This window comes from Cryptomeria japonica, chromosome 5 (genome assembly GCF_030272615.1).
Source record: "Cryptomeria japonica chromosome 5, Sugi_1.0, whole genome shotgun sequence".
NCBI classification, from domain to species: Eukaryota; Viridiplantae; Streptophyta; class Pinopsida; order Cupressales; family Cupressaceae; genus Cryptomeria; species Cryptomeria japonica.
The window spans coordinates 70185150-70329328 of record NC_081409.1 but is presented as its reverse complement, the minus strand read 5'-3'; the positions used below and the strand labels follow the sequence as shown (position 1 = coordinate 70329328).

The following is a 144179-nucleotide window of genomic DNA, read 5'->3' as shown; positions in this document are numbered from 1 at the left end:
ATGAGACACTTGGGTGTTTGTGCCACATTGGGATAGTGTGTGTAGGAGAATTTTCACCTTTTATGGTGTTGATCTTGTTGTTACACTCCACACTGAGTGGGTGATCCACCTCATGTGGACTATTATATTATTTCTCCTATCTACCCACACCTATTTCCTACCTACCCTTGTTTCTTATTGAGCCACATGTCATGTTTGTGTGCTCACATATCCCTAGCCTTGCCTATATAAGCAGGCTCATCTACATTGTATGTAATGGAACAATTGATCATTTATCTATTGATGAGAATATAATTTATTCTTATCTTATATTTTGTCTTTTTATTGTACTTTTCATTGAGCTCTTGATCTTGGAAAAATCTCACATGGTATCAGAGCCATTGGGGCTTCATTGATTGGTTTTTGGAGACATTGTGGAAGGCTTCTATTTTTGGATCTAAGGGAGTGCATTTTTTGGAGGCATCTTAGAGAGTTTTTGACCTCACCATTGCGTATGGGAGGCCATTTCCATAAAAATCAAGTATAAATTTGACTTATTTTGGTGAAAATTGATTTTTGGGTGTGGAGGAAATTTTCTGCCCAATTTGGGCGGTACGGTACAAAATTTTTGAATTTTTTTTCAAAAAAAATAAAATTTTGGAAATTAATTTTGGGATCCGTACCTTCTACCCAGTTAGCAGTGCACAGTCAGTGCCACGTCAACAGTTCAGTTGGCTGCCAAATCACCCTGCCACGTCAGCAGCCCAGTTAGCTGCCACATCACCTACCAAATCACTTGCACAGTCAGTGCCCAGTCAGCCGTGAAGTTTGGGCGATGGTCATACATCCGTCAAATTTAACCCCACAATCGACTGACATCATCATTGTTTCAAAAATTTTGCAGGCCCCTCTCATTGAGCTTTTTGATTTTGCAGTTCAACTTCAAATGGCCATATCTTGCTCATTTTTGCTCCTTTTTTGGTGCAATTTTTTTTTGAAATGGGCTAGAATTTCATGTACTTTCATGTGGTGGAATTATTTTTTAATTTTGATAGATATATTTTTCAGAATTCTCAGTTTTTGGTGATTGTACCTATCTAATCCCCATTTCTGCAACTTCCAGGTCTCCGTTCAAGCTCATACGAACTCCTTTTCAGGTGCCATTTTTTTTGAAAGTGCATTGTTTTTTGTCTACTCTCATAATATTCTATCAGTTTGCAGTAATTATGGGTATAAATTATACTTTCATCATATGGTCTTATTTGGCCATTTTGGCATTTGTATTGCATAGATCTATCTTTCTGATCTTTTACTTTGAAGTTCTCAGCCTATTGGGGCAGTTGTAAAACAAAATCAGAATTCCACCTTGCCATTGTTTGCAAGTGGCCTATTGTAGACGCACTACATATAAAGTGTCAAAATCATCATTTTTTGGGGGGGTACTTTGATTGAGTGAATTTGGGGGGGTGTCTCTTATGATTTTGTGGTCTTGTGTTCCTTCCTTTTTGCTTCTATGGGTTCTTCTAAGTTTCCTCTCTTAACTCCTCATAATTATGCTACTTGGAAAATTGATGCATGGAGTAAACTTATGGAAAAAGGACTAACTCATTACATTGATGGAACTATTGTTGCTCCTACTGATCCTAAGGTTGATCCAGTTGGTCACTTGGATTGGCTTACAAAAAATATCATGGCAATTGGTACCTTAAGAAAGTATGTATCAAAGGATATCATTTTTCATATTGAGAAATGTACTCTAATCAAGGATGCTTGGCAAAAGTTTCAAGATTTATATGGTCAAGTTGATGAGATTAGGGGATATCAAATTGATAATGATCTCACCATGTTGGATCCCAAGAACTTTGATACTATACAAGATTATGTCACTAAGGCAAATAAGTTGAGGGCACAACTCAAAGATTGTGGCATTGATAAGAAGGATACTCAATTGATATTCAACTTGATAGGCAAGCTTCCACAAGAATATGCAACATTTGTTTCTAGTTTCCAAACCCATAGGATGACAATGGGTTCAAGCTACACAATGCCTACATTTGATGCTTTCAATGAAATGTTGATGATGGAACAAACTAAGTTGGTAAGCATGGGCATTCTTAAGGCTTCTTGTGTATGGTGAAAATGGATAACAATAATAACAATATTGAAAGGCTAAATGAATTCAACCACAAAACCCTAGCCTAACAATCAACAAAGATCCACCATAACATATGAAGATTACCTAAGACAATGCAAATCACATGAAATCATAAAGATTATACCATCACATGTCCAATAGGGTTTTGATCTCCATTCTTCCTATCTCCATTGATCTTGCTTGATATATTTGCTCTCAGATTTTATGTGCACAAGAGCTCAACAAAGAACGGAATGTGGTTGCAAGTAGGATCGTAGTGTAGTCAATTGCATAAGTTGATTAGAATGCATAAAATGATTAGGATGCTTGATTAGCTAGGGTTGATAATGAAGGAAGTTTCTCCTTATATAGAAGACACTATATGAAATGGAGGGTTAAGATTGAGAGGTGTAAAAGGAGGTCGGCTATGATTAGAGGGTAGGTAAAAGAAATAATAAAATAATAAAAGGGGTAGGTAGTGTATGAATTAAGAGATGAATGACATGTGTCATAGGTAGAAAAGGTTAATGAATTAATTACATAAATAAAGATTTATTTAATTAATAGAAGAAGTGGGATAATTAAATAAATAAAATATTTATTTAATTTAGGAAAAAGGATAATTTAAATAAATAAATGTATTTATTTAAATGAGAAATAAGACTAGAAGAGGATAAATGAATTAATTAAATAAATAAAGATTTATTTAATTAATAGAAGAATTAGGCTTAGATAATTAAATAAATAAAATATTTATTTAATTAGACTGGATAATTTTAGGTGTCTACATTTTGCCCCTCTTTGAGACAATGCAGCTTGTCGCGTTGTTTTAAATAAGATAAGATGAACTGATACAGAGTTGCCCCAGAATGGGAATGATATGCCCCCTCGAGAGATTGGATGAAAATGTCTGAAAAGATTACAGACAATCTCTCGATAAGAAAGAAAGGCTAGAATGGATTGACCGGATAAAGTGACAAAGTCACGGGATAATGAAGACTGACTCGAAAAATGAAGGCGAGGGCTAGGGTAGGCTATAAGATAGACCACGGGGGAAAATACATCCTCATTGTCATCTACACATCCATGAGAGCATATTACAGAGCGAAAATAGAGCAGCAGCAGTCAGCAGCGATGGCCTTCACTCACAGATTCGACCGCGTTCGCCGATTTCAGAGGCCAGCAGAGGTAGGAGAGCCGGTAAGTACCACCAAACCTCCTCGTACTTTGACGCATTTAATTTTGTCATTAATGCATTCTAGATAGGGTCATAAATGCGCTTAGACTGGGGTCCAAAAAGTGTCAAAAAATGTTTAGGCGCGTTTGCATTGGTGCCAGGCGCGTCTGTGTTCGCTAGGCGTGTCTGTGTTTGTGCTAGGCGCGTCTATGTTTGGACCCGCGTCTATGTCAATTGCGGCCACGTCTGTGCTATTCAGGCACGTTTGTGCCAAGAAGGCACGTCTATGTCAGCTAGGCGCGTCTATGCAGAGCATAGGCACATCTATGTCAAGCAGGCGAGTCTATGTAGTCTTTGAGTGCGTTTATGTCATGTAAGCGCATTTGCGTTTGAAAAGTATGAATTTGCATCTTCTAGGTCAAATCGGCAGTTCTGTGATGAACATACGCTGTCGATTGGATAAGCTGTTGAGAAGATACACTCAAGCAGGTCCTCTAGGAAGACTAGGATAGATCAAGGCACTTTGTAATGAACAATGAGTACCAAGATAGAGTACTTTGTGATGAATAGGGAGTACTAGAGTATGAGCAGCACTTTGTGATGAACAGTGAGTGCAAATATGAGTAACACTTTGTGATGAACAGGGAATGTCACACACGTAGTACTTTGTGATGAACAGGGAGTACCACTACGATAGAAGCAACACTTTGTGATGAACAGTGAGTGTCACTAGGGTAGATAGCAATATGCATTTAGATAAAGAGTAGCATTTTGTGATGAATAGTGAATGCCACGATGACTGACATGATTGAGTTGTTTGACTGCAGGAGTACTTGTCGATGCTAGAGTCATGGGAGAGATTCCCGTCTACTCAGTGGTTGCGACCTGAGTTGACAGCCGAGGACAGAGCTGCTATCAAGGAGATGGGTTTGAGACATGTGTTGTATGTGCCTGAGTTTCGAGCGAACATGGGACTGATGACTGCATTAGCTGAGAGATGACACTCTGAGACGTGCACGTTTCATCTACCGATGGGTGAGATGATAGTCACCCTGGAGGATGTGTACAGGATATTAAGGATACCGATCGATGGGGAGCTGATCCCATACGATCGAGATGGCGACAGAGAGGCCCTGAGACGAGTATTCCAGGACCTTGGACTGGAGATGAGGGTAGGACACGTGGCATGGGACACCATGACAACCACAGGGTTAGCATTGTCGGCAGTGATCAAAGGAGCTATCAGTGGGTTCCTGTGTCTGGACAGGGCGACACGGGGGTTGGCTGTGGGCTGGGGAGGAGCACTGGAGACGCTGGTGACACAACATACCAGATATGCTTGGGGACCATGTGTGTTGGCCCACTTGTATTATGAGCTTCATCAGTTTGTTTATCATGGATCAGTGGGATTGGGCTGCGGAGTTACATTGCTATAGGTATGGGCCTACGAGCATCTGCCGGTTACCCGACCGATACAATTCAGAGGCAGGGGTCATGGACACAGCTTTGTTCATTTGTATGATATGATCACATCGCAGCCACGGATTGGCAGGCTAGAGTATTGGCGGCGAGTGATAGAGGATATTGATGAGGTCATATGGAGACCATATCTGGGCTGCGAGCAGTGGGAGGATGACGCAGTTGAGTTGTCGTAAACCTTCCGGAGCAGGTACCCGATTGGGCGGACGCCCTATGTGCTAGAGAGATAGCTTGTAGACAGGATTGGCTGACAGTTTGGCCGGATTCAAAGGATGCCCCGGGGCTCAGGCATGTATGCCCGTACAGTTAGAGATCAGGCACAGTTTGGGCCATTGCTGTCGTATGATCAGGCAGTGACACAGTTGGTGGAGATGATACCTCTACCCTGGGACATGTGGCCAGAGATCGAGGACGCCGACATGGATGCCGAGTATACAGCTTATTGGGCAGAGCATCCGTTCCCACGGTTGACAGATCCAGGAGAGGCACTGGAGGGAGATGGGGGGGGAGATGATGATGGTGGTGGAGGTGATGGGGGTAGAGGCCGATGGAGGAGGAGGGGAGTAGTTGGAGATAGGCGGGTTGCACCTCGGAGGGAGGGTGGAGAGGAGAGGCAGGCTCGGGTGGTGAGGGGTCGCGGCGGATTGCCTTTACAGGTGCCAGCAGCACAGGGTCCCAGGCAGGTACAGATACAGGGACAAGGATAGAGACAGGTACCAGTACAGGCACTAGTATAGGTACAGGTATAGGCACAGGGGCAGGCACATTCAGAGGGGGAGCCATAGGCAAAGGCAGAGGGGGTTGACCTAGTGGAGGAGGAGCTACTAGATCTGAGGGAGATCTATTAGGGCCAGGCAGATGAGATTCAGGAGCTGGAGAGGGAGAGGGAACGGCTCAGGATGAGGCTCAGGGATACTGAGCGGGAGCGAGAGCAGGCTATCCAGCACTACACAGAGGCTGAGACAACACTGAGGGCAGGGAGACAAGCAGTTGAGAATACAGGGGCAGGATACGCTTATGTCCTGCGGGCAGGAGAGGAGATTGCCTACTGGAGGGACCTCTACTATGGTGCAGTGCCAGCAGATCAACGGGCGAGGAGCTTCCATAGACTGTCGCATACAGTGACAGCTATGGGAGGGAGCCGGAGGAGACAGGCATCGAGTGGTGGGGTTATGGGTCCTCCACCACCACCAGATAGAGGAGACAGGAGGGATGATCTTGGGGCGGGTCCTTCAGGGGCTCAGATTCCAGTGAGGCGAGGTGGCTCCGAGGGAGGGAGTTCATCATATCCTTAGAGGGCTCCCTATGTATCAGTATTGTACCATTTTTGTATTGTAGACACCTGCGGGTGCTTTTGTAGCCATATGATTTTGACATCATTGTATCATGACATTTTTATATATATATGAGATGATTCATCTTTGCGGCAGCTATATGCATGTGTACCTATGTGATGAGATGTTCTTATGTGATGTTTGTTTATGAGATGGATGCAAATATGTATATGATGCAACTCAATATTTTTGTTCTTTTATGTGTTTACATGTGTATGCATGATGCAAATGTAAATGTATGTAATGCAAATGAATATGATAATGCAAATGCAAAAATGTAATTTGTGCTAACAGGTGTTGTGTGCAGGATGTGATGCAATTGTGATATCTGTATGTATGTATGAAATACTTATATGTGGTAATGCGGGTGTAACTACATGAAATGTAAATGTTTTTGGTGTGTCATTATACTCAGTCATGTGATAGCAGGCTACGCAGACTCGAGAAGGACGATGGAAGTCAATCAAGAAAGGGGGATGAAAGACAGAAGATATAAAAGTGAAAGAGCTTCTTGTGCGTTATCATCATTGAGCTTTATTATGGCAAGTAGGTTATGACAATCGAGGCATATGTTCGACCCAGAAAGTCATTGTACCTGTTTGCATGGAGATAAGACAGTCACAAACAAGGAATGTCCCAGTTCACACTAGACTCACAGTGTCCTCATATCCTTGGACAAGTCATAGCATTACTAAGAGACAATCCACAGACAGCAAAAGAAAATAGGTGACGATACCCCATCCTCGCCTTTCTAGTCAAAGACATCCTGGAGATAGAATATCTAGTCAGAGACATCCCGGAAAAGCTAAAAGACATGTCACCAAAAGATAAAATCAAAAGAAAACCAAGACTCGACACCAACATCCACTGTAGTCCTCAAGTGTAGTGTCTCTTGTCACTTGTATAAGTCTTATTTGATTGTGGTCACAATGTTTACTTTCACAGAAGGATAGATAGCACTGAACCATATGTTGTCTGAGTCTGTTGAAAGATTTGATTTGTTGAAGCCCATTGTTGCTACTGTGTCTCATCTGAAACTGACTGAATCCATGAAACTGATACTTTATTGCGAAGAAGATGGAACTTTATTTCGGATTTGCGATGCAGATGTTGCTTTATTGCGGATTATGCACGGGTAGACTGAAGAAAGCTGGAAGAAACTGTACTCCTCGAAACATGTGATGTTCTCAATTCCACACCCATTACTAGACGTAGGATTTGCCTTAGCCACAGATAAGATCTGATTTATTATGGATGGAAAGGGAGGTTTATTATGAATGGCGAACCAATCTTAGGTAGACCAATAACAAGCCATGATGGGAATGGGTAAGTTTATTATGAACGAATTGGTTGTGAGTGTGTGCAAAGTGAAGTGATGAAAGCGAATCCTGAAGGAGGGAGGAGCAATGTCTCTACGCATGGCATTGGTGACCCAGTTTTCACCACTGTACTTGCCCAGGGCGCCACCGAAGTGGTTTTCACCATTGGACGAAATTATTTCTCTTTACTTTTTTGATTTTTCAATGTTTTTTGTGTCACAAGGCGCCTGTTTGCCAGGTTTTCACCAAGTAACGATTTTTTATTTTTATGATTTTTTTGTATTTTTGAATTTTTTGATTTTTTTGTGTTTTCGAATTAGGATACTCTGAAGAGCTATGTGTAAAACCTACGAAGGTGCATGTTGTTGATAGGATCCTCCAAAGGTTCACCTTCTGTAGTTGAAAGCTGATATGCACCAGATCCATATGCTACTGTAATGATGTAAGGACCAAGCCAATTTGGTTCAAACTTGCCCTTCTTCTCTCTGTCTTGTTGATTTTTAGGATTTTCTCTGAGAACTAAGTCACCTACCTCAAATGTGCGAGGCTTGACCTTGTGATTGTAGCTGCGACTCATTCATTGTTGGTAAGCCTTGAGATGACTAAAAGCAGTTTGTCTTCGTTCATCCAGTAGTTCTAGCTCTTGTAAGCGAGAGACCCTATAGTCTTCGTCACTGATGATGTTTTGCAAAGAAACCTGTAAAGAGGGTAGCTCGACCTCAATAGGCAAGATAGCTTCAGCGCCATAGACAAGTGAATAGGGTGTAGCTCCTATAGGTGTGCGGACACTTGTGCGGTAGGCCCAAAGTGCAGGATTAAGTTGGATATGCCAATTACGACCAGCATCGTCGACTGTCTTCTTTAGGATTTTAAGGATTGTTTTGTTAGACGCCTCAGCTTGGCCATTACCTTAGGGGTAATATGGTGTGGAGAAACGATGAGAGATATGGAAGTGGTCACAGAGCTCACGAACATCCTGATTTTTGAAGGGACGTCCGTTATCAGTGATAATGGAAACATGAATACCGTATCAGCAAATGATATAGTTGAGGATGAATGTAGCAATCTGTTTTCCAGTAACTTGTGTGAGAGGCACGACTTCAATCCATTTTGTAAAATACTCTATGGCAGTGATAATGAATTTATGACCATTGGAAGGAGGGTGAATCTTGCCTATGAGATCGAGTCCCCACTGACAAAAGGGCCAAGGAGACGCAAGTGGTTGAAGTTCTTGTGCTGGCGCATGTATGAGATCTCCATGAATTTGACATTGCTTACATTTCTTGACAAACTGATATGAGTCTTTCTCCATATTGGGCTAGTAATATCCAGTCCTGATGAGTTTCTTGGCCAAGGCAGGACCACTAGCATGTGGACCACATATCCCTTCATGTACTTCCTGTAACGCAATCTGAGCTTCATCACTTTCTAAACATCTAAGAAGAGTGCCATCTAGACCTCGCCGGTATAGGATATCAGCTAAAATGACATATCGAGAGGATTGGCGAATGAAAGTGTGACGTTGGTTATTTGATAGATCAGGAGGTAAAGTATTGTCTCGTAGGTATGTGAAAATGGAACCATATAACTGGGATTCGGGACCGACAACGCATATCATCTCAGTAGGCATGATCTCATATGAAGGGACCAAAAGGTTATCCACCAAGAACTCATAGCGGGTCTCGTTTGGAGGTAAATCAATCAGTGAAGCAATTGTAGCCATGGCATCTACGGCGCGATTCTGCTCTCTTGGTATCTGCTCAAAGTCTATCTTTGTAAAGTGTTGTTTCAGATCATCCACCATTTGCTTATAAGGCATTAATTTCTCATATTTTGTTTGGTAATCACCAGTTGCTTGACGGATGACAAGTTGGGAGTCCCCAAAAACACGAAGTTCCTCGATCTTCCATTGAACTGCAATTCGTAATCCTGTTGTTAATGCCTCATATTCTGCTATATTGTTAGTGCAAGGAAATGATAAGCAGTATGATTTTGGTATAGAATCCCCTTGAGGAGTTATAAAGAGGATGCCAGCTCCTGCCCCATGCTGTGTATATGAGCCGTCAAAGTATAGTTGCCATGGCTTTGCATGTGACATTGTCAAAATGGATTCATATGGAAATTCTGAACTTAGAGGAACATCATCTATCATGGGAGCATCTGCTAATTGATCTGCAATGGCTTGTCCTTTTATTGCTTTTCTATCCATATACTCGATGTCGAATTCACTGAGTATCATTACCCATTTGGCCAGTCACCCAGTAAGTGTTGCCTTATTGAGAAGGTATTTCAATGGATCTATCCTTGCAACTAACTTTGTCTTATGAGTAAGCATGTAATGTCGTAATTTCTATGAAGCAAAGACCACAGCGAGGCATGCGCGCTCAATTGGTGTGTAGTTTAGCTCGTATCCCACCAATGTGCGACTGATATAGTATACTGTTTTTTCCTTACCCTCAACAATTTGTTGCGCTAAGAGTGCCCCCAATGCTGTTGGAGTAGCTGAAATGTATAATAACAGTGGTTGATCTGGAACTAGTGGCATCAGAACTGGCAGATTTAGAAGATAATCTTTGAGCGTCTGGAAAGCCTATTGACAGTTATCATCCCATTTGAATTTGATGTTTTTATGTAGCAGGTGCTGAAAAGGATTACACTTATCTGCTAGTTGTGCTATGAATCTTCAGATGGACTGGAGTCTGCCTTGTAAAGATCGAAGTTGACTAATATTTCTTGGTGGTTGCATTTCCAAGATAGCTTTGACTTTTGCTAGATCCGCTTCAATTCCTCTTTTGGATACAATGAATCCTAGGAGCTTCCCAGAGTTTACTCCAAAAACACATTTCTTAGGGTTTAATCTTACTTTGTATTTTTCCAACCGATCAAAGGCAACTGAAAGTATGTCCAAATGTGTATTTCTGTCTATTGATTTGACCAAGAGGTCATCAACATAATCTTCCACAGTTACATGCATGAGATCATGAAAGATAGTAGTCATGGCTCTTTGATATGTAGCACCTGCATTCTTTAGCCCGAAAGGCATGACATTCCAGCAGAAAGCTCCCCATGGACAATTAAATGATGTTTTGTGTTGATCCTCGGGTGCGATCCTTATTTGATTATAACCAGAGAATCCATCCATTAATGATAACATTTCATGACCTGCTGTGAGATCAACAATCAAGTCAATATTTGGTAATGGGAAGTCATCCTTTGGACAAGCTTTGTTGATGTTTCTAAAATCTGTGCAAATTCTGATGCTGCAATCTGGTTTATTGACAAGTACCAAGTTGGAGATCCATTCAGGATAATCAATTGGGCGTATGAATCCGACATCGAGTAATTTCTCAAGTTTTGCTTTGACTAGTAATGCCACTTGTGGATGCATTTTTCTTAATTTCTGTTTTACTAGTTTTGCCCCCGGTTTGACTGTCAGATGATGCATTACCAAATCCGGATCCAATCCAGGCATATCAGCGTATGACCAAGCGAAGTTGATTTGTCGCTCTTTGAAGAAACTTATGAATTTTGACCTTTCAGACTCTGTCAGTGATTGAGCTAGGAATATGTTGTGTGGAACCTCTTCTGTACCGATGTTTGTTTTGATAGTCTCCTCTACCAACATGGATGACTTTTCCTCATTGATGCTCGGAGAATGTCAAGCCTTCCATCTTCAGGCACCTCAGAGAGGTTTTCGCCCTCAGATACGTCCTTTCTTTTTACTTTTTTGGGGTTAGATAGCGCCACAATGTGGTTTTCGCCATAAGACCCTTGATTTGTTCTTATTTTCACATTTTTGCGACTAGAAGGTCCGACACCCTCACCAAAATATGCCACGCTATTGAGTTCTATGGTGTATCCCGCTTTATGATCTCCAGGGGGAAGATCATCTCGTATGCCTAGATAGTCAATAAAAGCTTCATCATTTTGGAATGTATCAAACTGTGCAAGTCCTTCATGATCCCAGTCAATGAGTTAGTGGTGAACAAGGGGAAGGTTGTTAGTGTCTTCGAAATTAACAGGGCTAAGAGTGAAGATGTGGTTATATTCAGGTATGTCAAGGTAATTATCGAGTTCATCGATGGCACTCTCCTCATCAGTCTCGATTGCGAGCGAATCCAAATTATCATCACTAGTAGCGCATTCCAGGACAGGTGTTCTCATCCTATGTGATTTCAACCTAGAACCTTGAGACAAGGACTGTGTAGACTCCTCATGGGTTGTTTCTTGACCAACTCTGAATTTGTTATAAAACTCCTCCTCTTCTGTGGGTTCACCTGGCTCTCTGAATGTCTTGGTGAGCTCGTAGTCACTGGAAGACTTGTCGGAACCCCATTCCCATTCATTGGAATCTGTGGAATAACGATTCTCTTGTTGAATTTTGGCAGCTTTGTGTGTAGGGGAAAAAGCGAGACTAGGCTAACATGTCCTAATCCTACCTTTAGACACACATTGCGGAATACGAAAGAGCCTAGAGGTATCACACAATTGGCTACTTCTTTTTGTGGAAGAGAGAGCCATGGGCTACCTATTAGGATTTCTATTCCTTTGTTGTAATTGAAAGATAAAATGATGCAAGTTCAATTCCTAACCCCAAAGTGCAAGTATGAACTACTAACAAGATTGCAGAATTGAACTTAAACAATAGAAAGCTGTAAACACAAGGACAAGACAAGAATGTAAATGTGTACCTGGTGTTAAAATATGAATGAAAATGTTCGGGACGGGGGCGCGGGCGCTACTGTCCTGATTCTGCCCCTGAAACTGCTCCGGAAACTGTTGTTTTACACTCTAGAAAAGCTGTCAAAAATGCTGAAAATGCTGTCTGTCAGGAGGACCAGGGCGCCCAGCGCCCCTGTCCCAGGGACCAGGGCGCCCAGCGCCCCTGTCCCAGGGACCAGGGCACCCAACGCCCCTATCCTGGCAGGACCAGGGCACCCCACGCCCCTGTCCTGGTCTTTTGCTTTGAGATTTGGTGTGTTGTTTGGTCTCCGTCTGCTTCTTCCGGATCTGTAACTTGCGGCGTCGTCCGAGTCCCGAAACCTGCACTTATATCTGAAAAGGTGTTTGGGCGGCTATATAGGGTTTTGCCTTAGTCAAACCCCCGCTTCGGTGATTTCCACCTCCACGAATAGCCAAGTTGTATTGTAAAATGTATTGTGTGTACAGACCTAGTGTGTGTGCAAGGTCCTTAAATGCAAGAAAGCAAACTAGAGCAACCTAGAAAGTAAACCCTAATTGCTTGTAAATGATAATGTAAATGCTCTAAATCAAGATGCAAAGTGATCTAAAGCATGAATAAAGGATATATTGAAGCTTATGCAAAGACATGAAAACAACATGAAATCATACCCAACCCTCAAGGGAGGAGTACAAGCCAATCTTCAGTCGGTAATCTCCTATTGTTCTTCAATGTCTTCCAAGCCCTAAATGGATGAATGAAATTGATAAATGCTTGATAGAAGGATGTTGAATGTTGCTTAAGTCTTCAAAGATCTGCTCTTTCGCTGCATAGAAGGTCCCTCCAACCCAAAAATCGGATCTTTTCAAATGAAGAAAGAGAGCTCTTATATATGAAACCCTAGGTCTTAATTTCAACTTTTGGCCGACCTAGAGATTGAATATCCCACCAATTTCTTGGGGTTAAGCTTTATTTTATGATTGGATCGCGCTCCTAAAATTTTGGGAAAAATGTCCGGGACCATGTGCACGCCGGGCGCCATGGTCTCGACAACTTTTCACCAAATTTTTAAGGCCGTCGGATATGATGATTTTAGAGCGAATCCCAAAGTTACGGGTGATTTCGAGATGTTTTGACCCCCGAAATCAAGCCCCCAAGTTCAAAATAGGACCTAATTAGGGTTTTTGATTAAATGATGTATTGGAAGAATAAAATGAAAGGGGCACACTTTAATGAAAAGGGCCCAACTTAATGATGATGAAATGATAAAATAGAACCCTAGACCTAATTAATTTAATTAATTAAGTGTTAAAGGGAAATGCAATGCAAAATGCAAAATGCGCCAAGGCGGGTGCTAAACTAGGTGTGAAATTGTACCACCCTAGCAAGTGCGTACAATTTACGACGCTACATTTAGCCCCCACTTTAGCGGTCATATGAACACTACGTGCATATGCAAGCTAAAGTACAGAAAAGTAAACATTATTTGAAAAATGATATATCCATAAGTCTGTTGAACGAAGCCCCCAGCGGTATCTGCAATACACAGTTAGGAACCGCACCCTACAAAACACACGTTAGATCACAAAATCACCTAATGCTTACTAAGGAAGGTGATGAAAATTCGAGGGTAGCTATATGCCCCCCCCTGTTTCGGCTTGCTAATTTTAGTGAGTTGAAACAGGGTATCATGTTTACCACTTCGAATTGTTAAAGAATATTGATGACAAATGCTCACAAGAAGATTTGATATGAGATCAAAAACTAATGGAGAATCATTTGGTAAGAAAGAGGACTAAATGTCAATTCCAACACAACAAAGAGTGTGAGGATTTGAGAGTTCTCTAACACAAGATGAAGGATGTAAATGGAAACAAAATGCAAAGAGAAGAAAAGAAAGGCAAAAAGCATGAATACACACATTGGTGATCCATGGGAAAAAGGACATGGAAAACTAGCCCCTAGAGTCTATCTAGGTGATCCATGTAAGGGAGGAGAGTGAGAAAGTCTAGCCTTATGCCGCTAGTTCCACTCAACCTCGTGTATGTGTGTGTAAGGGAGGTTAGAAGCACCTCATAGGAGTCTATGCCCGAGTATGCTACAACCTGTATATGTATAGTACAAAAGCATGACATCTCGCTCTAAGAGTCTGTGCTCTGGTTCCGAGAATGACCCATTGCTCAAAAAGTGTAATGTTTATGTCATAAGCAAAGTAGAACAAGGATACCTACCTTCATCACAAAAGGAGATACCCCAAAAATGCAACAATGTCATAGATCCAAGCAAGAGAGTTTTGCACTCTTTAAGCAAGGATAAGATAGTTGAAAAGGGATATCTTGTAGTATGTGTAAAGGAGATCCTTAGAGGAGAAGAAATCTTTGTACAAAAGACACCTATCCCTGAGAGGAATTGTCTTAGACAAATATAACATCTTCTAGAATAAGACAAAGAAGAGAATAAGAATGCAATACTTCCTTCTTTTGCGAGGTGAAAGTGATTCTTAATGAAGGATGACGCTCTCTTTAACCCAATTGGGAGAGTGAATTCATTATGGATGTATTTTGCCAAGTGCAAAAGAGGTTGTAGTCAAGGACTTACACCTCTTGTAAGAGAGAATCCTTGAACAAACAACAACAAATGCATACAAGGAATAACATCAAGTAATAAAGTTCACACCATCCACGAAATAGGAAAAAGTGGATCCTTAGATGAAAATAAGGAAAGATCATTGCTTCCCAAGGATAAGGATAATGAGAAGGAATTACACAATCTTCTAGGGAGAGATTTGGACATAAGCAAAAGAAGAGATGTATGAAATCGCTCTTGTCCCCATAGGAACAAGAGATAACATAGAAAATTAGGCTTTTATGTTGCTTCAAAATATGATTGCACTTGAAATTGTACCATCATGAATGACAATGAGACCCCAGTAAATGAGCTACCAATGTCACATAATGATGAGCAACATAATAGCCATTAATGTTATTTAAAGACATGATAGACTAAATGAGGTATTTGAATATGACATGTTAAATGCTCAACTATAAGTGAGATCAAAAACATGTATAAAGTGATAAAAATTGAAGAAGAAAAGTCACAAGAAATCTTAGAAGAAGGATGAGTGTAATTTATTAGAGCCTTATCCCTAGAGGAAAGGACTTTATGATGAATAGGAGATAAAGATTCATAAGTGGATTTAGAAATTTGAGGGGAGTCATAAAGAGATTTGTTCATCGCCAAGATTTCCTTATGAGGGGAATGAGAGTTGATAGAAGTAGAAGATGATTTAATTGAAGTGAGATCATCATCACTACTAAATATAGCATTCACATTGAGAGGTGGTCTTTTAGATGCTTTTTGTGGGCTTAGAAAGATTATATCCAAGTCCAAATGAATATTCATGCATGTTATGTTCTAAAGGAACTTTAATTCCTTGTTCATTTGCGCCACAACCATTTCCACTATAGCCACTCTTAGCCAAAATATGAAAACCACGACCATAACGATTAGCCATTTCAGAAAGAAAAGGTGGTTTTTCATAAGACAAAGAATCAAATTCTTCAGAATTAGAGGTGTGAGGAGATGAAGTTTGAGAAGCGACCACAAAATTATTGCTCATAGGTTCAGGTAAGACTGATTGATCTCTAGTTTCTTCCTTCTTTTTAACTTTAAGCTCTCTAGGAGGAACCCTATACTCACCTACAAAGGTGGGATTAAAATCAAGAGATCCCCAATCGTCTTCTATGAGAACCTTCTCAGGATCAAAAGCCTTTTCATGTGTAGATTCAAGTCGAGAAGAATCTTCTTCAGGAACTTCAGACTCATCCAAAGAATTTTGATTATCAGAGGGTGATGATTCATCCATAGGTATCTTGTTTAACGAGTCATCACTAGAAGAGGAAGGCTTAGAAGAACTCCCTTTGGAAGTAGATGTTTGCAAACAAGCTTGAAAATTAGTATCACCTATCAAGGTATATGTCTTATTGTTGTAAATAAATTTAACTTGTTTATGCAATGTAGAGGGGACAGCTTGCATACTGTGAATCCAAGGTCTCCCTAATAACAAGTTGTATGTTAGATTTCCCGACATAACATGGATAGGAGTAGGCAAAGTAACAGGTCCCACTGTGATGGGTAAGGTGATAATACCTAATGAAGATTTAGCCACATTATCAAAACTTCGAATGGGACGAGAGTCAGGCTCAATAAGGGATGTATCCACATTCATCTTATGCAATAGATTAATGCTACACACATTAAGGCCAGAGCCATTATCTACCAGTGTTCGTCTTATAGCAGTGTCATTTATGATAACCACAATCATCAAGGGATCATATTGATGTTGAATTTCACTAGTAGGCGACTCATCTTGAGTAAACACAATTTGAGCTTTAGGATTCATCACAGAGTTAACCAAAGACACTATATTACTAGATGTATTAGGTGGAGGAACATTCAAATCTTTCAAGGCATCTTGTAACATTCCATGATGAGCGGAAAGAAGTTTGGATCAAATCCCAAAGGGATATCTTAGCAGGGGTAGCTTTAAGTTGTTCTATGAGATCATAGTCCTTACTAAGCATTTGTGAAATACGTGGAGCTTGCGGAAGAATAGGTTGGGAAGGAGGAAGTGAAGTTGGGATACCTGGAGGAGGATTAGGTTGCCTATTATTTCGTGTGTTATAGGTATGGGCAACCGCATGATAACTCTCTCTAGTTAATTGCTTAGCATACTCATAAGGGCTCTTAGTGGAATAACCTCCTTGCACAGTAATAATAGGTTTGTTAGGAGTGCAAAAAGAATCATTAGCATAACCACCTTGAACCACTAAGATAGGCTTATTTAAAGGTTGAGAATTTTGAGAAGGACAAGCACCTTGGACAGTGAAGAGAGGTTTGTTAGGTGTTTCATTCACATGTATCAAATTGATTGAGGATGGTTTAGAGGAATGAACAAAAGTGTTGGAAGAATTATTGATAGTCTTCTCTTGCACTAAAATCTTATCACAGATTAAATCAATTTTAGGAGAGAGACAAGGGGTAGGCATTGATGTTCTAGTAGGAAGAGTAATACTAGGAAAGGTCATATCATCCTCTATCATCAAAGGATCTACATGGGGAATAAACTCTCTAGGAGAAGGATCAACATTACTCTCTAAAGTCTCACTTTTGAGAGGGAGATCTTTGAAAGAGATGTTAACCATTTTGCTTTGAACTAGGGTTTCCTTATGAGTAGAACCAAGTTGAGGAGAGGGAGATGCTTTATTTTTAGAAGGAGAATAATTGAGATTCAAGGAAGGGGAGAAACTATCAAGGGAGTTTCCAATCTTGATTTCATCCCCTTTGGCTAGGGGTAGAGAATAATCTATACCTTCTTCTAATGGTTCATCCCAAATAGTGAGGTTGTTGAAAGGAATGTTTGAAGTATTGTCAATTTCGGGAGAGGAGATAACATTGTTTATTAATTCCTCATCCTTAGGAGGGAGAGCATCAATAGATGTGTTAAACTCATCCTCTTTCCTCAAAATATGTTCAATAGGGGAGAGAGAATTAAGGAAATTGCTTATTATTTCATCTTCTTTCTCTAAGGGATGCTTATGGGTAAGACCAACTTTAGGAGAAGGGTAAGCATTTACCATTAATTCATCATCTCTAGTGGGAATTTTGTTGGAAAAGGAAAGGCCATCACTAGGAAATGTAGGGATAATGTCATCTTCTTGCACAAAAGGATCCTCATGAAGGGAGTGTTTTTTAGGGGACACAAAGGCATCAAGGGCATCATTCAACAAAGCATGATCATATCTATTAAAAGGTTTATCTTTTGATTCAAAAGGAGATATCTCTTCATAGAGGGGATCATTGAAAACAACCATGTTACTAGATTTAGTGGAAGAGCTGATAGGAATGTACCCTTGAGAGGAATCATTCGACTTATCTTTCTCATCACAACGAAATGGCATAGTAACAATGTTTATGAGTTTTTGGTAAAATGAAGGTTTGGTATATTTAGGTTTCAAAAATTCATCTAAAGCTTCATCTAACTCATAATCATCACAAATATGAACATCTTGCAAATAAAAATCTGACATTTTGAAATTGCATAAAATTTTAAACACACAATGCAAAGAAACACACTTTTTTTTTTTTTTTCTTTTTAATGAAAATGAAATGAAAACACACTAAATCTAGATCTAGATCTAACAAATGCAATGCAAGAGGAAGCAATGATAGATTCACGTCGGGTTCACCAAAATGTGTAGGGGAAAAAGCGAGCCTAGGCTAACATGTCCTAATCCTACCTTTAGACACACATTGCGGAATACGAAAGAGCCTAGAGGTATCACATAATTGGCTACTTCTTTTTGTGGAAGAGAGAGCCACGGGCTACCTATTAGGATTTCTATTCCTTTGTTGTAATTGAAAGATAAAATGATGCAAGTTCAATTCCTAACCCCAAAGTGCAAGTATGAACTACTAACAAGATTGCAGAATTGAACTTAAACAATGGAAAGTTGTAAACACAAGGACAAGACAAGAATGTAAATGTGTACCTGGTGTTAAAATATGAATGAAAATGTTCGGGACGAGGGCGCGGGCGCTACTGTCCTGATTCTGCCCCTGAAACTACTCCGGAAACTATTGTTTTGCACTCTGGAAAAGCTGTCAAAAATGCTGAAAATGCTGTCTGTCAGGAGGACCAGGGCGCCCAGCGCCCCTATCCCAGGGACCAGGGTGCCCAATGCCCCTGTCCTGGCAGGACCAGGGCGCCCCACACCCCTGTCCTGGTCTTTTGCTTTGAGATTTGGTGTGTTGTTTGGTCTCTGTCTGCTTCTTCCGGATCTGTAACTTGCGGCGTCGTCCGAGTCCCGAAACCTGCACTTATATCTGAAAAGGTGTTTGGGCGGCTATATAGGGTTTTGCCTTAGTCAAACCCCCGCTTCGGTGATTTCCACCTCCACGAATAGCCAAGTTGTATTGTAAAATGTATTGTGTGTACAGACCTAGTGTGTGTGCAAGGTCCTTAAATGCAAGAAAGCAAACTAGAGCAACCTAGAAAGTAAACCCTAATTGCTTGTAAATGATAATGTAAATGCTCTAAATCAAGATGCAAAGTGATCTAAAGCATGAATAAAGGATATATTGAAGCTTATGCAAAGACATGAAAACAACATGAAATCATACCCAACCCTCAAGGGAGGAGTACAAGCCAATCTTCAGTCGGTAATCTCCTATTGTTCTTCAATGTCTTCCAAGCCCTAAATGGATGAATGAAATTGATAAATGCTTGATAGAAGGATGTTGAATGTTGTTGAAGTCTTCAAAGATCTGCTCTTTCGCTGCATAGAAGGTCCCTCCAACCCAAAAATCGGATCTTTTGAAATGAAGAAAGAGAGCTCTTATATATGAAACCCTAGGTCTTAATTTCAACTTTTGGCCGACCTAGAGATTGAATATCCCGCCAATTTCTTGGGGTTAAGCTTTATTTTATGATTGGATCCCGCTCCTAAAATTTTGGGAAAAATGTCCGGGACCATGTGCACGCCGGGCGCCATGGTCCCGACAACTTTTCACCAAATTTTCAAGGCCGTCGGATATGATGATTTTAGAGCGAATCCCAAAGTTACAGGTGATTTCGAGATGTTTTGACCCCCGAAATCAAGCCCCCAAGTTCAAAATAGGACCTAATTAGGGTTTTTGATTAAATGATGTATTGGAAGAATAAAATGAAAGGGGCACACTTTAATGAAAAGGGCCCAACTTAATGATGATGAAATGATAAAATAGAACCCTAGACCTAATTAATTTAATTAATTAAGTGCTAAAGGGAAATGCAATGCAAAATGCAAAATGCGCTAAGGCGGGTGCTAAACTAGGTGTGAAATTGTACCACCCTAGCAAGTGCGTACAATTTACGACGCTACACTTTGATTTGTAAGGCTTCTTCTGTTCTTTGGGTGTGGACCTTGGAAGTTAAGAAACCAAGTCCTTTCGAGCGTTCCTTCTTGAAAGTCAATTCAGGTTGTAAAGGTTCAATGATGCCTTCCTTTTGTAATCCCAGAGGGCTTTTTCCATCATACCCGAATTTTTGTAGAATTTTGAAGCCTTTGCCATATTTCTCACATGGTAGATTGACGTGATCTTGTGTTTCCTCTTTATTGTCTCTGAAAAGCATTTGGTATAAATCTTCCTCTTCTAGTTCACCCCATCTTTGAAAGGTAGTAGGGTCCCATTTGAGCATCATAATGGAGATTTGCTTATTAGGATGTGGTCTTCCATATTCTTTTGGGGAACTCATGACTTGTCTTAAGTACATGGTCTGATTGAAAGTATATTCCCCCATGCCTTTGTCCTGAAACTTGCCTTTAAGCTCACCTTGTTTTGATGTCGAAGGTTTTAATGACTCAGGATCAATGTATGTCGACGAAGGAACAGCCTCACGATTACTAGGAATGATGGTCTCAGTCTTTGATTTCAGGTTATTGCAATATATGAATGGATTAGGATCACCATTAACTGTTACTTCCACTCCATTATGAGGAAACTTATTGCATTGGTGATATGTGGATGGGACTGCTCTCATTTCATGGATCCAAGGGCGTCCTAACAATATGTTATAAGTGAGATTTAAATCCAGGAGTTGACAGACCACATCCTTTGTAACTGGCCCAACTCTGAGAGGTAAGATGACTGTACCCTTGGATGAACGCTCTTCATCATCATATGCTTTAATGGTGATTTTGTTTGTAGAATTCACAACTTTATCAGAATATCCCAATTGTGTAATAGTGCTTAATGTGCAAATGTTTAGACCTGCTCCTCCATCTATCAGGACTCTTTTTATTCGATGTTTGTGTATGAAGGCTTCAATGTGTAATGGTGCATTATGCGACTGACTTACAGAGGCGTCATCAGCTTCTGTGAAAGTAAGTGAATGTGGAATTGAAAGGTATCCCACCATGGCTTGAAACTGGTCCACGTTTAGATCAGTAGGAACAACAGTATCTCTCAAGATTTTATCAAGAATGGCTTTATGTGCGGGAGATATGCGTAGGAGCTCAAGAATTGAAATTAGCGCGAGTGTCTTCCCTAACTGTTCTACAAGGTCATATTCAGGTTTGGTTGATGAAGAAGCGGTGTTTTTAGTTGGAGCACCTTGCAAAGTGATTTTACCTTGACGGGTTGTAACATGACATTCAGAGGTAGGTTCAGAAGAAGATCCAACACCTTTTAGGACAATCCTGGGTCTCTGAGTAGAATTCTCAGACGCTCTGTCCTTGATGATAATGGTAGAGACATAATTGTCCATTGAAATGTGATTAATAGTTGAATCATAATTGTAAGATGCTCTGGTATAGTTGGTTTGATCCTCTGTGGCTTTAGCTTTTCCCTTGTCATGTTTTGGGAATGGTTCCTTAAACATCTCATGTTCTTGATTAGACGAATGTCCCTCAATCTCAATGTCACCTCTATCAATGAGATCTTGTATGATGTTCTTCAGTCGATGACAATTTCCTGTCTTATGACCATTGCTCTTATGAAATTCACAATACTCATCATCATTCCACCAATTTGGTTTGACCTTTGGTTCATATGGCGGGAAATCTAGAATTGTGATCACCTTGTTTGCCACTAACTTCTTGAAAACTGACTCAAGTGGTTCTCCCAATGGAGTGTACTTCCTTCGTGATCTAGAAGTTGTTTGAGTATTCACTTGATTGTTTGTAGAACTTGATCCTGAAAAGATGACTTTGGGTCGCACTGTGTTGGCATCAACAACACCATCATTGACTGTGTTCTTATTTTTATTCCAAAATCTTGGCTTGTCTTTTCCTTTAAAGTCATCTTTGTTTTCCTTGAATATTTTAATGACTCCTTGTTCAATTAGGACCTTTTCTATCGCTAAGCCTTTTTCAATAACATCCTTGAAGGTGGACAAACAAGCTTTTCTTAGATTATAGCCAATGTCTTTGTTAACATTCTGGGTGAACATTTCTACCATTTGTTTTTGTGGAATTTCACACGAGCATCTGCTGGCTAGATTTCTCCATCTTTGTAAGAATGATGCAAAAGATTCTCCTTCGTTTTGCTTGGTGTTGCACAAAGTAGTGACTGATATGTCTGTCTCTATGTTGTAGGAGAAATGTTGAATAAATGCCTCTGCTAAGTCACCCCATGACTTAATACCAGGTGGGAGTTGGGAGAACCATTCCATAGCTTGATCGCCTAAGCTTTGTGGGAATAATCTCATCAAATATGTCTCTTCTGCTGCTACCTCAATGCAAGCTATGAAAAACTATCTTATGTGTGCCTTAGGATGCCCTTTTCCTCTATACTTGTCAAATTTAGGCGTCACAAAATGTGTAGGAAAAGGAGGCATTGGAATGCTCTTGTCAAATGGATAAGGACATATGTCTCTCATTGTGTATGTTGGCTTCGGTGTATTTATGTCCTCCATTTTCTTTTGTAAGTCCCTGATTTGTTGTTCCAAACTGCTCTTAGGTGGAGATCGACTTCTTGGACCATATCCTATGTTTGAGGTACCCATTGGAGGAGGTGCATGTTGCATATATGGATGATATTGATCATACACATGTTCATATGGAGGAGGTCTATAGTGATGTTGCATATGTGGACCACTTGGTATAGATTCATGTTGAGGAACACCATATCTATTTTGTGCATGTATACCATACTCTACAGGGATGTCATGTTCTATTGTATTGCCCCCAAATTTGACACGGGGTTTCCTTGTGTCCAAATTTTGAGCATGCCTTGAAATATCCCATTGCTTTGGTGGTTGATCCTTAGCATTGATATGTGATTGAGCATATTTTTCTCCATAAGACTTCCATAATGGTCTGCGAAGGTGAGTATCATATGTTTGACCATGTGTATGTGGGACCTCTGGTTTTTGAAGCAAAGCTGATGGTGATTCCGGTACCATATGTGGTCCTCTATTTCCTCTGCTATTAGGTCTCCTTTGATCCATGTTAAAGTGAGGTTGTTACAAAGGTCGATTTTTCATTATTTGAGACTGTAAAGCAGAAAATCGCGATCGAACCCTAGTTGCTCTCCCCTCTTCCAACTCCAAGGAGAGAGAAGGGAGATTCACTAGGGTTGATGGTTTTCACTTAAGGGAGAGACTTTACATTCAAAAGAGGGGTTGAAACCCACAAGATCCAATCCCACACAATGCAAGATTGGATGTTAAATGCGTTTCAAGGGTTAAGACAGCAAGGCTACCCTCTTTTGTAAAGAATGTTGATAGAAGAATTAAGCTAGGAATGCATAGAAAGTGACAAAGATTCGCTTATAAACTGAGATAGGGATATAGGATGAAGCTGCGGACCTGGAATTAGCAGTAAAATGTCGATACGGCGTTGTCCTGCAAATTTGAGCAAAAGTTGTCGGGAAGATGACGCCCGGCGTGCACACGGTCCTCCGAAAAATCCGCGAAACGAAGGGGGATCTGTTCGTCTCTGCACAAGGATTCCAGATCTTCAATTTAGCCGCGTACCTGCAACCTACACACAGAAAAACGAAGACGATTGGGGGGTTAGGGATTAGGGGTTTGCCCTTAGGTCAAACCTCGGTTTTGGAATTAACCAAGAAATGAGAAATTGCTGTAAATGTAATGTAAAACAAGTACTAATACCTTGTTGTAAGGATGTTTGTATCCTTATGTGCGAAGGTATAGATGTTGTTGTTTGTTGTATGTTGTATGTTGTATGTAGCATGTAGTATGTGATCTCCTCTTCAATGGTTGAATCCTTGTCTTGAATGCAACACTTAGCCTTGAATGGAGACTTAGAATGATCAATTACTTGAAGGAATGCTTGAATGCTTGAATGCTTGAGTATAGTTTCCACGCTTGTACACATATATCCTCCTTACCCCAAATGGGAGAGGCAAATGTAGTTTATATACTTGCCAATTAGGGTTAATAGACTGATTTTCCCGACCTTAGGCCGACCAGGAAAGTTAATTTTCCAATTTGCAAACATAAAGACCCGAAGTCCAAAAGAGACCAGGCCCAAAATAGGACCCAGGGACCAGGGCGCTGGGCGCTCTGGTCCCACCTCCCGGGACAGCAGGGTGCAAAGGAGGTTCAGGCTAGGGTGCAAGAAAATGCAGTTTTTCGTGTCATAATCAGGTTTCAGGGTCTCCATTCAGGTTGCGTGTTGCGTCGCCATCGTGAAGACCCAAATGCGATCGAAATTGCAAGTGTCGCAATTTTAGGACGCTACAGAGACATGTCAAAATCATGAGGTATCTTGGCTCCACTTTGTGCCATCATTTGTAAAAAGTATTGTCTATCCCTTCTCATTATTTCCTCAACCAATCGATTGAAATGGGGATTCATAATGGATTCTTCCACATCTGTTGAATGTACAGAAAAGTTGTCCACATTGTCATTATGCATAGCATTGTTGTTTATAGTGTCCATGTTCTCAACATTTGGGATGTTTCTATAGGTATCCATGTCAGGTAATGTAGTATGATCAGAATTGAAAAAGATCTCATTGTCATACTCATAAGAACTCATGTTTGCGGACTCTTGAGCCTCTTTAGTTTCTCTCCTAGATTTTTGAAGATGGGTTTCAACCATGAACTAGGTATTGACCAAGATGTGTAAGACTTAGATGAAAAATGGAAAGAGTATGGAAGACCAAGAGTTGGATGAAATGTAAATGAATCTGAGGTGTACTTGCAATGTCCAAAGTGTAAGACCAAGTATGTATGTAGTAGAGTAGGTGTGACTTCCAAAGAGAGGATAGTTTCTCTTGATGAGGTAAGCTGACCTTGACCCTAAGTAAGACCAAATGAGACCCAAAGGTAAGAAACCTTGATGAGGGACCACTTAGCAAAGTGTTGTTGTATGTAGTGTGTTGATAAAGTATGATGAAGACAAGCAAGTGACCTTTTGACTCAAGTTTAGACAATTGTGAATGTAAAGTGAGATGTGAAGCAATGATGGACTATGTGAGACCCGAGGACAGGTTGAATGCTAGATGAAACCCTGGAGAAATGACCTAGGAAGCTCAAGAACTCTGAAACTAACTGTGTTTGTTTGCTGGACTGTAACAGTTTTTCAATTCTGGACACAGACGCGCCCGTATACTTCACAGACGCGGTTTTCTGACACAGACATTACTCTGTTTAACACAGACGCGCTTCTGAGATTTTTTTGTTTGCCAAATGTAATGTTGACTGTTGAAACACAGACGTGATTCTGCCCTTCACAGACGCGCCTACACAACACAGACGCTATTATATCTGACACAGATGTGGTTTCTTGACGCAGACGCTATTATGTCCGACACAGACGCATTTTTGTAAAATTTGTGCAATTTTTTCCAATCTGTGAAGTCATTTTGTTGTGACCAAATCTGACTGTTTGACTGTTTTTCGTGACAAGAGGACACAATGTTGATGAAGACCCAATGTTTGCAAGTGTCTAGACTCAAAATGACTCCAAGAAAAGTGTGTTGTTTGATGTAAAAATGTTTTGCATACACTTGAAGACACAAAAGACACAATGTTTTGCTGTTTGGTCTTGAATGTTTTGAATGTTTAACATAAGTCAAGCACAATTCTTATGGCTGGCCAAGACAATAGTTGTTGATCCCACATGGGGTTTTACCTCCGAGGCTACGCTATTCAGACCGGATACTTAGATGCTTGACCTCACTGGCTCCACCCTCGGCACTCACTTCTCGGGTCAGCCAAGCATCAATCCCCACGAAAACTCCCCATGGTGAACTTTGTATCTCTACTAAGAACCGTATGTGTGTGGGCCGCTACCAAAGGTCTGACCTCCTGCCCCAACAACTAGAAGGATTTGGGCCTCTAAAACAAAATGGTGCTAGTAAGGGCATCCGCTCGTGTGGCCATACATGCAGCACTTTCAGCTCTATAAATACAGAAGGCTCCCAGCCGGTAGGGGTTACGCCCTACAACTAATCAAATAAATTTGATCAAACGGGTTTATGGGGAGACATAGTGTCGGTATGAACTAATCAGCACACGTTATTCATAGTTTTCACCATGAATACATTTGTTTATAGTGGTTCGGATGAGGTGGGTTTTCCTCGCTACCACTTGGGTCGTTCTCTTCTCACTAGTAGTCCTAATGACCACACGGGAAGACAGACCCTCTAAAGATTAAACAAAAAGAGCCTATTGCTCAAGACACAAAAGACAATGATTCAATTTTAGTGCACCAATTGAAGTGTTTGCTAGTCTATGAAAACAAGGCACACAATAAAAATCCAAAAACCCTTGCCAAGGACCTACAACAAAGAGTTGTTAGTAGTTTGGGTTGTTTCAAATGATCACCCCTTCCTGCAAGCACACAAGTTAGGTAAATTTTAAAACCCAAAAGACTTTGTGAAAATAGGGGCCTTCAACTAAACGATTTTGCTTCCAAGACAAGTTGCACCAATTTTGTTAGCTAGATCTGAAAATGTTAGTCCAAAAATAAACCAGATCTGAAACCCTAAATGCAAAATCCGAAAACTGAATCAATAAAACTTCAAAATTTTGAAATAGGTGATACACAGACGCGATTACCCTCGACACAGACGCGATTCTGCGACACAAACACGCTTCTGTGAGACATAGATGCAGATAAAAATGATAGACGCGCTTCCCAAACACAGACGCGTTTCCGTAACACAGACGCGCCTTTCAGAAACCTGCAAAATAAAATTTTGTCGAAAACACAGACGCGATTCCAGATGTCGCAGACGTGCCAGAAAATTAAAAACGCGATCAGAAAGCAGACGCGAAAATGTCGAAAATGTTGTCGGAAATGCCAGATCTGTAACTTCAAACACAAAATCTGCAACAAAAGGTTAAATGCAAAAAGGGACAAGAGTCCCACCGGGTGTGCCAAAATGTGTATGGTGAAAATGGATAACAATAATAACAATATTGAAAGGCTAAATGAATTCAACCACAAAACCCTAGCCTAACAATCAACAAAGATCCACCATAACATATGAAGATTACCTAAGACAATGCAAATCACATGAAATCACAAAGATTATACCATCACATGTCCAATAGGGTTTTGATCTCCATTCTTCCTCTCTCCATTGATCTTGCTTGATATATTTGCTCTCAGATTTTATGTGCACAAGAGCTCAACAAAGAACGGAATGTGGTTGCAAGTAGGATCGTAGTGTAGTCAATTGCATAAGTTGATTAGAATGCATAAAATGATTAGGATGCTTGATTAGCCAAGGTTGATAATGAAGGAAACATCTCCTTATATAGAAGACACTATATGAAATGGAGGGTTAAGATTGAGAGGTGTAAAAGGAGGTCGGCTATGATTAGAGGGTAGGTAAAAGAAATAATAAAATAATGAAAGGGGTAGGTAGTGTATGAATTAAGAGATGAATGACATGTGTCATAGGTAGAAAAGGTTAATGAATTAATTAAATAAATAAAGATTTATTTAATTAATAGAAGAAGTGGGATAATTAAATAAATAAAATATTTATTTAATTTAGGAAAAAGGATAATTTAAATAAATAAATGTATTTATTTAAATGAGAAATAAGGCTAGAAGAGGATAAATGAATTAATTAAATAAATAAAGATTTATTTAATTAATAGAAGAATTAGGCTCAGATAATTAGACTGGACAATTTTAGGTGTCTACACTTCTAAGTCTCAATCATTAGTGGCAAATCAAGGGGACAAAGGAAATCAAGGAAAAGACAACTCAAACAAGAAGAAATGGCAATCAAAGCCTAAGGACAAAGCACCATCTTCTCCACAACAAGGAGATTCATCCTCTTCCAAGAGGGATAACTCACCAAAGAGAGAGAGACCTACTTGTGCCTATTGTAAAAAGTTGGGTCATGAGGAGCGTCGTTGCCATTCTAAGAAGATTGATGAGCTCACACATATCATCAAAAAGCATAAGATTGATTTGCCTAATGTCTAGAAGAAGGATGATTCATCAACTTCCACTTCCTCACATTTAAAAGGAAAAGGGCAAGTATTCATGGCTTCTACAAGTGGGAAGACTCACTCTTTTGGGACAAGAAAAGGAAAAGCTCTATGTGCTACTATCAGTCATGATTCAGAGAGATGACTTCTAGATTCAAGGGCTTCTCATCATATGGCATCTTCGCAGTCTATGTTCTCTACATTTGAGCCTTGCACCATGTCGCAGATTTTGATGAGCAATCATACATACATGGATGTGATTGGGAAAGGATCTATTGACATTGGAGATAACTCCTTCAATGATGTGTTGTGTGTACCCCACTTGACAAACAATCTCCTTTCTATCTATCAAATCACACATGGTGCAACTAAGAGAGTTATGGAGTTCACACCTGAGTCAGTTTTCATTCGAGACTTTGAGACTAGAGCTATCATTGCGAATGGGGTGGTTGATCATGCATCTCGGTTATACTCCTTTTCAGATTTTGTTGATGATGATGATTTCACATTTGATGATTCTACAGATGATGATCACACTTCTTGTGATGGTTCAGTTTTTGAGGAGAACTTTGGACACTTGAACATGGGGATTCTCACATGTGACCCTGTTCTTGAGCCTTGTATTTCATCTCCTCATATTGATATCACATCACCTATTGCACCTGATGATGTGGATAGTGCGACAGTTTTGCCTTCATGTGATTCAGTGCAGCAGGATATTCATTGTCTTCCAGCTTCAGATTCATGGGATGATTACTTGATAGACATTGCAGGTTTGTTTGTGGAATCCTACATTAAAGATTTGGGAGACATCATTGATGACATTCATCTTCTCTTTGACGAAGGTGATCCTTCTTCGATTGTTGCGAGGGAACACTCTGACCCTTTTGTTCATTCTCTACATGATCATTCTTTCGAGGTTGACATGATTGTGTATACTTATGTACAACAGTTGGAGGAGGTCTCTTTATTTTTTGAGGAGACATGTGAGTCTTTGAGACATGTTCTACATCCATCTCCACTAGATCTTGGAGTGCCTTTTTTAGCAGTGTGGCACAGTTTACCACCTTTGGAGGGGGTATCTTTCAGCATCGACATGGGGACACTTGAGCAGTTTTCAGAGATTCCTTTCATCATAAGTTTTCTTCATACATCTTCCCTTCATGATTGGGGAGACTTCATGGATACACCTTTGGTTTTGTTTCTTCCTAAGGGGAGGAATGTTGTTCGACGTTCGTGGAGCAGTTTCTTCATACATCGAGCTTCTATCATTGGTGCAGATTCCACATTGAGGGGGGGCTTCCTAGCTTCTCTTCTTCTCTCATATGGGGGGGACTTTTTCCTCACATGGGGTTTTGTCCTTCACATACTTCTATGAGAGTTCTTTGTATCTAGTTTTTCATCTCTCTTTTGGGGGAGGGTTTTTTCCTATTGGGTTTTTCTCTCTTTCCCCACTTTGTGAGAGATTTCATTGCATTGGTTTGCATGCATTTGCATTTGTACATGGGTACCTAACATGGCCTAGTAGTCGGGACCCATCTTGCATTGCTTAGTTGCATTGTAAACTTAAGTGCATTCCCCTAAGTTGCACTTAAGGGGGGGTGTTGGTGTAAATAATTATTCATCTTGGATATTATTACACTTACTTAAGTTTACTTAGAGAATGCATTTCATAGTAGTTTGGGTATGAGACACTTGGGTGTTTGTGCCACATTGGGATAATGTGTGTAGGAGAATTTCCACCTTTTATGGTGTTGATCTTGTTGTTACACTCCACATTCAGAGGGTGATTCACCTCATGTGGACTATTATATTATTTCTCCTACCTACCCACACCTATTTCCTACCTACCCTTGTTTCTTATTGAGCCACATGTCATGTTTGTGTGCTCACATATCCCTAGCCTTGCCTATATAAGCAGGCTCATCTACATTGTATGTAATGGAACAATTGATCATTTATCTATTGATGAGAATACAGTTTATTCTTATCCTATATTTTATCTCTATATTGTACTTTTCATTGAGCTCTTGATCTTGGCAAAATCTCACATATGGACTCAAACAAGCACCTAGAGCCTGGTATGCAAGATTAGATAGGTATTTTCTATGACGCAATTTTAGGAAAGGTACAACAAATAGTAATATTTACTTCTAGATTGATAGAGATAAGCTATTTACTGTAATAGTTTATGTTGATGACATTATATTAAGAGGAAATGATAGCTTATGTAAAGAGTTTGCTAAATAGATGCTGAAAGAGTTTGAAATGCCAATGATTGGTGAGTTATCTTTCTTTTTTGGGTTATAACTTTATTCAATCTGAAAGTGGAATTTTTATCTTACATTTAGAAAGTATGAGAAATAGATGTTGAACAAATTTAGTTTTGATGGTTGTAATCTAGTTAAAACTCCTTTAATGGTTAGATGTAAGCTGTGTGTTTGGTGGTTAGGTTGCAAGCAAATTCGAAGGTGACACATGAGCAAGCTATGAAAAGAATTTCCAGATATTTGAAAGGTACTATGGATTTTAGATTCTGGTACAAAAAGGGTGGAGATTTCATGTTAAAAACTTACACTAATCTACAGATTGGGCTGGAAGTGTTGATGACCAGAAGAGTACTAGTGGTGGTGCTTTCTTTTTAGGAGACAGATTGGTCTCCTAGTTTAGTAAGAAATAGGATTCAATTTCCCTATCTACTGTTGAATTAGAGTATATTGCAACAACGTTGTGTTGTACTTAGGTAATGTGAATGAGACAAACTCTTAAAGATACCAAGGTAACATATGATAAAGCAATTCTTATTATGTGTGACAATACAAGTGCAATAAACATTTCAAATAATCTAGTTATACACTCAAAAACATAACACATTTCAATTAGATATCACTGCTTAAGGGAGAAGGTTGCTAAGAAGGAAGTTCGATTGGAATACATTTTTGTAAAAGCATAGGTAGCATATATTTTCACTAAGGCAATGTCAAAGGATAGATTTGAGTTTCTTCAGGAGAAACTTAGGGTTATTGCCCCTCCTTCTAACTAGGTGCATTATGAAGGTGCATCCTTCTAGGGGGAGCTTTCATGCCTATTTCTTTTCTTGGATTGATGTTGTGGCTGCTCTCAGGGGGAGTAGTGAAGTGTTTAGTGTTTTCGTGGCCTTTATGTTTGATAAAAGCAATATTTGTAATGTTTTTGATAGAGCGATGTAGATTGGTCGAGTGTTGGTCAAGTGTTGAATTTAGTCAAGTGTTGCCATTAATGGGAAAGGGGGAGATTGTTGGAAGTATGTGTTGTTGTGGTTTTCATTGATGCCAAACTTGTTGTTCTAGATAGTTGTTGGTCAGGAATGTCTATGGTGCAGAGATATCTTGTGGTGTTGATGCTGCAGTTATTCTGAAAGTGTTTGGGTCCGATTTTTTTTGCTGATGTTGTTATCTTATGAGTTAGTTTTGTGGTTTGGGAATATCTTCGTGTTCTCTGGAAGTTATGGTATAACTCATATCAGGTTGTGATAGTCTATGTTAAACCTATCTTTGGGTCCATATATGATTTGTGGAAAGTTATTTGATATGTTATGGGTCTTACCATAGCATGTGGATACCCATATAAGAATAATTTGCGTTGGAGAGTTTATTTTGACTGTTAATTGTCTATATGGATGTGTTGCGTGTTAAGATGTTGAAGTTTTTGTTCCAGTGATTATGGATCGGTGGGTTGATTGTTGGAAGATGTGTTTTGGTCCCCTCTTTCTCCTAGAGTGGATTAGTGTGTGTAATTTTGGTCTGAAAGGTGTATTGTGTTTCAGGCCGACTTGGTTCAAGATTTTATGATCTATCTTGTATATAAAGGATGTATGTGATTAAGTTGTATGGACATAAAGTAAGAGGATGAGAGGAAGTATGCGATGCGAGGATAATCAATGAAATATAGAGCAAAGAAGAAGAGTTGTGTTCAAATGATATGCAAGGTGTTTGGGATTGTGGCAGAGGTATGAAACATAGTGTTGACAAATAAGGTTTGAGTTGTGTGTGTTGATGTTGGTCACTTGATGTAGAGTTCAAGGACAACTTCATGATCAGAAGATCCTTCTTTTCAAATCATTTTTGTATCTTGCCCTGTTGTAATTAGCATCAGGTTTGTAAGTCCTCTTTTTGTATCTTTCCCCAAGAGCAGTTAGCCTTGGTTTACAAGTCTAGAGTAGTGAGCTCATTCATTGTAATATGATATACATAGTGGATATATTTTGTGGGAAGTGCTCATTATGGTTTTTCCCTATTTGGGTTTTCCACGTACAAAATCTTGGTGACCATGTGTTGGATGTGTTGTTGATTAATTGTTTATGTGCTACATGAATTTTTTGTTCAAGACTGATTCACCCCCTCTCAGTCATGCCTTGGGTTCAACACATCTACACTAAAATATTTCATACAATCTAGGATCCTATCATGGAGCCTAAAATTGCTTAATTTTGTCAATTTCTATTGCAAAAGGGCTTGTATATTGGTTCCTATTGATCAAACTTTGGTGTGTCTTATTCAAGATGTCCTTTTTGTGGGAAAATAGAAACTCCTCTCTAACTTTATTGGTATTGTGCTCTTACCAAGGATACCTCACATTGGATGAATGATTGTTTTTGATCTCTAAGGCCAAAATTATTGGCTTGAAATAATGCCATTTTGGGAAATGGAGCCAAATTTCTAATTGTGATCTCTTAGTTGTGGCATATTTTTAAAATGGAGATTCTTTTTTGCATTTGGAAAGAGAGGAATTACGTTATTCTTGCCAACTCTAATGTGTATTATTTTTTCCAAAGTCACAAGTTATATCGAATGTGCTTATGAAGACTCAAGTTGAAACTATTAAAGTAAATTTGAGCTTTACTATCTTCAAACTTTGATTAACCAATGAGAGAATGTTTATAGCACTATGGCCAAAGTGCCATCCCCATTGACCCACACTAGATCCCCTTGTTGATACTATATGTGCAACTAGTTGGAGTCTATTCATCACTAGTATGGAGATCATGTGAGGTTCACCACCTTGCCTCCTTTGACACTCACAAAATGACATTATATGTATGACTTAAAAACAAGGTCAAACCCCCTTAAATTTTTTTTGTTATAATGTTTATTTAAACCTAAATTTGACAATCGACCTTCCTAATCAAACAAACAAAATTTCAATGACAATTATCCACTAAAATCTACTCTTTAAACATTATAAATATTAAATGTGTCCAAAATCTCTTATATTGTATTTAAAGAAAAAAACTTACACACAACCATACGGCCATCAAATTTAGCAGCCTCCGTCTATAGTGCGAGCAGCCCGCAGACTTTAAGAAATACCACTAACATCGTCCTTAGGACGACATTATCTCCAAATCTTGATAGTCATACACGATAAAGCGACAAAGCTCTCCTCCGTGTGAACGAGGCCACCTTCCCACTCAGTAAACCCTTTCAAGGTTAAAAAGGAATACTGCGTCTTGCACTGATAAAATATATTAAAAATAGTGCTAATAAATAAAAACAATAGCAAGCTTAATATTGATAAAGTATAGTGCTATTATATTAAATCAATTAGGTAAGGTAAGACCTTAATTTAAAATTAATTTACATACAGATTCAGAGACCGTGCACTCCACGAGACCTCTGCAAACGAAAAAGAAAACTCCTCGTGTCCAACGTTGGCAGCGCGTGCTTGCAGCCCTCCGAGTAGCATATTCGTCCAATATTTACGAGAATTTACGTGCACTTGTCGTTGTCAGAATCTCTTTTTTCAGAAATAAATCTGAAAATAATAATTTTCCTTCGAAAATTTGAGGGAGATAAACAAATCTGGAATTCTCGTCGATCCAGCTTTCAATCGAGGTATTCGGCGTTCAGATCGGATAGCAGAAGCTTAAATTCCTCTGCTTTACGTGGCCAGGTACGTCAACAACCTTCGCAAGTTTTAATTGTATAAAAAAATGGCAAATGGTGTAGAAGACTTTATAAAAAATGGAGTTTTTGCCCCCGGAAAATACCGTGAATCGATAAGTAGTGGAAGAAGAATATATTACAGGCCAAAATAGCAAGAAATTTTAGTCAAAGATGTAAATTTTGAGGAAGAAATATATGAATAGGCGCGGAAGTTACGAAGTCGGTCAGGAAGTTGTACAGCTGTGGTAAATATTGAGAAGAAATGGAAATTATAGCGATAAAACAACAATTTGGGGTTAAAAAAACAGTAAGAGTTGTGTTCATTTGTGAGAAATTGCGTGGCATTTGAGAATAAACGGAGACTTCAGAAAACGTCTAACAGTTTAGGGTTTGAAGAAAGTGAAGCTTGTAATTAATTGTGTCCATATAGCAAAGGCTCTGCAATTGTTAATGAAAAACTAGAGATTTAGTGAAGGAACAACGAAGAGCAAGGGTAGAAAAGGGTAAAGTTTGTGCTTATTTGGGAAAAAGGTGTGATGTAGACGCAAACTGTTTGAGAAAGTGGAGTTATTGTGGAGAAACAGAGCAGGGAAAATAAACGGTAAAGTGTATATTTGCCGGGGAAGAAATAATGTAGTGCAGATTTAGAGAACAAGTGTAAATTTTAGCCAACCAACAACATATTTTGAGGTTAAAAAATAAAAATAAAAATTATTGTTAGGAAGAAATAGTTTAAAATAATGGCAAAATGGAGAAAAAATGGAGATTTTAGTGAAGGGACGAGACGTAGGGGTAATGAAAAGTAAATGCTGCGTTTTTTGCAATAGAGAAGAAAATGAATACAACAGGAGAAGAGAAAAACAACTACTAATCTAGGTTTCTCTATATCAATGATTAGGATTAAACCCTATATTTTACCTCGTAGCCATGTGCTTTGGTAGTATTTGTTGAAAGCACAGTGTTTATTTCTTGGTGAATTTCTGTAATTGGGTTCTTTCTTGGCACGGTCTTAAACTTTGACTGTTCTTTTGGCAGAAAATTGAAAAAACAGCATTTTTAACAGTTTATAGCAGTGCTATGAATGAGCAGAAGGTTTTAAGGATGGCTCTTTTGTTGCTATTCGAGTTTTAAGGACTATGTAAAATTTGGCTTCAATATCTGAGCAATGGAACTGTAGAACTGTATGCAAGTCAAATTCAACAAAAATATGCTGCCAGGGTTCCACCAGTCCGAACTTTGTCAGTCTTCAGGCGAGTTGCATCAATTGCAGGGGCAGCCAGAGGCAAGGTGAGTTATTTGCTAACAAATATCTAAATTCTTTGTGAATATTGTTGTTCAGAACGCTTGAGTTGAATTGGGGTTTATTCCCCAGTACAGATTTTTTGTTTGGCTCTACTCGGAGTATGTTCTGAACTATATTTTAACCAAGGGTTAGGGCTTCTGTTTCATAGAGTTCTTCTCTATATTCTGGTTTTTCTAAAGTTTGCTCCCTCTTGTTAGGTTCTTTTGATTCCTAATTGTTATTTTTGATTGGTGAACATCTGGAGAGGAACAAAGTCATAAATGCTTGCTGACTTACCTCTAGACCATAGCTCAGCCAGTGTCTGCTTCCTTATTTTAGATTTTGGTATATTATTTTTAGTTGTTGATCTTTTTATCAGTTGTGATTTGCTACTGTAACTCTCTGTACTTGTTTAGTTCCATCTTTGCATTCTTTTATCGTTCAAGATGAAAACTCAATAATTTAATCTCATCTTTGCATTCTTTTACCGTTCAAGATGAAAACTCAATTTTACTTTCTTTAACTATGATTGGGGCTTGGAACATCAATTTATTGTGTTCGATTAGTGGGACAAGTATGAAATAAATCAAGTACACTGCAATACCTCTCATATTCCATGCATAGATTTCTGAATCTTTCTTACTGTCATCCTTACCTTCTTTTCTCCTTTATCTTACTTAGTCTGTTTGTCAAGTCTAATATTCAATTTTTTTGATACTAATGCATACATTAAGCAATGATGATCCAATTTCTGATATATATCAGAATTTGGCCTCATATAAGAGATAATTAGTCTGAACCAAAAATAATGGTCAGCTTCATTAATCTAGAATATGCTGAAGAAAGGGAGTTTGCTTGACATCAAAGATTATGCAAACTTAATTTTTCCCCTTTACTCGCTCAAATTTCTCATCTTCCATTAATTAGCTGATAGGTTTAGCTAAACAAGGTTATGAAGAATATTTGTCAGTCCTGCTAGCTGATTGATTTTACTGGGAAAATACTCCACCCCCTGACAGCTGGGGTGGTACATGTCACACCTGCAAAACAAAAGTGCCCATCTGGAATGCTTACCCACCGTACACCGCATGTTGGCTGCCACCTCCCACTGTGACTCTAGTTATTAAACTAAATTCCTTCCGCATGTCTGTTGTATTATTCTTGCAGCGGACAACAGAGCTCATCATTCCAGACAGCAAAAGTAATTACCGTACCTATATTCCCGTGCTTAGTTTGCTTAGTAAATCACTTACCCATTTTACAGCTCTTTTGTTTTCTATTCTCCACGGCATTGCTTTTCATTTTGTTTGCAGCATTATGTTCATCCTACAGACCATGTCACTGACTTCTATCAATGCCAATGATTTATTATCTTTCCCTACAGACAAAACGAAAGGAGATTTATTAAAAAAACTACCAAATCAAATCATTTGAAGCACCATCATATGGCTCCTCCCCTATCATCTCAAATTTTTTTATTAGCATAGGTTCAGTATCTTTTTGTCCACAAAGGGCATCATAGTAGGAATAATACAGGCTGTTGAGGCCATTACAATGAAGATTGAAGACATTTACTGCCATCCAATGCCAAAGACAAGAACATTCAAAGCTTCAAGTTATGGTTATAATACTTGTGCTGATGCCATTAGTGACCAGATTATTTGGTTTGCATCATTTTAGACTTGCAACACCTGTCTTCCACATCTGCTCAACACGCAGAAAGACAGTGACATGCATCAGACCCAGAACAAATTGCTTTGTTTTAAATTCAAGAAACAAACTCTGTATAATGTAATCAATAGGAAAATGGAACAATTACCACTATTGTCATCATATTTTTTGACTTTGTTAATATAATTTCAACCTATAGATTTGCACAGTAAAGTTGATATGGTAATATGATTGGAACATATTGCCAGTACAGAAAACAGTTTGAGATTAATGAAAAAAAAGTTGAAATATTCTATTTTGTAACAAAAGTTTGCATACCCACAAACTAGTGTAATGCAGGAACATTCCAGGAAAGTTGGAAACCCTATGGCAATTCATCACACTACACCAATTTGGCCCGCAGCAGAGAATGAGATATTTACAACAACACACCGCAACATATTCAGAGTTCATGAAATGCTGACTAGTTTTTGGAAAGATATAGTGAATAGAAGATCATAGTACAGAGTTCTTTAGGTGACCTATGTGGAACCTTTCCGTACCTTGCAATATCAAATTCAACATGTCATGAGGCAGATTGGGACTAGAGTAACCTTCAAATGGAACCACAACGTATTTTATTAACTCTTGGAGCTTCACCATTGGAATTAAGCCGACCTACATGTTTCATGGAGCATTGGCTGTTGGGTCACCTTGTGGCTGATGTGGACAATTTTCTAAAGCTTGGGTTGGATATTTGAGTACATCTGGATACCATTGGAAAGCAATTAGATAGCAAGATGTTAGATGGTTATTAGCAAGGAGGTAGTTTTAGAGTGAGCCAGAGAGTTAGGCGTTTGAGTCTTATTCTAGTTTTTCATGTTTGCATATAAGTTGGAAATAAGCTTGTGGTAGCTTGTGAGCCAATTTGTGATTTGCATGTAGCAGGCAAATAAGTACTCTATAATCATTTTACTATTTGAATCAACAAGAATCTCTGTTTTGTTCATGATATTTCCACTGTGTTAATTCTAGGCTACATGATTTGACAGTCCTACATTGGACCTTCCATCCATGACTGCATCAAGTGGTATTAGAGTGAGTTTTTGAATCTTGTGGAAGTTAAAATCATTTTGAAAGATCCTTGGGTGAATATATCATCAACCTGAAGTAGCTTGCAAGTGTTTGTTAACACAACACCAACTGTGAGGCAGTTGCAACCTTGTAGCCAGATCGTTGACTTGAGGCAGTTGCACTAGAACTAAAGGAAGATGCCATCAAGGAGAGTGATTGGTATAACTAATGTTGTTGGAAGGATGGAAGAAATGCTGGACATGCTGAGAATCATGAAGATTCAATTGGATGTTGTAGAAGAAGATATGAAAAGAGGTCTAAACCATAGACATGAGGAGGAGAGTGATGATGAGGAACTAGGAGTGCAAACCCCGGGTTTGAATGAAAAAGCCCTAGAAGAAGAAGAGTCAGATCAGATCAAGATGTTGAAAGCCATTTCCAAAATCGGTAATGTTGTGACGTTTTCACACATCGCCCCGTTGCAAATGGGGACCCCCTACTTTTTAGGCCCTTTCGGTCTTTTGGTTTTAGTTTTTGGGGTCTTCTGGTGGCAGTCTTGTCAGTCTCTCTGCCTTGCTAGTGTTCGGGGGTCAAATTGATTAAGTCTGCTTTTCATTTGGGCAAATTTGGTTGAGTCTAGGGCTTGTTTTGGTTGTTTTAGGGTTTCTGTCTTTAGTCCTAGATTTTAGGGGTTTCTGTTAGGGTTTTAAAAAAACTGAGCATGGAACTGGAATCAGGGCCCTTCAAGGAACCTTCCAGTAAAATTTGAGCGAAATCGGAGCAATTTTCTATTTTTAGAAAGTTCCCATTTTTTAGGGATTTTACTGTCTCGGAATGTCTTCATTTGGCCAAAAATCAAACTTACTAGTTTTAGTAATTTCTATTTTTAGTAAGTTTCTATTTATAGTAAGTCATCTTGTGTCCTATCTTGGGGTCTAACACTGACGTTTTGAAAAGTTTTCTATTTTTGGAAAGTTTGTTTTTGACAGGACCATTCAAGTAGACACTGAAGACTAGATGTTCACGATCACTTCTACATCCGGAGAAGTCAAAGAGCAGGCAAAGTGATCAAAATTTGACTGGGTGGGAATCGGTCTAGGAATGGAAAGCTCGAAAAATCATTTGTTTGGAAATTCACATCAATCCACAAATGTCATCCTGATCTGGAAATGGCCTAAAATTTGACTGTCTGAAAAATTGAAAGATCTTCTAAAACCTAGAATTTGCATTATAATTCCTAGAGATCTGAAACCATTCTCAAATATTCTGTCAATATATACGTGAAATATAACTTAAAGTATAAGTGGCATTTCACTTATACTTAAATGTTATATTTCATGTATATATCCTAATGAAGAGAATGAGACTGACTTGGAAAAGTGAAAATCATGAAATTTCCCTCCCTAGAGCAAAACGATGCCCAATGATGGAGTAGGGCGCTAGAATCACCTAGGCATGGAGAAATGAAGAAAATGTAAAAATCCTTGCTCCATGCAAAATAATGCTCAAAGGATAGCAAGGGCGCTAAAACATGGGTGTGGAGGAATTTTCCTCCACTCCCATTTTCCTTGGACATGCTCAATCAGCGCCCAAAGGAGATAGAGGGCGCTAAAACCAAGGTGTGGAGGAACCATAAATTTAAAACCATGATGAAGGATGAATGCTTCAAGATGAAATTTCCTCCATCAAGGTCAAAATTCCACGCCCAAGTCAGAAATTCAAAATTTTTTCTAAGGCAAGGAAATCCAGGGGTCAAGGAAGAAAAAGCAAGAAATTTCCCTCTGGTAATTTAAAAAAAAAATCCTATTTTAAGGCATCAGAACATGACGGGATTCAAATATTCCTGTAGATCTGTATTCGTGGGAGATTTCTCTCTCCATCAAGACCCAAAACTCTATTTTTGGAAAGTTCCTTATAAATAGGAAATTTTGAAAAAACCTTTGAAAATTCCTCTGAAGCATAAAAAAGTTGAAAGCTTCATGAAAATCCTTCACAAATCAAGAAGTTTTCTCTATCCAAGGATTTTCTCTCTCCTAGGGTTTCTCGCCAAGTGGCAGTCGGGTCAACGCACGCTGAATTAATGGAGCATCTCTTTGCATGCAGCCGTCACATTTATTGCATTGTGGCAAATTCCTTTTGCATGCAGTCGTCACGTTCAGGAGATGATGGTGCATTTATGGCATCATGGGTGATTTTTGCATAAGGGCACATTCATTGCATAGTGGGCACTTTTTGAATGTAATGGTTAATTAATGCTTTATGGGTGCCATTTTTGGCAAGATTGTAATTAATTGTATATGGGCTTTATGGGGTATTTATTGCTGATTCCCACCTTGTTGCATCTTGAGTGGAGAATCTTTTGGGGAAACCCTAATTAGGGTTTTGCAACGCCTGAGGCCTATATAAAGGGGTGACCCCCTCATTTGAAAAGGGAGGGGGACTTGTATGACATTGTTGCAATAAGTTTTGGGATAATAACAGTGAAACATTGTCCTTTGATGGTGTCCACTTAAGTTATTTTTTCAAAGCTTGCATGGTTTCACCTTCCTCACTTAAAGTAGAAGTAGTATAGTGCTTTGATTTCAATGGAAAATGTAATGGTTTTCGATGAATTTCCATGGTTCATACTTTTTGCATCTTTCTGATTGTAAGTTGCAGTGTAAAGTTAGTCTGAGCCCCTAAATTTGTGCTAAGTTCGATTGTGGATAGTTGTTTGGATTGTGCTGTTTTGGGTATTCAAATGCACTTTCTCGATTTGAAAATCCTCTAACATCCCCAGAAGATTGCACTGGTTCTTGCGGAGTTGTAGTTAATCTTGGCGAAGCAAAGCTTGGTTCATTTGGAATTTGTCGATCAAAGCATTAACTGTTGATATCACTGGCCTTAGGAGTAGATTTAGATCCCCTAACCCTTTCCCCTTTATTTTCAGTTCATTTTAGTTCGTTCGAAGCAGCAGCATCACAAAATTGCCATATTCAATGATGGTGTTCCGGCCACAGTGAAAGAACGATCAAACGTAAGGCCCCTTGGATTACCAACATTCACATCCGCCAACTGAGTCACTTCCAGGCTTAAAGGAACCTTGGAGCTAGCCGTTTGAACTTCTTGCGATCTTAGCACATGGTATAGCTTTGATCAAGAGAGAATAGAGTGACTGTTGGTAAACTTTATTCTGTGCTAGAAGTAGTCCTAAAAAAGCACGTTAACAGGTAAGAGACCAAGAAGTGGAATTTTTAATTATGTTGGTAATTTGAACCTAGAAGGGTTGATTGATTGGATAAATGATATAGAAGAATATTGAGTATGAGGAAATTGAAGATTTTGAAAGGGTCAGATTCGCAAAAACTAAATTGAAGGGTCATGCTACTATTTGTTGGAGAGAAGTCCAATTAGATAGAAATAGAAGAGGAAAACAAAGAATCACAAAATGGGATAGAATGGTGACAAAATTGAAGAACAAATTCATACTTGCTGACTATGAGCTAGAGATGTTGAAGAGATTGCAAAACCTAAGGTAAAAGAAGTCTGTGACGAAGTACGCTTAAGAGTTCCATAAGTTGACCATTAGAACTGTTGAAGAAAAGATTTGAACAAAGACAAAAGGTTAGAGAAGGAAGATTCCAAGGAGATAGACCACAACGTGGTGAAAGAAGACCATACACGAAGCAAAACAAGGAAGTCATTACGGCAAAGATGAGAAAAGTGAAAATTTTTATGGAAGGAGTGACCAAAATTCTTACTACAACTATAGAGGAAGTCACAACACCTACTGCAATGACATATATCAGAGGAGTGATAGAGGATTTGAGAAGAAGCCTTTAAGAGGAACCTATTTCAAGTGTGGAGGAGGACATTGAGCATTTGAGTGTCATTGAAGTAGTGCTAGCAAAAGAGGAGCGAATATGCAAAAGCTGCATATGCGGAGGAAGAACCTTTGGATCACCGGGATTTGTTGGAGAACTTGAGAAGGTGAATCATTGGGCTTGAGGAGAGCCTTGTTATATATCAAGACAATGGAGGAACCAGTGCAAAGGAAAAGTTTGTTTATAACGGTATGCAAATTAGGAGGTAAGTGTTGTAAAGTTATCATTTATGGTGAGGAAGTTGAATTTTAAAATGATAAAGCACCCAAAATTATATAAGATTGCATGGATTCAAGGTGGTCATAATATATTGGTAAATGAGCAATGTTTGATAAAATTTCATATAGGATCATATAATGATGAGGTATTATGTGATATTATGCCAATGGATGCATGTCATATGTTATTGGAAAGACCATGGCAATATGATAGGAAGGCATTTCATTATGGAAGAAAGAATACTTATATTGTGATCTTGAATGGGAAGAAAGATATCTTGATTCCTTTAGAAGAGCAACGTAAGAGTGAAGTGTGTCGTAATGCCAAAAATTGTTAGGTGGATGGAAATAAGCTTATGGATAAATTAAGGCATGGAAATATGTGCTTTGTGTTAATATGAAGAAAGTGCGGCAGCTAAGGTGCAGAGAATACCACTACAAAAGAAGAACTGTCATAGAAGGAAGTCTCTATAATGTCCCCTTTTGGAATATTCTTTTAAACAATAATATTCACTCAAAGTTTGATAATAGTTTTATCCAAGATTATAGGTTGACTTTGTACAAAGTCAAAAACTATATCATGATTGTCATTTTGACAACTGTAACCATCTAGTGATTGTTTATGTTGTGGTATGTTTTGTGCAATGTGATCAGCAATATGAATATAAACAACGAAAATCTTTTTTCTACAATTCATGTGTTGAAGTCTCTATTTTATTTGCTTACAGTATCTCTATGCTATGGAAATGCCCTTAAATATATATAAAAAGTAGTTTTTGACTGTTTTTCTGCAATTTTTTATGTTTTTTTGTAAATCCAATTTTTTCCCGATCTTTTTAAAAAAATCTTATACTTTTGTTCTGCCGATTAATTTCCCAAATGATCAATGCTGCTATGGACTTAAAACAAACTTAAAAAAATACAATGAAAGATATAGGCCCGACTCATGGCCTGATGGTGCATCCCCATAAATGGTTTGCATACATGATGATTTAAGACTACCATCTGCCATATTCTACACTCGTAGGAAGATGCATGTAGGAACTTGTTGTGACCATTTCACACATCGCCCCATCGCAAATGGGGACCCCCTCTTTTTGCTCGTTTTTCGCTCGCTTTTGCTTGCGTTTTTAGGGTTTTGTTAGTCGGTTAGTCATCTGGATTTAGGGTCAAGCCTTAGGGTTTTAAATTTCTGTCTTTTTAAGCCAAAATCCAGTCGTTTTTGAGAGCTTTTGGGCTTCCTTTTCTAGGATGCAAATTTTGAATGCAATGAATTCGCCAAAATGGTCTAATTTTCAATTGGAATGTTAATGCAGAGCTTGAATTTGTCTAAGTGTTGACAGTCAATGTGAATTTTTGTCCGATTGAATATTTTGATCAAATTTTGACCTTTTTTGATTTTGATCCTGGGCATTGGAATTGATTTGTTTTCGCCTCGTGAAGTGTTAAAATGTGAAAAATCATGTTATTTTGGCCTGTAGGAGCAAAATCGCTCCTGTCCCTCAGTGAAGGACGGGAGCTCATTTTCAAATATCTCATCATCCCTGCAAAGTCCAGACAAATTTCAAGTTGGAAGTGATGGAGAACGGCGATATCTTTCCATTGAATATAAATTGAAGATTTTCATGAGCACAGAAATGCCTCCAGGAGGAAAATCGCTCCTGTCCCTCAGTGAAGGACTGGAGCTACAATTCAAATTTCGCCTTGTCCTTGCAAGATTTCGAAAACTTAATGATTTGAGGACGTCCAAGAGAAGATGCTTTGCCAAATGAATATAATTTGAGATGCAGAAACGAAGGAGAATGACCTATACTGACCAAATCGCTCCTGTCCCTCTCCAAGGGACCAGGGCGAGGTACCTTGTAGCTCTCGTCCCTCTCCAAGGGACCAGAGCGATTTCCTTCATTATGCAAAATCCAGACAAGGGTCAAGGCAAGTTTACGTTCAAAAACAAGGGAAAACATAAGATAAATGCGTTGAATATAAATTGAAGATTTTTGGGACGTCCATAACAGTGTTAAATGCCTAGTTCGCTCCTGTCCCTCAGGAAGGGACCAGAGCGATTTTTGATATAATTGCTTTTCTTGCAAAGTTACAGATGATGTCAAGGCATGGACGAATAGAGTGAAGAGGGACGAGTCCGTTGAATATAAACTTGGAACCTGGCAAAGTGAGATAGTGGCCACAAGGGAAGGATCGCTCCTGTCCCTCTCCAAGGGACCAGGGCGATACAATGGTGATGATACTTCCTACGCAAGTTCAAGGTCGTTCCTCCAAAGTTCAAGGTCGACACAAGTCAAGACAAGGTGGCGAGGGACATTTCAAGGCGTCTTCATCATGCGCAAACACTCAAAGGACGTTAAAATGAAGAGATTGACACCCTATAACCTAGTTCGCTCCTGTCCCTCAGGAAGGGACCAGGGCGATGTTGAATGCATTGGTCATTTCATGCAAAATTTACGTAAGGACAAGATGTTGCAATGTTTTAGAGGGTCCATGGTATGATAAAAGGATGATATACAAGGGTTTTGAACGTAAAATGATCATCATTTTGAGCATGGAGACTATATCGCTCCTGTCCCTCTCCAAGGGACCAGGGCGATTTGCTTTGGATTCCTCGTTTTGCTTCAAATTCAAACTAAGTCAAGACGTCATAGGATAGCATATGGTCCAAGGCATCGTTTGAAGATAATTCGCAAGAGTGTTGAACGTCCAAACATGGCCAATCAAGGTAAAAGCTCACATCGCTCCTGTCCTTTGGGCAAGGACCAGGGCGATATCATCAAAAGCACGCATATTCTTTCAAAAACGAGGCAAGGCGAGGTTAAGCAAGGTAAGGGACATCGTTTGGAAGACATCACAACGAAGATTGAAGTTTAGACTTGCCAAGGTTAAGGAGAAAACGTGGATTGCTCCTGTCCCTCTCCAAGGGACAAGGGCGATGATCCCTTTAATGCATCCAAACACATAATGAAGACAAATGGAATAAGCGCAAAAGACACGAACAAAGGATGTTATTCGCCAATAATGAAGGATCGAGGAACAAAGATGCATATTGAACGTGGAAATTAGAAGATCGCTCCTGTCCTTTGGACAAGGACCAGGGCGATGAGCATTAAAGAGGCCCTTAAGCACACATGCAAGATGATCAAATTCGAAGAACCTATCATGATGATCAATATTGAACGTGGAGATGAAGGAGTTAGACGTAAAAAATGCAAAAATCCAGACCAAATAATGGATCGCTCCTGTCCCCCTCCAAGGGACCAGGGCGATGAGGTACGTCCCCTTTGTTTTCATAGTTTTGGCGCCAAGTAAGCAATTCGAACTTTCCTCAAATGCTAAATCAATTTAAAATTTGAATATCCATTTTATTTAGCATTTAATATGGCGTTATCTTTTATTAATTATTTTTTGCCTTTATTTAAAATCGAAATTAACATTTAAAAAACGCAAGGCATTAATAATTAATTAATTAATTAATATAAAATCGATTTGGAGCGCCCAATTAAGCAAGTCGGCCTTGTTATTTTATTGCAAATCATTTAAAAAATGGTTTTATTAAGCAAGTCGGCCTAAGGGGTGAAAGGATGAGCGCGCTATATATGAAGGGTGGAAGATTTCATTTTCACATAATCATTTTTTACCTTTCTTCATGCGAATTAAGAGGAGGCGAATATAGTGCGAAGTGTGTTCAAAGGTGTTGCGATTTCAAACCAAAGGTGGCGCTAATATCATCTTGTGTGGAGTGCGAATTACGTTGAAGACCATGGGTGGCGCTTAGTTATCAAGGGTGGTGCGAATTTGAAGACCACATCAAATGCGAACTTGAGGATACATTAAGACGAATTTGCTAAAGACTTGGAGGATTTGTTTGAGCGATTTGTCAAAGGCAAATTTGAAGATCATTTAAGACCACGTCTAAGGCGATACTTGAAGATCACGTTCACTCCAGAGGTGGCAAAGTCAATTTTGAGGAGACCACATTGAAGACTATTTTATACCTCAAATTTTGCCTAGGCGAATTTTGTTTTTGCATTCTAGAGTTAGCTCTCTATTGAGGTATGGCGATTTATTATTTTTGCTTTATTCATTCATCGTCATATTCCAAATTTTGAAATTTTGATTTTTGAATTTCTCTTAGCTCAATCGTTGTTTTTAGGAAATGATAACTCTAGAGACTTATCATGAGGTTTCCTAAAAACTTTGTCTCTCTTATTCACCGTTATTTATTGCAAAATCTATTTCTTATAATGAAATGTTGTGTAGGTATGGCGACCCCAAAGGCGGGAGCATCCACCAGCCGCTTGGCTCTCATGAAAGAAGATCAGAAGACCGAAGAGGTGGAGACCAAGATCGTGTCGAAGTGGAGCAACATTGGAGATACCAACTTGGGGAACTTTAGCACGAAGAAGTTTCGAGAGGTCCCTTACATCGGCAAGCCATCACCTGTCGCCCGGAGAATTATAGAGAGTGGCATCATCAAGGCGGCCGGTTTTCCTCCAGCTATTCAGTGCCACGAGTTGATGATCGAGTGTGCCCGTCACTACAATCCACAGTCCAGGACAATTGTGTCCAATGAGGGAAACACTTTGGCGTACCTTTCAGAGGAAGCTATAAGTGAAGCCTTCCATCTTCCAGAGCACAGGGACATGATATACAAGAGCATTGAAGGAGCCAGATCAGTGTACGATGATGATCCAGATGCTTGCCTAAGCATAATCAACAAGAACTGGCTACTCAAGAGTCGTCCCCGTCTGAGCAAAGTACCGAACACACCGCACCGGATTGATTTCCAGGAGGAATACAGAGATTTGATTACCATGCTCAACAGAGTTACAGGAGCACCTCATGCCTTCTATTTTGAGAAGTGGATGTTTTACTTCATCCAGGTGATTGTTCAAGGAAAGGGTACGATACATTGGGCTAGAATAATTAGCCATTGCTTAGACGTACAGTTGAGAAGACTCAGGGCTACTAAGTCCTTCCACATGAGTTCATACGTCATCTATGCCTTAATCAGGAGCGTTGAGTACGCAGGACTACCCCACAGAGGAGTGATTGGAAGAGGACCCGACGAGGTCAGAGCTTGTGAATCCTATACCTACTTGCATCATCCACCAGGGAAGAACTACAAGTTAGTCAATGATACTTTCACGATGAACATCACAAGGACGTTGCAAGGAGGGATTCACAACAGATTATCTCAGGATGCCCAGGAGTTCATCAAGAGGTACGGTGCTTGGTTCATTCAGTTTCCCAAGTTCACTTACATTAGAGTGCATGGATGTCCTTTACCTCCATACATGTTGCCGAGGTACCCGACAGACAAAATTGTGTTACTTGAAGTAACAAGGCAGTTGGCAGCATATGTGAAGGCATTCAGACACAGACATCAGAATGGAGTCCAGGTGCCTATTATTTTGGGTAATTCAGTTGAGGTATGTCCTAATGTCTTAGCCATGGATGACGCAGAGAAGGAGTTAGCCTTGTATTCTTTTTCATCTTTTGCTTGGAGGAATAGTTTTGATCCACATGGACATTTAGAGGAGACGGTCGGTAAAAGATTTAAACATGAGCACCAAATTGAAGATTTTGTGATGAACCTCTTAGATGATCTCGAAGTGAAACGAAAGATACATTCTAGATTGCCTTTGGATTTCATCAGGAAGTGCAGGATTTACAGAGTGGCCGACCAAGCTCAGGACAATGGCAGGCACATCCAGTCTTCATATGATAGAGAAAGCAAAACAATAAGTTTGAATTGGAATGAGCCCGAGGCCGTGGATTTAGATGATTTGATGGCACCAGTCTTGTCTTGTACTCGCAGATGGGTAGACGTTCAGCATCAGAAGTTGAGGGAACAAGGCATAGCTATGTCTTTTACTTTGGAAGAGAAACCAGCCGAAGGTGGAGCAAGTGTTAGTGAAGGCAATCCTAATCCTAGGAATTCAGGTGAAGGTAACCTTCGATGTGCCAGTGAGGGCAATCTCCATTCGAGAGGTTCGAAGAGAAAGGAAAGATCGGAAAAGAAAGAGTCTTCCAAGAAAAAGCAAGGTGCCAACAAAGATCAAGCGCCAGGTACTTCTTCCAGACCAGAGAATAGAACAGTTCGAGTGGAAGAGTCCATGGAGTCGATGGTACAGAATGACAGACGGGAGGAAGGACAGGCACAGCATGTTTCGTCAGATGGATCTCTCCAAGACTATGATTTAGAAGAAGATAATGAAGTGACATCTCCTCCCAGACAAGAAGAAATAGTACATAAAGAAATTCAAGTTCAAGAGACAAGATCGAATATCCCAGATTGGTTGAAGGAAAGATTGACTAGGGTGATCGTAATTGAAGACGAGGATAGTGCAATTGATTTAGAGAGCCTTGTTGGACGTTCACATATGACAACAGAGAAGAAGAAGGCTACAAAGATGTCCAAGATGATTCGAGATGAGACTGGATCTAGAAAACTGCAGATAGCTACACCGGCAGCAGACAAATATGAGGGTGAGATCCTAGCAGAAGACTATCATATACAGACTATTGAGTTAGGACCATCCACAGCAGAGCAGACTTTAGATGATGCCACCGACACATTTGAGGCATTGAAGGACAAGCTTAGAGAAGAAGTAGAAAAGAATAGAAAGCTTGAGAGAGAGGTCGGTGCATGGAGGACTTATTTCAGTCACATCAATGAACCTTTGGGACGTCAGGATCCAGTTAGATCACCAGTGCAAGCATTGCCCCTTCAATCGATCAATGAAGCAGAAAGATTCAGGAACCTGGTCCAGCGTACATGTAGTTGGATGGATAGATCTCATACAATGGCCATAGAGTTTGTTACAAGGATGTCGAAGATCATTCATCAGGCTATCCAAGTTCTTGAGATTATTCACAGATTGATGGCAACAGTAGCTGCATTTGCCCATACCAAGGACGTTGTCATCCCTGTCTTGAAGGTAATAAGACACACATCCAGAAGAATTTTAACGCAGGAGAGGATCTTAGAAGGTGATTCTCACAGTTTGTTTCAGTGGTCAACCTTACTTCATATAAAGAGTGTTCTCTTCGAGGACATCAGTGTTAGATGTGGTCAAGTTGAGGAGGTGATCAATCCGATCCAGGACAGAGTATTTGAGGTACTTCGTACCATTCTTGGCAGAAGGATCGAGGTCGAGACAGATGTAGATATACAAGAATTTGAGGATAGAATCAAGATCATCTTTCGCAAGGACGCAGATGTTACAGATGAGCAGTATGATCAGATGTATGCCACCATGCTCTTGATTGATAGAACAAAGGAACTTGAACCTACTTGGGATGCAACTCTTCTAGATGCATTCGATCAGGTCATCCACTTCGAAGAGAGTATCAAGAATCTTCCCGAGATTCCAATCACAGAAATCGAAGGAATCGTGACAAAATTCATTGCATATGCTAAGAAAGAGAATTGGAAAGGGAATAAGATTCTAGATGAAAGGTTGTTACAGATGACATGACATCTTATTTCTCATTGGTTGATACCTCCTAGATTTTTGTGCCGAATTTAATATTTGGCTATGTATTTAATATTGTTCAGTAAAAAGGAGGTCATTTGTAACAAACCCTAATTAGGGTTTAGGTGTCATGATCTTGTCCGTTGATTTACTTTCAATCTGGACCTTTCATTGTAATTGGGGATGCTATTTATACCCCCATTTTTCATTTCATTTGGTAATAGTTAATAGTCGAATAGTCAGATAAGAGTGAAATAGAGAGATTAAAGTTAGAAGTAATTCTTATTTTGTAGCAAGATTGAGTCTTGAAGAGAGAAACTCAAGCAATTGTTGTATATGATGACTTGGAAATCAATAAAATATTGAAGTTATGGTGTTTTGTTGCAAATTTCTTAAGTTATCTTCATGGTTGTTGGATGTACTTGAATCACGCTCAATCAAAGTAGTTTGTTAATTTGAAAGACTAAGTGTGAGATTTGATATTTGGTAAGATTCGCAATCCAAACCACTAGCTTCTTGCTGATTGTAGGAAAGCCTTGCGTGGTCGACTGGAGAACATTTTGAGTCTTTAACCTTCAAGCATTGTCGTATCTAGGATATGTACCTTCGTAGTAGTGTCCTTGGTCTTTGATGCATTGAACATTATTATTACCTTAGAAGATCGCACTAGTTTCAATTGAGTTGTTATCTTATGGCAAAATTGAAGTTGGTTGAGTCTTGCCAAATCTCATTCATGCTAAGTCGTTCATAGGGTTAGGCTAGATTAGACCTCTTAAACCCTATCTTTTGCTTTTTTTTGAAAGTTCCTTTAGTTTAGTAAAATCTTCGAGCTTTGAATACGTAAGACCCCTTGGAGGAAACAGCAAATCACATCATACCACTAAAAAGCTTGTCCACACGTGGAGACCCCACTAAAAGAACCTTGGAGTCCATCTAACTGATCCTTTTTGCAGATCTTCAGCAGTTAGAGACTATTTTCTCAAGAGAGGATAAGATGCCTAATGGTATTTTATTCTGTGTATGATTGTGTATAAAATACACGTCAACAGAACTATGTACTAAACCTCTATAGGTGAAATATTGTCTACTATGCCCTTTTGAAACTTAATACAATATGGGTTTATTTATTTTAAAGAAATTGATAACAGCAGCAATTATTTAAATTTTGACTCCAAACTAATAAAATAAAAAACTAGGCATTGAATAACAAGTTTTTTATATTGAAATTCTGGAAATTTGATTCATGGACTAGTTTTTCAATAATCGAATTTATAGATCACACATACCAATCAATAAGCCTGATTTGCTGTCAAGGATTAATCTCAGATGTGCAGCAGACCATAAACTGGAAGCTTTTTGGCATCCCAAAACCCTCAAGGAGCTGCGATATGTATTCTGGTCACCTGTGTGTGTTCTGGTTGGTGGATAGGCTCTATATCAATTGCAGATCGCTGTACCCTCAAACTGCTTCAGACTGTAATAAACTCTCCCAGATTGCTAGAAAGACCACCAACAATTCCAGCGATAGGTATTTTGATGAAATTACTGCTTCCAAACTAGAGTAGAATGCTGTTGCAGACTTGGGGCTACGTCCAGAACTGCTAAGACAGGGTTTTCATCCTGTGCTTATGCTGAGTTGCAGAGATCATAATTCAACAAGAGAAGACAAACATAATAATAATCTTAAACATCGACCTCTCTTTAAATAATAGCTACAGCAAAAGGCATCGATCCATCTAGAAACCTCCTTAAAAGACTTAGGCACAATATCCAATGTTGTGTAAATTATTAAATTGACCCCTATAATGATTCGCCTAGGTGAAACAACTTAACAACTTAAAATGACCCCAACTTAAGTTATATCGATGAGTTATAATTTTTGACCTCCAATCATTAGCTTTTTGGGGTAATGTTGACGTGTATTTTGTGCACTATCAAACACAGAATAAAATACCCAAGGGTACCTTATCCTCTCTTGAATAAAGCCTCTGATTGCTGAAGATATCGCGAAAAAGGATCAATTAGGATGACTCCAAGGTTCTTGTATGTAGGGTCTCTACGTGTGGATAAGCTCTCTGTGGTATGATGTGATTTGCTGGAATCACAAGGGGACTTACATTTGATGATTTAACTTTTGATTTGCCTTTGAATATTGCTGGAACACAGGATCTTACTGCCTTAGATTTGAAAAATGGAAAAAAGATGAGGGCGAAGAGAGGATCTAATCCTAATACTAAGAATGTAGGAGCAATGATTGATCTTTGATGAAACTCTAACTAGGTCTTGTTTTGACATCGCAGGACCATCTCCACAAGGCTAGTGCGATCTTCGAAGGAAAGCTTTATGATGTTCAAATCATCACTGCAGGCATAGACACCATCAAGTTGATGCATATCAATGAAGAAGCGACAAATTGAAATTGAGCTTAAGCTGAACGATTCCAGTTGACTACACAAGGCAAGTCTGCAATCAACAAACTGCTAGTAGTATGGATATGCGAATTTCACCATCAATCAAGCATATTTCTTCCACTCATCTAATAACATGAAATCAAATATGAGAAGTATAAAGACCATGCAAATTGTCGAGTCGACCCATAAATTTCACCATTTCTTCAATGAAGTTACAAGTCTTTTACAACAACATCTTGGCAACAATCTTTGCCTTCTCTCTCTACTCTACTCTAATTGCTATTCTAATACTTCTAACTGCTTCTAACTATATTCTAACTCTTTCTAAAAATTCCCTTTACAAAATGAAATGTCAGGGCTTATATAGTGCCCTCAATACAATTCGACGGCTTAGATCAATTCGAGATCAATGGCCAAGATTCAACAATGAAAACCCTAATTAGGGTTTGTTACAACCATTATATAACATTTAATGCTTAACCAATGATAAAATTGTATTGCCTGGACACATGTCCTCTCTAGAAAATTCCACCAATGGATAGCTGGGGTAGGTACATCGGAGTTTGTGCTACCTTCCATGAGTTAGGTACATTGAATCTGGACATGCGGAGGTGGACCACACTAACTGGATGAGCGATGACTGGGATGCCACCTTGTCTGACACTTGTAATTTGGTAGATATTCAACTTAATGTTGTTGAGAAGCTAGCTTTAATTAATTCATCTGGAACTATTTGCTTCCTCAACGAACCCTTGTTCTAACTTCTTGTGTCCTTGATTTGCAGGATGATGATGTACCTCGCCTTGGAATGCTGGATTGGAAGAGGCCGCCCTTGTCCTTGCTTGATCGTCCTTGAGGAGACCGTCCTTGATCTGGCTTGATTTTCCTTGAGGAGAACCTTCCGACTTGCAGATCCTTCGAGCTTGGAGTCGCCATCTTGATACCTACACAACATTTCAAAATTAGTAATATATTTTGCAACGTGGAAATATAGACTAGAAAGAGGATTTAAGTTTTAAATTAGGAAACCTCATGATAAATCTTTGAATTATCATTTCCTAAATTTACTAAGCCACTTGAGAATTAATTCTAAAAAAAGATGCAAAAATAGGAGAATTTGCTAGGCAAAATGTAGATCAAGACCTCCCTTGGATAAAATGCACCTCCTTTAGCTTGGAAAAGAACTCCACCTTCCTCTTCAAAAATCTGGAAATTCGCCTTCAAATGTCTTCAAAAATCTGGAAATTATCCTCCAAACTATCAAGAAATACGCCTCTCCAATAGCCTTCAAGATGAATTTCGCACCTTGTTGTTCTTCTCCAAATCGCACTTGGAATAATGGATGAATGAATGATTTGAATAAAAAAAACACCTCCAATATATAGAGCGCTCACCTTCCACTTACCCATGAGGCCGACCTTGCAAATAAGGCAAATAATAAACAAAATTTTAAATAAAAAGGAGGCCGACTTTATAAAAACATTAAATAATACCCCAAGCGCTCTTTCTTTTTATTTAATTTAATAATTAATTAATTTAAATGCCTTTGTAATTAATAATTTCGATTTTTTAAAAGGCTAAATTAATTAATTAAATGCCCATGCGTTATTGTTAAATGCCATCTTAATTAAATATTTCAAGTTTTTTTTTTTTAGCGAATCTAGCATTTAATGCAATTTGGAGGATATTGGCGTCTAGGCATGGCAAAAATATCAACTTGTTAATAACTTCGCTCTGGTCCCTGGGAGAGGGACAGGAGCGATTTTGCTTCTAGGGCCAATTTTCTCCTTCGAGGTGCAACCAAATTATATTCAATGAGTAAAATGTACCCCCCTCGTTCTTCTCAAATCGCGAAATCGTTCAAATCTTTCAAGGACAAGGCAATTTTGGATTTCAAGCTCCGGTCCTTCAGTGAGGGACAGGAGCGATTTTTGCTCTCAGGGCCAAATCTTTTTACTTTTCACTTCAAATTTCCTTCGCTGAGGACAATATCACCTCTTTACACGCCATGAATAAAAGTTCGAGTCCAAACAAGGTCTAAAAATGTGCATATGAATAAAATCGCTCTGGTCCCTTGGTGAGGGACAGGAGCGATTCGCCTTGGACCCTTGGAGAGGGACATGAGCGCTTTTCGCTCTGGACCATCAGTGAAGGTCAGGAGCGAAATTTGACTTTTCGAACTCTCTATCAGGACAATTTTAATGGAATATAACATTTAAGTATAAGTGCTTTAAGTTATATTCCATATATACTTTCAAGATGTTTGAGAGTGGTTTCAGACCTCCAGGAGTTATATTGCAAAATCTAGTTTTTTGAGGTTTTTCAGTTTCCAGACTTAGTCAAATTCAGGATCAGGGCATTCCAGACTTAGCCAAATTTCAGGATCAGGACTTCACTCAAGCCGGACTTGCTATCCTATTGATCTCCCCGACAACACTCAAAATGCAAAGGCTTAACTAACAAAACCCTAGAAGACAAAAAAAAAAACCCTAAAAAGCAAAAAAAACATGGGGCCCCATTTGCAATGGGGCGATGTGTGAAAACGTCACAATAGGTAAGTCATTAATTATTTATTTATCCCCTTTATTAATTGATTAATTGAAGCCTAGGGGATGAGAGTGGCGTAGAATTTGACTGTCAATGGCCTGTCAAAAGAATGGGTACATTACATTCCTCCCTTCTCGGAATTGCTGGTCCTCCAGCAATCGCAAGCTAGGGTGCTGCAATATCTCCTCACCTTCCTATGTGGCGTCTTCAAGGGGCAGATTCTTCCACTTGATTAAGTATTCTCGGACCACTTTATTTCTTAACCTCCTCTCCCTCCAATCTGCAATGCCTTCTGGAACCAAGGCCAACTTCCCCTCTTCATCTAGAGGAGGCAATTTAAGAGAAGCAATTGTATGCTGACTTTGAATCTTTTTAGGACAAGAGACATTAAACACATTTTGTAGTTTTCTGCCTTCAGGTAATTACAATTCATATGCAACCTCTCCTATTCTCTTCAGAACCTTGTAGGGCCCATAAAAACGTGGTTTTAGCTTTTCTGCCCCACTCATCTTCAATGTGGTCTGTCTATATGGCTACAAACGTAGGAACACTAAGTCTCCCTGTAAACGATGTTCAATTTACATTCAATATGCAAGTTATAATTCTATTATCTGATTTGTATTATTAAGTTCTTATTGTATATGTCTAACTATCTTCTTGCTTGTGGCAGATGAGAGGAGCATTTAATATTTTCTATGTCCTATCTCAAGAATGCCACTTACTATAAGTATACGACAAAGGAGGCACGATCAAGCAATGCCTTGATCGGTCATGACCGATCAAGACATTACTTGATCGTACCTTTTGTTTATACTTAACAAAAGCATGTTACGGTAAATGCCAATTGGTGATCATAACCGAAGTTCATTGGTGTATTTAACCCAACGCTAATAATCGATAGTATATCGGTGGCTGTCAATGCTAACAGCTGATAGTTATCGGTGTGTTAGCCTTGACAACCGATAACTATCGGTGTAGACTAACACACCGATAACTATCGGTGATTAATACATTGCCACTCGATATATATTCCGATATACCTTATATGCAACCCGATATATATTATATGCACCCCGATATAATATTATATGTAACCCGATATAATATATAGTCAATTCAGTATATATTAATCGGTGTCATCATCATTTATGTTTAGTTGATATTCATCTAAATACAGAATTCATTAGATAGATGAACATGAGGAAGATACATAGTGTGATTATCAATAGATTGCTCATATGCAAATATAGAATCGCTATCAAGGATGAATTAATTGCTTGATGGTTTTATCATAGTTATCGATATGATAAATGATTGAATGAGAGACTTCATTTTATCTCTCATTCAATCATTTATCTTACCGAAGCTATTATGTATTAACACTCCCACTTCAAAAGATTGCTCAACTCGATGCCTGTCAGCATATATCTTCTGTTGGTTCTGAGCATGTTGTATGTTTTCTCTGAGTGCTTTGAGAATGTCCTAGTAGCTCTGCACAGTCTCTTTAGCCCGTGGAACCTTACTGTCATTGAATGCTAAATCCATAAACGATAAAGCCTCATATCCATACAAAGCTCTGAAAGGTGACATGCCAATGGACATGTGATAGGTAGTATTGTAGCAATACTCACCAAGATAGAGCCACCTCACCCAAGCATGCTGCTGTCTCGAAACATAGTTTCGCAAATAGCCTTCAATCCACTTGTTAACTATTTTTGTCTGCTCATCCATTTGAGGATGGTAGTTGGTGCTGGGTGTCAATTCAGTTCCTACCAATCTGAACAACTCTTGCCAAAACATACTCATAAATATGCTATCTCTATCACTCACAATTGTTTTGGGCAATCCATGCAATTTGAAGATCTCCTTGAAAAATAATTTTGCAATCTACAATGCTGAGGAATCTGTAGGAACAACAAAGAAGTGTGCATACTTAGTGAGCCGATCAACTACCACAAAGATACAATCTTTCCCCTGCACACGTGGTAGCCCTGTGATAAAATCCATTGATATCCCTTACCATTTATGCTCAGGAATCGGCAAAGGCTGTAGAAGACCTGCAGGAAATGTGTGTTCTGACTTGTTTTGTTGGCAAGTCAGGCATTCTCTAACATATTGGAGCACATCATCCTTCAATCTTTTCCAAGTAAACCTCTCACAAATCTGGCGATAGGTTTTGAAGAAACTTGGGTATCTTGCCACAGGTGAATCATGTAGGGCCTCCAATATTTTCTTCTTCAATTTGGAACCAAGTACAAGATAGATCCTATTTTTAAAATAGATAATGTCATCCATAACTGCATATCTGTCATCCTGCACCTTACCATCAATAAGATCACAAGCAAAAGGATTCTTTGAATACTCAACCAATAACTGCGTCTTCCAGTCAGCTGCGATCTCTGTGAGGGAACAAAGAGTGGGTTTCCTAGAGAGAGCATTTGCAACAACATTTTTCTTTCCTTTTACATACTCCACATCAAAATCGTAAGCTTGAATCTTGCTTACCCATTTTTGTTGCCGCTCATTCACATCCTTCTGCTCCAGGAAATACTTGACTGTTATGATCTGTATGCACTATGAAACGAGTCCCATTCAGGTACTGCCTTAACTTAGCTAGCGCGTGCATGATTGCTAGCATCTCCTTATCATATGGGGAATAAAGTCTCTCATTGTCCCTCAATTTTTTGCTCTCATAAGCGATTGGATGCTGGTTCTGCATTAGCACTGCACCAATTCCTTGCCCCGATGCATCACACTCCAAAAAAAAAACTGCGTGAAATCTGGTAATGCCAGCACTGGACACGAACTCATAGCATCCTTAAGTTTGTCAAAAGCTAACTGTGCACTTTCTGACCATGAGAACTCACCCTTCTTAGTCAAGTCTGTCAGTGGAGAAGCTAACTGTGAGAACATACGCACAAACATTCTGTAATATGAACACAACCCCAAGAAACCTCTCAACTTAGATATGTTTTTAGGTGGTGGCCAGTCTAAGATTGCCTGAATCTTTTCTTGATGCACCTTCACACCATCAATGCCACTGATATGTCCCAGATACAAGATCTCTGTCATCCCAAATTCACATTTAGAGGCTTTTGCATGAAGTGACTATACCTCCATAATACCCAATACCATGTCCAAATGATGCAAATGGTCACTCCAAGATCTATTGTAAATCAGGATGTCATCGAAGAAGACCAAAACAAATTTCCTCAGCTGCTCCCGAAACACATGATTCATACAAGACTGGAATGTTGCCGGTGCATTTGTGAGTCCAAAGGGCATGACCAGGAATTCAAAATGCCCGTAATGACAACGAAAGGCAGTTTTGTGAATGTCCTCTTCTCTGACACGTATTTGATGATAACCAGAGTGCAGATCTATTTTGGAGAAGTACACGGCCCCGTGTAGTTCATCGATCAACTCATCAATCCTTGGTATGGGATACTTGTTTTTAATGGTCTTCTTATTTAATGCCCTGTAATCTATGCACATACGCATCGTCCCATCTTTCTTCTTAACCAGCACTACCGATGAGGCAAATGGGCTCGAACTGGGCCTTTTATGTCCCATACTGAGAAGCTCTTTGATTGTCTTCTCAATCTCCTCCTTAAAGTGACGCGAGTGTGGGTAAGGTGTAGTGATCACGGGCTTTGAGCCCTCTTCCAATTTAATCACATGTTCAAATCCTCTGTCAGGTGGCCGACCAGGAGATATATCTCCAAAAACTGCACTATGCTTATCTAACACTGTCTGTATGTCCACATGGTACTCTAGTTTCCTGTTGGAAGGCTGGTTTAGTGGAAACTAAACACTGTGCTGCCCAATCTACATCACCATGCCTGAAAAGGGCCTCCATCCTTCTAGCTAACACCACCCGAGAGCCACCATCTGTCATTGCCTTAAGTATGGTTTTTTTTCCATTCACCATGAACTCCAGTTGCATTTGTTTGAAGTCTTGCACATAATGTTCAAGTGACTCCAACCACTCCAATCCCGACACATCATCTATGTTACTAAGATTAATCACATAGAAGTTCCCTGTCAAGGTATAGTCGCCAAATTGTATGCTGAGCTGGGGAATTACCTTAGTGCAAGTCAGCGGAAAACCATCAGCCACTATGATGCTGAATCCCATAAACTCCTTAGCCTGAAGCCCATGCCTCATTACTAATCCTTCGTCAATGAAGTTATGTGTGGCTCCGCTATCAACCAAACATACCATCCTCTGTCCCTTAAGAACACCCTTCAGCATGAAAGGTCTGCTACGAGGAACTCCAGATAGAGTAACAATGCGTGGAGTTTCCTTAGCTGCTGAGTCTTCCAATTCTATCTGTTGCTGATCTCCCTGACTAGAGTCCTCATCAGTGCTACGCTCCTGTTCTTTTTGTTCTTCATCCTAAGAAATCACCTCAATTAGATGCACCTTGCCTTTACCAAGGCAATGATGGCCAGACTCCCATGGTTCTTTGCAGTTAAAACATAACTTCTTCCTGCGAAGTTCATTCCTGGACTCCTGATTTGATTTTGGTGGGAAGTTCTTTTGTGGTTTGATACTCTTTTGCTTTGACTGAGAACCACTAAAGAACTTCTTCTGTGGTTGGAAGGGAGGTGTAGTCTCCAAATCCAATGCTAGACCTATGGCATTGTGCAATGTGCTAGGCTTGTGAGATTTCACCAACCCACGCAATCTGTCACTCAGGCCCTCAACAAATAGCATTGTAACACGCCTTTCTGACATATCAGGAACCATAACTGCAATTTTTTGAAATTCATTGATGTATGCCTCAACATGACCAGTCTGCTTAAGCTGTGCCAGCTCCTTATGATAGACTTCCACATCTTTTCTGTCAAGCTAGGCAATTAATTTGTTAACGAATTCTTCATAAGAATGAATTAGTGCATGATCCTGAGAAACTAGCCTATGATGCCACCAGTCATACACTACTCCTTCTAAATGCATTGTGGCCAACTGAATGGCCTTGTTTTTTTCCATCGGTTTGAGAGACAGGAAGGTGTCAAGTTTGTGTACCCATGATCTGGCACTTACCAGTCCACTGCCATCAAAAGTGGGTAAAGGGATTTTATTTAGTGCATCCTTATATTCAGCTGACTGAGCACCAAATCTACCCTGTCCTCTAGGCCTTCCATCTTGCCTATTCATGCGATATCTAGCCTTTTCCTTCCGCTGATCCATGAACTGATTCAAGTTCATTAACGCTCTAACCTCTTCCAGAAGTGTCATGTAATCAGCATATGCAGCCATCACATCAACTGTTATATGAGTTTCTTCCTCTGGTTGCTCCGTCTCTTCTTCATTTTGTCTAGGCAAGAAGGTAGGACGTAGGGGTCTATCTGATCATGTAGTTGCTGTCCTAACAGCATTAGACCCTGCTCTATCCTGGTTTTCATGTCTACTATTGGCCCGGCTGGGTACACTACTCGATCTTTTGGACCTAGAACGATCCATCCTCAACTGACCCATAGCAGTGATAATTCGATCTTGGAATTGTTGCATCATCTGCTGCTGCTGCTGAGCAAAGGCTGTCAGAAACTGATCCATTTGATTGTTTAAATTTCTAGGTGGTGATCCATCTCTTCTCTCACCCATTTCACCTTCAGCTGGTCGGATTTCAGATTCCTCCTGATGCCCGGACCTACTTCTGGTGTTATATCTGTGCATAGAATTTCTTTATTCTGAAATGCAACCATCAAATTCACTAGGAAACTGACATGCAAATGATTTTCCCACATAGGCTGGCAGGAAAGGTGGCTCTGATACCATTGAAATATTCTCTACTATGCCCTTTTGAAACTTAATACAATATAGGTTTATTTATTTTAAAGAAATTGATAACAGCAGCAATTATTTAAATTTCGATTCCAAACTAATAAAGAAAAAAACCAGGCATTGAATAACAAGTTTTTTATATTGAAATTCTGGAAATTTGATTCGTGGACTGGTTTTTTCAATAATCAAATTTATAGATCACACATACCAATCAATAAGCCTGATTTGCTGTCAAGGATTAATCTCAGATGTGCAGCAGACCATAAACTGGAAGTTTTTTGGCATCCCAAAACCCTCAAGGAGCTGCGATATGTATTCTGGTCACCTGTGTGTGTTCTGGTTGGTGAGGCTCTATATCAATTGCAGATCGCTGTGCCCTCAAACTGCTTCAGACTGTAATAAACTCTCCCAGATTGCTAGAAAGACCACCAACAATTCCAGCGATAGGTATTTTGATGAAATTACTGCTTCCAAACTAGAGTAGAATGCTGTTGCAGACCTGGGGCTACGTCCAGAACTGCTAAGACAGGGTTTTTGTCCTGTGCTTATGCTGAGTTACAGATCTCATAATTCAACAAGAGAAGACAAACATAATAATAATCTTAAACATCAACCTCTCTTTAAATAATAGCTTCAGCAAAAGGCATCGATCCCTCTAGAAACCTCCTTAAAAGACTTAGGCACAATATCCTATGTTGTGTAAATTATTAAATTGACCCCCATAATGATTCGCCTAGGTGAAACAACTTAATAACTTAAAATGGCCCCAACTTAAGTTATATCGATGAGTTATAATTTTTGATCTCCAATCATTAGCTTTTTGGGGTAAGTCATTAATTATTTATTTATCCCCTTTATTAATTGATTAATTTTAGCCTAGGGTATGAGAGTGGCTAGAATTTGACTGTCAATGGCCTGTCAAAAGAATGGGGACATTACAATAGGGACCTATTCCCCCAGGTTTATCATTTAGCTTGTTGTGGGTATGAAAATGAATACAATTATTCCAGCAGTAGAAATACCATGTATTACATTTCTGAGGTTTCCCACAATTTCATTGTAGATCATAGTCAATTGAAGAGAGCAAAGTAGACAGATGTTGAGATTAACTTTTTAGGGTCTAAAGATTTTAAACAAATGAAAAAGAGGTCCACTTGCAAAATAATTTCAGCCAATGCCAAGAGTGATGTATTCACTTGCAGCCTCTCCTGTGCTTACATCCTACGGTGGCTTCTATATAGTTTTCTATTTTACCTGGCTTCCTCAGCATGGTGATCAGGTCAGGTGGCTACTGGATTTGTAAGATGCTTGGTGTTTCTCCTGTTTGTGATCAGATGACATGCTTCATCAACATTCAACACTAATGATTGATCATACCCATGACCAAATTATGAGCTTTATGATAATATAGGGGCTCAAATAACAAGACAATGAAAGGTGTAGTTTCATTACAAAGAGCACAGAGTGTATGTATATTGTCCCATACACCAATAATTTGAGTCTCTTAGAATATCCTTTTGTTACGATTCACCTATTGGCACCCCTTGCACCTTCAAATGGTGCAAGTGCTAGTAAATATCATTTGTAGGCTATTTGCTGTGTCTTCTTTCATATGATGTTTATATTCTTATTAGCAGGCATGTCTGGGATTTTTTGAAATGTTAAATGCATTTGCAGAATATTAATCTCTTCTAGATTTTCAATGGTAGGAGGGAGCAGTATTGACAAAATTTTGTAAACCCTTGTGTTGTTTTGTGACTTGTGCATTAAGAGAAAACCATTTGTACTTATTGGTGCTTACTCCATAGTTTTTAGAAAATGACAAAATAACCAATAAAACAATAATTTAACTAAATAGTCTTACTCTTTATTAATATCATATATAACTACATTTAAAGCAACATATATTTAAGATGAGCAACAATCCAATTTTCCAAGATATTTGAGCTATATTTGGTTTTGAAACACAAATTTTGATTCTTCGATTATGATAGACTGGATAATGAAATTCAGATTTTGCAGAATGTGTTCATTTTCCAATGGCTCAGCCTCCCAACTTTTTGTATGCCCCCTCCTTCTCTGGTCATGAGTATGCTATGTGATACTTTCATTGGAATTCTATGTCAAACAACTTTGACAACCTTTTCTATTCTTGAAAAGCTTTATTCTAAGTACAAGAAAAAGTATCTACAATGTAGAGTGTTGCATTCGTTGCATCTAAAGGTAAAAGTTCAAAAGATTTTTTTATTGAAGGATGATAAATTTCATCTTCTTTTGAGTCTGCCAATCATCCCATAAAATAACTTAAAATTTGTGGAACACCGAAAATATTAAAATTTCAAGTCATTTCATTTAAAAAACAATGAAGGAAGTTTCCTTACATTCCTTGGAGCTTCTGGTCGTTGATTTCCCAGCCCCAATTCATGTCATGTCGGTGCCCATTCACAATTTTGTGTACTCTGTTTATGATTTGTTACTTTGTGCACACAGCTCTATTTATTTGAAGCTCCTCCCGTTTTTTGATGCAAGTCTTATATCATCCAGCTGTGGATGTTCTTCACTGTCCTCCTTTTGAATGGTTTTCAGTGGATCAAATTTGTGGTAAATAATTAAAGTAGCTATGTGTTGTGACCATTTCACACATCGCCCCATCGCAAATGGGGACCCCCTCTTTTTGCTCGTTTTTCCCTCGTTTTTCGCCTTCGTTTTTAGGATTTTGTTTGTTAGTTAGTTGTCTGGATTTAGGGTCAAGCCTTAGGGTTTTTATTTTTGTCTTTTCAGGCCAAAATCCAGTCGTTTTTGAGAGCTTTTGAGCCTCCTTTTCTAGGATGCAAATTTTGAATGCAATAAATTCGCCAAAATTTGGTCTAATGTTCAATTGGAATGTTGATGCAGAGCTTAAATTTGTCTAAGTATTAAAGTGAAATGTGAATTTTTGTCCGATTGAATATTTTGACCAAATTTTGACTTTTTTGATTTTTGATCCTGGGCATTGGAAATGTTTTGTTTTCGCCTTGTGAAGTGTTAAAATGTGAAAAATCATGTTATTTTGGCCTGTAGGAGCAAAATCGCTCCTGTCCCTCAGTGAAGGACGGGAGCTCATTTTCAAATATCTCACTATTCCTGCAGAGTCAAGACGAATTTCAAATTGGAAGTGATGGAGAACGGCGAAATCTTTCCATTGAATATAAATTGAAGATTTTCATGAGCCCCGAAACGCCTCCAGGAGGAAAATCGCTCCTGTCCCTCAGTGAAGGACCGGAGCTACAAATCAAATTTTGCCTTGTCCTTGCAAGATTTCGACGATTTGATGATTTGAAGACGTCCAAAGGGAGATGCTTTACCAAATGAATATAATTTGAGATGCAAAAAATGAAGGAGAATGGTCCAGAATGCAAAGTTCGCTCCTGTCCCTCTCCAAGGGACCAGGGCGAAGTACCTTATAGCTCCTGTCCCTCAGGAAGGGACCAGAGCGATGTCCTTCATTGGGCAAAATCCAGGCAAAAACCAAGGCAAGTTTACGTTCAAAGGCAAGAGAAAGCATGAGATGAACTCATTGAATACAAATTGAAGATTTTTAAACGTCCACAAAGGTCCCAAAAGGCCTAGTTCGCTCCTGTCCCTCAGGAAGGGACCAGAGCGATTTTTGTTATAATTGATTTTCTTGCCAATTTACAAACGATGTCAGGGCATGGACGAATGGAGTAGAGCATGACGAGTCCGGTGAATATAAATTTAGAACCTGACAAAGTGAAATAAGAGCCACAAAAGGAGGATCGCTCCTGTCCCTCTCCAAGGGACCAGGGCGATATAGTGAATATATTGCTTTTCACTCAAGTTTGAAATCGATCCAAGTCAAGACAAGGTGGCAAAGGACATTTCAAGGCGTCTTCATCAAGCACAAGCACTCGAAGGTTGTTATAGTGAAGAGATTTGCACCCTAAGACCTAGATCGCTCCTGTCCCTCAGGAAGGGACCAGAGCGATGTTGGATATATTGGCCATTTCATGCAAGATTTACGTAAGGTCAAGGGTTTGCAAGGTCTTAGAGGGTCCATGGTATGATAGGAAGGTGATACACGAAGATTTCAAACGTAAAATGATCATCATTTTGAACATGGAGACCATATCGCTCCTGTCCCTCTCCAAGGGACCAGGTCGATTTGCTTTGGACTCTTTATTTTGCTTCAAGTTCAAACTAAGTTAAGACTTCACAAGGTTATACAAGGACCAAGGCGATCTCATCAAAGGCACTCATATTCCTTCAAAGTTGAGGCAAGGCGAGGATGAACATGGTAAAGGACGGCGTTTGGAAGACATCACAACAAGGATCGAAGTTAGAAGTTGCCAAGGTCAAGGAGAAAACATGGATCGCTCCTGTCCCTCTCCAAGGGACAAGGGCGATGATCCCTTTAAACGTCCAAACACGTCATGAAAACAAATGGAACAAGCGCAAAAGGAACGAGCAAGGATGTTATTCACTCTACAATGAAAGATCAAAGGTCAAAGATGCATAGTGAACGTGAAAATATGGAGATCGCTCCTGTCCCTCTCCAAGGGACCACGGCGATAAACATCCAAAAGGCACCCATGAACGCATGCAAGACGATCTAATTCGGAGGACCCATTAAAATGATCAATATTGAACGTGGAGATGAAGGAGTTGAACGTAAAAAATACAAAAAATCACGACCAAATCATGGATCGCTCCTGTCCCTCTCCAAGGGACCAGGGCGATGAGGTACGCCCCTTTCATTTTCATAATTTTGGCGCCAAATAGACAATTCGAATTTCCTTAAATGCTAAAATCGATAAAAAATTGAAAATCCTATTTAATTTGGCATTTAATACGGCGTTGATCATTTATTAATTATTTTGCCTTTATTAGAATCGAAATTTGCAAATTAAAAAACGTAAGGCATTAATAATTAATTAATTAATTAATAGAAAATCGCATGGAGCGCTCATTTAAGGGAGGTCGGCCTTGTTATTTCATTTAAAATCATTAAAAAATTGTTTTATATCCTCAAGTCGGCCTAAGGGATGAATGCAATGCAAGCGCTATATATGGAGGGTGAGAACTATTATTGTCATATCATTATTTTTATCCTTCATGCGAATTAAGGAGAAGCGAAGATAGTGCGAAGTATTTCATGTGTGGTGCGAATTCAAACCAAAGGTGGCGCTAGTCTATCAAAGGGTGGTGCGATATTTGAAGACTTCATTGGAGCGAATCTGCCAAGGATCGAAGACCACGTCAAAGGGGCAAGACTTGGAAGATTTGTTTGGGCGAACTTGAAGGTCCATTTGAGCGAATTGTCAAGGTGCAATTGAAGATCGCGTTTAATCCAAAGGTGGCGAAGTCGATCTTTTGAGGAGATAACATTGAAGACTATTTATACCTCAATTTTGCCTAGGCGATCTTTTTCTTTTTGCATTCTAGAGTTAGCTCTCTGCTGAGGTATGGCGATTTAATTTTTATTGCTTTATTCATTCGTCGTCATATTTTAAATTTTGAAATTTTGAATTTTTGAATTTCTAAGCTCAATCGTTGCTTTTTTTTAGGAAATGATAACTCTAGAGACTTATCATGACGTTTCCTAAAAAATTCTCTCTCTAATCTATGTTATTTATTGCAAAATCTAGTCCTTATATTGAAATGTTGTGTAGGTATGGCGACCCCGAAGGCGGGAGCATCCACTAGTCGCTCAGCTCTCATGAAAGAAGATCAGAAGACCGAAGAAGTGGAGACCAAGATCGTGTCGAAGTGGAGCAACATTGGAGATACAAACTTGGGGAACTTTAGCACGAAGAAGTTTCAAGAGGTCCCTTACATTGGCAAGCCATCACCTGTCGCCTGGAGAATAATAGAGAGTGGCATCATCAAGGCGGCCGGTTTTCCTCCAGCTATTCAGTGCCACGAGTTGATGATCGAGTGTGCCCGTCACTACAATCCACAGTCCAGGACAATTGTGTCCAATGAGGGAAACACTTTGGCGTACCTTTCAGAGGAAGCTATAAGTGAAGCTTTCCATCTTCCAGAGCACAGGGATATGATATACAAGAGCATTGAAGGACCCAGATCAGTATACGATGATGATCCAGATGCTTGCTTAAGCATAATCAACAAGAACTGGCTACTCAAGAGTCGTCCCCGTCTAAGCAAGGTACCGAACACACCGCACCGGATTGATTTCCAGGAGGAGTACAGAGATTTAATTACCATGCTCAACCGAGTTACAGGAGCACCTCATGCCTTCTATTTTGAGAAGTGGATGTTTTACTTCATCCAGGTGATTGTTCAAGGAAAGGGTACGATACATTGGGCTAGGATAATTAGCCATTGCTTAGACGTACAGTTGAGGAGACTCAGGGCTACTAAGTCCTTCCACATGAGTTCATACGTCATCTATGCTTTGATCAGGAGTGTTGAGTACGCAGGACTACCTCACAGAGGAGTGATTGGAAGAGGACCCGGTGAGGTCAGAGCTTGTGATTCCTATGCCTACTTGCATCATCCGTCAGGGAAAAACTACAAGTTAGTTAATGATACTTTCACGATGAACATTACAAGGACGTTGCAAGGAGGGATTCACAACAGATTATCTCAGGATGCCCAGGAATTCATCAAAAGGTACGGTGCTTGGTTCATTCAGTTTCCCAAGTTCACTTACGTTAGAGTGCATGGATGTCCTTTACCTCCATACATGTTGCCGAGGTATCCGACAGACAGAATTGTGTTACTTGAGGTAACAAGGCAGTTGGCAGCATATGTGAAGGCATTCAGACACAGACATCAGAATGGAGTTTAGGTACCTATTATTTTGGGTAATTCAGTTGAGGTATGTCCTAATGTCTTAGCCATGGATGACGCAGAGAAGGAGTTAGCCTTGTATTCTTTTTCATCTTTTGCTTGGAGAAATAGTTTTGATCCACATGGACATTTAGAGGAGACGGTCGGTAGAAGATTTAAACATGAGCACCAAATTGAAGATTTTATGATGAACCTCCTAGATGATCTTGAAGTGAAACGAAAGATACATTCTAGATTGCCTTTGGATTTCATCAGGAAATGCAGGATTTACAGAGTGGCCGACCAAGCTCAGGACAATGGCAGGCACATCCAATCTTCCTATGATAGAGAAAGCAAAACAATAAGGTTGGATTGGAATGAGCCCGAGGTCGTGGATTTAGATGATTTGATGGCACCAGTCTTGTCTTGTACTCGCAGATGGGTAGACGTTCAGCATCAAAAGTTGAGAGAACAAGGCATAGCTATGTCTTTTACTTTGGAAGAGAAACCAGCCGAAGGTGGAGCAAGTGTGAGTGAAGGCAATCCTAATCCTACGAATTCAGGTGAAGGTAACCTTCGATGTGCCAGTGAGGGCAATCTCCATCCGAGAGGTTCGAAGAGAAAGGAAAGATCAGAAAAGAAAGAGCCTTCCAAGAAAAAGCAAGGTGCCAACAAAGATCAAACACTAGGTACGTCTTCCAGACCTGAGGATAGAACAATTCGAGTGAAAGAGTCCATGGAGTCTATGGTACAGAATGACAGGCAGGAGGAAGGACAGGCACAGCATGTTTCATCAGATGGATCTCTCCAAGACTATGATTTAGAAGAAGATAATGAAATAACATCTCCTCCCAGACAAGAAGAAATAGTACATAAAGAAATTCAAGTTCAAGAGACAAGATCGAATATCCCAGATTGGTTGAAGGAAAGATTGACTAAGGTGATCGTAGTTGAGGATGAGGACAATGCAATTGATTTAGAGAGCCTTGTTGGACGTTCACATGTGATAACAGAGAAGAAGAAGGCTACAAAGATGTCCAAGATGATTCGAGATGAGACTGGATCTAGGAAATTGCAGATAGCTACACCGGCAGCAGACAAATATGAGGGTGAGATCCTAGCAGAGGATTATGATATACAGACTATTGAGTCAGGACCATCCACAGCAGAGCAGACTTTAGATGATGCCACCGACACATTTGAGGCATTGAAGGACAAGCTTAGAGAAGAAGTGGAAAAGAATAGAAAGCTTGAGAGAGAGGTCGGTGTATGGAGGACATATTTCAGTCACATCAATGAACCTTTGGGACGTCAGGATCCAGTTAGATCACCAGTGCAGGCATTGCCCCTTCAATCGATCAATGAAGCAGAAAGATTCAGGAACCTGGTCCAGCGTACATGTAGTTGGATGGATAGATCTCATACAGTGGCCATAGAGTTTGTTACAAGGATGACGAAGATTATTCATCAGGCTATCCAAGTTCTTGAGATAATCCACAGATTGATGGCAACAGTAGCTGCATTTGCCCATACCAAGGACGTTGTCATCCCTGTCTTGAAAGTAATAAGACATACATCCAGAAGAATTTTAGCGCAGGAGAGGATCTTGGAAGGTGATTCTCACAGTTTGTTCCAGTGGTCAACCTTACTCCATATAAAGAGTGTTCTCTTCGAGGACATCAGTGTTAGATGTGGTCAAGTTGAGGAGGTGATCAATCCGATCCAGGACAGAGTATTTGAGGTACTTCGTACCATTCTTGGCAGAAGGATCGAGGTCGAGACAGATGTGGATATGCAGGAATTTGAGGATAGAATCAAGATCATCTTTCGCAAGGACGCAGATGTTACAGATGAGCAGTATGATCAGATGTTTGCCACCATGCTCCTGATTGATAGAACGAAGGAACTTGAATCTACTTGGGACGCAGCTCTTCTAGATGCATTCGATCAGGTCATCCACTTAGAAGAGAGTATCAAGAATCTTCCCGAGATTCCAATCACAGAAATCGAAGGAATCGTGACAAAATTCATTGCATATGCTAAGAAAGAGAATTGGAAAGGGAATAAGATTCTAGATGAAAGGTTGTTACAGATGACATGACATCTTATTTCTCATTGGTTGATACCTCCTAGGTTTTTGTGCCGAATTTAATATTTGGCTATGCATTTAATATTGTTCAGTAAAAAGGAGGTCATTTGTAACAAACCCTAATTAGGGTTTAGGTGTCATGATCTTGTCCGTTGATTTACCTTCAATCTGGACCTTTCATTGTAACTGAGGATGCTATATATACTCCCATTTTTCATTTCATTTGGATATAGTCAATAGAGTAATAGTAATAGTTGATGTAATAGAGAAGAGAGATAAAAGCTAGAAGCAATTTTATTTTGTAGCAAGATTGAGTCTTGAAGAGAGAAATTCAAGCAATTGTTGTACATGATGACTTGGAAATCAATAAAATATTGAAGTTATGGTGTTTTGTTGCAAATTTATTGAGTTATCTTCATGGTTGTTTGATACACTTGAATCGTGCTCAATCGAGGTAGTTGTTAATTTGAAAGACTAAGTGTGAGATTTGATATTTGGTAGGATTCGCAATCCAAACCACTAGCTTCTTGCTGATTGTAGGAACGCCTTGCGTGGTCGACTGGAGAACACTTTGAGTCCTTAATCTTCAAATTATCATTGTGTCTTGGATATGTACCTTCGTAGTAGTGTCCTTGATCTTTGATGCATTGAATACCATTATATTACCTTAGAAGATCGCACTAATTTCAATTGAGTTGTTATCTTATGGCAAAATTGAAGTTGGTTGAGTCTTGCCAAATCTCGTCCATGCTAAGTCATTCGTAGGGTTAGGCTAGATTAGACCTCTTTAAACCCTATCTTTTGCTATTTTTGAAAGTTCCTTTAGTTTAGTAAAATCTTCGAGCTTCGAAAGCGTAAGACCCCTTGGAGGAAACAGCAAATCACATCATACCACTAAAAAAGCTTGTCCACACGTGGAGACCCCACTAAAAGAACCTTGGAGTCCACCTAACTGATCCTTTTTGCAGATCTTCAGCAGTTAGAGACTATTTTCTCAAGAGAGGATAAGATGCCTATTGGTATTTTATTCTGTGTATGATTGTGTATAAAATACACGTCAACACTATGATAAAGTATTATTATTCTGGAATGACCTTTAAAGGAAATAAGAAATGAAAATAAATGAAAGCATCTATAAGAATACTGTAATTTTGAAAAGTAATTATTACTTTTTTGCTATTTAAATTGAGGGTAAGGGTCATCACCTGTTATTTATATTTTAAATAAATAAATTCCCCAAAACTGGTTTCCATTAATATGGAAGACTGCATAAAACTCCCAAATTTATATCTTGTGAGATAAATGAAAGACCAATTATAGGTTAGCCATTTTTAACATGAGAATGAAGGACCATCTTCCTTTCAGTTTTAAACTTTTAATGCTTTTGGCCAAGAGTGTCTTCTTTTTTATTTGCATTATGACCCAAGAATCATGATTTTTTAGAGAAGAGTTATCATAGAGGGCAGCACCCAATTTTCCACATTTGGTTTGCTTGAAGATACATCTAATCTATTTTGGCACTGATCTCCAGTGGGGAAGCTTACATCAATTTTTAACTGAAGAAGAAGATTTGCCCCCTACAAAGGGTTCGGGGGAAGGAGACATGTTTCTAACCGAGGAAGAGGATCTTGTTCCCTGGAGAGAGGAACCTGAAAAGGGATGCATAGAATCAGAAGAACTTGTAGAATTTAAAGAGCCCATCAAAAGATTGTCCTCATTATTGTCTGATACATCAATTGGTGTCGCAGTTTAACCCCTTTCTATCAAGTAGTGTGCTTTCGAGGGGCTTGTTTAGGTGCTGAATGAGAGGTTTTTGAACAATTTGCTACAAGGTGGCCTGTTGCAAAGCATGACCTGCATCTAAAGGCTAGTCCTTCATAATCCAGTTGTTGGTTCCAAATACTGTAGACATCTTTTAAACAAATTTCTTGGATAAATTAACAAGAAGAAAAATTCTAGCAAAGGTGGAGGAATGTCTTTCCATTTGATTCAAATCAAGAACTGAAATTAGCTTACCCAAAGAATTCCAATAGTGTAGAGGCATTGAGAAGACCAAAACTGGAGAGGAAGATTCAGGAGTCTCACCCAAATCAGAGAGAGGGAAATTTGGATAAAAGGTGTGAAATCAGGAAGCCAAGGTTTCAAACCTGAGAAAGCCTTATTTCAAAATCCTGGGCCTCCCTTGAGCACAGCTTCCCTATTGGAAGGCGACCTGCAAACTACCAGAAATCAACCTTTACCACATGGTCAAAGAATAAAACCTTCTCTCCCAAAGACTTTCAATGAATTGTCTACCATTCATTATGCTTAGCCAAACTAGGCCAAAGATTTTGAAATTTGCAGGTTAGTTTTACTTCCTTTAGCCATTCTTCCTTCTCAATCTCCTTGCCCCTCAAATCCAGTCTCAGTATTGTTGTGACCATTTCACACATCGCCCCATCGCAAATGGGGACCCCCTCTTTTTGCTTGTTTTTCGCTCGTTTTCGCTTTCGTTTTTAGGGTTTTGTTAGTCAGTTAGTTGTCTGGATTTAGGGCCAAGCCTTAGGGTTTTAAATTTTGCCTTTTCAAGCCAAAATCCAGTCTTTTTTTAGAGCTTTTGAGCTTCTTTTCTAGAATGCAAATTTTAAATGCAATGAATTCGCCAAAATGGTCTAATTTTCAATTGGAATGTTCATGCAGAGCTTAAACTTGTCTAAATGATGACCGTCAATATGAATTTTTGTCTGACTGAATATTTTGACCAAATTTTGACTTTTTTGAAGTTTGATCCTGGGCATTGGAATTGATTTGTTTTCGCCTTGTGAAGTGTTAAAATGTGAAAAATCTTGTTATTTTGGCCTGTAGGAGCAAAATCGCTCCTGTCCCTCAGTGAAGGACGGGAGCTCAATTTCAAATATCTCATCATCCTTGCAGAGTCCAGACAAATTTTACGTTTGAAATGATAGAGAACGACAAGATCTTTCCATTGAATATAAATTGAAGATTTTCATGAGCACAGAAAGGCCTCCAGGAAGAAAATCGCTCCTGTCCCTCAGTAAAGGACCGAAGCTACGATTCAAATTTCGTTTTGTCCTTGCAAGATTTTGATAACTTAACAATTTGAGGACGCCCGAAGGAAGATGCTTTGCCAAATGAATATAATTTGATATGCAAAAATGAAGGAGAATGATCTATATTGACTAAATCGCTCCTGTCCCTCTCCAAGGGACCAGGGCGAAGTACCTTGTAGCTCTCGTCCCTCTCCCAGGGACCAGAGCGATTTCCTCCATTTTGCAAAATCCAGACAAGGGTCAAGGCAAGTTTACGTTCAAAAACGAAGGAGAACATGAGATGAGCGCATTGAATATAATTTGAAGATTTTTTGGACGTCCATACCAGTGCTAAATACCTAGTTCGCTCCTGTCCTTCGGGAAGGGACCAGAGCGATTTTTGATATAATTGCTTTTCTTGCAAAGTTACAAATAATGTAAAGGCATGGGTGGATAGATTGAAGAAGGACGACTCCGTTGAATATAAACTTGGAACCTGGCAAAGTAAGATAAAGGCCACAAAGGGAGGATCGCTCCTGTCCCTCTCCAAGGGACCAGGGCGATACAATGGTGATGATACGTCCCTCCAAAGTTCAAGGTCGTCCCTCCAAGGTTCAAGGCCGATCCAAGTCAAGACGAAGGGTGGCGAAGACATCTCAAGGCATTTCCATCAAGCGCAACGTTGCAAAGGTCATCACATGGAAGGATTTGCACTCTATAACCCAGATCGCTCCTGTCCTTTGGGAAGGGACCAGAGTGATACCTACATAATGGCGTAGATTTCAAAAGACAAAGAAGTTTCGAGTTACCAAGAGGGTCGAAAGGACATCATTCCACGCAATGAAGATAATTGCAAGTTGGTAAAAACAAGAACAAGCACCTAATAATGGACTTCGCTCCTGTCCTTTAGGAAGGGACCAGAGCGATATTAGATGTATTGATCATTTCATGCAAAATTCACATAAGGACAATATATTGCAAATGTTCTGGAGGGTCCATGGTATGATAACAAGGTGATAGACAAGAGTTTTGAACATCCAAACATCGCCAAATGGTGTAAAGGCCTCACATCGCTCCTGTCCTTTGGACAAGGACCAGGGCGATCCTATCAAAAGCGCTCATATTCCTCCAAAATCGAACCAAGGCGAGGTTAAGCAAGACAAGGGACGGCGTTTGGAAAACATCACAATGAAGGATCGAAGGTCAAAAATGCATATTGAACGTAAAAAAATCAAGATCGCTCCTGTCCTTTGGACAAGGACCAAGGCGATCCTATCAAAACACTCACGTTCCTTCAAAGATCAAGGCGAAATGAGGATAGGAAATGCGAAGGACATCGTCGGGGAGACATTGCAAAGGAGATCGAAGTTTAAAAATCGCCAAGACCAAGGAGAAATGTGGATCGCTCCTGTCCCTCTCCAAGGGACAAGGGCGATGATCCTTATAACATCGAAGGTACCTTGCAAAAGCGAGTGGGACGTGCGCAAAGGACACAAGCGTTGATAAGTTCGAAGGTCAAAGATACAAGATGAACATAAAGACATGGAGATCGCTCCTGTCCCTCTCCAAGGGACAAGGGCGATGTTAGATAAAACACATGACATTCTTTGAAAGTCACGTTAAGACAAGGACGCACAGGATTTTAATTGGCATTTGGAAGATGATACAAGGAGAGGATCGTACCAAAATGGAGAATTTCAAGTAAAAAACTTAGGATCGCTCCTGTCCCTCTCCAAGGGACCAGAGCGATGAGGTACGTTCCTTTCATTTTCATATTTTTGGCGCCAAATTAAACAATTTGAACTTCTTTAAATGCTAAATCAATTTAAAAAAAAATAAAATCGAAAATCCATTTTTTTTATTGGCATTTAATATGGCGTTAACATGTATTAATTATTTTTGCCTTATTTAAAATCGAAATTTGCAATAAAAAACGCAAGGCATTAATAATTAATTATTTAATTAATAAAAAATCGATTTCAAGCGCTCATATATGGAAGTCGGCCTTGTTATGTCATTGCAAATCATTTAAAAATCGTTTGAAATTGTTATATTTCATCAAGTCGGCCAAAGAGATAAATCGATGAGAGCGCTATATATAGGGGGGTGAAAACTATTATTTTCACATCATTATTTTACCTCTCTACATGCGAATTAAGGAAGACAAAGGAAAGTGTTAAGTGTGTTCAAAGATAGTGCGAATATTATCCAAGATAGTGCGAGTTTCATTCATCCAAGGGTGGCGCGCTTAGCTATCAAAGGTGGTGCGATTCCAAACCAAAGGTGGTGCGAATTTGAAGATCACGCCTAAGGCGAATTTGCTAAAGACTTGGAGATTTATTTGTGCGAACTTGAAGATCCATTTGAGACCACGTCAAAAGCAATAATTGAAGATCACGTCCTGTCCAGAGGTGGCGAAGTCAATTTTGAGGAGATCATATTGAAGATTACTTTATACCTCAATTTTGCCTAGGCGAATTTTGTTTTTGCATTCTAGAGTTAGCTCTCTATCGAGGTATGGCGATTTATTGTTATTGTTTTATTCATTCCTCGCCATATTTCAAATTTTGAAATTTTGATTCTTGAATTTCTCTTAGCTCAATCGTTGTATTTTAGGAAATGATAACTCTAGAGACTTATCATGAGGTTTCCTAAAATTTATCTCTCTTAGTTACGTTATTTATTGCAAAATCTATTTCTTATAATGAAATGTTGTGTAGGTATGGCGACTCCAAAGGCGGGAGCATCCACCAGTCGCTCGGCTCTCATGAAAGAAGATCAGAAGACTGAAGAAGTGGAGACCAAGATCGTGTCCAAATGGAGCAACATTGGAGATACCAACTTGGGGAACTTTAGCACGAAGAAGTTCCGAGAGGTCCCTTACATCGGCAAGCCATCACCTATCGCCCGGAGAATAATAGAGAGTGGCATCATTAAGGCGGCCGGTTTTCCTCCAGCCATTCAGTGCCACGAGTTGATGATCGAGTGTGCCCGTCATTACAATCCACAGTCCAGGACAATTGTGTCCAATGAAGGAAACACTTTGGCATACCTTTCAGAGGAAGCCATAAGTGAAGCCTTCCATCTTCCAGAGCACAGGGACATGATATACAAGAGCATTGAAGGAGCCAGATCAGTGTACGATGATGATCCAGATGCTTGCCTAAGCATAATCAACAAGAACTGGCTACTTAAGAGTCGTCCCCGTCTGAGCAAAGTACCGAACACACCACACAGGATTGATTTCCAGGAGGAGTACAGAGATTTGATCACCATGCTCAACAGAGTTACAGGAGCACCTCATGCCTTCTATTTTGAGAAATGGATGTTTTACTTCATCCAGGTGATTGTTCAAGGGAAGGGTACAATACATTGGGCTAGGATAATTAGCCATTGCTTAGACGTACAGTTGAGAAGACTCAGGGCTACTAAGTCCTTCCACATGAGTTCATACGTCATCTATGCCTTAATCAGGAGCGTTGAGTACGCAGGACTACCTCACAGGGGAGTGATTGGAAGAGGACCCGGCGAGGTCAGAGTTTGTGAATCCTATACCTACTTGCATCATCCACCAGGGAAGAACTACAAGTTAATCAATGATACTTTCACGATGAACATCACAAGGACGTTGCAAGGAGGGATCCACAACAGATTATCTCAGGATGCCCAGGAATTCATCAAGAGGTACGGTGCTTGGTTCATTCAGTTTCCCAAGTTCACTTACATTAGAGTGTATGGATGTCCTTTACCTCCATACATGTTGCCGAGGTACCCGACAGACAGAATTGTGTTACTTGAAGTAACAAGGCAGTTGGCAGCATATGTGAAGGCATTCAGACACAGACATCAGAATGGAGTTCAGGTACCTATTATTTTGGGTAATTCAGTTGAGGTATGTCCTAATGTCTTAGCCATGGATGACGCAGAGAAGGAGTTAGCCTTGTATCCTTTTTCATCTTTTGCTTGGAGGAATAGTTTTGATCCACATGGACATTTAGAGGAGACGGTCGGTAGAAGATTTAGACATGAATACCAGATTGAAGATTTTATGATGAATCTCCTAGATGATCTCGAAGTGAAACGAAAGATACATTCTAGATTGCCTCTGGATTTCATCAGGAAATGTAAGATTTACAGAGTAGCCGACCAAGCTCAGGACAACGGCAGGCACATCCAATCTTCATATGATAGAGAAAGCAAGACAATAAGTTTGAATTGGAATGAGCCCGAGGCCGTGGATTTAGATGAATTGATGGCACCAGTCTTGTCTTGTACTCGCAGATGGGTAGACGTTCAGCATCAGAAGTTGAGAGAACAAGGCATAGCCATGTCTTTTACTTTGGAAGAGAAACCAGCCGAAGGTGGAGCCAGTGTTAGTGAAGGCAATCCTAATCCTAGGAATTCAGGTGAAGGTAACCTTCGATGTGCCAGTGAGGGCAATCTCCATTCGAGAGGTTCAAAGAGAAAGGAAAGATCAGAAAAGAAAGAGCCTTCCAAGAAAAAGCAAGGTGCCAACAAAGATCAAACACCAGGTACTTCTTCCAGGCCAGAGGATAGAACGATTCGAGTGGAAGAGTCCATGGAATCAATGGTACAGAATGACAGGCAGGAGGAAGGACAGGCACAGCATGTTTCATCCGATGGATCTCTCCAAGACTATGATTTAGATAATGATAATGAAGTAACATCTCCTCCCAGACAAGAAGAAATGGTACATAAAGAGATTCAAGTTCAAGAGACAAGGTCAAATATCCCAGATTGGTTGAAGGAAAGATTGACTAAGGTGATCGTAATTGAGGACGAGGACAGTGCAATTGATTTAGAGAGCCTTGTTGGACGCTCACATATGACAACAGAGAAAAAGAAGGCTACAAAGATGTCCAAGATGATTCGAGATGAGACTGGATCAAGAAAACTGCAGATAGCTACACCGGCAGCAGACAAATATGAGGGTGAGATCCTAGCAGAGGACTATCATATACAGACTATTGAGTTAGGACCATCCACAGCAGAGCAGACTTTAGATGATGCCACCGACACATTTGAGGCATTGAAGGACAAGTTTAGAGAAGAAGTAGAAAAGAATAGGAAGCTTGAGAAAGAGGTTGGTGCATGGAGGACATATTTCAGTCATATCAATGAACCTTTGGGACGTCAAGATCCAGTTAGATCACCATTGCAGGCATTGCCCCTTCAATCAATCAATGAAGCAGAAAGATTCAGGAATATGGTCCAGCGTACATGTAGTTGGATGGATAGATCTCACACGGTGGCCATAGAGTTTGTTACAAGAATGTCGAAGATCACCCATCAGGCTATCCAAGTTCTTGAGATTATTCACAGATTGATGGCAACAGTAGCTGCATTTGCCCATACCAAGGACGTTGTCATTCCTGTCTTGAAAGTTATAAGACATACATCCAGAAGAATTCTAGCACAAGAGAAGATCTTAGAAGGTGATTCTCACAGTTTGTTTCAGTGGTCAACCTTACTCCATATAAAGAGTGTTCTCTTTGAGGACATCAGTGTTAGATGTGGTCAAGTTGAGGAGGTGATCAATCCGATCCAGGACAGAGTATTTGAGGTACTTCGTACCATTCTTGGCAGAAGGATCGAGGTCGAGACAGATGTGGATTTACAGGAATTTGAGGATAGAATCAAGATCATCTTTCGCAAGGACGCAGATGTTACAGATGAGCAGTATGATCAGATGTATGCTACCATGCTCCTGATTGATAGAACGAAGGAACTTGAACCTACTTGGGACACAGCTCTTTTAGATGCATTTGATCAGGTTATCCACTTAGAAGAGAGTATCAAGAATCTTCCCGAGATTCCAAGCACAGAAATCGAAGGAATCGTGACAAAATTCATTGCATATGCTAAGAAAGAAAATTGGAAAGGGAATAAGATTCTAGATGAAAGGTTGTTACAGATGACATGACATCTTATTTCTCATTGGTTGATACCTCCTAGATTTTTGTGCCAAATTTAATATTTGGCTATGTATTTAATATTGTTCAGTAAAAAGGAGGTCATTTGTAACAAACCCTAATTAGGGTTTAGGTGTCATGATCTTGTCCATTGATTTACTTTCAATCTGGACCTTTCATTGTAACTGGGGATGCTATTTATACCCCCATTTTCCATTTCATTTGTAATAGAATAGTCAATAGAAAAAATAGAGAATAGAGTTAAGAGTGAAATAGAGAGATTATAGTTGTAAGCAATTTTTATTTTGTAGCAAGATTGAGTCTTGAAGAGAGAAGTTCAAGCAATTGTTGTATATGATGACTTGGAAATCAATAAAATATTGAAGTTATGGTGTTTTGTTGCAAATTTCATAAGTTATCTTCATGGTTGTTGGATGTACTTGAATCATGCTCAATCAAAGTAGTTTGTTAATTTGAAAGGCTAAGTGTGAGGTTTGATATTTGGTAGGATTCACAATCCAAAGCACTAGCTTCTTGCTGATTGTAGGAACGCCTTGCGTGGTCGACTGGAAAACATTTTGAGTCCTTAACCTTCAAGCATTTTCGTATCTAGGATATGTACTTTCGTAGTAGTGTCCTTGGTCTTTGATGCATTGAATACCATTATTACCTTAGAAGATCGCACTAATTTCAATTGAGTTGTTACCTTATGGCAAAATTGAAGTTAGTTGAGTCTTGCCAAATCTCATTCATGCTAAGTCATTCATAGGGTTAGACTAGACTTCCTTAAACCCTATCTTTTTTCATTTTTTTGATAGTAAAATCTTCGAGCCTTTGGAATCCGTAAGACGCCTTGGAGGAAACAGCAAATCACATCATACCACTAAAAGCTTGTCCACACGTGGAGACCCCACTAAAAGAACCTTGGAGTCCATCTAACTGATCCTTTTTGCAGATCTTCAGCAGTTAGAGACTATTTTCTCAAGAGAGGATAAGATGCCTGTCGGTATTTTATTCTGTGTATGATTGTGTACAAAATACACGTCAACAAGTATGCTCTGCAGAAAATTCTTTTACTGTGCATGCACCAATTTTAGTTTAATCTCAACCTCTAGAAGATTCATGAAAGCCTTAGGAGAAGAGCTGCCTGCTTCACCAGGAATCTGAGCAAATGGATCTGTTTGTGCTAGTGGTTGAGACTGTAAGGGATCAAACTGAACCCCTTATATCGAAGGCAGGTTCCTGAAGAGGCTACAGGGGAAGAGAAGCAGAGATGGCCACTGGAAAATTCAAAACCCTAACATTGAGTTCTGTGTTGCCATCAGTAACCCTTATGCCATTTGCTTTTTCCTAGGGAGGAGAGGTACTGGCTGCCACCTTTTGTGAACTGGAAAATACCTTATCTTTGATGTCAAAAGATTTGGAAGCAGATGAAGGTTTAGCAGCTGCACAAGAACTAGAGAGTGGAGGAGAGGGGTGCTACACAAAAAATTAATATGTTTTCTAGGATGATATTTTTCGTTATGTTTATGTTTCCAATTCTATTTTCCAGTGTAGTACTATTCTAGAATCTAGCATGTAAACTAACAATGTTCAAGAGTCTAGAGGTCTATTATAGAGTCAAACTCAAGTACAAAATTCATGCCAGTTTTTTAAATTGTGAATATTCTGCAGATTTTATTCTTGTCAAATTTGATCACAAGTTTTAAATGGGTGACTTAATCTACAACCAACCATACTAAATGTAATGTTCTCACTATTCCTAGTCTCACAAGATTGTAACATTCCTTGATTTTTAAGTACATATTATGCTTGTTCAAAATTATAAGGAAATTATCATTATGAAAATGAATTGTTTTTTTGACTAGGCTAGAAGCCTCCAAAGGTACGGTACTATTCTGTTCCGTTCCCCTCAAGTGGAAAAGTTATGTTTAAAAGCAATTCCTCACCAACTATTGTTGAATATCTTTAAGATGAAAATGGTTCCACCATGCCACTGACTTATCCTTGTTATAGAATGTGCTCTACCTTGGGATCATTTTGAGTGAAAAGATTGAAATGTGAAAAAAACTGGAAAGCACAATAAGAAATCAACAGAAAAATCAACAGGTAAATTGTGTCCTCAAATTACTGATATTGCTTCCTTCTTGGGTAAATTGCTTTAGATTTTTTACCTATTGATATAACTCCTGATTGACTAAGGTTACTCTATTTTTTGGACTTTCCTCACAGGTTATGCTCAAGCAATCTGTTTTCTTGTTCAAATACCTTCCTGAGATTCTACTACATTGATGCTGTACCTATTGTTTGGTCAAAATGCAATATTTCTGCTATGGGTTCAATTCTGAAAGTTAGTAGATAAGAATATAACAAGATTGAAATGAGATTGAATGTTCTCAGTTTAATGAAGTCTGTATGCACGTGGAAAATTGACATTGTGTCTGTTGAATTATAATGATTTTCAAATCCTTTTGTTGGGATTACAGGCATAAAAGACTGGGGGATGTAAAGGATCCAATTGCTGCAAGGAAAGTCCAGAAGGCAGATCGGGAGAAATTAAGAAGAGATCGTTTAAATGAGCAGTTTGCAGAGTTGGGAACAGCACTTGGTAAGAGAATATATATGCTTGCTTCATAATTATATGCTTCCTTTTTGAGTGGGTTGTCAAGATGCAAAAACATATTGACTAATGAAAAAAGTATCCAATCTGTTTGACAATTATTAAAGTTGTACTAAAGAAACATATGATAGAACATAATAAATAAAGGTTGTGCCTGGGTGTCAAAAATTTGAAACTATTGATAAGAAAGGTGCACATCTTACTGGAATCTAATCATGGATTAGCTTTGCCTTTCACTAAGGGGTCTTTTTTAGCTTTAACTAGAATTTGTATGCAATTAAAATATGTACCTCATTTGTTGCATTTTGATATATTTTACCATCTATTGTTGTCTTTAGTATGTAAGAAAATTAAATCTACAGTTTTGTTACATATGATCTTTGTCCAAGAAAATGGTCGTAACCTGGAATATTTTAAAATGAAATGAAATTAAGTCAAATCTAGGTTCTTTGATGATGAAAACGGTGATATGTTGGACCAAACCTCAAGTTGAACTAAAAATATTGACATTCATTTTGAGTGCAAATAACAGATAGATGATATTGCAATATTAAATAAATAAATAATGGAAAAGCATATGGAGGCTAGGGCAGAATCGTATAAATAATAAGATTCTTAAAAATCCTGCTAGTGTTGATCTCAAGTATGTGCTTTCTTCTATTCAAAATTTCAAGGTAACAAAAAATTGCTAATAGGTGTAGCTTGGCGACATGCTTTTAAGGTCTCCTACAACATGCACCAGTTTGTGGCTGAGGAAACAATGTAGCAAGCCTCAGGTGAATCCAAAACAGCACACCTTTTATTTGATCTACACGAGCATTGAACACCCTCCAAAACACACTTGTACAGGTTGTAAATAGGAAGTGCAAATTGTTTAGATTAGGTTAGTTTTTGTTTTTAGGGAGCTTCCCCTTCCAATTTGAAGAGTGGTTCTACAACACATCTATTTCATTTTGTGTTGAGTTGAAAGGTGCAAATTAAAATGTTAAACAAGTGTGAGTGAATCTTATCACTTATGCAGTTTACTCTTAACGCTCACAGTTCTACCTTATGCATCTCTTTATAAAAAAAATCCATTTTCTTGTCTCTTTTGCGGAGATTATAAGGATTGATGAAAATTACCAGGGGAGTTTTGGATATCTGCTCACTTCTATAATTTGGTTCATTTTCTACCCTATGGTTTTATATCTCTTGATTATACACTAACCAAATCTTAAGTTACTAAGGGTGTGTTGACGTGTATTTTGTACACTATCAAACACAGAATAAAATAACTAAAGGTACCTTATCCTCTCTTGAGTAAAGCCTCCGAATGCTGAAGATGTCGCGAAAAGGATCAATCGGGATGACTTCAAGGTTCTTGTATGTAGGGTCTCTACGTGTGGATAAGCTCTTTGTGGTATGATGTGATTTGCTGGAATCACAAGGGGACTTACATTTGATGCCCGAACTTCTGATTTGCTTTGAATATTGCTGGAACACAGGCTCTTACTAGCTTAGATTTGAAAAAAAGGAAAAAAGATGAGGGCGAGGAAAGAATCTAATCCTAATACTAAGGAATGTAGGAGCAATGATTGATCTTCGATGAAATTCTAACTAAGTCTTGTTTTGACATCGCTGGACCATCTCCACAAGGCTAGTGTGATCTTCGAAGGAAAGCTTTATGATGTTCAAATCATCACTGCAGGCATAGACACCATCACGCTGATGCATATCAATGAAGAAGCGATAATTGAAGTTAGGCTTAAGTTGAATGATTCTAGTAGACCACGCAAGGCAAGTTTGCAATCAACAAACTGCTAGTAGTATGGATATACGAATTCCACCATCAATCAAGCACATTTCTTCCACTCATCTAATAACATGAAATCAAATATGAGAAATATAAAGACCACGCAAATTGTCGAATTCACCCATAAATTTCACCATTTCTTCAATGAAGTTACAAGTCTCTTACAACAACATCTTGGCAACAATCTTTGCCTTCTCTCTCTACTCTACTCTAATTGCTATTCTAACTATATTCTAACTCTTGCTATCGCCTTTACAAAATGAAATGTCAGGGCTTATATAGTGCCCTCAATACAATTCGATGGCTTAGATCAATTCGAGATCAATGGCCAAGATTCAACAATGAAAACCCTAATTAGGGTTTGTTACAACCATTACATAACATTTAATGCTTGACCAATGATAAAATTGTATTGCTTGGACACATGTCCTCTCTAGAAAATTCCACCAATGGATAGCTGGGGTAGGTACATCGGAGTTTGTGCCACCTTCCATGAGTTAAGTACATTGAATCTGGAAATGCTGAGGTGGACCACATTGATTGGAGAAGTGATGACTAGGATGCCACCTCGTCTGACACTTGTAACTTGGTAGATATTCAACTTGATGTTGTTGAGAAGCTAGCTTTAATTAATTCATCTGGAACTATCTGCTTCTTCAACAAACCCTTGTTCTAACTTCTTGTGTCCTTGATTTGCAGGATGATTGTTGTACCTCGCCTTGGAATGCTGGATTGGAAGAGGTCGCCCTTGATGACGTTAGTCCAAAGAAGGCCGTCCTTGTCTATGCTAGGCTGGATCGAAGAAGGTCGTCCTTGTCCTTGCTTGATCGTCCTTGATGAGAACCTGCCGATTTGTAGATCCTCCGGGCTTTGGAGTCGCCATCTTGATACCTACACAACATTTCAAAATTAGTAATATATCTTGAAATCTAAAAATTAAACTTTAAAAGGAAGATTCAAGATTTTAATTAGGAAACTTCATGATAAATCTTTAGTTATCATTTCCTAATTAACCATGTAATACTTAGATTTTTCCAAAAAATGTCTAAAAAATCAAACCTTGAATAAGGGTGTCAAGATGATTTTGCCATACCTCCTCTTGAGTTTTAAACTCTAAGAAATGATGTAAAAATAGATGAATTTTGCTAGGCAAAGTGTAGATCAAAGCTCTCCCTTGGATAAAATGCACCTCCTTTAGCTTGGAAAAGAACTCCACCTTCCTCTTCAAAAAATCTGGAAATTGGCCTTCAAATGTCTTCAAAATCTGGAAATTATCCTCCAAACTAGCAAGAAATACGCCTCTCCAATAGCCTTCAAGATGAATTTCGCCCTCCACTAGCTTCTCCACATTTAGTAGAAATTCGCTCCACTCCTTTGGATTTCGCTCCTCAAATTGCTCTCCAATTTCGCACTTGAAAGGATGATTGAATGATTTGAATTGTGAAACAACACCTCCAATATATAGAGCGCTCACCTTCTACATCTCTCCATAGGCCGACTTGGTGGAAAAAATAAACAAAGATTAATAAAAGGAGAAGGTCGACTTAATTAAGCAATAAAAAATGATACCTCAAGCGCTCATCTTTTCAAATTTTAATTTAATAATAATTAATTTCGAAATGCCTCAATTAATAAAAAAAAAAACGATTTTCCAAGGCTCAAAATTAATTATTAAATGCTATGCGCTTTTCATTAAATGCCAATTTAATTAGAATTTTTTAAAAATATTTCGAAGTTTTTTGGCGAACTTGGCATCTAGTGCGATTTGCTAAAATAAGGCAAAAAATAATGAATTTTGATAACTTCGCTCTGGTCCCTTGGAGAGGGACAGGAGCGTTTTGCCTTGGTCCCTTGGTGAGGGACAGGAGCGATTTTGCAAATCCAAGCTTATCTGTCCTTTGTTAGCCTTCCAAATTATATTCAATGGATAAATGATGTTTTCCTTGGTCTCTTCAAATCATAAAATTGTCTTGATCCTGCAAGAACAGTGCAAATTTGAAATTCAAGCTCCGGTCCTTCAGTGAGGGACAGGAGCGAATTTTGTCTTCTAGGCCAAAATGCTTCACTTTTTATCTCGAAATTCCTTTGCTAGGGAAGATTTCACCTTACTTAATGCTATGAATAAAAGTTAATGTCCAAAAAAGGTCTAAAAATTGTGCACATAAAGAAAAGCGCTCTGGTCCTTCAGTGAGGGACAGGAGCGAATTTGCTCTTGTAGGCAAAAACTTCATCATTTCATTGTCTTGTCTCGATGCTCTATCATGCTCATTTCGTCCTTCACCATGCCTTTGATGTTCCAATTTGACCAAACAAGGTCAGGAATGACTCAAATAAGCCTTTTCGCCCTGAACCCTTGGTGAGGGACAGGAGCGCTTCGCCTTGGTCCCTTGGAGAGGGACAGGAGCGAAATTCGCTCTGGATCCTCAGTGAAGGACAGGAGCGAAAATTGACTTTTCGAACTCTCTATCAGGATAATTTTTATGGAATATAACATTTAAGTATAAGAAAGAAGAAAGATAGAAGGAAATTTCTTCTTTCTTATACTTTAAGTTATATTCCATATATACTTTCAGGATGTTTGAGAGTGGTTTCAGACCTCCAGGAGTTATATTGCAAAATCTAGTTTTTTGAGGTTTTTCAGTTTCTAGACTTAGTCAAATTTTAGGATCAGGACATTCCAGACTTAGCCAAATTTTAGGATCAGGACTTTCAGACTTAGCCAAATTTTCAGGATCAGGACTTCAGACATAGCCAAATTTTCAGGATCAGGACTTCACTCCAGCAGGACCTGCTATCCAATTGATCTCCCCGACAGCACTCAAAATGCAAAGGCTAACTAACAAAACCCTAAAAGACCAAAAAACAAACCCTAAAAAGCAAAAAAAGCAAGGGTCCCCATTTGCAATGGGGCGATGTGTGAAAACGTCACAACAGTACCCAGACCGGAACACAAGAATCTCATAGGTACCAAATGGGTCTTCAGAAATAAGTTGAATGAAGAAGGCATAGTGATAAGAAACAAGGCAAGACTTGTATGCAAAGGATATGCTTAGGAATAAGGAGAAGACTATGGAGAAACCTTTGCCCCAGTGGCTAGATTGGAAGGTGTCCGAATGCTACTTGCATTTGCAGCATTCAAGGGATTCAAGGTATACCAGATGGATGTGAAGTCTGCATTCCTGAATGGAATCCTAGAAGAAGAAGTGTATATTGAGCAACCGGATGGGTTTGCTTTGTCAGAAGATAGTGACATGGTGTGTAGATTACACAAGGTCCTATATGGATTGAAACAAGCACCAAGGGCATGGTATGAACGGTTACACTCTCATCTTGTGAAGATAGGATTTCAGAGAACAAGTGAGGACAACAACATCTACCTGAAATCTGAAGGTGATCAGATACTGATCTATGAAGTATTTGTAGATGACATAATCTTCGGAAGAGATGATGAAATGAGTCATGCATTTGTAGATGAAATGAAGAAAGAGTTTGAGATGTCTTTGATTGGAGAGATAAAGTTCTTCATTGGTCTACAGATTTAGCAGATGAAGGAGGGTATCTTCATTACCCAGTCCAAGTATATCAAAGAGGTATTGAAGACCTTTGGCATGGAGGAGAGCAAACCGGTTGGAACACCGATGGTGATCGGCTGCAAATTGACCAAGGAGGATGATTTAGCGTTGGTGAATGAGGAGTACCGTTCAATGATCGGTAAGCTGCACTATGTGGTGCACAACAGACCAGATATTGCTCATGCACTAGGCATAGTTGCTCGTTTTCAGAAGAATCCAAGAGAATCCCACTTGGTAGCGGTAAAGAGGATTCTTAGATATCTGAAGGGAACAGTTGATTATGGATTGTGGTATCCATATAATGGCTACTTTGATCTCACAGTGTTTACCGATGTAGATTGGGCAGGTAATGTGGATGACCGGAAGAGCACAACCGGTGGAGCGTTCTTCCTCGGTGGAAGACTAGTCTCGTGGACGAGTAAGAAGTAGAGCTGTATCTCCTAGTCTACAACTGAAGCAGAGTATGTGGCAACATTTATGAACTGCACTCAAACAATTTGGATGAAGCATGTACTGAATGGATTCAAAGTGACTGTATCTGAACCGGTGAGTATTTTCTGTGATAATACTAGTGCAATCAATATTTCCAAAAATCCGGTACTGCATGCTAGGACCAAGCATTTTGAGCTCAAGTGTCATTTCTTGAGAGAGAAGGTTCAGAATAAAGAGGTGGTATTAAGACATGTCTCCAGTAAGGAGCAACTAGCAGATATATTCACTAAGCCCTTAACAAAAACTACATTTACCTATTTGAGAGGTGAATTAGGGGTTCTGGCCCTTCATGAAATACATTAAAGATGTGTGCTCCACATCAGTCAGGTACTGTAGTGACCGATCTTACAAGATTGATGTGTTGAAGGATGCTACTCCACAGGGGGAGCAGCATGGTGGAGCTTGGAAGCTTATGCCTCCACTTTGGCATCGCTGTCAAAAGGGGAGAAGATATATTGTTTGGAGAGAAGATGTTGAGCATGTACACACCGATCAGTCTAGGTGATGGTGATCTTTTAAGTTGCATAGGTATAGTGTCAACCGATGTATATATTTTACTGAGCAATGATTCATTGAGTATTGCCATCAATGCCAAAGGGGGAGATTGTTGGCATATGATGAAGCGGTGATAATGTATGTTGTCATTGATGTCAATAAGTGAACCGATATATGGTGCTCAAGTAGGTGAACCGGTATGAACCGGTGTGAAGACTGGAAGTGGCTATAGTCAACCGGGATGGAGTGAACCGGTGTCGGGGTTCACAGTTTGACTACCGGTTTGTAGTCTCAGTGAAGCTCGAGGGTTTCCGGTTTGGCAATCTGACTTGTGCGGTGCAACCGATGACATTCTTTGATGAGTTAGTTAAGAGATAAGGATGAAATCGAGATGCCACGTCAGCTATGTGCATGTGAAGAATCTCTTTGAGGATCTTGCGCTTGAAGAGTGAATGCATTGAATGTCTACCTCGGGAATGTGCGTTTCCCTTAGCGGTGTGTGAAGAACGTGTGATGGGTTACTGATTTCTAGGTGCGGTGAAGATTGGATGATGTAGAATAACTTGAGATCTTTCTCAGATTGTTTTATTCTATGCAATGCATTTTAACGGTTAGGATCAGATCGCTTGTAACTGAAAACCTAATGTTTAGGGTTTAGGGTTTATGCTACCGACTTAATTGTTGTCTATAAGGTTGATGATGTTTGTTATTGTTTGTGTTGGCAAAAGTTGTGTTTATGTCTGTGTGTTGGAGACTTGATGCTTGCCAAACTAGAGTAAGGAGTCTGCAGAGTGTGATTGCAGAAGAGAGGAACTGAAAAGGATCCGCCTTAGCAAAGTAGTGCTGTTATGAGATCGGAGTTTTATTTGTTGTCTTCTAACCATTTCAACAGAAAGAAAATCCCTTGACCGGGTAGCTTTAACAGGCTTGTTGCAAATCCTCTAACCAGGTGACTCAAGCTCATTGAGCTCTTTAAATCCTCTAGTGAGGTAACCTTTAACAGGGTTTATAGCCATCCCTTAACCAGGTGATCCCTAACAGGATCGGTTCCTAACAGAACCTTATTGTAAAGTCTTTAACCGGACTAGGCTCCTAATAGAGCGGACTTCAAAAGAGTTCAAAAACAAGCTTGTGGGTATTCATCCCCATCGTGGTTTTTCCCATTTGGGTTTCCACTTGAAAAATCTGTGTGTTATGGGTTGTGAGTTTTCATGTGATGATTGAGTAGTTTTTGATTAAGTTGAATATGCATGTAGTGCTAAATGATTGTTGTATTATTGATACAACTCATGCATGACTAAACTGGTAAAGTAGCTATCAAGATCTGAGATCTGTTGACTGCTGTTTGAAGTACTTTTGGTTAACCGGTTTAGCTATCTGAAGTATTTCTGTTTAACCGGCATTGCTGTGGTTAAGTACAGTGGTATAGACAACCGGTTATCTGTGTTCATAGAGTGTCAAAATATTGAAGCAAGTTTTTGTGTGTACTGATTCACCCCCCTCTCTCAGTATCGGTTAGGGTATTAGTTGTTCATCATTATTCATCAAGATCAACATAGACATAAGGCACATAGTCACACAATACAATCCAATCAAGTCACAACTTTTAAATCATCCATTGCTGGTCGATAGTCCTTCTGTTATGCATCTAGGTTGATTTTACAAGTTTCTTAGGTTTTCCATTCTCTAGAGTCGTAGACCCTAGTTTTGCATCATGAACACAAACACAATTTCAACATAGAATCACTAAAAAAATTTATTATTGATTTGACAATCACCTAATTCGATTTTAAATCTGATAAAAGTGTGGTTTTAAAGAATTTCATACTTATAGGTCAACCTTTCTACACACAATTTGATAACCTCGATGATAGATCATGGAGTATGATCCAAAACGTAGATGATAAAAAAATGCTGATGATGGATCTTGGATTATGATCCAAAACATAGATGATAAAAAAAAGCTACATAGTCAAAAATTAAAATCAAGAAGTTTTACTATACTTGACGATAGATGTTAAACCTTTGAACAAAATCATTGAAGCCTTCAACAAGCACTTGTAAATCCCCTCTAGCTCTAACCCAATTCCATGCGAGTGTGTGAATGACAAAATATAGTGTGTTATATTGCTTTGTATACTTTTATAAAATCCCTCCTAAAAGCTTCCAAAACTTTAATTAAAAGAAATATTAAATCTATTTTCTATCTTAGGAATGCACCATAAAATGCTGTAATCTAAGTCATGCATAATATTCAACTAAAGCAATCCAAAAAACTATATTAAATTCTATTTTAAAATTTATCTTCTCATAACTCCAATTATAGTGTAAGCTTTATTCTAATATAATAAACAATTAACTTTGTTCCATTTATTTGTTTTATAATCATATAATTAAAGCTTGCACAATAAATAATTAATATACGACACTTAAAAGTCAATTCAAGTTTGCCTAGTCTCTTTATTTTAAAATAAATAACAATTAAATTGAATTATTTACTCATTCTATTTTAATAACTCATTTTATGTCAATTCCGACAGTTAATTTACTACATTTAATTAATTTCTAATTCTAATTAATTAATTAATTCAACCAAGGTATATACTCAACAACTTTGGGTTATATATTTATCACTCTTCATGGTCCAAACCTAGTTCCACCTTTCTCGGTACTTGTTCCTTTTATTAGCATAATATATACCTTAGTAGCTTTTGTTAGATAACAAGAATTCGTGGTACATTGGATTCACACAATTCAATAACAAGTACTTAATTAAACATTACCATAACACATCACTCAACCACTAATACACAAGAATTGCCAATCAATCAACACAAACACATAGAGCAGTATTGAAATATGCCAAATAAGTAGACAAACACTCATTTGAAGTAACGATATTTACCATTTATTAAATCAATGAGTACCAATTTATATCCAAATTCCAAGGGACAGCAACAATAATAAGATGCCAAAAGGGTCAACGAAGTGAGATGGTACAAATATCATAAATATTTCACTTTTTTCAAACTTCCTTTTCCTTAATTAACGAAAAATGTTATGACAAGGCTTTAGAGTTTCTACCTTTAACAAAAGCATTTTGTGTATCTTGAGAAATGAATTCATACCTTGAAATAATCAATGCTCAAAAAGGTTATTTAAGGAATATATTTTAAAAAAATTTCTGCCAATTTGAAAGATGCCAAGTTCTGATTGAAGCAATCTAATTTAATTTTCTGATTCTGATTTCTTTGGCCAGCGGTAGGGGAATTTGGTTTTATATGTTTGTTTTTGAGGTTTTATGCTTTTTTTGTGTTTTTGTAATATATATGCCTTGGGAATTTGACAATGCAATTGAATAACATTGAAAAAACATAAACTAATGACTGGAAATAAATTTTTCAGATTGTCTGATTTTTAAACAGCAATTAACAAATGCCAATAAATAATGGAATTCAACATTGATATGCCAAAATTGGCCTACTAGGGAGTCCAATGCCTTGCTTGGAGGGCTTCTTTATTGACTTAAATGAATCCAGATGCTGCTACAGGAGCTTCTAAAGTGTTCTAACTGCTCCTTGAAGTTTTATTCTCCTAAATAATAATTATCAAAAACAAATCTTGCATAAATAGATGAAACTGCTGCTGTTTCCCTCAGGCTCCCAGGAGACTTCACTGAAATTGGTCAATTTCCCCCTCTGATTTGCTCATATCTCTCTCCAAAGTTGTCATAAGCCTGAAAGAATGATTTATTTCTTTATTCCTAATGCTGACAATGAATTTTATGCAAAAGAACCAACTGCAAAATCTCCAAATTATTTTCAATGAATCCCAGGCAAGAATTAATGGTATGGCTGGCCCTCGATGATGTAATTTTGAGCTTTGGATGCCACAACCTGCTGGAAAATGTCTGGAAGCTACTCAGATCTGTAGAATCAAACCTGCCAAGGCTGCAAATGTCATCTTACCTGCTGATTATCATTTCTAATGCCCAATTGCTAGTCCCGATACTGCTGTACATAAGCTGGAAGTGTGGGGTTTCGTCCACACCACCCAAATTCAAGAGGGATCTCGTCCTCCAATGGCTGCCAAGCTGAATCGTGCTGGTTGCAGACCTCAGATTCTCCAAATGGAAGCAAATACAATAATCAAGATGTGTCAAAAATGAATTGCCCTATTCTCTTTATGCTCTTCCACCCTAAGTCGAACTTCTCAAAAGCATCTCATGACGATTCCTTGGAATCTTTTCCCTCTAGAAAGTGGCGCCATCTTGAAGGGGGGTCTTCATCATGAAAATTGAACCACTTTTTAATTATTAAACTCTCCTAGGAAAGTGTGCAAGGGACTTTTAAATATGAAGTCATTTATTAAAAGATGAAGTAACTTATAAGTCACTTTTATTTACTTTTTCTAAATTTAGAAAAAGTAACTTTATAACTTAATATTATAAAGTTTTATTATAAATGGCCTACCAAAGTAAAATTTGTCTAAATATAGGTCCCCCTTTGGCTAATCCATTATCTCCCAACATTGAACTTCACTTGTGGAGATGGGTGACAGGTGAATTTTAAGCATCTAGATAGAAACTAGAGAAGTGGGGACATTACACAATTTTAGTTAAATAATGTCTATATAATTTCAGTAGCACTTAAATTGCTTCAAATTTCATATCTCAAAGTCTAATAATAGCTAATATCTCACTTAAGAGCTTTTGTCTCTTGAATGAGGGATATATCCATGTATAACTCTCTGCCACAAACTAATACAGTTCTCACCGTCAATCAGCTAGTACTCATCACCAACCATGCTCACCCTAGCTCGGCCAGCTAGACTTCATACACCATCTCATATACTAGTATTTGGAGAAGCAGTTCCTAGTTTTCCCTTCTGAGATAGCCCTTGTGACTTCCTTGCTTTAGAGTCAACTTTGATATTTGTCACCTACCACCAAGTTTACTTAGCAGCAGTGTTTACAATTTGTGCATGTCAAAGCAAACCTTTTCACCATCTTGAACATTTTTTGTTATTGCATCTTTTGTCTTAGAATGGACAAGTATCTGGAGTAGATTACACATCTATTCACCTCTTCTTAGAGATTGCTAGGTACATAATCTTTATTTTATTCATTGAATATCTTTTCCCGAATGCATGGACAACGAAGTAAGCGAAGATCTTGCCAACTAGGCAAGTAACCAAACCGCACACTTTGCTTCAAGCAAAGAGTCAGTGTCTACAAATAGTACCAGCAACCCGTCCGTATAGTCGGTACGTGACGATGAGGAAGAAAGGAAACTTCAGATCAAAGTTACCAAAATTTTTGAAACCAATTTGTACCGTATCGGGAACTTGTTCCTTGCGGGGAGAATAAGGGGGCATGAGCTGAATACTTCGAGGAGGATACAATATAGAAATGAAGAAGGTGACCAAGGTGTAGAAGACGCATAAGGTGGACGTGTAGAGAGTTCGCACGTGGCCGAGAGTGCAAGAGAGGCATAGGAACACAAACGAGAGCGAAATAGTCCAATCTGGTCAAATACACACGATACCTATGGAGTGAAAACAATGTTGAACACCTTGGAGAAGCAAAAGCTCCCTAAATTCATAGGGGATGAATCAAAAGATCCCATACGCCATTGTAAGACTTGCATAACAATCTGGGAGACAAATGGTCAAGACGACCATGATTACCGGTTGAAGGCATTTCCTGCCACGCTATGGGGAATTGCCATTGATTGATATACAGACCTTGCAAATCAACACAAGGTTTCATGGAACGAACTGAACAAGGCATTTTAGGAAGAGTTTAAATTGTTGAGAGATGACAATGAAATTGTTGTTGAAATTTACAACACTAGGCAAGGGAAAAACGAGAACGTACAAGCATACAATCGTAGGCCCAAGGAATTGCTGAATAGGATGGAGAACCAACTAGTTGATGGGTTGAAGAAGAGGTGGGTCATTGAGGGATTAATCCCCTTGCTACATAAGAAGATGAAAGTAGTGCCTCTATCCTTATACACCGATGCTTACAATCGGGCAGTAGACATCGAGAGTGAAAACAAAAATCCTCTCAAGGGAAGAGGAAGACTGATGATGATGAAAGCATCAACGACAATAGTGATGAAGAATCTAAAACGGTTTGGGCCCTTCGACTATGTTGAGAATGGTGAAAGAATTGAAGTTCAAGAAAGGAACCAATAAAGAAAGTAATGAACTATGGTGTATTGAGTTCAAAATTGAGGGGCACACGAGAGATAATTGTCCTAAAAAGATGTTTTGTGAGAGGTGATGGGTCATTCAATAAAGGAGTGTCCATATAATTTCAAGACTAGAAGCATGCAAGTACTCTTTGCATAGGGAAAGTCTAGCCCATCGAAACCATGGAATGGATCACTAGGCAGTTATGGAAATCAACAAGGGCAAAATCAAATACAGTATGATTCCAGAGGACGTCCAATTATATAGGTTTGACAATGTAGTGAATGGGGACAATTTGTGAGAGACTGCTAGAATAAGGGTGTGGATTGGGAATCATGAAGACACTGACTGCCCGAAGCAAAAGAGTATTAATATGTTGGACGTAGCGGAACAAGACGAGGCAGTTCTGGCAATCACGAGAACACAAACAAAGAAGGCAGTGTACTCAAACCCATGTACGGAAAAGGAACGACTTTGAGAAGCCACTTGAAGCTAAAGTAGAACAAGTGTTGGTGAAGGAGTGAATAACCTTTAACAGAATTGCAAGTACGTCATTGCAATTGAAGTCAGAGAAGAACATAGTTCGACAGGTGTTACAGACAACCGTACCCATCAAGGTGATAGATCTTCTTCAAACTATGCCACAACTGGGAATGGCAATTACCAACACGATTGGTGACGACAACTCTAGTCATCACAAACAAAACAAGCCACAAGAGAAACCGACGGAGAAACCTCCATGTGAAGGCGACAAGGCAAGTGACTAGATGTTGTTGATGGTGAGCATTGGCAGGAAGCTAGCTGTCATGATGGAAATTATGGGAATGAAATTAACAAACAATATCGTTGATGGAGGCTCGAGAGTGAATGTACTATCGGAAGAAACTTGGAAGAGTCTTGGAAAACCTATGCTTTGGCCACCAATGTTCAATTTGGTGGGTGTTGACCAGCATGACATTAAGCCATCGGGGACTTTGATGGCACAAAAGGAAACAATTGGCACATAGCCCTTCTTCCTAGATTTCGTCGTCATCCCATTAGAGAAGAAGGCGTACAAGGTTCACCTTGGGAGAGGGTGGTTAATCACTATGAAGGCAGATCACATTTGGAAGCGGAACACACTCTCCATTGAGTGCAAGGGAAGTATATCATCAACTTGAGGAATCAGGCAGTGAGTGAAGAACTGGCATCTTCAAACTCGGAGTCCAAAGATGGAGAGTGGAGTACAGGGGAAGGAAGGAAGAGGATGAAACAAAATGACGAAGGGGTAATGGAACTGGGAGATTCTTGGGAGGATGAAACAAGTTCTCAAAACGGATTATTTCACTGGCAGATGAGGATTATGAAGTCTTTTGCCCCAACTGCAACATGCTACAAATCAACTGAATTGAGGAAGTGCAAAGTCTGTACAAGGCCAAGTTCGAACATTATGTACGAGGACAAGATTGAGGGAATTGTATGGGGTCAGGTCATATGAGAAGGTGAAGAGAAGTTGGAGGAAGTTGTATGAGAGTGGAGGTGATTCGTATGGATGAGGGAAGGGAAGACTGTACATGAGTAGCATAAAAATGCCATACGAGGGGAAATTGTATGAGTTGAAGTTGTACGCCACAGACATTCGTAGGGTAACTTGTAGTTCACATGCATGTGACAAGCTATCTAGAGAGAGAAAGTGGCTGCATAGAGAATGGTTGTACGAGATGGGTGAGAAATTGTCAAGACCGTACAAGGAAGAAGGGTCAAGACTGTACAACAACATTAAACTATATGAGGAGCAAATTGGAAGGCTGAATGGCAATAATTGAAGGAAACTATACGAGAAGAGGATGTTGTATGAACAAGAAAGGAGCATGCCGTATGGAGGGGGAGAGAGTATGCTGTACGAAGGGGGAGAGAGTAAGCCGTATGGAAGGGTGCACAAGCTATACATGACACCAAGAGGGCCATACATGGAACTAGCTTACACGTTGTACGAACATGAAAGACTGTAGGTAAACACAGGAACATACTTACACACGCCATACAAACAAAAGAAGAGGATGTACAAGTTGACTTCGTACATGGAGTTGACAATGGAGAAGTTGCACCCATACCTAGTAGAGTACAACCTGTATGGTGTGGAGGCCGTACTCGAATTCAAAGACATCGTACGAAAACACTAAATCATACATGATGTGTATTAGGTCGTACGTGAAGTGAGGGGAGCCGTATGTGGTCATGTCATACATGAAGGGCAAAAAAAGCAGGTTGTAGGAGTGAAATCTCCAATTTTTGCCTTCATCAACAATGTTTTTGGCATCTCAAAAAATCAGAAAATTGATACGCACCATGGACTTCTGTGTGGTTTTGAAGGTCTTAAATTTGTGCTGGCAACAAGGGTGCTGCCCCTTGACCCTGCCCTATATCACAATAAGTAGCACACTCTGGGCACTATCCTAGGACCCCGCAAGGGGTGCGCCACACAATTTGAGGAGATTGATTTGGAGGCACAATGTCTCAGCATTGTTCCTATTGAAATTTTTGAGGAATAAGCAGTGTTCCACGGGGACACGTACCCCCTGAAAATGTAGGTGTTTCCAAGACGGGGACATACTTGAGATGTGGGGACTCCTAGAGAATGTCCCTCCGCCGTCCCTCCACCACCACCAAGTTTCCTCCGCCGTCTCTGAGACGTTTTTTCACCAGGGGGACGTTTCCCAAAAATTTCTTGTGTTAGAAACACCAAAGAGGACTCCCAGACGTCCCTGAGACTCCTAGACGTCCCTCAACCTTGGAGGGGACTTGTAAACTGACTTGCAATTTTTTTATACTGATTGTTATGGTTGAGTCTATCTCAGGTTGTTGGGCATTGTTTGGGGGCAAACATGGTTGCATAGAGTGAGTTTTAGGAGGCTTTAAGGGGTTGTTTGGACCTACAATGGTGATGTTTGAGACTTGCAACATATTTTCCAATTGTATCAGACCTGCATTGTTGTGTACAGTAATTTAAACCAAAATGTGTGTTCTGGACATAGAGTGATCATTTTAGCTGCCTTTTCAAGCTATTTTCATTTATTGTTTTCTATTGGATGCTAGTTTCATGCAATTTGTGCAATCTAGAAAGTGTCTTTTCAATGTGCTGGCTTGTACCAACATTTGTATCAGCTTGCAATCGTTATCAGTACTTAATAGCAGAGACGAGCATCATTTTAGTTTGCATGGTTCATATGCTTGTTAAAAAATAATAGATCGTCTAGAGTGGTCATTACACATATAAAGATGTTTTTCATGACGACAAAATTGAAATAGATTTATGCTATTATTTCTATACCTTGAGCTGAAATGATAGGGGTAAGTTAATTAGAGATTTTACTATCTTTAGGGTTAGATCCTTTCAAGATACTCCAACACAATCTTTCTAGTTTCTACTTATAACTTATTGTTCAAAGTTCATTGCAATCATTGCAATGTGTTTACTTATTCCTTATACAGTTATACATATACATATTTTTAAATCTAAGTTTTCAAGTACTATATGTATTATGTCAACACCGCTCCCCCGCCGCCCCCCTGTTGCCGTCCCCCTGTCGTCCCCCCGACGTTCCCAAACTTAGGCCCCAAGTACCCCTGTCCTCGAAACACGTTTCCCCATCCCCCCAAGGAAGCGTCCCCAAACCCCGTGGAACTATGGGAATAAGTCTCTTCCACATCAAGTGCTTTGCCGATGGACATCAACACCATGTTGTCAGCGATAGTGGAAGTTAGAAGAACATCACACATGACATAGTCAAGTGCTCAGGTTTTCCCATCGACACTCATCCAAAGCCATACTCTTTGGTATAGTTTGAAAACATAAATCTAATCAAAACAAATTGAAAATTCCCTATTTTCCTTAAAAATATGGACATAGTAAATGTAAAATGCTCTATCGTACATCTATGCAGTAATGCTATCCATTTTTTGAACCTTTTGCAAACATCCATTGCATGAAATTAACCTGACCCACCCACATATTCACATCACCTTAGCTGCTCACTAATTCCAACAGAAGAATCTTGAAATTATTAACACGTACCTTTGCTCAATGCGAAGATTTATTACACACTAAAGTGACAAATGCCCTTTTGTGCCTCAAATTGTTGCGAAGGTAAGCACATTATCTCTATCTATTTTTCTTTGAAACTACTTCACATTATAGTGTAGCATCCATTCCATACATTTTGCAAGTATTGAACACAAAATACATTGTGCCCATGGGCCACATTTAGTACATGATACGATTGAGCCATAGAGTTGTTGGGTGCCCATGTACTTGCAAAGACTCATGGCTAGTTGTTGTCTTAGACTTGGCCCAGCCTATAGCATGTCTATGGGCAAGTCTCTTGCGTCCTGCAAAAACTCATGAGTACTTAATGATTTTTGATATTATGCTCTTTGTGATGGTTGCAGCAATGTAAGGATCTATTAATTTACTTTCAAGTATGTAGTTAAAACCTTGTAGGATATGATTACTTGTTGCTATTGGGAATCTACTACTGGGGAGGCCATATGTATATTATAGAGATGGTGTCTACGAGGCTTGCTACTTCAATCTTCATGAGCCTTCACTAAAGACGAAGGCAGCATTGATTTTTACAAGCAATTATACAAGATTATTTTCCATGCACAAAAGTTTGTGCTTCTAATGGTTTGCCCCAAAACCCTTGCACATGAATGCAAGCATGCATTGGTAGTACATGAGGTTGCACAAACACCATTGCAGCAACAACTACTTGACTAACAAGGATTTCTTTAAGGACCTGTTGACATGTATTTTGTACACAGCCAAACACAGAATAAAATACCTAAAGGTACCTTATCCTCTCTTGAATAAAGCCTTTGAATGCTGAAGATATCGCGAAAAGGATCAATCAGGGTGACTTCAAGGTTCTTTGCTGTAGGATCTCTACGTGTGGATAAGCTCTCTGTGGTATGATGTGATTTGTTGGAATCACAAGGGGACTTACACTTGATGACCTGAACGTCTGATTTGCTTTGAATATTGCTGGAACACAAGATTTCACTGCCTTAGATTTGAAAAAAAAGGAAAAAAAGACGAGGGCGAGGAAAGGATCTAATTCTGATACTAAGAATGTAGGAACAATGAATGATCTTTGATGAAATTCTAACTAAGTCTTGTTTTGACATCACAGGACCATCTCCACAAGGTTAGTGCGATCTTCGAAGGAAAGCTTTATGATGTTCAAATCATCACTGCAGGCATAGACACCATCAGGCTGATGCATATCAATGAAGAAGGGACAATTGAAGTTAAGCTTAAGCTGAATGATTCCAGTTGACTACACAAGGCAAGTCTGCAATCAACAAACTGCTAGTAGTATGGATATACGAATTTCACCATCAATCAAACACATTTCTTCCACTCATCTAATAACATGAAATCAAATATGAGAAGTATAGAGACCATGCAAATTGTCGAATCAACCCATAAATTTCACCATTTCTTCAATGAAGTTACAAGTCTTTTACAACAACATCTTGGCAACAATCTTTGCCTTCTCTCTACTCTACTCTAATTGCTAGACTAATTCACTATTCTAACTACTGACTAATTCACTATTCTAACTATTCACTCCCTATCTTCTAACTCTTTCTAACTGCCTTTACAAAATGAAGAGTCGGGGCTTATATAGTGCCCACAATACAATTCGATGGCTAAGATCAATTTGAGATCAATGGCCAAGATTCAACAATGAAAACCCTAATTAGGGTTTGTTACAACCATTACATAACATTTAATGCTTGACCAATGATAAAATTGTATTAATTGGACACATGTCTTCTCTGGAAAATTCGACCAATGGATAGCTGGGGTAGGTACATCGAAGTTTGTGCCACCTCCCATGAGTTAGGTACATTGAATCTTGACACGCTGAGGTGGACCAATCCGACTGGAGAAGTGATGACTGGGATGCCACCTCGTTTGACACTTGGAACTTGGTAGATATTTAATTCGATGATGCTGAGAAGCTAGCTTTAATTAACTCTTCTGAAACTATCTGCTTCTTCAACGAACCCTTGCTCTAACTTCTTTTGTCTTTGATGTGCAGGATGATGATGTACCTCGCCTTGGAATGCTGGATTGGAAGAAGTCATTCCTGATGATGCTTGACCGAGGAAGGCCGTCCTTGTTGATGCTGGACTGGAGGAGGTCGCCCTTATCCTTGCTTGATCTTCTTTGATGATACTGAGCTAGAAGAGATCATCTTTGTCTTGGACCGGATCCTCTTTGATGAGAGTCTGTCGACTTGTAGATACTCCAGCCTTAGGAGTCGCCATCTTGATACCTACACAACGTTTCAAAATTAGTAATATATCTTGAAGTGTAGAAATTAGGATTCAAAAGGAAGATTTAAGATTTTAATTAGGAAACTTCATGATAAATCTTGAGTTATCATTTCCTAATTAACTATGCAATACTTAGATTTTTCCAAAACAAATGCCCAAAAATCAAACTTTGAACAAGGATGCTAGGATAGTTTTGCCATACCTCCTCTTGAGTATTAAACTCTAAGAAATGATGCAAAAATAGATGAATTTCGCTAGGTAAAATGTAGATCAAAGTTCTCTCTTGGAAAAAATGCGCCTCCTTTAGCCTTCACAAGAATCAACCCCACTTCCTTCTAGCCTCCAACACTTGAAAGAAAATTGCTCCAAGCAAACCAGATTTCGCACCTTCAATTAGCCTTCCAAATTCGCACTTGAAGCAATGATTGAATGATTTGAATTGTGAAAAAACACCTCCAATATATAGAGCGCTCACCCCTTTGCTCCCTCTAGGCCGACTTGGCAAAATAAATGAAAATAAGGCCTTAAGCGCTTTATATTTAATTTTAATTTAATAAAAATTAATTTTTTTTTTAAGGCCTAAAATCAATTTATTAAATGCCAAAATTTAATGTCAATTTAATCTTAATATTCCACATCTCTCAAAATTAGCAATTTTAGCGGCCTAATGCAATTTGGAGAATATTAATTTTTAAAACAAGGCTTAATGAGATTTCGTGAGGATTTCGCTCTGGACCTTCTCTGAGGGTCAGGAGCGACTTTTGATTTTTAGCCTTGAATATTTCACATTTCAACTCGAAAATCTCCTGGAGGGTAAATTGATATCCCGTTAACGTGTTGCACTTCAAATTTGACATTTTTTATGAGGAGAAATAGGTGAAAATGCAAATTTCGCTCTGGACCTTCACTGAGGGTCAGGAGCGATTTTTCATTTTTTGCTCAAGTTTAGCACTTTTCAACCTCCAAAACTTCTTCAAGATGTTTCAACTAGGTCCTTTCACTGAATTGCAAACTTAGCTCAATCCAATTTTGGAGAAAAGGCGTGATTTTGAGCTTGATTTTCCATCATTTTTCATTAAAACTTTGTTCATCATTTGGCAATGTCCTTCCTTAATCCACTCCAACCAAATTCGCTCAGGTGTTGCAAGGTAAAATGAGGTTTTTCAACAATATCGCTATGGGCCCTCTCTGAGGGTCCCTAGCGATTTTTCGCTGTGGGCCTTCACTGAGGGTCCGTAGCGATTTTTCATTTTTTGACCAAAATCATCAAGTTTTAAAGGCAAAATAATATTCATCCTGCTCTTGGAGGTCTTTTCTCCTTGTCCAAACCTTGCCTTAGCACCATTTTGAAGAAGACATGCATTTTTTGAAAATCTCGCTGTGGGCCTTCAGTGAGGGTCCGTAGCAATTTTTTGGTTCTAGGCAAATTCCTTCATCTTTTAATCTTCAAGTCACCTCCAAGACATAACACATCATGTCCTCCTGTCCAAGCAAGTTTTTAACTCAATTCTTCAAACAAAGGAGAGAAAACTGGAAAATCGCTATGGGCCCTCTCTAAGGGTCCGTAGTGATTTTTGTAATTGCCTTCAAAATATTGATTCTCAACGATTTCTTTTCGCTTCAAGGCTTTTCAAACATCGTTTCTAACCCATGCCTAGCCTTAGCCTCCCTCAAACTTGGATGAAAAATTCCCATTTTAGGTTTCTCGCTATGGGCCCTCTCTGAGGGTCCGGAGCGATTTCTCGCTGTGGGCCTTTAGTGAGGGTCCGTAGCGATTTTTTGATTTTGGGCTGATTTCTTCTTGTGTTGATCCTCCAAATTATATTCAACGGATAGAACATGCTTTCCTTCATCCCTTCTAATCATAAAATCACTTTGATCTTGCAAGAATAATGCATATTTGAAAATCTCGCTGTGGGCCCCCTCTGAGGGTCCGTAGCGATTTTTGCTTCCTGGACCAAAATGCTTCACTTTTTGTCTAAAAATCACTTTGCCAAGGAAGATATCATCTTGTTCTTTGCTATGAATAAAAATTCATGTCCAAGAAAGGTCCAAAAATGTGCACACAAAGAAAATCGCTGTGGGCCTTCAGTGAGGGTCCGTAGCGATTTTTCCTTTCCTGGGCAAAACTCCTTCAATTCATCATCTTTGATCAAGTCTGGATACTTCATTATGTTCATTCTATCCTTCATCATGTTCTTGACCTCTCAAATCGACCAAATAAAGCTAACAATGGTCCTTATAAGATTTCTCGCTGTGGGCCCTCTCTGAGGGTCCGTAGCGATTTTTCTGTTTTCAACAAGGTCCTTCATCATTTCTAGCCAAAACTTCCTTAGGTGGGTGGAGAAAGTCATTTATTTTCCATTTATGATCAAAACTTGGTCTCTTTTCACTGCAAAATGAAGGAAATCAAAATCTCGCTGTGGGCCCTCTCTGAGGGTCCGTAGTGATTTTTTCTTTAGTTTCCAAAATTCACCATCTTTCACGTCTTCAAACCGTCCAAAGCATCAATTCACGTTCAATCATCCTTCCAGGAGACCCTGCACAAAGTAATTTTAGAAAAGTCAGTGACAAATATGACTTGAACAACATTTTCGCCCTGGTTCCTCTCTGAGGGTCAGGAGCGATTTTACCCTTTTAGGCCAAACTGCTTCAAATTTAAGTCCTAAACTGCTTCACAAGGCAAAGTTAGGTCATTTTCAAGGTCAGGAACCAGTTAGCAAGTTCATCAAAAACAAGAAATGGTGTTCAGGATAAATTTCGCCCTGGGCCCTGCCTAAGGGTCAGGAGCGATTTGTCTGTTTCGGGCATCATCTTGCTTCAAAAATTTGATCAAAACTCACCTAGGCAAGAACACACAATTTCACCTTCAAAAAATGCTAACACTTAGCCAAAATTGGATTTTATCCTTAAAAAAACCTTATTAGACCTAACCTAAGACCTACTTGACTCCCCTGAAAGGCTTACCTAATTTCAATCATCTCAACTCTTCGGGAGGACGCTTAACAACTTTCAAAATTTGATTGGACTCAGCATTGAATAACACCAAAAGAAACCCCTAATGTTTAGCCCTAGTCCAGACAGACAACTCACTCACCCAAAACCCTAAAAGCAGAGAGAAGAACAAGCAAAACAAAAGCGAAAAAGAGGGGGGTCCCCATTCTAATGGGGCGATGTGTGAAATGGTCACAACAGGACCTTAAAGATCCTCTCACACATTTTGTTGTGCAACACAGTATCAACTTGATTCCCAGATCCTCTCTTTTGAATAGCCATCCATACTATAGATCTGATTAAGGATGGAGTTTGATGCCAAATTCAGGAGCTAATTGATCAGGCCAAGATCAGACCCAAGATCTTGATATTTCTTGCACCAAAGAAAGATGGCACGTGGTGCCTTTCCATTGATTATTGCATGCTCAACAGGATCATAGTGAAAAATGGATATCGTTTGTTGTGCATTGATGACCTTCTGAACCAGCTTTGTCGTGCACAATATTTTGCTAAGATCATCCTCAAGTTAGGATATAACTAGGTACCAGTTCATTTTTAGGATATTTGGAAAACAACATTCAAACCAAGAAGGGATTGTGTGAATAGATGGTTACGTTGTGTTGACGTGTATTTTATACACCATCATACACAGAATAAAATACCAATAGGCATCTTATCCTCTCTTGAGAAAAAATCTCCAACTGCTGAAGATTCGCATAAAGGATCAGTTAGGATGACTCCAAGGTTCTGGTTAGTAGGGTCTCTACGTGTGGACAAGCTTCCAGCGGTATGATGTGATTTGCTGTTTCCTTCAAGGGGTCTTACGCATTCCGAAAGTTCAAGATTTTACTAAACTAAAGAAACTTTCAAAAAATAACAAAAGAGTAGGGTTTGAAAGAGGTCTAATCTAATCTAACCCTAAGAATGACTTCGTGTGAACAAGACTTGGCAAGATTCAACCAACTTCAATTTTGCTATAAGATAACAACTCAATTGAAATTGATGCGATCTTCTAAGGTAATAAAATGATATTCAATACATCAAAGATCAAGGACACTATCACGAAAGTACATATCCAAGATACAATAATGATTGAAGATTAAGGGATTCAAGGTATTCTCCAGTCGACCACGCAAGGCGTTCCTACAATCAGCAAGAAGCTAGTGGTTTGGATTACGAATCCTACCAAAGATCAAGTCTCACACTATGTCCTTCAAATTAACACACTACTTTGATTGAGCATGATTCAAGTAGACTAAACAACCATGAAGATAACCAAGAAAGTTGCAACAAAACACCATAACTTCAATATTTCATTGATTTCCAAGTCATCATATACAACAATTGCTTGAATTCCTTTCCTCAAAACTCAATCTTGCTACAAAATAAAATTGCTTCTAATTCTAATCTCTTAGCTATCTCCCTTCTCTATTACATCAACTATTATCAAATGAAATGAAAAATGAGGGTATAAATAGCATCCTCAGTTACAATGAAAGGTCCAGATTGAAAGTAGATCAACGGTCAAGATCATGACACCTAAACCCTAATTAGGGTTTGTTACAAATGGCCTCCTTTTTACTGAACAATATTAAATGCATAGCCAAATATTAAATTTGGCACAAAAACCTAGGAGACATAAACCAATGACAAATAAGATGCCATGTCATCTATAACAACCTTTCATCTAGAATCTTATTTCCTTTCCAATGCTCTTTTTTGGCATATGCAATGAATCTTGACACGATTCCTTCGATTTCTGCAATTGGAATCTCGGGAAGATTCTTCATACTCTCTTCCAAGTGGATGACCTGATCGAATGCATCTAGAAGAGCTGCGTCCCAAGTAGATTCAAGTTCCTTTGTTCTTTCAATCAGGAGCATGGTGGCAAACATTTGATCATATTGCTCGTCTGTAACATTTGCGTCCTTGCAAAAGATGACCTTGATTCTATCCTCTAATTCCTGCATATCTACATCTGTCTCGACCTCGATCCTTTTGCCAAGAATGGTACGAAGTACCTCAAATACTCTGTCCTGGATCGGATTGATCACCTCCTCAACTTGGCTACATCTAGTACTGATGTCCTTGAAGAGAACACTTTTCATATGGAGTAAGGTTGACCACTGAAGCAAACTGTGAGGTCCTCCATCCATGATCTTCTCTTGCGCTAAGACCTTCCTTGATGTATGTCTAATTACTTTCAAGACAGGAATGATAACATCTTTGGTATGAGCAAATGCGGCTACTGTTATCATCAAATTGTGGATTATCTCAAGAACCTGGATAGCTTGATGAATAATCTTCATCATCCTTGTTACAAATTCTATGGCCACTGTATGAGATCTATCCATCCAATTACTTGTACGTTGGACCATGTTCCTGAATCTTTCTGCCTCATTGATTGATTGAAGTGGAAGTGCTTGCACTGGTGATCTAGCTGGATCCTGACGTCCCAAAGGTTCATTGATGTGACTGAAATAAGTCCTCCATGCATCGACCTCTCTCTCAAGCTTTCTGTTCTTCTCCATTTCTTCTCTAAGCTTGTCTTTCAATGCCTCAAATGAGTCGGTAGCATCGTCGAATGTCTGCTCTGCTGTGGATGGTCCTAGCTCAAATGTCTGTATATCATATTCCTCTGCTAGGATCTCACCTTCATATTTGTCTACTGCCGGTGTAGCTATCTGCAGTTTTCTGGATCCAGTCTCATCTCGAATCATCTTGGACATCTTGGTAGCCTTCCTCTTTTCTGTTACTTCATGTGAGCGTCCAACAAGGCTCTCTAAATCAATTGCATTGTCCTCGTCCTCTACTACGATCACCTTGGTTAATCTTTCCTTCAACCAATCTGGGATAATCGATCTTGTCTCTTGAACTTGAATTTCTTTATGCACTATTTCTTCTTGTCTGGGAGGAGATGTCATCGCATTGTCCTCTTTATCTTCATCTAACTCATAGTCTTGGAGAGATCCATCTGGTGACCCTTGTTGTGCCTGTTCTTCTTCCTGCCTATCGTTCTGTACCATCGACTCCATGGATTCTTCCACTTGAAGTGTCCTCTTCTCAGGTCTAGAAGAAGTATCGGATGATCGATCTCTGTTGGCCTCTTGTTTCTTCTTGGAAGATTCTTTCTTTCCAGGTCTCTCTTTCCTCTTCGAACCTCTTGGATGGAGATTGCCCTCACTGGCACATCGAAGGTTACCTTCACCTGAATTTCTAGGATTAGGATTGCCTTCACTCACACTAGCTCCACCTTCGGCTGGTTTCTCTTCCAAAGTGAAAGTCATAGCTATGCCTTGTTCTCTCAACTTCTGATGCTGTACGTCAACCCATCTGCGAGTACAAGACAAGACTGGTGCCATCAAAGTATCTAGATCCACGACCTCGGGCTCATTCCAATCCAACCTTATTGATTTGCTTTCTCGATCATAGGATGACTGGATATGTCTGCCACTGTCCTGAGCTTGGTCGGCCACTCTGTAAATCCTGCATTTCCTGATGAAATCCAAAGGCAATCTAGAATGCATTTTTCGTTTCACTTCAAGATCATCTAAGAGATTCATCATAAAATCTTCAATTTGGTACTCATGCTTAAACTTTCTGCCGACTGTCTCCTCTAAATGTCCATGTGGATCAAAGCTTTCTCTCAAAGCAAAAGATGAAAAAGAATACAAGGCTAACTCCTTCTCTGCGTCATCCATAGCTAAGGCATTAGGACATACCTCAACTGAATTGCCCAAAATGATAGGTACTGGAACTCCATTCTGATGTCTGTGTCTGAATGCCCTCGCATATGCTGCCAACTGTCTTGTTACTTCAAGTAACACAATTCTGTTTGTCGGATATCTCGGCAACATGTATGGAGGTAAAGGACATCCATGCACTCTAATATAAGTGAACTTGGGAAACTGAATGAACCAAGCACCGTACCTCTTTATGAATTCTTGTGCATCTTGAGATAACCTGTTGTGAATTCCACCTTGCAACGTCCTTGTGATGTTCATCGTGAAAGTATCATTAACCAACTTATAGTTGCTCCCTGGCGGATGATGCAAGTAGGCATAGGAATCACAAGCTCTGACCTCGCCGGGTCCTCTTCCAATCACTCCTCCGTGAGGTAGTCCTGCGTACTCAACACTCTTGATCAAGGCATAGATAACGTATGAACTCATGTGGAAGGACTTAGTAGCCTTGAGTCTCCTCAACTGTACGTCTAAGCAATGGCTAATCATTCTAGCCCAATGTATCGTACCTTTCCCTTGAAAGATCACCTGGATGAAGTAAAACATCCACTTCTCAAAATAGAAGGCGTGAGGGGCTCCTGTAACTCGGTTGAGCATGGTAATCAAATCTCTGTACTCCTCTTGGAAATCAATCCTATGCGGTGTGTTCGGGATCTTGCTTAGACGGGGACGGCTCTTGAGTAGCCAGTTCTTGTTAATTATGCTTAGACAAGCATCTGGATCATCTTCGTACATTGACCTGGCTCCTTCTATGCTCTTGTATATCATGTCCCTGTGCTCTGGAAGATGGAAAGCTTCACTTATAGCTTCCTTTGAAAGGTACGCCAAAGTGTTTCCCTCATTGGACACGATCGTTCTGGACTGTGGATCATAGTGACGAGCACACTCGATCATCAACTCATGGCACTGAACAGCTGGAGGAAAGCCGACCGCCTTAATGATGCCACTCTCGATTATTCTCCGGGCGACAGGTGATGGCTTGCCAATATAAGGGACCTCTTGAAACTTCTTCGTGCTGAAGTTGCCTAAGTTTGTATCTCCAATGTTGCTCCACTTCGACACGATCTTGGTCTCCACTTCTTCGATCTTCTAATCTTCTTTCATAAGGGCTGAACGACTGGTGGATGCTCCCACCTTCGGGGTTGCCATACCTACACAACATTTCATAATGAGAAACTAGATTTTGCAATGAATAACATGGATTAGAGATTATTTTTAGGAAACCTCATGATAAGTCTTAGAGTTATCATTTCCTAAAAATAATTGAGCTAGGAATTCAAAATTCAAAATTTCAAAATTTAGGCTACGACGATCAACGTTCAAAATTAAAACAATAAAGCAATATCGCCATACCTCAATAGAGACCTAACTCTAGAATGCAAAATGAACAAAATCGCCTAGGCAAAATTGATATTTCAACGTGATCTTCAAATAAATGTCCTTCTTATCAACTTCGCCACCCTTCAAATCTTTGACGTGATCTCCAAGTTCGCTCAAATGTAAACTTCAAGTTCGTAGCGCCTTGGATTGATGTTAATGCCTTGGTTAATACTTCGCACCACCTTGAATACAATTCGCACTTGAACACAATTTCGTACTTCTCCCTTTGTCTTCCAAATTGCACTTGAATGAAGATGATAAAATGATAATGTAAAAAAAAATGAAAATCATCACCTCCCTTTATAGCGCTCATACCATAATTACCTTAAGGCCGACTTGTGTAAAAATAAGGCAATTTAAATGATTTTTAATAAATAACAAGGCCGACTCTCATAAACCAAGTGCTCCCTTTGATTTTTTATTAATTAATAATTAATTATTAAATGCCTTTATTATTTAAATTAATAAATTTCGATTTTTTTTTACAAGGCAAAATAATTAATTAATACCAAGCGCAAATATTAAATGCCATTTTGATTAGATTTTCAAACTTATCGAATTTTAGCATTTAAATAAATTCAAAAAATGATTGTTTGAGCGCCAAAATTTGAAAATGAAATAATACGTACCTCATCGCCCTGGTCCCTGACAGAGGGACAGGAGCGATCCATCACTTTGTCTATGATCCTTGCATTTTAGACGTTCAAAGTCTTTATCTCCACGTTGAATTTGCCATTTACGTTGGGTCCTTCGAGCTTGATTAACTTATCCTTGCGATTGAATGTCTTTAAATGTGATATCGCCCTGGTCCCTTGGAGAGGGACAGGAGCGATCCTCATGCTTTCTCCTAGATCTTGCATCTTCGATCTTAAATCTTCATTGTGAGAGACAAGCAATATTATTTCTTCATTCCTTTCTCGTTTCACTTGAATTCTATAAGGCGTTTTTGATGTTTAGAGGATCATCGCCCTTGTCCCTTGGAGAGGGACAGGAGCGATCCATGTGTTTTCTCCATTTCAAGCTTAAATTGGTAACATCTTAACGTCCATCTCCTTTGTATCGCCTTCCAAATGATGTTTAAAACCTTGTGCAACTTTGCCTTGACGTGGTCTTCAAAGGATAACGAGTGTTCTAACCAATATCGCTCTAGTCCCTTCCTGAGGGACAGGAGCGATCCTTGTGTCTTGGCTCAAATTTGCAAACTTTTGATCTTTGTTCTTTGTTCATTGCTTTCCAAATAGCGTCCTTGACCTTGCCTATCCTTGCCTTGTCATGCATTTGAAGAAAAATGAAGGTTCCTATGCAAATCGCTCTGGTCCCTTCCTGAGGGACAGGAGTGATATAGCCTCTTTGTTCAATTCGATGATCATTTAACGTTTAACCCTTTTGCATATCACCTTGTTATGATGCCTTAGACCTTGTGTGATCCGCAAAAACCTTGACCTCACGTGATTTTTGAGAGATTTAGCCAATATGATTAATATCGCTCTGGTCCCTTCCTGAGGGACAGGAGCGAACTTAGGTATTTTGAGCTCGTGTTTACTTTGTTCAACTTGCCATCGCCTTCATCGCATAAAATAAAGTCCTTTTGATTCCCTTGGACATTTGGAACGTGATCAATTTTCAAAATTTAGAGCCTTTATGCAAATTTCGCTCTGGTCCCTTCCTGAGGGACAGGAGCGAACTTGGTGTCTTGATGTAAATTCGTTCAACATAGGCGACCTTTGTAACTTTGTGCTTGATTAAGACGCCTTAAAATGTCTTCACCACCATGTACTTCGTCTTGGAGTGGTCTAAACTTGGATAAAAGGCAATATAACCATCATATCGCCCTGGTCCCTTGGAGAGGGACAAGAGCGATCCTGGTCTTGGGGGCTTCATCTTACATTACCACCTTCGAAAATTGTCTTCAACGGATCCGTTGTTCCTCCTTTCATTCATCCATGCCTTGGGATTAATTGTAACTTAGCAAGAAATTTGTCTAAAACAAAAATCGCTCTGGTCCCTGACTGAGGGACAGGAGCGAACTTCAACATTTGGGTCCCTTGTTGACGTTTCATAATATTCAATTTGTCTTCAATGGGTTCAACTCACCTCCTTTCTTGCCTTCAAACATAAAACTGACTTGATCTTTGCCCAGAACGTACCTTATGAAGAATTTCGCTCTGGTCCCTGGGAGAGGGACAGGAGCTACAAAGAATTTCGCCCTGGTCCCTGACTGAGGGACAGGAGCGATTTTTGCATTTTGGGTCATTCTTCTTCACGACGGCACTTCAAGTTATATTCATTTGATAAAACATCTCCTCTTGGACCTCTTCAAATCATCAAGTCGTAAAAATCCTGCAAGGACAAAGCAACATTTGATTTTATGCTCCGGTCCTCCATTGAGGGACAGGAGCGATTTTGCTCCTACAGGCCAAAATGTTAAGATTTTACACATTTAATCACTTCACAAGGCAAAAACAAATCATTTCCAATGCCCAGGATCAAAAATAAAAAAAGTCAAAATTTGGTCAAAATTACTCAATTGGGCAAAATTTACATTTCATCATCAACACTTAGACAAATTTAAGCTCTGCACTCAAAATTTCCAATTGAAAATAGACCATTTTGGCGAATTCATTTCATTCAAAATTTGCATCTTACGAAAGGAGGCTCAAAAGCTCTCAAAACTGACTGGATTCTGGCCTGAAAAGACGGCAATTAAAACCCTAAGGCTTGACCCTAAATCCAGACAATCGACTGACTAACAAAACCCTAAAAGCAAAACGAAAAGCGAGCGAGAAATGAGCAAAAAAAAGAGGGGGTCCCCATTTCAAATGGGGCGATGTGTGAAATGGTCACAACACGTTGCTAGGCCTAACTAATGCACCAACGACATTCATGCACTTGATGAACGCCATTGTGTGCCCTGTCATTGGTTTCTTTTTGCCTGTCTTCTTGGATGACATTCTCATCTCTAGTAAGACATGGGAGGAACATGAGTAGCAAAATTTGTGCCTTTGGGACACTCTATGCGAATGCAAGTTGCAGGCCAACTTTGGCAAGCGTACCGTGGGCAAAACTCAAATCCAGTATTTGGGCTACATAATTTATAATGTAGACATCCAAGTAGATCTGGAGAAAATCAAGGTGATTTGTGATCACCAGCTTTGCAGAACATCATTGAATTGTGTAGCTTTGTTGGATTCACGAACTTTTGCCCTAGGTTTGTTATCAGATTCTTGCACATCTCTTGGCTGCTCAACCAAATCATGCATGCCAATGTATGTATTTGTGTGAACACTTGCATGACAAGGTGCCTTTGAGGAAGTCAAACAATATGCCTCTACTTAATATTCGTTTTGTCAATGCCTAACATTGCACACCTTCTTGAGATGTAGACTAATGCATTTGACTATGCACTCGGCATGGTACTCACATAGCATGAGCATTTGATTGCTCATCATTCAGATAAATTCAGAAAAAATGGGTCAAGGCTACTCCATCTATGATAAAGAATTGTATGCCATTGTGTAAGTTGTCTAGTAGTGGCTTCACTACATTCTGGGTAAGGAGATAGTCATTCATTCTAAACATAATCCACCTTAGTTTTTGCATACATAGAGTGAGCTGGAGAATGCGTGACACATGAAGTGGATGACATTCCTGCAATAGTTCCATTAAGAAAAAGAAGGGGAAAGACAATAAGGCAATAGATTGCTTTAGTTGCCCGTCAATTCGTGTGCTTATCATAGTGTTGGGCTCATGCTACGCCAACTTCTTTGATTGAACTTATATGCAACAGACTTGGACTTTGCGTAGACTTACAATGCTCCTTTTTGTTTTTGGTGCAATGACCTACATTGCTCTTGAGCTAGGTAAATAAGTTGGCAATTTCCATTTCAGACATATCTATGTTCCAGGAGGTGCACCTTGTCAAAGACTCATTTATGAGGCACACAATGCCAAAACAACTGGACACTTTGGTGTGACCAAGACATTGGCTGCACTGCAACATTTCAATTGGCCTCACATGCATGCAGACATTGAGTGTCATATAAAGTCCTTCATTCCTTGTTGAATCTCCATGCCCATGAATAGGATTCTATTTGAATGGATTTAATGAGTAGAGTACTTGCAACAAAGTATTAGAATGAATGTTTTTTTTGTTGAAGATAGATTTAAAAAATGGTCACCATGATTTCTTGCAAGAAAGTACTTCCTTTTTATTCATGTTTTGGTACATTTTGGGCTATTTAGGGCATGTTGTCAATCCTTGTGAGAGTGACTGGATACACAATTGGATACGCCCAAAAATTTTCGTCTGTAGACAGACAACCAAACAGAAGTGGCCAATTGCACATTGTTTTATCTACAAATGTATGCATCCATGCAGTTGGGATGATAACTTGCTCTACATCCAATATGTCTACAACAAAGCTTTGCATAGTTCTATGGGGCATAGTTCTTTCCAAACATGTCTTTGGTTCTAGCCTGCAACACTCTTGGACATCTTCCTATTATGCACCACCTCATGTGGAGTCTAGCACACAAAAAGTGGACAGCGAATAAAGCGTTGAACTTTCTATGTACATTTAGAGTGTTCACCAATAGGTACCATAGTTTCTCTTGTGCCAGCAACAAAAGTAAAAAGAACACCATGATATTCATTACACCTCATTCAAAGTTGATGACAAAGTCTGGTGGCATCTTCAACACGATTTCTTCGGTCTACACAAGAAGATGCAGTCCAAATAGGAGATGCCCTTTGGTCCATACACCATTGTGCTCATAGTTGATGAGAATGCCTCTATTCTCAATCTCTTCAATAGATGGGTTTTTATCTCTTATTTAGTGTGAAAATTCTCAAGCTACACTTAAATTCTTGAGTTAGCATCAACTCAACATCCTTTAGATTTGGATCTTGAGCACTTTGTACATAATTGCTCAAGATGAGACCATACAAACAACTACCAAACACACCTGCCAAGGTTCACATCATCTGTTTAGAGTACCTAAGGTTGAGCACTTTGTACATAATTGCTCAAGATGAGACCATACAAACAACTACCAAACACACCTGCCAAGGTTCACATCATCTGTTTAGAGTACCTAAGGTAGGACGAGATCAAGCAAGGTGGTACAATCATTGCTAGTTCCAGGTTTAGTTTCTGCCAAAAATGTGATGGGGGCCATTGCTTCCCACAAAAGGATGAATGATCAGTGTGCAAGCCTCAGGGAACCATGTGTTCGCCTTGGCAATATTTGGCATCAATGCACTCGACTTCGTAGCACTCTGCACCAGCATGCAAGCTTTGACAATGCCATCATATACACCCTGCACACAAGTTACCATGTCATCATGTACCATTGTGCGGAACTTTGTTGCACATTCGTGCATCACCACGCATATCTTGCATCATCAATGTTCCTTTACATGTGGCATCTTTGCTAAGGTTTCTCTTTAAGACATGGGATTGGGAGGCCAGTTGTTAGGAACATCACTGCTAAGCAGTTGGAAGGTCAAGTTATTTGGGACATGAACCATTTTATCATCTCAGCATGTTTTTGCAGCATATTGTACATATCAACATTTGATCCTCTATGAAGAGGTAGGATAACTGAACGATCTAGGCAAAACAGTTTGATGTGTTCACCCCTTTCTGGTCATAGAAATTCTCATTCTGAGCTTTTCTATTCCTAAATTCCAATTCTACTTCTATTTGTTTTAGTCCAAATAGGAGTAGCACCTATTTGCTAAGGTCTTCCGTTCTCTTTTCAATTGTGCTGAATTACTTGTGTTAATTGAGTCTTGGTGCATAATCTATAAACCTGTCTTTCACTAAGATTGGTTTGCCCCACATATCACCTGGGATCTGGATCAATGAAGTTATCAATCCAAATAAGAAAACTGCATAGCAAAGCCAAAGTCTTTGACCATTAAACTGAGTAAAGCCAGAAATAGGCCATCATTAAAGATAATAAACTAAGATAAAAATCCAAGCAAATACATTGAACTAAGGTTAACAAAACTTCTGTAGAAATTATACAGGAGGACCAACACATCTGAAAAGGCTAAGCAATATACGCAAATATATAAATTGAACTAGAAGTGTATGTTGTAACTGATTTAATAGCAGTGAGAAAAATAAAGCTGATCTTAATCAGAAATTAGACCTCTGGAAGTATACTTCTAATACATTTATCAATGTTGGTTTTCAACTACACTTCATTTTAGTTTGTACTTTTAGATTCCAGATTTTTGCACAAACATCTAAATTTTGATCTCAACAACCATTTATCATCAATGTACCCATTAAGTGCGCATGGAGTTACCTTTCTTGTAATGCCTCATGTGTATTAATTAAAGCTGATTTTTTATAGCCATTAATGTATTTAACCAAATCGTTACATAAGACAAAATTGGTTTTTGTTAGTTGTATACAGAATTGATCATAGAATACTTGTGCTTTCCCAAGGGCAATTTAGTTTTCTAGAAGATATCTGTTAAGACTCTTTAATAGAAATAGTAAAATTGCACGTTGAGGTTTCTATTAAGTGAGAGCTCATAAATGTTCGGCTAATTGCCAACAAGATGTCAAGTTCTCTCAACATAAATCACCCATCCTTCTCTTTAAGAAATGTACATGAATTTTCCTTTAGTAGTCTTATCTCATCATAAATCTCCCACCGTACTCTTGTAGAAAATATATTTGAATTTGCTTTTATGTATGAACTTTCGAAGATTTTTGGAAAAGAAATAAGTGCCTTTGTTCAAATGATTCATTGAATCCTATTTGGTCTTTATTCTGAATGTACTCAATGTGCAGATCCTGATCGACCTAAGAATGATAAAGCAACTGTACTGGGAGATACCATACAGATATTAAAGGATTTGACTGCTGAAGTAAAACGCCTGAAATGTGAAGAAAAATCCCTGCTTGAAGAATCTCGTGATGTAATCATCACCTTTTATGTGCTACATAGCTTATCTGATCCCATGGATTATAATTTTTAAATTGTCGAGTATATTATGCAAGAATAGCTTTTTTCATTTGTGTGATGTTAATATCTTTGACAATTATTTGTTTGTTCTTATGAGCAGCTTACACAGGAGAAGAATGAACTTAGAGATGAAAAAACAGTATTAAAGGCAGAAATTGATCAGCTGCGGAGTCAGTTTGAACAACGTGCACAAACAATGTTCTCATGGCCAGCTATGGATCCAACATTGATGGTAGGTGCACCCCCTTTTCCATTTCCTATGCCAATCCCACATCCAGGATCAACTACAGTCAATGATTCACGCTCTGCGCCACTGCAAGGTCATGCACAAGCTCCTCTCATGCCTGCTCCTTTTGTTCCTGTACCCATTCCTCCAGGAACCATTCCTATGCACCCACCTTTTCAAGCATATCCCTTCTTCGGACCCAGAAACAGTGAAGGAAGCAATCCATATATAGCATTTCCGCCATACTCTTCCCCAATGAGTACACACACTCATGTGGAAAGGCCTTCAGCACAGTATCCTTCACCTATTCAACCTCTACCAGGCTATCTTGTACAACTACAACTCTCTCAGGGGAATCGACCTGGTTTTGCTCAACCTCAGAGTACAAGTGGCGTATCTCAATCTATTGATGCACCAATATCTGCTCAAGCTTCAGATGGAACTTCAGAATATAGTCAAGGAGAAAAGTCAGCTGCAAGCAATAAGCCCATTAATCATGTGAGCAAAAATGGACAAAAGCCATCTCCAAGTCACTCTGGTAGCAGAAGTGATCACATGGATTCTAGGCATTTAGATTTACAACTAAAAATTCAAGGTTCTGTTCCAAGTGATTCTCATCCTGAATCTAATCACTCAAGTCATGGCTCATTGGAACATGAGCACATAGAGGTGAGATAATTTGACTAGATTGATCATTACTGATTGAATTTCAATTAAGTAAAGATTTGATTTTGAAACTGATTGTAGTTTAATTATATGCAATCTGCAGGAGGCATCATCTGAAGTCAAGAAAGTCAGGAATTCCTCACGTGATAGAAGGCCCGTTCTCCTAGGTCTTCAACTTGTAGAAAAGTCTTGTTCGGGGCGTTCATCTCCCTGTAAGTGTCTTGGTGATGCCTCTTCTAGCAGCTATGGAAGTGAACATTCAATTAAAAGTAATAGCAGCCAGTCACCAACAAGGGAAATGTAGCATGCTACACACCATTTGATTATGCATGCAGATAAGGTGCATGATGTATGATATACCAGATTTCCTTCTAGTTTTGCACCTCGAAGAACCATACTCTATTTAATTGAGTATCATTCTTGACCTTATATTCAAATAGCTTCTTCATTGTCTGTCGAATTCTGACAGTTCACGATTGTCAAACAGCATACGTGCCTGTGTAACATCAAATTTGAAATTATCAGAGAAGGTGGTTTTGTATATAACGGAACAGGTGATGTAGCAGGCCGATTATCTTGTAAAGAAAATTATGGTGAAATGCAAGCAGACACTCTGCATTTCCCACAAAATATGGTAGTGCAGACAGTAAATTTGTTCATATAATTGGCACAAGTTCTAATTTTGCCAGGAACTAACCATTGCTGGTGAGCTTTTTCCACATAGCAAATGGAATGCGCTTATTCCGTATCAAAAGTTTGCACCAATGATATACACAAATGTCAATTTGACTTTTGGTCCGAAGGTAATTAATGTGTTCAACCGTGTGGGTTTTACATACAACTCTGAAGCACTGTCAGATTGTCAATGTGTTTAGGCAGAGCAGAGCAGGAAATTAAGTTGCGTTGGCTGATTCATTTCGCTTATACCAGCGAGAAAATAATTGCATTGATGGAGGGCTTCAGCTTATTTAGATTTGAATTAAGACTGCATGTCATTTTTTCTAGAGTTGAGTTTATTGATTATTCTTCATTTTCAATCTTAGTAGATAGATAGATAGATAATTTTTAACGTCCACGAGGCTAAATATAGCCTATGGGACAGCCTGCCAAATTAAACCAACTTCAGTAACTCGATGAGCACTCCCAACTTCTCAATGTACTCCTTGCTGAATAGGCTATGCCAAGAGCAATCAGATAAAATATTAACAAATTTGTTCCTGCTGTCCTTGTAAGCATCACATTCTAAAATGAAATGTTGTTCAGTTTCCATGTTTGCAGAATTGCAAAAAGTGCAAACTCTCTCTTCCCAAGCCTCTTTTGGCCTCAAATAGTATGAATACACCTTGGTATCAAATGAGAACCCTCATAAGAACGTGGGTCTCTTTTAACATAGTGAATAAATTGCGCTTTGCCTTCGAGTCATAGTCCATACTCGTACGTTTTTTTTTAAAAATTTGATAAAGCTAAGTGCAAACACAGTTAAACAAACACCATGGTTAATGAATGCGAAAACAAATTACTTTCTCGTTACTAACATAAATATTTCTCATTACCTTTGGAGTAAACCCAAATCCACGTCTTCCTTTCAGGGGGAAACACTACCTTTCTAAATTATCCAAGTAAATTAACTCAACTAGTATACCTATATTTTAAAAAGAATTTATTTAAAATAATGTCAAGAAATATCACATAATTGTCTTCCATGTTTATTAGTTGTCAAGGACATGGATTGAATAATAGTGCACTCTTTCACTCTCATTAAAGATGTAACAGTTTCATATGCTTAGAGACAAGTGGAATGATTCTATTTTATTCAAAGTAATAAAATAATATACCTGTCATCTACATGTCAAATTTATTCAAAATCAATTTTTAGTTTATGGATATTTGTATGTCATTGTAGATGCCTCTCGACATAATCACAACAATAAACAAATATAATTGAGTGTAATGAGTTGGGGTTGATATTAGATGATTGAAATAAGAGTTTTATTAAATGTGGAATTTTAAATAATTTAAAACTACTTGGGGATGAAAAAGTAATGCTAAAAACACCAAGGAATTAATTTACCACCATATTGAATTTAAGGGCTCACTTAGATAATTGTCTCAAAATTGAATTAGCATGTGACTTAAACTTGTGAAATTGATCTACCAAAAAGTTGATTGTTGGAATTTCCTTGCCTTGATCTTCTAATACTTGAATTTGTTTAAGGATGGATGTTATGTAGCAACACCATAAGGAATCTATTGATTTTGAGGGTCACTTCTCAATAATAGCTTTAAAGAACCAACTTTACAACTAGAAAGATTAAAGATAATAAGAAAGTGTGCAAGGGACTTAGGATGGTTTGTCGATGAAGTTCTTTGATAAATGTTTGTTAATAACTTTTCTTTGCTCACTTAAATAACATTCTAGATGATTTTCAAATGATTGAACAAGTGTCATTAAATATAAAGTGAACACACAAATCAACATAAATGTGTTCTACGTTAGCTCATAATGGTTGGTAGGAAGAAATTAGTGGGATTAAATGTAAATTTGAATTTAATTTTTTTAAGGTTTAGACTTATGATTATGGAGTTGATTTGGGTCAAGTCCACTAACAAATTTGACCCTATTGACATATTTGACCTAGGGAAGTGAATTGGGGATATAACGATTATGACTAATTCTCTAAGGATAAGCGATAACAAGATCAAAATATGGGAATACTATTAGTTTAATTCACATAAGAATATCACCTATATAGTTGGTATTGCATTAGAACACTCTAAAATCAAAATCAACCCTTAATTGATATGCAATTTTAACCATTATACTTAGGAATTTTAATAGTAAGCAAGCAATCCATAATTACAGGAAATGCCTAAAACCTTAATGCCCCACGATAATATCATATTTTGAATATTGTTAAGTGGTCAAGGATTTGGAAATTGTTTCCTCTAAATTCATGTGTTGAGCCGGTTCCACCCCTATTAAATCCTATTTTATTTTCAAGGCATTTGGTTTATTCCTCTTTTATTTACATGTCATTCTCATGGGGTTGTCTTTAAGTGAGGCCTAAGTGTATGAAACTGTATGAGGATACAATTTACGATACTATAGTTGTATATATCCTTTCGAATATATATATATATATATATCATCATTTTGGTGTGGAGTTTTTTCGAAAAGATTTCTCCTTGTAAATCAACTATCACATATGGTACTGTTGATTTTATTCTTTTGTTGAATGTTCAGTACCACATTATATTATTTGTCAATCTTATTTTTAGATTTAAAAACACATTCTTAAGTTAAAATCATGGCTTAGTTTCACCTTGTTCTCAATAGGTGGTTGTCCACACCAAATGTTAATAATCCTAAAGTATGAGAGCTAATAGATTAGGTGACAATGTTGAGAGAGAGAAATCTTAGACATTTTGGTGTGGAGTTTTTTTGAAAAGATTTCTCCTTGTAAATCAACTATCACATATGGTATTGTTTATTTTATTCTTTTGTTGAATGTTCAGTACCACATTATATTATTTGTCAATCTTATTTTTAGATTTAAAAACACATTCTTAAGTTAAAAGCATAGCTTAGTTTCACCTTGTTCTCAATAGGTGGTTGTCCACACCAGATGTCAATAATCCTTAAGTATGAGAGCTAATAGATTAGGTGACAATGTTGAGAGAGAGCAATCTTAGAGAGGAAATAGTCAATTCGAGAAGAGTGTGACCACCTTAGCTAGATGAGCCACATTTGAGGGGTATAGGACACATGTTCCATGATGTCGACTTTTATATTATTATATTATTTTAATGTAGAGACACCATATTATGCTATAGTGTTGATGACATTTGTATATATCAATCATTGTATATATTTAAATATGATAGATTGTTGTATTTTTCATGTAAATGTTTTGATGTTTAATTGATGTATATGTATATGTATAGTAGTGCACATGTTAAAAAAAATACAGCTGGCAATGTAAGGGGAGACTGAGTTGATTACAGCACAAGGGTTTTCAATTCCTTTGGCCGACCGCTTGTGTGAGGGCTAGCCTTGTGCAGGCTGAGAGACGACCGACCTTGTTGCCATGGATAGTTAATGCCCCTTTCATTTCAGTCAGTTTTATGGGTTCTAAATCGCCCAGAGATGGACATATTGCCTCTGGGATCTTGGTGGAAAGCAACGTGAAGACCTTCAAGCAAGTTGTGATAGAAGCGAGTTCCCTACCAGAAGGAGCGAAGTTTCTTGCAAAGGATGAGCAACCGGACGAAATTGGAGGAGGAGGTAAGGCCCCCCCTGCCTCTTCTTTGGTTGTCTTTCCTAATCTTCATATGGATAATACTATTTTAGCAGAGAAAAACAAACTTAGAAATATCACCATTTTCCTTGCGGCTTTGGATGTGAATAGGCTTCCTTCTAGAAAATATTTGAACTCCTGGTTGCATAATATTTGGGGCAATAAACTAGGATTCTCTTTTTCCTTTTGTAGGATGGTGCAAAAAGGGCTTTTTCTTATTTTCTTCAATAACCCTAATAGTCAAAGGGAGGTTGTTAAATGACAGTTCTAGATTATTGGGTCAGCGAGTTTTAGGGCTATCTCTTGGAACCCTGAAGCCAATGTTGATGAGATTCTAGCTCTATCGAGCCCTAGATGGATTAGTTAAAAACATTCCCCCATATTTATGGGCTGTTGTGCCTAATTTGGTGGAACCTTTGGGGAAGGTACTAAGAATTGATGATACAACCTCTCTTTTACCGCATATGAATGCTAGATTGCTTGTGGCCCTAAATTCGGGTAAGGATTTTCTCGATGATATCAAGATTGAACTCATAAGTGATACTATTACTTGCCCTATTCAATATTTAGGGGGATTAAATGCTTGTTTTCTCTATAGATGAGAGGGACACATCAGGACAATTTGCCCTCTTGTCAAGAAATCCAATAAAAAGATTAACCCTAATGACAATTTTGATACCAACAATGTTGAAGTCCCTAATGTTAAACCAACTCCTCAACCTTCCTCTCTCGTGTTGGTTACCCTTTTAGACCCCCCTGCTGATGTCGTTGAATCCCATGACTCTCACCCTATGTTGGACAAAATGGATGCTCTTTGTGCTGAAATTTGGAGAGTTAGCCGCTCCTCGATAGTTGCTAAACCCTCAACTTCCTTGGACAAACCTAGTGTTGTGCCTGAGCCTTCTAAAAATTCTCTCCCCAATTTCAGGAAGCTCAATGCCCAACAAATTATCCTTGGAAAACTTAAAAAGTTGAATGAAACTAGACACAGAGTTCAAGCAATTATGGATTCTAGATTGGAAACTATGGATTGACATAATAGAATTGTGGAACTAGACCCGCCTCCTGTGGATTCTACTATCAATGATAGGCGTGGCTCCCTTGAGAATCCTACCCTAAGTACTAAGGAGAATAATTCTAATATTGGTGTGGAGGGGCATAAGAAGAGCTCCATGAGACCACTTTCAAAGAATAATGACCTTGTTGTTGATAATAAAGATGCAAATTTTTTTGAGAGCCTTATGGTGAGGAGTTTGCTTCTTGGATCTCCTCGTAGCCCCCCATTCAATTTTGGCATTAAGCTCAATAGTGATGCGGATAAGAGTCATAAGGATGGTATCTCTCACTCATTGGGTCATATGGAGGTTGAGGAGTCAGGTGAGAAAGTAAATAGTGATAATAAGGAGGTGACTTGGGTTGTTGTTCCATTTGAGGGTCAATCCAAAGATGGTCTAATGGAGGATGCTATGAAGGAGTATGGAGATAAGGTGACTGAAAGTAAGAGGGGCTATATGAAAAACAAGAAAATTAAAAAGAAAGCCAATGGCCCTCCCCTAGGAATTGAGAAAAAAATTGTTGTTAAGAGAAAAAGAGGGAGGCCTAGTGGCTCCTCCAATAGTCTCAAAGGGAAGGGGGCTCCCAAAGACAAATTACCCAAATGTTATTGTGAGATTTTGTCAAGATCTAGAGGCAATGGAAAGCACAAATAAGAGAGAACAAAATATATGATAGGAATAAACTGTATTCTATCAAGATGCAAAATATGATCAATTGGATCATTACAAGATGTTCAATGAATGCCCATACAAACAATGTAGATGAGTCTGCTTATATAGGCATCGCCATATGGATATTTGAGCACACAAACATGACATGTGGCTCAATAAGAAACAAGGGTAGGTAGGAAATAGGTGTGGGTAGGTAGGAGAAACAATAAAATAGTCCACATGAGGTGGATCACCCACCGAAGGTGGAATTATCACTCCACAATAAGTGGATATGATAAAGTAGTAACAAGATCAACACCATAAAAGGTGAAAATTCTCCTGCACACACTATACCAATGTGGCACAAACATCCAAGTGTCTCATACCCAAACTACTATGAAATGCATTTCCTAAGTAAACTTAAGTAAGGTGTAATAATATCTAGCATGAATAATTATTAACACCAACACCCCCCCTTAAGTGCAACTTAGGGGAATGCACTTAAGTCTACAATGCAACTAAGCAATGCAAGATGGGTCCCGGCTATGAGGCCATGTTAGGTACCCATGTACAAATGCAAATGCAATCTCCCATAAACGGAGAAAGGGAGAAACACCCAATGGGAAAAAACTCTCCCCCCAAAAGAGAGATGATGAAAGAACACAATGCTCTCAATGATGAATGAGAAAAACAAAATATGTCCCCCACATAAGAGAGAAGAAGAGACTATGAAGCCCCCCCTCAATGTCGAATCTCCTGCAAAGATGGTCCAATGATGTTGACCAAAATACCTTCCCATTAGGAAGAAATAGAGCCAATGCTACACCAATAATGTCAAAGTGTGACAAAACCAGGTACCAAGTCGATGACGATGAATCACTCGCTGCAACATGATAAAGATCAGGCATGGAGACAACCTGCTTTGAGCATCATTTGGATACTCGCAAATAACAGAAATATTGGTACAATCTAAGGCTCACGGGAGCCATGCACAAATGTGTACAATCTAAGTCTTTACTGGAGCCATGCACCAAGTCTCACAAGATATTCCTAATCTGCGTGTACAAGAGGATTACATCAAATATGTCAACAATGACAAGATACAAAGAGGTGTGACACTTTATGATAGTGCGAGTACAACATTGCTTATGCAAGAGCATACAACATGAAAGTGCAAATCTGGAAATATGAAAATGATGCCACCAAGAAGCCCTATAGAATACTGCAGAAAAATACGCCTCCGATTGGGATGTGGCCAAGAGATATAAATGAGCAAATCAACCCCCACCCCCCCTTGACTACCGATTGGAAGCACTGCAAGACAGGTATGAAGTGACAAGAAAAAATTATGTTCCCAATTTGACTTATTCCATAATATTTGTGTTTTTAAAAGATTTGAAAAATCTAGAAAAAACAATATTTATTATGCATGTGCCCCAAAAAAAACTTTATTAAAAAATAAAGAAAAAAAAATTAAAAAGGCAATTGTTTTTGAAAAATGAAAAGAAAACTTTAATAAAATTATTAAAGACAAAAAAAACTCTTAAAAAGTTTATTTTTTAATTTAAAAAAACAAATTGATTTTTTTTTAAAATTATTAAAAAACGTTAAAAAAAATCAAAATTAAAAAAAACCAAAAAAAAACCCCCTGCAGGGTCCGCAGGTGGCCTGCGGTCACCACATGTACACCCGCGGGCCAATACAGACCCCCCCATGTTACAAAAAATTTGCTTTTTAAAATTTTTTTAATAAAAACCGAAAACAACAAATAAAGCACCCCCTAATAAAAATTAATTTTTTTTTTGAAATTTCTGAAAAATAAAAAATGGAAAAAAATAAAATAAAATATTTCAGACTTGTACCTGCAAGTCCGTACGACGGGCCAGGAGGGGAGGTTTTTTCAACTCGGGGTAACAGAGGCTGATTTCGATAAATTGATAGCCAATTTTGTGGTTTTTGGGCCTTCTAAGCGCAATGGCAATGACAGATTTGGCAAAAAATATTCCAAAATTGCAGATCGCTGCCGGGACAAGTCACCACCCTCCACCTTCAGATGGCTCTAGATTTGGCCTCGGATGTCAGATTTGGACGAAATAAAAGGCGATTCTTAATTGCTCGAATCTCCTCAATCCAATGGTGATCTCAGATCTGACCCAACAAGCTCCAATAAAAACCTACAATAGAAAGATCCAAAATGCAAACCCCAAATTACTCTCAATTGACAAACCAATGGCATTCTAATGGCTCTGATTCCATGTGAGATTTTGCCAAGATCTAGAGGCAATGGAAAACACAAATAAGAGAGAACAAAATATATGATAGGAATAAATTGTATTCTATCAAGATGCAAAATATGATCAACTGGATCATTACAAAATGTTCAATGAATGCCAGTACAAACAATGTAGATGAGCCTGCTTATATAGGCAAGGCTATATGGATACGTGAGCACACAAACATGACATGTGGCTCAATAAGAAACAAGGATAGGTAGGAAATAGGTGTGGGTAGGTAGGAGAAACAATAAAATAGTCCACATGAGGTGGATCACCTACCGAAGGTGGAATTATCACTCCACAATAAGTGGATATGATAAAGTAGTAACAAGATCAACACTGTAAAAGGTGGAAATTCTCCTACACACACTATACCAATGTAGCACAAACACCCAAGTGTCTCATACCCAAACTACTATGAAATGCATTTCCTAAGTAAACTTGAGTAAGGTGTAATAATATCTAACATGAATAATTATTTACACCAACAGTTATAGTAGCTTTCGGGCTCCAATGGAGACCTCTTCGTAAGCTTTACGATGAATTTAAACATCACATATTGGAATGTAAGGGTCTTGGAAACCCTGACAGGAAATACGCTGTTAAGAGATTTTTGAGGTTGTATAAAAACATGGACACCTTGTTATTATAGGAACTCAAGGCAATGAACTTCTAGTTAGATATTAATCTAAATTGTATTTAGAGGGATGCCAAATATTTCACCACTAATCACACTAGAGGCAAAGGTGGTCCAACCATCCTTCTCAATGCTAAATGAGCTAGGCTGGTATCTAGATGGGGTTGTTTGCCTTGTAATAGACTGGTCTTGGTCATCCTGAAACTCAAGGATATGGAATTTGGGGTGTGCTCGGTTTATACTCCTAATGAATATAAATACAAAATTGATCTTTGAAGATGGATGCTTGATCTGGAGAATGTCCCTTGGATCTTAGGGGGAGACTTTAATATGGTGGAGAGCCTGGTGGATAAGATGAGGAGTTGTAAATTCAAGTGGAAAGGAGAGGAAAGATTCTTCTGGAACAAAATGATTAACAAGCTTGGTCTTTTGGACCCTTTGGTGGGTTGCAAAAAGGATTATAAGGGCATCTGGTTTACTTGGTGGAATAGTCAGAAGGGTTATTAAAGAATTTATTGCGGGCTAGATAGATTCTATTTCAACAAAGACTTCTTCAAAGTGGCTAAAAACAATGAGGGATCTAGGGTGAAAATCACTCCTTACTCTTTGTCGGATCACAACCCTATTCAGGCGGTTATCTCTCACAATTGTATGCTTGTCAATAATAATATTAATAGAGAGGCTTTTGCACTTAATATTAGCCTCCTAGACAGAAATGAGATTAAATTTGCAGATTTTATTACTAGACAATTCAATATCTATGCTTCCAAACATAGTAGTCCCATCAAGGGGTGGAATCAAATGGTTAGGAGTTGGAGGAATCTCCTTTAGACTGTTGGAAAGAAGTTGGCCAAGGATTCAAGGTCTGAAGAGACTTGGGTGCACCTTAGACTTCACCAAGCAGAAGAGGCCTTGCAGTCCAACCCTTCAAATCTCGAGGCCTTGGATACTATGTGTCATGCTAAGAACTCACTCAGGAGGATTCAGAATATGAGGATCTAGGGGGCCAAAACTAGAGAAAGGCTAAACTGGCTGGAGCATGGAGATAAAGGTTCTAGGTTTTTTTTTCCAGTTGTTGAAATCTAAATCTAGAGAGGCTAGAGTCAAAATTGATAATATTTGGGAGGATGGTAATGCTATCATTGACCAGTCAGATATTATCAAATATTTTTCTTAGTTTTATCAGAGACTTTTTTCCTCAGAAGAAAACAATTAGAATAAATCAAGGGCCAAGGACTATATGAGAGGCATTATCCCTAGCAAAATCAATTTGGAGGATGCTGAAATGCTAAATAAGGAACTATGTGTTGGCATTATGAGAACCGGTATGAAGACATGATGACATTGTATGTTGTCATTGTGTCAATATGCTGAAAAGAAAGTGAACCGGTATATTGAAGTTTTCAATTGGCAAGAGAACTGGTATGATTTTTAACCGATATATGTGTTAAGGAGAACTGGTATGCTGAGATGTGAACCGGTACATGGAATGTGATATGACTACCAGTTGGTAGTCTCAGCTTCATGGTTTTCGGTTGAAGTATTCCAAGCCTATGTGACTCTACCGATGACATTTTGTGATGAGTTAGCATTGTAACGAAGAACAGATCATGTTGCCACGTCAGCTTTGTGCGCGTGAAGGATCTTGCATGAAGGTGATTTCTCCTATCTACCTCGGGAGTGTGCGAAGTCTGAAAACAGTGAAAACACGTGATGGGTTATCAGCTGCCATGGATGCGGTGGAGAACGAACGATGGAGAATGTCTTGAGATCGGTTCAAGACTGTTGCATTTAATGCAATATACTCAATGGTCAGGATTGAACCGTTTGAATTGCTTAACCTAAAAGTTTAAGGTTTAGGGTTTATACTATCGACCTATCTGTTGCCTATAAGGTCGATGTTGCGCTTCTTTCTGATGTTGTTGGAAAATGTGGTATGTGTATCTAAGTGCAGAGATACATGTTTCTTGCCAGACCAGATAAGAGGATTGATACCTGCAGAGTGTGAGTGCAGAAGGAGAAGAGGAACTAAAGTGGATCTGCATTGGCATTGAGTGCTGTTAACAGATCATTGTAATCCCTGTTGATCTCTAACCACCTCAACAATTGGAAAATCCCTTAACATGGTAGCTCTAACCAACTTACTGAAAATCCTTTAACAGGGTGACTCAAATTCATTGAGTCCTTGAAATCCTCTAACAAGGTAACCTTTAACATGGTTTAACCCTTAATCGAATATTTTAGCCATCCCTTAACTAGGTGATCCCTAGCAGGATCGGTTCCTAACAGAACTTGTTGTAATAAGTCTTTCACCGGACTAGGCTCCTAACATAGCGGACTTCTAAAGAGTTCAAAAAAGCTTGTGGGTATTCATCCCCACCGTGGTTTTTCCCAGTTGGGTTTCCATGTGAAAAAAATTGTGTGTTATGTGTGGTGATTTTCATGTGATGGTTTAAGTGATTTGTGTTTGAAGGTAAATCATTCTGAACTAGTTGTTATTATATTTCTAATGACTGATTATCTGTTCATGCATAAGGGTGAAATGGAAGTGTAGTACTAGGATGAGTGGAAAGCTAAGTGATTAACCGGTTAATGCTTGTCACAATCACTCTTAGTCTTACCGGTTGTACTATGTTTTAGACCGGTGTTACTATTTGCCAGTCATTTGCAGTGTCTGCTGTCTAACTGGTTTCAGGAAAGTGTTTTTGCCTGTACTGATTCACCCCCCCCTCTCAGTACCGATTTGGTACTCACCGTTCCTCATTGAGTTATCACTATCTTTGGGTGAAATTAAGGGAGCTATTTAGGACCTTAATAATGGGAAATCCCCTGGACTAGATGGACTACTGGTGAAGTTTTATAAAGCTGGCATTGATTGGATTGGATAAGATTTACTCCAGGTGTACCAAGAAGCTATCGATAAGGGTTCTCTAGGTGAGGATATCAATAAAGGCCTAATCAAGTTGACCCCCAAGGATGGTGATAGATCCTTAGTTAAGAGTTGGAGACTGATAACATTGCTCAATGTGTCCTATAAAATTCTGGCTAAGGTTTTAGCTTGGAGAGTGGAGAATATTCTGCCTAAGGTAATTAGCCCTACACAGACTAGATTTGTCAAAGGGAGGTATATCATGGAAAACTTGTTAACCTATTGGGAAGCCATGCACTAGGCAAAGGAATCAAATCAAGACACTACTCTACTACTGCTAGATTTTGAGAAAGCCTATGACAAAATAGAATGGAGTTTTGTTAATAGATGCTGGGGAGCTTAGGGTTCCTAGAATAATTTTACAAAATGGTTAATACATTAATGAAGGATTCCAAAGCCTCTATGGAGATCAATGGTAGTAAATCTTGCCCTTTAGCACCAACAATTTTTGTGATAGCTGCTAATGCTTTATACTGATTACTGAGAGACTCTAGTGTTGTCCGTATAGTGAACAACATCACTTTTCCCAATGGGGAGGATCCATCCAACATTCAATTTGCTGATGATACTGCTATACTTGCTAGGCTAGAAGAGAGTAACTTTGATGCATTAATGGATAAATTAGACTTATTCTGTGAAGCTTCCGGCAATAAAGTGTTGCTACCCAAATCTGTGCTACTTAGCTGGAAATCACACCCTCCAGATTGGTGCAATAAGTACTCCTTCTTATGTGGGTGGGGTGGGGGTTAACCACTTGGTGAGATATCTTGGAATACCATTTTCTGTTGAACTCAACTTGAAGGCTATGTAGGAATGGATTTAAGTGAAAATTGATAAAAAACTTAGCAAATGGAACAAACATTTTCTCTTTTTGGTTGGGAGAGTGCAAGTTTGTCAAAAAATCTTGTCTTCCTATAATATTTACTATACTTCATCTTGGTTGTTCAATAACTATGAATACTACCATATTCAAAAAATGATAAGGGAATTTCTTTGGTCATATTGGAAAGGAGGCAAGAAGAATCATGTTGTTAACTAGCAGTGGTGCACTATGAGCAAGAGTAAGGGCGGCCTAGGTCTCAAGGACTTGAGATGGAAAAGAATTTCTTTAGTAGCTAAATGAATCTTTAGAGCCTTGCAGGGAGATGAACCCTGTAAAATATTGATTCAACATAATATCAGTAAATCCACTCCAAAAAAAGGCCCTACTTGGAGAGGAATGACACTTGGTGATATCATTGCTAGAGATTTTGAGGTTAGATAATTTGGGTCAACTGTCTTCAAATCTATCTGGAAAGCTTGGGAGGTGGTAAGAAGCCATATCTCCCACAATAATGTAATTTGGGGGAATGGGGAAATTTGTGGTGAGCACTCCATATGGTGGAATTTAAAGCACAACGGTAAACCCTTGGCCTTAGTCCAGGGATGCTCGACTAAGTTATGGGTAGGAAAAGGATTATCAAAACTCTCTGATGTTATTAAAAATGGACACCTATTGAGATGGAATGAAATTATGGTGGAATATGATATCCCCACCTCCCAAAGGAAGATTTATACTATGCTGAGAGAGAATTTTTCACCTCTTAGTCTCCCTAGATCTTATAATGAAGACAACTCTAGATTCTACCTCTTTCAATCGTTGGATGGATCTCCTTTGCCTAAAACCAAAGCCAAAAATATATATTCTTTCCTTGTTGATAGTGACTCTATTTTTTCCCATGTCGAATCTTGCTGGAACTTGAACCTTGAACCTTGATATTTCCTCTTGGTAGAAAGCTAAATTGAATACCTTTGGTATAGACTAATTGAACCCCCAAAACATTACTTTCATTGGCAATTTATCCTTCAAAATTTGCCTATCAATAATCATAATGGTGAGTGTAGCATTTGTTCTTGTTGTAGAGTTGCTGAAACTGTCAAACATATCTTCCTTGATTGTTTCTTTGCTAAAGAAGTATGGAAAGTCTTTGGCTTGTGTATTAGTGCTAACATTGAAGTCTATGATATTGTTATGGGACATATCCAAAGCTTTAAGAAGAATGTTAATATTTTTTGGTCTGTTTTCTCTGCTAAAGTTTTATGGCTAATTTGGAAATTTAGGAATGATAATCTATTTAATGGCAGGGATAAGAACCTTATTGAGTCTCTGAGGAGACTCATCTTTCATGACATTAATGTACAAGTAACAGTGGCTATGAGGTTATCAAGACGGAAATTTGAAACATTTTCGCAAGATGGAATAGTCAGGGTGTTCACTTGGGAAATTTCCCATGGATTCACTTGGGCTAGACATTCCAGTGAGAGGTCTCCTTTTGAGATAGGATTGGAAAATTTCATCAGAGACCTGAATGCACAACATAATAGGGATATCCAAATGCGGGCTCAGAATGTTCTAGTTGTTGAACTAGTAATACACTCGTATGTTGACCCAATAATGTGGAGTACGATTCTGATGTGGAGTGATGGTCCACAAGGATGGCTTGTGTGGGTAGAAGCAGTGGGAGATTCTAGCTCTCCGGATGGGGAAATTTTTTATATTTAGCTCTTTATGTTTCTCATAATATGTAATTATGTGATGAGCATGGTTCTCAACTGGTTTCTTGATACTCTTCCCAATTTTGACAGAATGTTGTAACTATGTGGACTTAGCTCTATAGGCTTGTTGAACTGTAGTACTCTTGACATATGGACAATTAGTGATGTTTCTTTTTGTATTGTGAACTCCTTATACTTAATATAAACAAAAAAAAACAGTTACAATTTAGTAAAAAAGGCCTGGATAAATTTGCTTAATTGAATATAACAATGATCTAATTGAGCAATTAACAACAAACCATATAATTACACTAATGAAAACTAATTAACTATTACTATGAACACTTTATCTATAGATAAATAATTATTATGCAAAATGATTTAACTAAGAATGCTAAAATTGAATGAAAATGAAATATTTGATTGTAAAAAGTAATTTATCTAAGAAATAAATAAATTTAAATGTATTCTACTTTATATAGTTAACACCACAAAAATATTTTCAGTGATTTTCAAATATAATGATAAGCACTACTACAATTCAATAATAAAAACAAGAATCACATGAAATTAATTTGAATATTGAAAACATTAAATATACTGCATTTTATAAATATGGATTGCATATTCACATTGGATATATAATGCACATAGAAATCATAACACACAAAATTATACACTAATGATTGAATGACAAGATAAACAATATCAATCCTTGGAGGAATGATCATTATGCAAATGCCACCAAGAGATTATGAATGAAAATGATGCACATGCATAGCATTTGTTACTCTACAATTTGAGTAAATCATAGGTAACTCTCTCATTGGATAATTAGAATAATTGGAAAAGGTGGCCTACCTAATTTTTAATGATTTTTCATTTGTTAAGGGGATATTATGTAGGGGGTTTATTAATTATTTTGCATTTATACTTGTATTTAATTCTTTTAAGAATTATATATTATCATATTGCGCAAAATATTTAAATATCAAGTTGCATCAATTTAAGTGTGAAATTAAGTTACATGGTTTTTATCTCAAGAGAATTACTTTTTTCAAGAAGTAATTATTATTGAAACGTGTAAAAATAATTACACCCAATTATATAAAAATGCCCGTGAAAGTGAAAAGAAATATAAATTGATAAGAAGAGAAAAACTATTAGAAAAAAAAGTTGGGTAAAAGGAAGTTACAGGTAGTTAACTAACTACATGGGTGTGGGTATGTTATTTAAAAATATATTATTCTATTGTAAAAGGGGCTCTTTCCTCTATGGGAAATAGAGTTTGTAACCAAATTTCAATACTTTATTCATTATTGAAATGTATACTTTGTGATTTTTTTTTTCTTTCCTCACAAATTTATTTCTAGAATAGTCTTTGTGTTGCTTAGAATCAAAGTGCGTTGTGCACCACCAATTTGGAGGGATATTGATAAATAATTTCAAAGACTTGTAAGAATATTAAAATTCTTTGTGTTGTTAATATTCATATATATTTTCTATTTGAAAGGTATTTATTTCATTTTCTATACCAAATATATATATTTTTTGGTAAAAGGCAAAAGCTTGAACTTGATTTAATAATAATAAGAAAGATATAGAGGAGTTACAAGGCGCCGTTGGAGAAACAAAGAGCAACACATAACCAAGATACACAAAGGGATGAGAGCCCTAGAGAGAGTCAAAATAAGTAACATACATATTGAAAGAAAAAAACAAAAAAGACAAAAAAAACAAAACAACCAAGTAAGAAACTCCCTCAAGTCCGCAAACTTTAGGAAGTAGCAGCTACTATCTTGAAATAGCTTCTTGAGAAAATGTTTGGGTTCAATTTGTAGAAATTATTAATGATGTTTGTGCTATTAATAATCATTCACATTTTATTTTGGTTACAATTACTTAATTTGTAGAGAGGAGAAACTATTATAAATATAAGAAATTTAACATTTGAAGGAGTTTCCCCTCTTTCAAGTAGACGAAGATCATCCTTTCCATGACGGTTTATCCATTGTTAGAAGACTTTTGCTGCTATCTATTGGAAAAAACATTGATAAAATCACTTGCTAGCAACATTTATGGGAAATTAAGGGGCTTACCATCCATTATAGATAGGACATAAGATTTAGAACAATAAACAGAGCTGACAATGTAAGGACATAACTAGTTAGGATTAAATTTCTCTTTAGTACCTGGGAGTGCATTTACATTATGTTGAATCTCATAGAGAACCAAATCACCTGGCTTTAAACAATGAGAGAGAATGTTTTGATTATATTTATGAGATAAATATTTTTTTGTAAGCTTGAATGTGTTTGAAAGAATTCATATGATGCTCATTGATAAATTCGACTTGTGAAGACATTGTTAATTAATAAGCTATTTAAGGAAAATTTACAAAGAAGGAATTTCCAACTCTAAAGGTATGATAGTATCTACACCATACATTATATTGTATCAGGTAGTACTAGTACCCTATGAATAGTCATGCAATAGGCTCATAATGTATGTGTGAATTGAGTATGCCACTTCTTATTGCGTTCGTTAACAATTTTGTGAAGAAACTATTCTATTTCTAATTAGAAGCCTCAACTTGACCATCAAACTAGGGATAACAAGGAGTCAAAAAAAATTATGTTTAATATGATATCTCTCTAAAAATCACTCCACTTCTTTATTCATAGATGATGTATCATTATAAGAAACAAAATTGAAAGGCTACCCAAAATAAGAAATTATAATATCTAGAAGAAATCTATGAATTGCCTCAGTGATAGTGGAAAAAACTAGAATAATCTCAAGAAAATCCATGAAATAATTGATAATTATAATGATGAATGCATGTCCTTTAAATGAAGGTGGAGAGATATTCTTGATGATATCCAATCTCCATGTAGAAAATAGCCAAGGTAAATATTTTAGATATGCATGTGCGTTCTTTGGAAGTGTTACTAGGAAATTTTAATCATTTAGATATTTGTAAATGTGTACATACCATTATCTAGAGTCAACATTAGCACAAATGATATTACTTGGGGTGGAACTCTTGATAATGCTACGCATTTAGAGAGAAAACCATGAAGTGATAACCATTTACAACATCACCAAAGGGAACAAGGGAAGTTGTGTTTTTGCACAAAGATACTCTTTATGTAGAATAGTTTCAATGATGAATGAAGATAAGTTATTTAGAAAATATAAGGCTAAATCATGATATTGATATTTTTTAATCATGTTTAGCATGATAAGAGCTTGTAATTTGATTTATTATTGATTGAGAGTCACCATATATTTTAATATATTTTATGTTTAGTGACAAGTTGACATAGAAGCCAACAATAAGGGCTTCATACTAAAAAATGTTGTTCATTCATGGCAAATGTAATCATAAGGAGAGAGGAAGTGGATTATTGGAGGGTGGAATTAAGATCAATCCTACTCCAAAGAAATTCCAATATCTTAATTCATTGAAATACATTTATAGAAATACCAATCTATAATATATGCACCAATAATAGGGGCAATTGCACGATAATGGAAGCTTGTAATATAAAAGTTCACAAAAAACTCAAGAAAAAGCTAGATTATAGTTGTGAGTCCTTATAGGCATGTTGAAATATGAACAATAAAGATGTTGAAAAAGAAATAAGGACTCAAATAACAAATTCAAATCCTTTTCTACACCTAATAGACATCTTCTGTTAAGGTAAGGAATTACACAAATTGGATGAAATACAAGAGCTCTTTCACCCACAATTTCTTATTACACATAAAAAATTATGTGTGGTTATGATAAAATATAAATTTTTGATTGAGAGATAGTATATGGTTGCTCAAATTGAGAAACATTGACTTTAAATTTCTTGAGCTTACGAAAATAGCCTACAAGAGGCACTATTTATAAAGTATAAGGATGATTAATCAAGGGATTGAGATTGGTTTGAAGGATCATTAGATGAATTTGATTTAGAGAATTGGGAGAATGAGAGGCCTTGAAGTGGTAGATTTTGATTGGTGCACTTGGGGAGGTATAAGATTAAAGGAGATTAATGGTCAATTTTCTCCTAGAAATAAAGGGTGATGATAAAAAGAACCCTTTTGGATTTTTTTTTTGTGAGACGTGAAAGTTTAGAGTTTTCTTGGAGAGGTAGATGGATAAGATTGAATGAGAATATTTTATGGGAAGTGACAAACTTGGACATCATACATGCATGACATATACAAGTTTGACCATGGATTGCACATGCTTACGAATATGCAACTCAATTTGTTTGATTGAAAAAGAAGCAAGAACAAGGATGTTGACTATTAATTAAATAGCCCTCAAGAAGTAAGAGATACAACAAAACAAGGAGCAAGCCCCAAAAAATAAGGTTGGACAAGAGAAAAGGAAAAACTTGTCAAACCGACAACTACCCAAACCCACCTCAAGGAAGGGGAGAGACACCCAAGCCTTGACAAGGAGGGGTTTGGGGGAGGGGGGACTTCCCCTTCCACCTACGAAAAACCACAAACCAGACGATACAAGATCATTGGGACCATCAAGAGAGAGGTCCAGTGGGGAGGACCCTGTAGGGTTTCAATTAGTAGCACCAACAATGTGCTACTGCAGAATAACAATAGATTGTTGCAGAACTGCAATAGGTTGTTGTAGAGGAATATCATTAGGAGTAGAAGCAACACAAACATTAGTAGGAGAAGAATGAGGCAACAAATCAAGAACAACAAGGGTTGAATTCACAAGGAGGGGAGAGGCCGCAATAGTGACATCATCATCATCATCAACAACAACAACAACAATAGTAAGAGGCACTTCATCTCAGGAGGAGAATTCATCCTCTTGAGAGTAGTCAATCGAATTAGAATAAAAAGCAAAGATAGCGAGGTGATCAACAGTAACATCCTTCCACCAGGTAGTAGCACCTTTGTGACACAGAATAGTGCAATCTGAATCCAAGTAACCCACAGAGAAGCATTTCCGGTAGTTGAAGGGTAGGCCCTCAAAATCCAATGGTTGAGTCCAAGGCCTATTACCAACCTAAGAACCACATCCCCCGAGAGAGGCGAAGAGATTTCAATATCAACTAAAATATGCACAAAGGTGGAGTGGTCTATTGAAGACATAGCATCATCAACCTTCAAGAAGCATCCAATAAAGTTACCAATTGCCTCGTAGCAAGAATGTTCCCAAAAATGAAGGGGAAGATCCAGAAGGTGAATCAACTCAATATATTATTTCGATAAATAACTTTATTTGACCAATGGATTGAGGTAGAAAAGTGGGGATTAAATATTGGAGGATAAGGATATCAAGGAAACTGAACTTAATTAAACAAATATTGAATTTATTTAATCAAAAGTGGACTATAGAGGAAAAGGTAAAATGATAAATTAATTAAAAAATGGTTGAAATTATTTAATTGATAAGATGATTGGACATCTTAATTAAATAATTGATTTTATTTACTTAACACTAAAATATAAGATATCTTTAAGTGTGATTATGATGTCGATGATTTTATGTGTCTACAATTTAGTTCATTATTTTTGCAAGTGATAAATCATGCCTTGACACAGATTTATTAGGTGGTTAAATAAATAAAGAAATTTCACATAAACAATCAACCTATAGATAATATGTAGGATTGAAAATAATTAAACATTCAATTAGTTGTAAAACTTAAATGAATTTAGATGTGACACCTTGATTGAGGTTTGATGATGAACTATACTATTGAAGATGTTAGGAATGTATTCACTAATACATTGATAATTTAGGGCTTTGTCTAAATGAATTTCTTATTACTTGCAAATTAGTTGTGTTTCACTTTAGACTAGATTGGTTTGTGAAAACACTTTCCTTTCTTGTGGAGGTGAGTTGACATGTGGAGTTGAACTTGTGTATGTAGACATGTATTGTTGGAAATTTGATGATAGAGCATAGTTTTCCTTGATCTATATTTTGATGCGTAAATTACAGTAAGGTGGTGGCGTTTACAAAACATTTCAAAGAATTCATTGAATTGCAAGGGTGGTGTTCTATAAACTAAGATTTAGGACAAGAAGAAAATAAGTAATATGATCCTAGGATGCTAATGCGATGTTGATGTAACAATTGTTATTTGAAATCTAGATGAGCTCTAATAGAATCCCTACCTTGATCCTCTCTCTCTATCATATATGTTCTAAACAAATTATGACTCTTCTTTCAATACACCGTTTAGCATGCAATTTTATTTAAGTTGTCTTTTAGATAGTCGATCATAAATAATAAGAAAGGGAAAATAGACACAAATAAAAGATTTAAAAATAAAAGATTCAAATTGAAATTTACAAAATTAATTTTATACAAATCTAATCAAAATAATGAAAAATTAAATCTAAATATTCAAGATGAATAATAATAATAAAAACAAGTAGCCTGATGAGGAGAGTTGGCTTGGACCGTAGGTTTGCCATAGAATCAACTGATGCACCTGCTTAGAAATGACTTGATACATCTCCAGCATTATAAATATTCGTGCTCTTAAAAAAGACAGATAACAAAATACATCATTTTCGCATTAACTGGAGGCTCAACCCTTTTATCACGGCAGCAAACGTTTTGAGCATTCGAATACAAACTAATTTGGTGGAAAACGTCATCTGCAATGTCAATGTTTAAGCAGTCATAGTCCAAAAGTCTAAAGAAATCGCGAAGCAAATCGAACAAATGTTCCATCAAAGACAATTAAAATCAAACTCCATTCAATACTTAAAATCAAAGTTAATAAATTTTGTTGAAATTAGACCATTTTAAATTCATTCAACACCTTTTGTCACGGCAAACACTGTGATCATTCAATGTATCTGCATTTTCAGCATTCAAAGTCAAGTTCGAAGAATATTACAAACCACACCTAATGTCAAATAATGAAAACCTCTGCAATTTTGTAGTAGGAGGAAATAGTTTATTATGAATCATGAATTTTTAATTTGAGCATAGTTTTGGAAATACTGTCATATCATTTACTCAATTAAAAAATTGAGGTCATTTTCTTAAGGTTAGATATTAGATGTTAATTTAGTGAAACAATTTAGTTATTATTGTTTATTGTAGAAAAATATTGTTGTAATGGTGATTTTTTTAATTCGTGATAATTTTGATCTTATTTTAGGTTTGTTTTGATGGAATAGCTTATTATAACTACATATTGAGAAATTGCATAATTTTGTATAAAATCAGGTTCTTTTGTTGATTTATCACATTGTTTCATTTATACTTATTCTCATACATTTGATTGTCTATATTCACACATTTTTATTAGCATTAAGAATATTTTGATTTAGAGTGCCAAAAGAAAGCAAAATTTTGCATTAGCATGACTTAAGAGTGTTGTCTTCAATCACTTTCACGACCATAAAAGTAAGTTTGATCAAGGGGGTCAACATAAGAGAACATGATCATTACAATATGTCAATCTACTCAAAATTATTTTTAGATACTACTAATACTATTCATATGCACTAATCAACGATATTAAGCCATAAAATACACATTATATAAAATATTACTATATACAAGAAAAACACATTTTTTATTAGATGAATAGAAGGCACAATATGATTTTTCAATTCAAATTTGAAAGTACCATTTGTGAGGCTTGGATTTCTAAACTTATGTTTCAGACTTACACAAGTGTAGTGTCGTAAATTGTAATTGATCCAATTTACACCTCATGTTTGTGCTCTTACTTTAGTGTGTAATATCTCCATCCCCTCCTTAGGTCCAATTTGACCCTCCCCTCCCCACTTTCTCCTTGTTTTGGTCCTATTTGTAGAAGGACCAGGGTGAGGGATCCCCCGATATAGACTAGGGTGCCAAAAACACTCTGGTACCTCTCAAAATGAGTCCCAATTTGAAATAGGGTAGGTCCTATATCTCCCCAATGTAAATTAGTCCCCAGGGCTACACATGACTATTGGAGGTCGGCCTAATCGATAATTTACCTAGGGAACCCTATATAAAGACATCCTATCAATTCATTTTAGATCTAAGACTCCATCCATATTATTTGCGTATCCATGAAGCATTCGTGATCAAGCATATATCAGAGATTCGGGGCTACATATTCATCATTCAAGCATTGTGGACCAAAGTTACATCAATATTCATGTAAGCATATGTGTGTGATTAGGGTTTTTCATTTTCATGTGTTTGTCGGCCCATTACATTCAACATTTGTGATTACGTTCAAAGAGCATTGCATCATCACCAACAATTGCAGATTTGAGGTATATATCCTTAACATTTATTTTATTATTTGCATTATTTCATTCAAGGTTAATTCCTAAACTGAGGTTTGACTTAGGCAAACCCCTATCCCCAACATCTCTCCCTTTCTTTTTGTGTTCAAGAAATAGGTGAAAGATTTGTATTTAGAAATTTCGATAATGTCAATAGTGACAAACAAGTTTAGCTTTCGACAACTGAAAATTCAGAGGGCTAGGATGGATTTTTGCTACCTAGTCCCAAAAAATCAGGTTGAACTTCTGGGAACAATTTCTAATCATCTTATTTTTCCCAATTCTTAGTTCCAGTGGCTCCATGGGATATTTGTAGCTTACTATTTATGTCAATTTACCTCAATTATCTCTCATTTTGCCCTAATTTTACAATTACATTCCAAATTCAACTAAGAAAGAGGATAACCAACCATAACCATTGAATCCAATTAGAATCCTAACCTCTTTCCTCTCTTGGATTGAGCCTAGATCTATTGGGTTCAATCGTCTTTCAATGTAGTGGTGTTAATTATGTCTTTTAGTGGATTTACTTGGTGAAACCCTAATTCCCAATTTTTATACATTACCTTTTGGTGAACCCAACTCCTTGCATGCTTATTTCCAATTTGTGTTCTCAAATATGATTTGTAGGCATTTGAAAAATAAATTTTGCACTCATAGATCATAAAAACATAAATTTAGTGGTTAATTTCATACATACCCCAATTTATTTTGCTAATTTTGGCTTGTGGGTTACATACCTCTTTCCTCTCTTGGATTGAGCCTAGATCTATTGGGTTCAATCCTCTTTCAATTTAGTGGTGTTAATTATGTTTTTTAGTGGATTTACTTGGTGAAACCCTAATTCCCAATTTTTATACATTACATTTTGGTGAACCCAACTCCTTGCATGCTTATTTCCAATTTGTGTTCTCAAATATGATTTGTAGGCATTTGAAAAATAAATTTTGCACTCATAGATCATAAAAACATAAATTTAGTGGTTAATTTCATACATACCCCAATTTATTTTGCTAATTTTGGCTTGTGGGTTGCATGATTTTTTACTTATATTTCAATCCAATTTTAGGCACTCATATTGAAATTTACTATATTTGATTTGTTTTCTATTTCACATATGATTACATTTTTCACAATCATGTGTTGAACAATGACTCCTTTCACTTTACATTACTTCTTTTCATCCATAGTACTTGTGCATATTGCATGTAACTAAGGGTTTCAAAAATATTTTCTACTTGAAAATCATATCTTAAAACTTTTATACATATTTCATGTTGCTTTATCATGATAATTTTTAAGAAAATACATTACACATGTAGGCTTTTATAGACAATGATAATCCTAGAGATGGCATTGGGAAAGTAACACTTGTACCTTTCCTAGGATATCTAATATATGAGGAAAGAATCAATAGTCCTATCAATGATCTCTCTATTAGAGAGCAAGAATTGAAGAAAAACATGGCACCATCTTCTTCTCATAGGCATACCCTAGTGTAAGGGGGACAAGATCAAAATGTTGGTTTATCAATCTCTCTAGATCCCCCTCATTCTCCTAGAGCTTATCTTAATCATCAAAATATTTGTAGGGAGGATGATGTTATGCATTTTATTCATGATTTATCTCCTCATATAACATTAAGAAAAGGTGAAGCTTTAGATGATAAGGACCTTCCTTCCCAACCTATCAAAGAAGATATGAATAATGATGATAGAAAGGAGAAATTCCCTACAAAGGGTATTCCTTATTCGTCTAATTATCCCTTTGATCCTTCAATGTGTCCTTCACTACAAATTTTAAAGAAATTCATGATAATAATCCTTCTCCTTCACAACTTAAACATATTTTGTAGGAGTGGCTATAACATAATCCCAAAACAAGGCTATAGTGGACAAGGACTGAGAAATATGAACAAGGAATCAAAGTCCATATAAACCCTCCTTCATAAGCTAGTACAAAAGGTCTAGGACATCCTCATCATTCCCCTGTGAAGAGATAGGGGGAAGGTACAAATTCTCATTCTCCTTCCTTTCTTTTTATTGATGATGTTATTTTTGTTCAAAAATATCCACTTGGAGGTAGATGTCTTGTTACAAGTGCGGTTGTCGTTGTACCAAAAGATCGACCTATTAATGATAGACTTGTAGAATCCATAAGAGGCAGTTAAGCCATGTCACAAACCCGAGCACTGTTCTACACAATACAAGGAGACCAAGGGTGCACACCTTGCAACATTCCCCCCCCAGCGCAAGCGAGGGGTTTGAACTTGTGACCAAGCTCTGATACCACTTGTTACAAGTGCGGTTGCCGTTGCACCAAAAGATCGACCTATTAATGCTCAATACAACCACTAGACTTATAGAATCCACATGAGGCGGTTAAGCCATATCACAAACCCAAGTGTTGCGTTGCACAACACAAGGAGACCAAGGGCGCACACCTTGCAACATGTCTTTGAGAAAATATTTTTTCCCCTCCAAAGGATTCCCTTTATACTTGTTGCAAGATATTTATTTTTCAGTTCTATCTTGTCCTTACTTGTAATCGAGTAATGCCTCTTTATCTTGGATTTACGAACATTATTGCCCAAAAGGATATCTTCTTAGTGTTGAAGTGCGTATCCTTGTTTCTATATTCCTTAAGATATCAATATAGGACTATGTTGACATGTTAAGGGGGGACTTTGCATATTGCCCTCTCTGTATTATATTTTGCATGCCTTATATGGAGTGTTCAAGCTTGAAACTAGAAAAAACAAAGTCTTATATGAGATGCTTCATGCCCAAAACCGTATGCAACATTTTTATATGTCTTATACAAGGTACACATTCTCAAAACCAAACAAAAAAAAAGTCTTATATGAGATGTTCCTAAAACCAAGCATATACTTGTCTTTTACAGGGTATACATTCTCAAAACCAGACAAAACAAAGTCTTATATGAGATGTTCCCAAAACTAGGCATATATTTGTCTTATATGAGGCACACATTCTCAAAACTACACAAAAAGTCTTATAAAAGATATTTTCAAAACCAAACACATTTTTATTTCATGTCTTATAGAGGTTGTTGCATGTTTGAAACCAGAAAAAAGATTCCATACCAAGGATAATAAACATTAGCAAAACAAGGATTTGGTGATTGTTTCCTCTGAATTTATGTGTTGAGCCAATTCCTACCCCTACTCAATCTGATTTTATCACAAACCCGTGTCACACTTTTATAAAGGAACAAGCCAACACAACTAAATTTTTTAACTTCAACCACATAAAAAAGACATTTCTAAATTAAATTTTGAAATGATGTAAACTAATCAAATGTAGAAATATTAATGAAATTTAGGTCTATTATTTTTTAATGATTTTTTTTTTTATAACTTCAAAGATAGATTTTTCATTGCTGAAAATTCTTAAAAATCAGGGGTTCTAGTCAGCGTCATAAAAAAATAAATTAAAATAGACTTTATTTTTCTGATTTTTTTTTTCCAAATAGAGAATATATATATGCAGTGTTAAAAAAAACTAAAATTTTTTGATGTATATTTTTCTCATTATAATATTTTGAAGTCCAACATAGCTAAATTTGACAGTTTTCATTCGGCATCACCTTTTGACTACTAAATTTACCATTAACAAAAAAAAACCCTTTCGAGAAGATTCTCTCATCTAGTGAAAAATATTTTTAATTTTTTTTAATATCATTTAACATTTTAAAATTTTTTCTAAACAACCACTTTTTTAACTTTAAAAAGATACTCGCAATGTTTAATTAATAAAAAATATTAAAATTAATTAAAATACTAAAAAAATTATATGTCTAGATTAGTGACTTCGAGCTCTACAAAAGGGCATTTTTTCGATTTTTGTAAAAAAATATTCTATGTAGACACTGAAAATGTCTTTTTCATCATGTACTAATTATTTGTCCTAATTAATTAAGTAACTCTTTAATTATTTAATTAAGCTAATTATTCTTCTAAATTGACTCAATCATCATTCTTCATCTTATTAATTATTCAATTTCTATTCCTTAATTAATCAATCAGTTAACTCTATCTCAAATATTAATTAAATATTATTTATTTAATTAATTAATTATTTTTGCTTGGTAAAAGGCCGAAGCCACAATTTTATTAAATAATAAACAACATTATATTCTCCACTCAGTGCAGGCGCCAGAAGGAAAGAGCGGAGAAGAGAAAACCTCCGGCCTCGCTCGGGACATTAAGTCTAGTCAAGTAATGGTACTAAATCTCTCCAACATTTAAAAATTACATAATTTCCTTCTTAAGCCCTTCATCCTGGGCTAAATAGGCCCATCACAGGGATTTTCTACATTCTGCCTCCAATTTCTGTAGAAACTTGCCTCCTTTATCTAAGTTCATAGACTTCTAGCTAGCCCTATCACCTGCAAAACAAAATCTCAACACAACCCTCCGACATACCACTTCATGATTTGTTAGTGCAAAAAAAAGGACTACTTTTATATCAACAAGCTTTTATTAATTATTTAATTTATTACGATTAATTTCTTAATTAAATAATCTTTATTATTTAATTAATCACATTTTTAATGCTTAAATAATTTCATTTTAATTATTTAAATTAATTAACTTATTCCTCTGAATCCTCCAAATTTAAATTTCAATTAATTTCATCTAATTCCAAATCATCAAATTCACATTTCACCAAATCTGAATTTCAGTTAATTTCATGTGCATTTCAACATTCGAAAGCCTAAATTCAAATCCAAATTGAAAATAAAAATTAAATTTAATTCCAAAATCCTACAACACATGTTGAAATCATAAATGATTGATCAAATCAGTTGACTAATTAGTTAACTTAGTTAACTCTTCAATCTCCCCTTTTCACTCCAAATCATCTTTTTTTGACTAGTCAATCAACCCGGTCTTCTAATCCATCTATTCAGTCAACTAGCGAGTCTATTCAGTCTACTAGTTAATCAATTGAGTTCACTCTCCAATCAATCATGTTAACAAACCAATCTATTGAGTTAATAAATCAATCAAGATGAGTTCACTGATCAATCTAAATCAGCTGACTATCAATCAGGACTTGAGTTCAAGTCCTCGTCCCTTCTATGTTGAAAATCTATATAAACAACATCATTTTCACAAATTAGGCTAGAATCAAAGTCTTCAAAATAATTGTCTATCTTATGCAGGAATTTTAGTGCAACACCTGAGAGCCAATCAACCAACAATTATGGAGAAGAGCAATGGAATCCTTGTTACATCAATTGAGGGAGTTTAATTAGATTTTATTCATTATTCAATTGATTTAGCTTTATTTTATTGTCATTTAGGAGTTAATTTTTATTAGATTTAGATTTGTGATTTTCTCTTTTACATTTGATTATCTTGATGATTAATTTACCCCTAAGAAACATTGGTGAACCCGATGTGAAGCAACCTTCTGATATTTTTTTTTTGTTTTTTGCAGGCCTTATATGGAACAAAATTTTGTGATGCGGAATTGTAGTTACAAAATTTCGCATTTGTTCATTTTGATGCCAATTGTCATCATATTAGTTCGCAATTGTAGTCATTCTAATTCACAATTGTTAATTTTGATTCACAATTGTAGGCATAGGTCAAAATTTCATTTTTGTTTGTTGTTTCTACTTTTCTGACATTTGTGCTGCTAACCCAGAAAAATCTTGCAATTCTGGAAGAATAATTTTTTATGCATAAAATGTTCCTAACCCAATGTCAGGAAGGGTGACATTCAAAATTTCAGGTACCAGAAGAAGAAAATAAAATAGAAGACAACAAAAAACCTATCAGAGTCTTGTGAAGGCAGAAAGGAAGATCCAAGAAATCGAAGAAGAAG

The 144179-nt window shown here is 38.1% G+C and overlaps 1 protein-coding gene across 1 annotated transcript; it reads left to right on the top strand.

Moving 5' to 3' along the window:
• Positions 1-33686: 33686 nt before the first annotated feature.
• Positions 33687-116578, top strand: LOC131032697 (transcription factor bHLH121). The gene is made up of 6 exons (XM_059221246.1): positions 33687-34000; positions 35029-35280; positions 80649-80770; positions 114588-114715; positions 114863-115657; positions 115758-116578. The coding sequence occupies exons 2-6, from the start codon at positions 35177-35179 to the stop codon at positions 115956-115958; spliced, it is 1350 nt and encodes a 449-aa protein (XP_059077229.1). The 5' UTR covers positions 33687-34000; positions 35029-35176; the 3' UTR covers positions 115959-116578.
• The last annotated feature ends 27601 nt before the right edge of the window (positions 116579-144179 follow it).

Coding starts and splice junctions, on each gene's coding strand:
- LOC131032697 (XM_059221246.1), top strand. CDS start 35,177: ATGCAAGTCAAATTCAACAAAAATATGCTGCCAGGGTTCCACCAGTCC. Junction 80,771..114,587: donor AGAGTTGGGAACAGCACTTG/GTAAGAGAATAT, acceptor CTCAATGTGCAG/ATCCTGATCGACCTAAGAAT. Junction 115,658..115,757: donor TGGAACATGAGCACATAGAG/GTGAGATAATTT, acceptor TGCAATCTGCAG/GAGGCATCATCTGAAGTCAA.